Source organism: Monodon monoceros, unplaced genomic scaffold (genome assembly GCF_005190385.1).
Source record: "Monodon monoceros isolate NGI ecotype Baffin Bay Population unplaced genomic scaffold, NGI_Narwhal_1 Super_Scaffold_12, whole genome shotgun sequence".
NCBI classification, from domain to species: Eukaryota; Metazoa; Chordata; class Mammalia; order Artiodactyla; family Monodontidae; genus Monodon; species Monodon monoceros.
The window spans coordinates 71,580,809-71,724,987 of NW_021703768.1; positions in this window are offsets into that span (position 1 = coordinate 71,580,809).

Here is a 144,179-nt window from a genome sequence, read left to right on the forward strand (position 1 = left end):
GATGCCACCAGAAAACGACTAGAACTAATCAATGAATTTGGTAAGGTTGCAGGATACAAAATTAATGCACAGAAATCTCTGGCATTCCTGTACACTAAAAATGAAAAATCAGGGAGAGAAATTAAGGAAAAACTCACATTTACCATTGCAACAAAAAGAATAAAATACCTAGGAATAAACCTGCCTAAGGAGGCGAAAGACTTGTACTCAGAAAACTATAAAACACTGATGAAAGAAATCAAAGATGACATAAACAGATGGAGAAATATACCATATTCTTGGATTGGAAGAATCAATATTGTGAAAATGAGTGTACTCCCCAAAGCCATCTACAGATTCAGTGCAATCCCTATCAAACTACCAATGGCATTCTTCACAGAATTAGAGCAAAAATTTTACAGTTTGTATGGAAACACAAAAGACGTTGAATAACCAATGCAATCTTGAGAAAGAAAAACAGAGTTGGAGGAATCAGGCCTGCCAACTTCAAACTATACCACAATGCTACAGTAGTCAAGACAGTATGGTACTGGCACAAAACCAGAAATATAGATCTATGGTACAAGATAGAATGCCCAGAGATAAACCCATGCACATATGGGCACCTAATTTATGACAAAGGAGGCAAGAACATACAATGGAGAAAAGACAGCCTTTTCAAGAAGTGGTGCTGGGAAAACTGGACAGCTACATGTAGAAGAATGAAATTAGAACACTGTGTAACACCATACACAAAAATAAACTCCAAATGGATTACAGACTTAAATGTAAGACCAGACACTATAAAACTCTTAGAGGAAAACATAGGAAAAACACTCTTTGACATAAACCACAGCAAGATCTTTTTTTGACCCACCTCCTTAGGGTAATGGAAATAAAACCAAAAATAAACAAATGGGATTTAATTAAACTTAAAAGCTTTTGCACAGCAAAGGAAACCATAAACAAGACAAAAAGACAACCCTCAGAATGGGAGAAAATATTTGCAAATGAAACAACAGACAAAGGATTAATCTCCAAAATATACAAACAGCTCATGGAGCTCAATATCAAAAAAACAAACAATCCAGTTAAAAAATGGGTGGAAGACTTGAATAGAGATTTCACCAAGGGAGACATACAGATGGCCAAGAGGCACATGAAAAGATGCTCAACATCACTAATTATTAGAGAAATGCAAATCAAAACTACAATGAGGTATCACCTCATGCCAATTCGAATGGCCATTATCAAAAAATCTAAAATGGTTCTGAAGAACCTAGGGGCAGGACAGGAATAAAGACACAGATGTAGAGAATGGACTTGAGGACATGGGGAGGGGAAGGGTAACTGGGACAAAGTGAGAGAGTGGCATGGACATATATACACTACCAAATGTAAACTAGATAGCTAGTGGCAAGCAGCTGCATAGCACAGGGAGATCAGATCGGTGCTTTGTGACCGCCTGGAGGGGTGGGATAGGAAGGGTGGGAGGGAGGCGCAAGAGAGAGGGGATGTGGGGGTATATGTATACGTATAGCTGATTCATTTTGTTATAAAGCAGAAACTAACACACCATTGTAAAGCAATTATACTCCAAGAAAGATGTTAAAAAAAAAATCTAGAAACAATAAATGCTGGAAAGGGTGTGGTGAAAAGGGAACCCTCCTACACTGTTGGTGGGAATGTAAATTGATACAACCACTATGGAGAACAGTATGGAGTTTCCTTAAAAAAACTAAAAATAGAATTACCATATGACCCAACAATCCCACTACTGGGCATATACCCTGAGAAAACCATAATTCAAAAATGTCATGTACCACAATGTTCATTGCAGCTCTATTTACAATAGCCAGGACGTGGAACCAACCTAAATGTCCATCGACAGATGAATGGATAAAGAAGATGTGGCACATATATACAATGGAATATTACTCAGCCATAAAAAGAAATGAAATTGAGTTATTTGTAGTGAGGTGAATGGACCTAGAGTCTGTCATACAGAGTGAAGCAAGTCAGAAAGAGAAAAACAAATACTGTATGCTAACACATATATATGGAATCTAGAAAAAAAACAACACGGTACTGATGAACCTAGTTGTAGGGCGGAAATAAAGAGGTAGACATAGAAAATGGACTGGAGGACATGGGTTGGGAAGGCGAAGCTGGGGCGAAGTGAGGGTAGCATCGACATACATACACTACCGAATGTAAAATAGTTAGCTGGTGGGAAGCAGCAACATAGCACAGGGAGATCAGCTCAGTGCTTTGCGATGACCTAGAGGTGTGGGAAAGGGAGGATGGGAGGGAGGCTCAAGAGGGAGGGGATATGGGGATATGTGTATGCATATGGCTGATTTGCTTTGTTGTGCAACAGAAACTAACAGTATTGTGAAGCAGTTATACTCCAATAAAGATCTATTTTAAAAAAATAATAATTTCACTTGTATAGACTTGGGGAATGTCTGCTTTTCCCATTAGATGGAAGGGTCCATGGACATGATAAGGTCTTTGACACAGGAACTTATATCTATCCTCAGACTCTGGCAAGCAAAGGCCTGGCCTGACTGTAACCTTAGAAGAATCTGCCTTTGGAGTGTCTTCCTTGGAATTTACTATGTCTCCCTTCGATATCCAGCAGTAGCACAGACTCAAGCCAGGGCTGGAAAGTGCATGGGCCCTGTTCCTGTTTCCCCCTTTGCACACACTCCATACCTGTACAAGCCCCTTCATACCTCAGTCAACAACATGCTGGAGCAGCTGTGGGTCTTACACCTGTGGGATCATCCTGGGACCCCCATGCAAGCTGGTTCTAAGAGAGAGGGCTGGCAAAGACCTCCCACAGGCCAAAGTAGAATTTCTTTCTCAATATCTGGTAATTTGGGATTGTAGAATAGTCCCAAATATGACCCAGCTAATTCAAAGTGGTTCAAATTGTTTATAGAGACAGGGACCTGCAAAAAATTTTTATTACAATCCTGAGCACCCTAAAAGTGGCCCTATTTTGAACACTGATGTGTATTCTTAGGTACTTCAAAATGAAGTGAATAACCCATAAATTTTACAATTAAATTGGGTCTAAATGCTACAAAAATGGAATGGCCATAAGAGGTAACTCTCCTCTTGATCTTGGGCTTTCAAGGTTTTCCTGGCCACCAAGTGAGGTAAGCAAAATCACAATACAATCCACAAGGACAGCAGTCTCTTAAGATGCATTTTTCAGGTGGCACTTTCAATTTTGACCACAAAAGAACCCGGCCTCACATTTCTCTGGAGGTTTCAGCATTTTCTTAACTCTTTTTCTGTTGCACTGACACCTCAACGTGTGCTCCATATGTGAAAGCAGAGTCGAATCAAAAGCTGCAGGCTTCCCTGGTGGCGCAGTGGTTGAGAGTCCGCCTGCCGATAGAGGGGACACGGGTCCCCATGTATCATATCTAAATCTAGCTCATTACTCTGAATAATTCCACATTTTACATTAAATCTTCAGTATATTTGCATTTAAAAATGGCACTGGACATAAGTTCAGCAAGGTTGCAGGATATAAGATCAATATACAAAGTCAATTGTACAATAGTAATGAACAATTTAAAATGAAATGGAGAAAATAATTCCATTTATGATAGCATAAAAAGAGCAAGATACTTAAGAATAAATTTAATCAAAGAAGTGCTAGGCTTGTACACTGAAAACTACAAAACATTGTTCAAAGAAATGGAAGGTCTAGTTAAATGGAAAAACATCATGTGTTCATAGATTGGAAGATTTAATATTATCAAATATTTGGGGCAATACTACCCAAATTGATCTACAGTTTCAACAAAAACCCTATCAAGGGCTTCCCTGGTGGCGCAGTGGTTGAAAGTCTGCCTGCCGATGCAGGGGACGTGGGTTCGTGCCCCGGTCCGGGAAGATCCCACATGCCGCAGAGCGGCTGGGCCCGTGAGCCATGGCCTCTGCGTCTGCGCGTCCGGAGCCTGTGCTCCGCAAGCTGCCTTTTCCCTCCAGAAGTCTCTACTTACTCTTTTGAGCTATAATTGTGATATCTGAAGGTAAAACTACATGAGTAATACAGTCTGACATGCTGAATCATAATCGGGTGCAAAACAAATATATTGCTCCTGAAAATGACACCTAAAAACATTGTTCTTAACCACTAAGTTATGCTACTGTTATTATTTTGGAAGTCCTTTCACTGTTAATCTAACTTTAAACAGTGTGCTCTCTTTTCCTCTTCCAACATAGCAGGATTAAAGACCAAAGGAAGACTGTCATGGTTGGGATTGCCTTTATAATTAGAAGATTGCTGAAAGATAAGGCATTTTAGATGGAAACCTCGCAATTAAGGAAATATGACTGAAAGCACTTCAGCCTAGCTGTAGGCCCGCCTAGATTCTGGTGCCATTTGCTCACTGAGCAGCTTTGATGGGTTAGACAAGTTAATTCACTGGGCCTCAGCTTTCTCCTTTATAAATTGAGAATAGACTAAATTATTGGAAGGCTCCTTTCTCTTCCAAAATCTATGAGATAAAACGTCCTCAGATAGTCACTTGCTCTTCTAGGCTCAGCCTCAAGACTAGTCCTAGTGAAAAAGGGAACCAGGGTTGGGGAGCTGATTAATATAGCAGTTCTGTGGGGCCTCATCTTCCCACAAGATATTTTTGCTTTGGCTTCCAGTCAACTTGGTGGGACTTAGATACTGGTCTAAACATTGGAAAATTAGGTTGTTTGAATTTCTGGTCTGTGATTTACCACACGTTTTGTCCCTTGGTACTACTTTAAAGGTCAAGGTAGACATCTGAGGCTTTTCTTTATCTTTCATGTCCGTTACTATCGTGGCAGTGCAAGTCATCCCCCTCATTATCCTGGAATTCTGGCATACCTTTCTGCTCTCTCTGTCCTACTCTAGCTCCCCTCTCTTCTGCTGTCTCATTCTCCAGACGGTAGTCAGAATGATCCTGCTCTGTCTTCTCTTTGCCCCTCTGGCTGTACTGAAATTGCTCTCCCTCCAGCTCTGTGCTCCAGAGCACTGACTTCTATCAAGTTGGATGTGCTTCCTTACCTTCTGGCTTCTACTGAGTTTGGTCAGTTGGAGAGGCACTGTAGCAGATCAGTGGAAGGGAGGAGAAAGTAGATGGGATATTTATTACCTAGGCTCCTTACCTTCCAGGGCTGTTTGGCAAGGGTAATGAATCTCTACTGAAGGCCCAGGATCTACTGTGTGGCCCTCTGCTTTAGCTATAACTCTTTCCAAGTTTTAGAAAATTTTCTCTTTGTTACCCCTTTAAGTCCTAGGAGTGATAATGTTGCTCCACTGTTGCTAACTCCAGTACCCTTCAGACTCCTTTACTTAACCCTTAACTCCCCCTTAACCCTATTGCTGTATTTATAAATAGTCCTTTTATGAAATCCTCTTTCATTAAACCATCTGAATATGTCACCTACTTTCTTCCATGTCCTTGACTGGTACAGGAGAGAGAGAGATAATTCATACAACCATAAAATTTACCATTTTAAAGTGCACAAATTAGTGATTTTTAGGATATTCACAGGGTTGTACAACTGTCATCATCTAATTTCAGAATATTCTCATCGCCTTAAAAAAAATCTTGTATCTCTTCATCTCTCCCTATGCCCATTCCTGGCAACCACTCAGCTACTTTCTATCTCAATTCTGGATATAAATGGAATCATATGATATATGACTTTTTTGTCTGATTTTTTTTCCATTATGCACAGTGTTTCAAGTTTCATCCATATTGTAGCATGTATCAATACTTCCTTCCTTTTTGTGGCCTAATGATATTCCATTGAATGGATAGATCACATTTTGTTTATCTGTTTATTGGCTGATGGGTATTTAGGTTGTTTCCACTTTTGGCTATTATGAATAATGCTGCTATAAACATTCATGTATAAGTTTTTGTATGAACATGTATTTTTAATTCTCTTTGGTATATACCTAGGAGTGGAATTGCTAGATCATACAATAGCTCTACACTTAACTTTCTGAGAAATTGCAAACTATTTTCTATAGTGGCTGAACCATTTAACATTCCACTAGCAATGCACGAGGATTACAGTTTCTCCACATCCTTGCCACCATTTGTTATTTTTCAGTTTTTTAATTATAGCCATCTTAGTGAGTGTGAAGTGGTATCTCCGTGTAGTTTTGATTTGTGTTTGCCTAATAACTAATATCATCTTTTCATGTACTTAGCCATTTGTATAACTTCTTGGGAGAAATGTCTGTTCAAATTCTTTGACTATTCTTTAAGTTATTTGTCTTGTTACTATTTAACTGTAAGAATTGTCTTCTTATTATTGATTGCAAATATTTTATCCCATTCTGTGGGTTTTTTAATTGCTTGGTAGTGTCCTTAGACACACTAAAATTTTCATTTTGATGAAGTCTCATTTATCTATTTTTTTCCTTTGGTGTCATATTTAAGAAATTATTGCCTAATGTAAGGTCATGAAGACTAACAGCTAGATTTTCTTCTAAGAGTTTTATTGTTTTAGCTCTTACATTTAGATCTTTGATTCATTTTGAGTTAATTTTTGTATGTGCTGTGAAGTAATGGGGAGAATTCATTATTTTGCGTGTAAATATCCAAATGTCCCAGCAGGACTTTTTGAAAAGACTATTGTTTCTCCATTGAATGGTTTTGCAACCTTTGCCAAAAATCAAATCACCATAGATGTATGGGTTTATTTTTGGACTCTCAATTCTATTCTATTGATCCATATGTCTATCCTTATATGAATACCACATTGGCATGATTTCTGTAGCTTAATGATAGGTTTTGAAATAAAAAACTATGACTCCTCCAACTTTTTTTTAATTGTTTGAGTTACTTGGGGTCCTTGCAGTTCTATATGAATTTTAGGGTCAGCTTGTCTATTTCTGTAAAAATGGTTGTTGGTACTTTGATGGGGTTTTTCTTTTTTTTCTTTTTATTATTATTATTATTTTTTGGAAGGGGGGGTACGCGGACCTCTCACTGTTGTGGCCTCTCCCGTTGCAGAGCACAGGCTCCGGACGCACAGTCTCAGCGGCCATGGCTCACGGGCCTGGCTGCTCCGTGGCATGTGGGATCTTCCCGGACCGGGGCATGAACCCACGTCCCCTGCATCGGCAGGCAGACTTTCAACCACTGCGCCACCAGGGAAGCCCTTGATAGGGTTTTTGTTGAAACTGTAGATCAATTTGGGTAGTATTGCCCCAAATATTTGATAATATTAAATCTTCCAATCTATGAACACATGATGTTTTTCCATTTAATTAGACCTTCCATTTCTTTGAACAATGTTTTGTAGTTTTCAGTGTACAAGCCTAGCACTTCTTTGATTAAATTTATTCTTAAGTATCTTGCTCTTTTTATGCTATCATAAATGGAATTATTTTCTCCATTTCATTTTAAATTGTTCATTACTATTGTACAATTGACTTTGTTTATTGATCTTATATCCTGCAACCTTGCTGAACTTATGTCCAGTGCCATTTTTAAATGCAAATATACTGAAGATTTAATGTAAAATGTGGAATTATTCAGAGTAATGAGCTAGATTTAGATATGATACTTTTTCCAAAGTATACAGGCATACCTCAGAGATATTAAGGGTTTGGCTTCAGACCACAGCAATAAAGTGAATATCACAATATAGCGAGTCACACAAATTTTTTGGTTTCTCAATGCATATGAAAGTTATGTTTACACTATACTGTAGTCTATTAAGTGTTCAATAGTATTATGTCTAAAAAAGCAATGTATATACCTTAATTAGAAATACTTTATTGCTAAAAAATGGTAACCATCACCTGAGCCTTCAGCAAGTGGTAATCTTTTTGCTGGTGGAGGGTCTTGCCTCAGTGTTGATGGCTGCTGACTGATCAGGGTGATGGTTGCTGAAGGTTGGGGTGGCTGTGGCCATTTTTTTTTTTTTTTTAAATAATAAAATCTGTTTATTAGATCTGAAATCTATATACTTAGACTGGAGGTTCTCAACTTTGGTGGACATTAGCATCATCAAGGGAACTTGTTAGCAGATACCATGCTCTGAGCCCCACTCCAGATGAATTAATCCAAATTTCTGGAGGAGGGGCTAGGCACATGTAGTTCTGTTTTACTTTCACTTGTGCAGTGACTCTAATGTGCAGCCAGGCTTTAGAACCACTGATTTAGACTAAAAGGTGTGACATGGCAGTCATTAGGCTTAAGCAAGCCTGTTAACCTGTCTTGCTGAGCTAGCTCTGTGGGTTTTTTTAAAATTAATTTTTATTGGAGTATAGTTAATTTACAATGTTGTGTTAGTTTCTGCTGTATAGCAAAGTGAACCAGTTATACATATACATATATCCACTCTTTTTTAGCTTCTATTCCCATGTAGGTCATTACAGAGTACTGAGTAGAGTTCCCTGTGCTATACAATAGGTTCTTATTAGTTATCTATTTTATGTATAGTAGTGTGTGTATGTCAATCCCAATCTCCTAATTTATCCCTCTCCCCCTTCTCCCCTTGATAACTGTAAGTTTGTTTTCTACATCTGTAACTCTATTTCTGTTTTGTAAATAGGCTCATTTGTACCATTTTTTTAGATTCCACATATAAGTGATATCGTATGATATTTGTCTTTCTCTGTCTGACTTACTTCACACGGTATGACAATCTCTAGGTCCATCCATGTTACTGCAAATGGCATTATTTCATTCTTTTTTTTATGGCTGAGTAATATTCCATTGATATGTACATCTTCTTTATCCATTTCTTCGTTAGTGGACATTTAGGTTGCTTCCACATCCTGGCTGTTGTAAATAATGATGTAATGAACATTGGGGTGCATGTATCTTTTCGAACTATGGTTTTCTGCAGATATATGCCCAGGAGTGGGATTGCTGGGTCATATGGTAATTCTATTTTTAGTTTTTTAAGGAACCTCCATACTGTTCTCCATACTGGCTGTATTAATTTACATTCCCACCAACAGTGCAGGAGGGTTCCCTTTTCTCCACACCCTCTCCAGCACTTATTGTTTGTAGATTTTTTAATGATGGCCATTCTGACCTGTATGAGGTGATACCTCAGTGTAGTTTTGATTTGCATTTCACTGATAATTAATGATGTTGAACATCTTTTCATGTGTGGCTGTGGCAGTTTCTTAAAATAAGACAACAGTGAAGTTTGCCACATCGATTGACTCTTCCTTTCACAAAAGATTTCTCTGTAGAATGCAGTGCTATTTGGTAGCATTTTACCCACAGTAGAACTTCTTTCAAATTTGGAATCAACCCTCTCAAATCATGACACTGCTTTATCAACTAAGTTTATGTAATATTCTAAACCCTTTTTGTCATTTCAGCAACCTTCACAACATTTTCACAAGAGTAGATTGCATCTCAAGAAATCACTCTTTGTTTATCCATAGAAGCAACTTCTCATCTGTTAGCTTGATCATGAGGTTGCTGCAGTTCAGTCACATCTTTAGACTCCACTTCTAATTCTAATTCTCTTGCTATTTCTGTCACATCTGTAATAATTTCCTCCACTAAAGTCTTGAACCCCTCAAAGTCATCCGTGAGGGTGCTTCCAAATTCCTGATAATATTGATATTTTGACCTCTTCCCATGAATCATGAATATTCTTAATGGCATCTAGAATGGTGAGTCCTTTCTAGAAGGTTTTCAATTCACTTTGCTCAGCTCTATCAGAGGAATCACTCTCTATGGCAGTTAATAGCCTTATTAAATGTATTTATTAAATAATAAGACTTAAAATTTGAAATTACTCTTTAAGCCAAGGGCTACAGAATAAATGTGTTAGCAGGCCTGTAAACAACATTAATCTTGCTGTATATCTCCTTCAGAGCTCTTGGGTAACCAGGTGCATTCTCAGTGAGCAGTAATATTTTGAAAGAAATCTTTTTTCTGAGGAGTAGGTCTCTATGGTAGTCTTAAAATACTCAGTGAACCATGTTCTCGACAGATGTGCTGTCATTCAGGCTCTGTTTCTCCATTTATAGAGCATAGGCAGGGTAGATGTTGCATAATTCTAAAGGGTCCTAGTGCTTTTGGAATGGTAAATGGGCACTGGCTTCAATTTGAAGTCATCAGCTGCATTAACCCCTAATGAGAGTCAGCCTGTCCTTTGAAGTTTTGAAGCCAGGCATTGACTTCTCTTCTCTAGCTATGAAAGTCCTAGATGGCATCTTCTTCCAGTAGAAGGCTGTTTTGTCTACACTGAAAATCTCTAGTTTAATGCTTTTTAGCTAGATCTTCTGGATAACTTGCTGCAACTTCTACATTAACACTTGCTGCTTCATCTTACACTTCTGTGTTATGGAGATGACTTCACCTCATGAACCAACCTCTCCTAGCTTCAAACCTTTCTTCTGCAGCTTTCTCACCTCCCTTAGCCTTCATAGAATTGAAGAAAGTTAGAGCCTTGCTCTGGATTGGGCTTTGGCTTAAGGGCATGTTGATTTATTCTCCTACGCAGACCACTAAAACTATCTCTATGTCAGCAATATGGCTGTTTCAGTTTCTTATCATGTGTATATTCTCTGGAGTAGCCCTTTCAATTTCCTTCAAGAACTCTTCCTTTGCATTCACAACTTGGCTTACTGTTTGGTGCAAGAGGGCTAGCTTTCGTACTACCTCAGCTTTTGACATGCCTTCCTCACTAAGCTTAATCATTTTTAACTCTTGATTTAAAGTGAGAGATGTGCAAATCTTTCTTTCAGTTGAACATTTAGAGGCCGTTGTGGGTTAGTAATTGGCCTTATTTTAATAATGTTGTGTCTCAGAGAATAGGGAGGCCTGAGGAGAGGGAGAGAGACAGGTAATGGCTAGTTGGTGGAGCAGTCAGACCACACAGAACATTTATTAAGTTCACCTTCTTATGTGGGAGTGACTCATAGCACCCCAACACAATTATAATATTAACATCAATGATCACACCATAACAAATATAATAATGGAAAAGTTTGAAATATTGTGAGAATTACCAAAACGTGACAGAGACAGGGAGTGAGCAAATGCTGTTGGAAAAATGGTGCCTATAGACTTGCTGAATGCAAGGTTGTCACAAAACTTCAATTTGTAATAAATGCAGTAGCTGTGAAGCACAATAAGGCATAGTGAAGTAAAACTATATATGCCTGTATACACTTAATACATCCAATATATTAGACTAGGAATGTTAAAGAAATAAAGCCTTCAATCCTCAATTTAAATAAATAAAGCATTGATTGAGTACCATTCTCTGCATTTTATGTATATAAACATTTTATCCTTATCATAGCTCTATAAGGTAGTTACTACAATTATCCGCCTTTTACAGATGAGGAACCTGGGGCACAGAGAAGTTAAATAACTTGGGCAAGTTGACATGGCTGGAAAGTGGTGGAGCTAGTATTTGAAGCCTGACAATCTGATTCCAGTTTCCATATTTTTAACCTCTATGTCATATCGCCTCTTGAAATAGTGTGGAAATAGATATGCAAAGTAGCTCCTTTCAGTGGATGGAGCGTAGTTAGGATTTTTCAGTACTTTCATTGTCCTTCCCTGATTACAAAGAACACCAAAATGTTTGACCACCCTGAGGATTATCAAACCCATCCTGAGAAGAGGGGAATATCCTCTGAGCAAAGTCAGCGTCAGAAGCCTAGTTCTTTACATTAAAAAAACAACAACAACTTTGTTTTAGGACAATTTTAGATTAACAGAAAAAATACAAAGATAGTATAGGGTTCCTATATACTCTTTCCTCGCTTTCATGGTTTCTGTGAGAAGTCCAGCATAGTTCTAATCCTTTTCCCTCTTGGTTAGGTATATATTTTCCTCTTTTAAGACTTTTCTCTTTGTGTTTGGTTTCTGTAGTCTGAATATAACATGGCCAGATGTAGATTTTTTGGTTCTTATCCTGATTCGTGTTCATTGGAGATTCCTAGGTCTGTGTTTTGGTGCCTGTCATTAATTTTGGAACATTCTTGGCCATTATTACTTCCGATATTTATTTTGCTTCATTCTGTCTTATCCTTTTGGTATTCAAATTACATATATATTATGCTTTTTGAAAGTGTCCCACAATTCCTGGATAGTTTGTATTTTTTTTTTTTTTGCTGTTTTTACTTTTTCATTTCAGCTTGGGAAGTTCCTACTGACCTATCTTCAAGCTTATTGATTCTTTCCTCTGCCATGCACAACCTGTGGTTGAGCTTACCAAAGGCATTCTTCATTTCTGTTGCAGTTTTTTATTTCTGATATTTCTTTCTGATTTTTATTTTTCTGTTTATAGTGCCCATCTATTCTTGTATGTTGTCTACCTTTTTTTTTTTAAGTCAAAGCACTAACATATTTATCATGCTTGTTTTAAATTCCCTGTCTAATAATTCTAATGTGTGTCATATCTGTCTGGTACTGATGCTTACTTCGTCTCTTTGGACTCTGTGTTGTCTCGTCTTTTAGCATAACTGGTATCCTTTTGTTGAAAATCAGACATGATATACTGGTAATAGGAACTGAGGTAAATAGGCCTCATCATCATATGATGATTTATGCTAATCTGGCTAAGAGTTGGTCTGTTTTTATATTTGCTGTAGCTGTAGGTATAAGCAGCTTCATATTCCTCTTGTGTTCTTGTTTTATCTCCCCTGTTGACTTTTGGGCTTCTCTAAGCACTCCTCAGAGAGAGTCAGCATTTTGTAGCTCTTTCAGCTATAATCCTCTGTTGTTATACTGGAGCCCAGTTGCCACTGTGAACTAAAATATTGCCGTCCATATCGGTAAACAAAGGATGTTGTAGCCATCGAGCCACCACATTACACATTACTACATTCTATCCTGAGTTCCCTTAGGGCCCTGATGGTGAGCCCTGAGGGAACTCAGGACAGAAACAGGATACCGACCATCTAGCAGTCAACTGCTGCAGCCACTCCTGAAGGTGCACCCTGAGGAGAGTCAGGATGAGAAAGCACAGGATGGTGGCCCCAGGTAGCTGAGGTGCATATCAAAGGAATGATTTCAGTGAGCCTAGACTCTTGCATCTTCCCATACATAGAAAAGTGCTAAATTCTTTAACATGAAATATCTGGTTTTCTTTTATTAACAGTAATCTTTTGATGTTCCGACTACCTGGTCTTTTGTTGCAAAAACTCCTATATATCCCGGTTTCCTCTGTTGCCTCTTCAGAACACTTTATCAGTGTTATCTGAAACGCTGTGTCCTGGGCTTGAAGTCCTCAGAATGTCCACCAAATAAAAAGTAACTCTCAACTTTTAGGTTGTGCATTTTTTTTTTCAGTCAACAATGTGGTAAGGCATGGAGGAGGGGAAGAATTCTATTCTTTTATAAGTCAATCTGAGTCTTTTAGTTGATCTGTGTTTTAGGGCTATGACCTTTACAAGTGTTTCTCCAGGGGTATAGATTTCTCCCCCTTGTCTCAAATCCCCTTCTCTGGCTGCAGGATTCCTATTCTATTTCTTTGAATCTCTGACTCCTGTTTCTTACTGGTTTTTTCCCCCTTCCCTAGGTAGAGTAGGAAGGCTGGAGAGTGCTGGAGATGGAGGAATCTCCTTCTCTCAGCTAAGATGAGCCTCAGGTAAAGTCTTTACCTCTAAATTTTAGGTCTTTCTTATGGAGAAGAATCTGGTTGTGTTTCACAAAGATTATTCTTCCCTGCTCTTGCCAGAGCCCTGAGGGATCCTTCTTAGATCTTCACTGTGAGAATCTGGTGGGGTTCCTTGAGGTAAAATGTGTGGGGTCCCCCCAAGACATTTTCACACTAGTCTACTCAACCTCCAGCAGTTTTGTCAAAATCACCCTATAAGTGTTCCTACCAGTTTATGGCTTCGGTGGCTTCTGCTCCAGGCAAGCAGATCTTGACTGTGACTGTGGATTTGCCTTTCCAGATTTCTGGGTGGCACTTTGCCCTGTTACCTCAGTTCTCTGTGGTCCATGAAATCACTGCTTTTTAGTTAATTCAGGTTTTTTTATTGTGAGGACATGAGTAATGACTCCCAAGCTCTTTACATGTCTGAATTGAAAGTAGAAGTCAGGCATGTATTTTTAAATTCTGAAATATACAATATTGGTGAACTTTGGAAAAAGTAACTGAAGAATAGAAAATTAAAATAAATGAGAAAATAGTTTATAGCTCAAACATGAAAGCACATGTAATAATTTGATCCGTGCCTGTAAGTGTAAATGGAAGTAGCAAACTACATGAAAACTTACTCTCTCCAAAAATTCAGGTGAGCCATAATTCCAATGTGGGTAGTCAATGGATTTCTCTATTTTGCTTCACATTCATATAAGATACTACTTTGATGTCTATTTGACAAGAGAAAGAGATTTTTCATAGGAAGTAGCATATAACTCAGTGATTCAGAAAGTATGCCATGGGATTTGTTTTGTAAAGATATTATTATTTTGTATGTAAAGCAGTCTTCAAAATGCCACACTGATCCCAGTTTCACTGAAAAGTCTTATGTTGATGCAAACCTTATGTTCGCACAGTGGCTGCCTTTCAGTACGTCAAACCCTAGTGAACATCATTAGATCAAATGACTGTAAAAGGTCTTAAGTGGAATGATTTTGATCTGCTCTGCACATTTCCCACTGGATTTTTGTCCACATTACATAATCACTGTACATTTGGCACAGTATGTTGCCTTTGAAAGAGCTTCAAGATTAAGGAAGCATGAAGACAGAATTGCCCATAAAATCAGAAAGGAGTACTAGAAATATATATGCTGCAAAAACTAAAACCTTCCTTCCTCCTCATTGTAAACTAAAAGCTCATGCTGAGCTAAAGCTTTATGATTAAGGACTCAACTTAGATAAGCATTAAAGGCTGTTTCATATTATTTGTCTTCTGATTTGACTGGGCATTAGTGTTAAAGAAATCTATTAGGAAAGAATTCTAAAATTTTACCCATGTACAGAAAATGGTTCTATTTACTCTAGGGTGGTCAATAAGCATAAATATGAAAAATCATTTGTCAATATGTATATAAGAGATTAATAGGAGAGTATTTTCGTTTAAGGGAGTGTACCAGTAAAGGAAGACCTCATGGATATGGATAGTCTTAGAGGAGATATAGACAACTGAACAAATATTAAGTGTACTTCTCCAGATTGAGAAGATGACTTGCCTATATCTTCTGACCTACAGCTTCCCCTTTTCCTATCCCATATCCATTCCTCCAGTGTAAATTAGATTTAATAAAGGAGCAGTGACAACAACTTCAAAAGCTTTGGGATAGGCTCGGAAGTCACCTTTGGAATCGCCACAAATTTCTGCCTTCACTTTTATTCTTTTACAAATAAATGGACTTCAAGTTTAAATGTTTTGTTTACCAAAATGCCATCATAGTTGTTATCATTGTTGTTTAGAATTATTATTACAAATGCAGAGTTTTATTTAGGGCCTATTTCCATCATTATCAATAATATTATATGAAGGTAAAAGAGGTTAGGGGGTCCAAGGAAGCAAATCAGGACAAACATTTTAGAAAATGAACCTTTGTTTGTTGGAAATAGCCTATAGGAACATCCAAAGATAGGCTAGAGTCAGCTTTTACTAGCTTGTGAGAACCACTTGTTAAATTTTCAGTAATTTTGCAAGCTGGTTGTTCAATAGGCCATTATTAGAAATGAAAGTATGCATGCTTACATTAACTAAATATTAAGATAAAAGTTAATAAATATATAAAAACATCATTTCCTAATTAATTTACGGCATTTTACTATTATCTATGCTCTTGAGATTATTTATATCTACTGTGTCATACAGTGGAATTACTATGCAGTGGTGTGTTACTGGGCGTTTCTTCCCAACTCCCTGTTCATTGATGTCACATTGGTACCGTTAAATTAGCCATAGTGGGTGTGTTTACACCACGGAAATCACCAAATGCTAATAATAGGAGACTGAATTATTGTTTTGTTGTTTGTACAAGCTCATGAAAGTGATGGACAAAATGTTAACAATGCAAATTAAATTTAAATGCCTTGTATGTGTTCATTACATTTTGAGTAGCACCAAAATAGAAGAAATATTCTTGTAATACAGAAAACTGTTATCCAGTTCGGCAAAAAAGTTGCTCATATGTGTCACTGATAAGTGAGTGACATTCTGATATATGAATTCATTATATCATTTTCATTTTATTATTATTGGTAATTTGTGTGCTACACAGTCTTTATATTGGTAAAATTTATTTTTAAAACCTGTGTATGTAGGTATACACACATTTTTTCCACCAGAGATGCAGTTGTTAAAAACACTTACCTGTGGGCTTCCCTGGTGGCGCAGTGGTTGAGAGTCCGCCTGCCGATGCAGGGTACACGGGTTCGTGCCCCGGTCCGGGAAGATCCCACATGCCGCAGAGCGGCTGGGCCCGTGAGCCATGGTCGCTGAGCCTGCGCGTCCGGAGCCTGTGCTCCGCAATGGGAGAGGCCACAACAGTGAGAGGCCCGCGTACAGCAAAAAAGCAAACAAACAAACAACAAAACACTTACCTGAATGCCACTAAGGGTGTATGAGAAAACATGAGGGTGGGGCTACATTTGACCAATTCTGTTGCAGCACTGGTGCTAATTACCTTGATGTACAGCAGGGAAAAGAACATTTCATGACACAGAACTGCTCAGCTTCTTGAAATCGACTTTATTGAACTGCCAAATTGCTGCCTACTTTTCCTAAAGTAGCATGAATCCCTTTTTTTCAGTGTAGAGTCTCCATGTTTCTAAAAGTTGTGTAGCAGCAGGACATTGGCTTCGCCTTTTAAGGCTCCTCCTGTGAGCGCTCTTTTGGTGAGAAAGTGCTTTGGAATAACATACCGAAATCTTTCCTTCTCAGAATCCTGGGAGCCTTTCTAAGCCATCATTCAGGGACCCTTGGCTTTGATAGCAGTTACTTATCTGTTTAAATATACATGTACTGAATTTGGGCAAATTTACTTTTCAATTCTAATAGCAAGTTTTTTTTACATATTTTATATCACTGTAATGAGTTGTTCCATACCCGCCCCCCCAGGTACTTTTCTTAAGTCAATGTGCAGCTTTCTTCTACCCCTGATGGGTCTAATATGTGGCCAAATGGTTCAAACTAGGAAAAACAAGGGAAAGAAGAAAGAAGCAGATTTAGAAGTCATTAGATTGTGATACTGCAGAGTTAAATGATGGTTTTCTCAGGTGTTTCCTCTAATTCTTCCTATGTCTGAGCTGGGCAAAAGGGTAATAGGGAGATGGAGAGAAAAGCTTCATCCTAGGGCATGCAAAATTATCTCCACACTCCCTCATGTTTTTAATTTAGGCCAAAAAACCCTAATATTAATAGAGAGGAATCACTGTGTAGGGGACGTTCTTCCTAGAAAGATCACTGACTTCACTGTGGGAAATACTTGATGCTCTGCCTGGAGTGTCCAAAACTGTAAAATGAGCTGTTTTAAACCAGTTATATCCTGTACTTGGGATCAAGTTCTCAGATTGTAGAGCACTCTCACCGTGATAGGTACTATAGAAAAATGCTCTCAATGGTGATTTCTTTTTAGAATTATGTTGTAACAAGAGGGCACTTGTGAATATCTAGTTGGCTGTTTGTGGGCTAAGGTTTGGAATTCGTGTTCCAGACCGTTCTCTAGTTCAGTCTAGCCATTTCCACACCCTGTCTGAACTGGTGATGCCTTTTTACATGTCTGCATGTTACAAAACCCAGTGAATTAGTGCACAGTGTACCAGTTTGGGTGTTGTAACAGTCCTTAAATCTCTATCCTGCTAGAATAAAGAGTTGAGGCTATTGGGTGATATTGGCAGGCAAGCATTTAAAATTTGCTTTTTGAATAGTTGACAAACAAGGAGCACAATAAAAATATAAATTATAAAATATGAAATATGCAAAATTTTAATCCCATGCTTTTTCCCATTACTTAGACCCATGCCCTCTCTCCAGATGAGTTACTCATCACTTGCATTAATATTTTTTTGTGTATATTCCCGGGTGTGTGTGTGTGTGTGTTTTAACACAAATACAAGAAGATATGAATACAAGTTGCAAATGTAGTTATACTTTTACTGAGCAATCATATTTATGGAAATCTTTCCTATAGAGATATTTCTGCACATTAATATGAAGTTTTATTAGGCTCCTTATTGCAGGATACAATGCAGTAATCTGCATTTGTGAAGAAAAAGGGAGAAGGGACTTTCTATGTACTGATACGCTGAAATGGAAATATTCCAACAGGTGTATGTTGTTAAGTGGAAAAAAAATTGCAAAACAGTGTGTCTATATGTTAACTTCTGTGTTAAAAAGAAGAAATTATAAAGACTTTTGAAATGAAAATCAGCTTTTAAAAAGTAGATTGTTAAAGCACAAAGCTCAAGGCAGAAACAACTCAATTTATTTTCAGGGATAGTAGAAAGGATAACACGAACTATTAAATTTATGGATGCCAAGTGGATAATTTTACTGAACTCCAGTTCCAAATAATGCAATAGTGAAAAATTGGGAACAATACTAGAAAATTGGTAAATAAATTATGGTGTGTCTACATAATACAATATAATTCATTAAAATGAGATTTACAGTATTGGAAAATGCTTTTTTAAATGTAAAATTCATGTAAAGCGGAAAAGAAGTAGGCCAATCATTGTCTAATGAGTTAGTGTGATTAATATATTCATTAAAGAGTAGCATATTCATTAAAGAGTAGTAGAAAATACACAAAGGCTAACAGCAATTGTCTTTGGATATGAAATTATTGGTGATTTTGTTTTCTTAAGCTATTCTTTATTTCCTGAGATTTCAATGCAGATTTCCTATTGCTGGAAGAGATGGGAAAAGTTTATTTTAAAAGATGGTAGAAATATCTGGGAGATGGTAATTGAAAAAATAACTCAAACTTGGTGCCTTTGTTAGGGGGAGAGCAGTATAATTCATTCTTGGCATGAAAGGTGACTCATTCACCCCTCCTTTTCCTCCTTTTCTCTCCTAGGTCAAAGAATTTGAGTCTATATAACTCAGTAGCTTCGTAGATAAGTAGTTGGCTTGTCATTAATGTGGTAGATAAAATATTTATAGTTATTATCCAACAAAATTATGTTGTTTTAGTAATATTTTATTATGTACTTTACAAATTATAGTAAAAATATTGGTTTTGATTCTATTAATATTCATCATTCAAGGATGTGTTAAAACTTTCAGGGTATAAAGCATATTTCTACAAGGTTGAACGTGGTTGATTTAGGCAAGAGGATTATGGATTTGAGTCAGTTGCCAAAATTTTTAAGAAAAATGTCTGCTATGAAATATAATATTTTAGTGGTAGAAGGAATAAAGAAATGGTTGTGTAGCCCTATCATGAATGTTTATTTAACCATTGTTTACCTGTCCATTTACATTTATCTGAACAGATTGTTTTCACATACATCTTAGTGCTTCTCATATCTGTCCCTTTCTCTGTATTTGTATAACTCATTCCAGAACTGCTATAACAGTCTTCAGTTCCTCATTTCAGATTGAAGTTATCTGTTTCCTCATTCTTCTTCACTTCATACAGTAAATCAGTAACTGAATATGGGAGTATTTAATGTTTGTCTGTCTTACTTGTTAGCCTGCAAGCTCTTTGAGGATAGAGACACTACCCATTCAGTGACATATCCTTGGTGCTTGGCTCAGAGTAAGCTCTTAACATGTAATTTTTAAATGACTCAATCAGCAAGGCTTGCAGAGAACTCTTTTTCCTAGTAATCCCTGTTTGAGGTTCATCAAGCTTCCTAAATCAGTCTTTAATCAGTTTGGGGAAATTCCTGGCCATTATCTCTTCAAATAGTTCTTGTGCTTTATATTCTATCTGTTTACTCTTGTGACTCTGATTATATACATGATAGAATATTTTATCATGTCCCCTATGCCCCATTGTTCTGTTATTTTTGTTCTTTTTTTTTAATCTGTGTGTTTCAGTTTGGATTTTCTATTGACCTGGTTTTAAGTTCTTAGTTTCTGTCTACTGCTGTGTCCAACCTACTGTTATATTCATTAAATGAGTTATTCATTTAAATATATTTTTCATTTCTAGAATGTCCATTGAATTTTAAAAAATAGATCTCAATTCTCTATTGAAAATTTCCATATTTTCTTCCAATGTAGCTATTTCCCTATATTTCCTTTAACAAATTAATGAGAGTTATGTTAAAGTCTTTTTCACTGATTTAAGTTTGTGAACCATCTGTAGGTCTAATTTCCTCTTTGTTGTTTCAGTGATTTTCAATCAATCATATTATTAACATGTCTCACAAATTTTGATTGCATTCTAGACATTGTGAATGACAAATTTTAGAAGCTTTAGAAGTTATTTTCCTATAAAGAAATGTGATTTTGGGGGTTGGGTAGAGGGGAGCACCTAGAGTAGCAATGGATTACAGTGACCTGTAGAGGTTGATTTCAGACTTTGCAAGGACAGATCTAATTTAGTATGGTCTCTAGTATTAGGGGGTGGCTCTTGTGATATTTTAGTGAAAACCTCAATTGTTTACTAAGCCGCTTTAAATTGGTGAGATTTGTATTCCAAAATTTATCTCACAAGCATTAGGCACCTATTGAAATCTTTGCTCAATTCTTTAGCTTCCCAGGTGTTGCTTAATTCTGGAGCATATGTGCTGTCTTGGAGTCAGCTAGTGCTTGATGGCTATTTGTGTGCACTTGGGGGTGGGGGCTCCCTCCTGTTCAGTTCCCTCTTCTCTGGATTTTCCCTCAATTTACAGTCACTCTTTCACTCCTAAATTCCAGCTCTTGTGTGTTTCATTAATTTGCTAAGAATCCTGTTTCCTGCTTGAGCTCTATTACCTATACTGTGGCATCAAACTGAAAATTGCTTTCAGGCAGAGAGTCAGGTAATTGTGGAACTTACCTGATGTGCCTCTCTTCTTTTATGGATAGGAACCCCTAAATTTTTCCCTGCTTTGGATGCTTTCCAATGCCTTCAAGTCTTTGTTATATATTATATTAGTTTCCTAGGGCTGCTGAAACAAAGTAAAAAAAATTGGATGAAGACACTACTGAGATTAGATTAGGTGCCACCCTAATGACCTCATTTTGACCTGATTACCTCTGTAAAGATTTCATTTGAGGTATACATGTGGTATCTAGAAAAGTGGTACAGGTGAACCGGTTTGCAAGGCAGAAATAGAGACCCAGATGTAGAGAACAAATGTATGGACACCAAGTGGGGGGAAGCGGCGGGGGTGGTGGTGGTGGTGGGATGAATTGGGAGGTTGGGATTGACATATGTACACTAATATGTATAAAATAGATAACTAATAAGAACCTGCTGTATAAAAAAATAAATAAATAAAATTGAAGAAAAAGATTTCATTTGTATGAAGTTCAAGAACAAGCAAAACGAAGTGATTGTGATAGAAGACTCAGTAGCGGTTACACGAGGAAGAAGAGGTATGAGAGAAAGTTTATGGGGTGAGGAAATACTGTGTCTTAATCTGAGTGGTTGTTACATAGGTGTATATATTTGTACAAATCATTGAGTTTAGGCTTAGTGCACTTTACACATCTTAGTGTATGTGAGAGAGGAAAAGTGTCCCTCCATCTCTCAGTGGCCCTCTCTAGGAGCAGCAGCTATCTTTGGGGATGAACCCACCCTTAATGCTGAGCTCATCTCCACGCCTCTGCCCTCTCTGGGATCCTGGCCCTGGAATTTTCCACTACTGAGTTAGATTTCTATTCCTTCAAGCATATTTTTCTTTTCAAATTAAAAAAAAATTTTTTAATCCAGCTATTCTAGTTGCCATCAATGGGAGGGTCTAAGTTATTTAGTTTACCGTTATGGAAACTAGATCTCTACCCACTGGGAATCCTTATAACCATAGAGAATCTCCATAGATATTCAGACTTGATTTACTACATCAGACTTTGGGATCTTCTTGCTGATCTTGAAAATTGAGTAAAAATTGGCTTAAATCTGAACTCTTTTTCCTGTATCAAGGCCTTGCCAAGATTCCTATTCCCCATCTAACCAGCACAATTTCTGAATTCTTCTTAAGTTACTTGATCAGACTATTCATTTCCACACGACTTTACCATTCTCTCTTCTGGAAAAATCACACTATTCATGCTTCATTCACTTCTCTGCTGTGTTCATTTGACACCTTGAAAAATTATCCATCTCTATGATTAAATTGGCCCCCTTTAAAAATAATTTGCTGGTTTTATCCCTTTCCTATCCTAACATACATTGCTAGTTCAAGTGTGTTCTCATTTGTATGTGGCTTGGACATGTTTCTAAAGATTGTTCGTGTACATGTGTTTTGTAGCAGCAACTAAATTATAAACTTTTCTTGTAAGGAACTTTATTTCACTGTTTCTATATTCCACACAAAATACAAATGCCCAGCACAAATTCTTAGCATATAATAATAGATATTCTTGAAAGTCTGTTGACTGGTGACATCAGATGATTCAAGTTTGTTCTCTCTTGCTGAATTCATGTAAATTATATTTAACCCTTAGCAACGATTCTAAATGGTATTCTGTAAAAATCAATAGCCAAGCTAATTTTGTGCTTTGCAAGGACTGTGTTAAAACGAAAACATTTACTTAGATGCTTCAACTTACATACTAGCTACTTTTGATCTGTTGTTTGTTTATGACCTTTAAGTTTTTAAATCAGAAATCATTGGAGTTATATACAAAATACTTTAAAACTATGTCCACATCTGCCATATAAAATGAAAAATAGATGAAGATATAGCTTAACTCTAATGGGGGAATAAAACCGTGAATCTGAAATGTCCGGATAAAAAACATTAAAACAAAAAATTGAGGGCTTCCCTGGTGGAGCAGTGGTTGAGAGTCCACCTGCCAATGCAGTGGACACGGGTTCGTGCCCCGGTCCGGGAAGATCCCACATGCCGCAGAGTGGCTGGGCCTGTGAGCTATGGCTGCTGAGCCTGCGCGTCCGGAGCATGTGCTCCGCAACGGGGGAGGCCACAACAGTGAGAGGCCCACAAAAAAAAAAAAAAAAAAATTGAAGTCATTCATCTACTCACTGATTTAACGTAATCATTATTGAATGCCTATAAGCGCTAGAAGTTGTTTTAGGCACTGAATTCTTGCCTTGGTGGGTCTAATATACTAGTGATAGAGACAGGGAAAAAATCCCAAATTAAGAAATTATTTAATGTAGTTTCTAGTAGTTGTAAATTAAGAAAAATAGAGTAGTGTAAAGGAATTATAAATGAAAGGGGAGATATCAAAGATAGGTTGGTCAGGGAAAGTTCATTATCTTTGAATACAGGCATGAATAAAATGATGGAACAAGTTATTAGAAGATCAAAACTTTGTTCCAGACAAAGAGAACAGCAAGCGTTAATGTGCTGAGGTAGGAATAAGCCTTGAGGTATTCAAGGAAGTGTAAGAAGGACACTGTAGATAAATTGTGTGCAATAAGGAACATAACAGGAAAGGAGACTGGAAAAATAGCAAGAACTGGATGATGAAGGCAAGAATTGGGAGTTCTAATTTGGTTTTGAGTAGATTGGATTGCTGAGAGGAGAGTTTAGATGGTTAGTAATAAAATGTAATATGATGGAGGTTTTATAAGTTCCCTCTGGCTACTGTGTAGGGGAAAGAGTGGAAGCTATGAGGTAAGTTATGAGGCTATTGCAGTAGTTTAAAAGGGAGATGAAGGTGACTTGGAATCCAGTGGTAGCCGTGAGGTGGCAAGATATGATTAGGTTCAGACTATACTTTGAAGGAAGAACTGGACAAGAAAAATTAGAAAAGTAAATTTTCAAGGATGACATATAGGTTTTTGTTTCATGCAACTGGACTAATGATGCTGTCATTTACTGAACTGAGAAACGATAGTACGAACAAATCAGGGAGATGAAATAGGAGTTCTACTTTAGTCATGTTACACTTAAGAAACTAAGAGATTTCCAATGGCAATATTGAGTAGGCAGTTGATGAAAAAATATGGATTTCAAAAAAGAGGTTGAGACTGAAGATATAAATTTGAGAGTCATGAGATTAGGTGAGAAAATTAAGGAGGTATAAATAGAGTGAAAGAGATGGTTAAAGTCTTGGGATATGCTAACATTTAGAGTACAAACCAGAAAGAGAATAGACTGTCAGTGGTTTAGTAATATCAAGAAAATCAACTGAAAAAAGTGTTCCAAGAAGTGAGATGTGATCACCTGTGTTGAGTTCTATAAAGTTCTATAAAGAAGTGATGAAAGATAAAGATCATTCATCGATTATTGGCTTGGCGACACAGAGCTTGTTGGTGACCTTAATAAAAGAGGTATCAATTGGCCTTCAATAAATAATTTATTTAATAAGTATTTAATATATAATATATATAATATACATATATTTATATATAAATAATATATACAAATATATACATATTTGTATTATATACAACTATATGTAAAATATATAGTATATATACAAATACATAATATATAAATTATAATATGTTTTATGTATATATATATATATATATATAGAGAGAGAGAGAGAGAGAGAGAGAAAGATTACAACATGATTGTATGCAAATGGATATGGTCCAGTAGAGAGGGATAGATAGTGTAGGAGGCAAGGAGGTAAATGGGAATGAGACCTAGGCACAGTATGGAGAAGTTAGACTTAGCCAGAAGCAGGGACATTTCATTCATTTTATCAGGAGATAGGTCAAATGTATATTGAAATATTTGCAGGAAAGTTGGTAGTTTCTTAAAATTAAAGTTCATTAATATTAAAGCTCATTAATGTTAGAGATAGAATCATCAGCTAAGAGTGAGTAGATGGAAGAGGAATTGAAAGTTAAGAAAAAGGCATGAAATACTCTGAGAGAATGGGAAAATGAATTAACTAGGGAAATATGTAATCAGAATGCCCAGCTTGCTGAGGGTCTACTTGATATTTGTGGTCATTTATTTATGTGAAGCCATTCACTGTGACTTTATGTTTGTAATTTTTTAAACAAAATCCATTTGTGTAATGGATTTAACCAGGTTTGGAGTTTTGCTAAGAGAGTACGATAGAGGGAGGAGGAGCTTTGTAGGCAAAGAAGTAATTATAATGTAGAATTTGTAGGATAGGACTATGAGGAATGGTGGCTGAGGTAGAGAGAAGACAAGATAAACAAGATAATTGCCTGAAGGACAGGAGGGCCAGGATTTCAAATTTTCAAATCTATATGGATGCTTAAAATAACTAAGATTGATGCTAAGAGTAGAGGAAGACAGTGAGCCAGCTTCTAATGCCAGTTCTATCACTTACGTCTAGCATATCAGTATAATCCTCCTCTTTCATCTACTTAAGGATATGGCTCTAGAAAGTTTCCCCTCCATCTTCTGCCTCCCTTTTCTACAGAAAAATTCTTACCGGGATATAAACATGCTATTATTTTTCCCATCATGAAAATCAAAATAAAACAATGTAACAACAAAGGAAATCTCTTAACTTCTTAGCCCTTTCTAGGTACCTCCTCATTTCTCTACTCTCTCTTTGAACAAAATTCCTTATAACAGTTGTTTATATCTACTGTTTTCAATTAATCTCTTCCGTTTTTCTCTCAAATCTATTCCAGTCACACTTTTATATAAATGAATCAATGAAATAGGAAGAATAAACAGAACTTTGGTAGACAACTTCAAGATGATGTTACATGTTTGATGGCCTGAGCTGAAAAGAGTTGGAGTTTTTGAGGGAAAGAGAGTGGAAATTTTCTGTAAGTAGAAAGAGCAAAGGGAATATCTTCTTCACTTTCAGGCTCTGTGTTTTGTGGCATGTGGGAAGCAGACATCCACCACTTGAGAGGGAAACAGGGGAGGTAGAGCCCTCATGGGAAAGCCAGCTTTTGGTTAAAGAGAGATGATAAATGGAATGCTTAGAAATTTGCATTCAGAATGTAGGAGGTTTTGTTGATGGCAGGACACGACTTTTGGAGGGCACATTAAAAGAGTATGGAGGGGCTTCCCTGGTGGCGCAGTGGTTGAGAGTCCACCTGCTGATGCAGGGGACACGGGTTCGTGCCCCGGTCCGGGAAGATTCCACATGCCGCAGAGTGGCTGGGCCCGTGAGCCATGGCCGCTGAGCCTGTGCATCCGGAGCCTGTGCTCTGCAACGGGAGAGGCCACAACAGTGAGAGGCCCGCATACCACAAAAAAAAAAAAAAAAAAAAAAGAGTATGGAGTTGGGTGGGATGAGGATTGGGTTAGATTCAAAGATACATGGAAAAGAGAGGCTGTTGATGAATGATTCTGGGGAATTGAGTTTTTGTTGATGACTGAGGTAGATAGGGATGTAAGCCATGGTAAAATTCATCCAGATGGTCTTTTAGGGAAGGTGGGTATCACTTATAACTATAGCTTCCTTTTGGGGGTTTGTCTTTTAGAGTGATTATACTGGTGAGGCTGTATATATGCAGTGGTAGCTGTGGGGTGGGGATGGGAGCTAATAGTTCTGGTGTATGTCAAGAACATGAACTTAATAAAACAAGTCTTTGGGCCTCTCATAAATTCAGTGGAGGATCATGTAAGGGCCAAGGGAATGATTTATCTAACCAAGAGTCATAGGGAGTGGGGAATATCATGGATGAGCAAGCACATGGAGCTTTGTGGCCATTCTTTAAATCCTGCTGTGGGTGTTCAAGTTGTATGGTAGTTGGGAGCACCTCCTGTTCATCATCAAGCTCTGCCGCTTATTCCCAAGATGACATTTGCCTCTGTTTCCTCATGTATAAAATGGGTGTCAAAATAGAAATTAGCTTGTAGGCTTATTATGAGAATTAGACAAATATATGTAAAACAGTTAACAGAGTGCCACGTAGCAAAGAAATACTAAAAAAATCTTAGTTCGTAATCACTGAGCAGGCACATCACTGCTCTCTGTTAGTGGGCTTAGTGGGATCATTGCATCTTAGCATCAGGAAGAGCTTAAAGGTAATTTAGCTTAAGGAAATGTAGTCAGTTCCCAAACTATGGGAATTTTTATTGTATTTATTTTATATCTGAGTCATGTGTTTATTAGGAGCACAGTCTGAAATGTTTACGTCAAAATTTAGCATATAATTTGTTGATTCAACAGTGTATGAGAAGTGGAAGCTCCATGAGAACAAAGACATTGCTGCTTTTGTTCATTGCTGTGTCCCAAAAGTCTGGCACATATAGTAAGTACTTAATAGTTTAATTCATTGTTGAATGAACTAGAGAATATAAATATTCTTTGGTTTGATCACTGTGCTAAAGTGGACAAGCTTTGGAGTACTCCCTTATCTGGGCAAGTGTAATTAATTTGAGCTATTGCATGATCACAGAGTCTATCCTTAACTATCATAAGGGCAGTCAAGTGGCAAATTTGTGGCATTTCATGAGAAGGACTGGGCCCACCAAGGGAGGAAAAACTCTACGATTAAAAAAAAAACCCCTGGTACTAATAACAATAGCTAACATACAGTCTAAAATACATATAAATTCATTAGTATGCACCAACACTGTTAAAAGTAGTTTATGTTTATTAACTAAATGTTCACAATAACCATGAGGGAGATTCTATTAACATAATCACATTCACCACCATCATCATCAACGTTATCATATCATAATTATCTTCAACATCAGCTTCATCATCTCCATTTTATAGATGATTAAATGGAGGTGCAGCAGAGTTAAGTAAGTTGCCCAAAGTCACCCCCTAGTTTGTTGATTTACGGCATAGCTATGATTTGAATCCGCAAAGTCTGGCTCCCTTCTCCTTGCAATCAACCTCAATACTGCAGGGAAATACCTCTCTGGTTCATGGTCTAGCATACAGGAAAGATAATATCACTAACATTTTCTTCTTCATCTTTAATGGGGAAAGTGAAAATAGTAACTACTGTTTTATTGGGTGCTTTCTATGTGCCAGGCACCATATTAAGTAAGTAACTTAAGTTATTTCTGGCCCTTACAAAAACTCTTCAAGGTGGGAATTATTATCTTCTCTTCTTCATATAAGAAACTGAAGCTAAGGAGGTCATAATTTCCTTAAGATCATAGAATAAATTTTTTCTTTGGAATTTGACATAAGCTAAATATATGCCTTCTACATTAGTTACTTCATTCACTCTGTAAATTTATATTCAGCACTTACAGTATGTTAGGAAATCCCAAAATGAAAAAGACCCAATCAAATATGAGGCTTTAGTGCCTGAATTCTAAACAGCCAGTTAATTAATCAATTAATGGTTTATTTTGGGAAAAAAATCCCCCACTATATGAATCCTGGCGGGAATTTGCATTTTGCCTTCAATTAGTAGAGATGAAGAAGTCCTCTTCCGTCCCACTCCTAGGCTGCTGGAGATCAAGGATGTGGTTAGTGCTCTGGTCCTGAGACTAGAATACTGAGGAAGTGATGTAAAAATCGAAGAGCTGAAAAACTACTCAAAAAGATACAGTGGAGTTGAGAATCCAGGGGCTGTGGTGCCGCTTGCAGACTTGTACCCAGATTGCTTTCATCTTTCAACCTTGGACGTGATTGCATTTGGCTAGCTTCCCTAGGTCCATGGCCCCTTTTTGAGGTGGGCTCTCAAATTTCCTGTTGATCCTATGAGCCATCTGATATTCTTCAATAAATTCATCTTCCACCCAAGTTAGGTAAAGTGCTTCTTGTTGCTTGTACATAAGAACTCTGACAAATTCATGGAGGTAAGACATGTACAGAGTTAGAAAAAATAAACAATAATCAACTATGGCACGAGCCAGAAGAAATATGTAAAGTGTTATAAAAGTGCGGAATATGACAAGATAGTTAGGATTAATGGAATAGTTGACCTAGTTGACCTTGGAGTAGAATATCAAAAGATGGGCATGAGAAGGCAAAGAGGTGAGAAAAGTAGGCTTAGAGGTGCAGTGAGGAGCCCATATTGGCTGGAGTATAAAATATTTAGAAGAAAGTAAGGGCAAATGGGGTCATACTAGAAAGCATTGCTCTCCTCTCTAAGCCTAACCCTTACACATAACATCTTTCATTCATTCCTTTCCTCGATTCTGACATCTTGCTTTCTTCTTCATATTGTTTCAATGTCTGTCTTTACTGACAAAAATATGTTATTCCATCATACAAATATTCTCTAGTCTCCTGGCATCTTGAAGAGACAAATATATACATTTCCATATGTTTTCTCTCAAGCTACTATCTACTTTCTGCTTTTCTTTCACCATTTAACATATTTAAAGAACAGGTTACATTTTCTTTCTTCATCTCTTTTTTATTTTGCTTCTGATTTTTTTTAAGAAACAATACACAGATACTGCTAAATCTTCCCCATCCTTTCTTCCTTCTTTCCCAGATGTAAGTATCAATACTATCCATAATTTCATGTGTTTATATTTATTTGTATAAATAACGCACATGTACTCATAAACATTAAATGACATTATTATTGGTAAGTTTAATAAGTGTAATCATACAGTATGTGTAATTTTGAAATTTGCATTTTTACTCAATATTTTTTGAGATATATCACGTTTCCTTATGTAATCATTTAGTTCATTCATTTTAACTGCTAAATATTTTTCTGCTGTTTGAAGAAACCACAATCTCAATTTGTTTTCCACTGTTTACTTCACAGTCTTTTGAATATTGGCTACTTCCTCTGGTTATCACCTGCTAACTGTAGTTATCACCTGAAACTTCTCTCTTAAAAGTCACCAAATCTAATAGAGTAAAAAAAATCTTCATTTTAAATCTGCCCTGACTTTTGGTGCTGTTAATTGCCTGCCCCATTTTCCTTAAAATTCCCTCATCTCTTGACTTTGTGAAAATACACCTTTCTTGCTATCTCTGTTTTTTCCCCTTTTTCGTTGTCTAAATGTAGTGTTCCACAAAGTTCTGTGCTTAGTTTTCCTTTTTCTCTCTCCCTTAACAATCTCATTTGTATTGTGACTTCACTTCCCAAATGACTCTCAAATCTATATTCAGTTTGTTTCCAGTTTTCTGCTGGACTTTGCCAGCTGGGTGTCATGCTTGACCTAAATTTGCACTTTTTTCTCTCAAATTTGTTCCCCTTTCTCTGCTTCCTATTTAAGTAGCAGTGGCATCATCTTAACAATCATCCAGGCTCCAAATCTTGGAATGACTTATAAGTCCCTTGGGCTTCATCAGTTGCCAGGACCTGCAAATTACTGTTCCATTCATTCTGCCAAATTGGTTCCCACTGCCACTGCCCTAGTTTAAACCCCATGACTTCTAGACTTTTCACAATAGCATAACTTGTTTCCCTGCTTCTAAGTGTCTTTCCGCTTCCTAGGCATTCTCTATCCTGCTTGATTAATTTTCCTAAAGCACAGTTCTGTTCATAATATTTCCCTGTTTGAAAGCTTTTAACAGCTCTATATCGCCTATAAAATAAAGTCCCAAATCTTCAAGTTGGAATTCATGCTTCTCTGCAAATTGACTTGTTTACCCTCCGAACTTATTTATCACTTCTTCATCACTTCTTCATGCCACATATGCCTATCAAATGGAACATCTCATTGTTTCTGTACCTGCCTGAATGGTCTAGGTTAAAGTATGGTAATAAACTACTCCAAAAATCTCAGTGTCTTAAGATAACAAAGGTTTATTTCTCACACATATTACATAGTCATTTCCAGTCAGCAAGGATGTTCTCTGTTCATTGCGGTCACTCAGAGACCAGCCTAAGGGAGTAGTCATCATCTTAAATGTTGCCGGTCTCCACATCCCAGGAAAGAGTGGAAAGAGCTTTAGGGGATCTCACATTAGCAATTAAATGTTATGGTACCGATGTGACAAATGTCACTTCAGTTCACAACCCACTGGCCAGAATTGGTCATTTGGCTCTAACTAACCATAGGAGAGGCTAAGAAATGTAAACCTACCATGTCACACAAGGACTAGAAAACCAGATATTGGTGAACAGCACGAATGGTCACCACAGTCCTCAGTGGCCATCTCCATCATTTCCCCCCTGTGGATCATTGGTCATGAAATTTAAAATGTTCATTCTTCTCTTCCCTTGTTCAGATGCTGCTTATCCTTAATCCCCAGTGCAGCTATCATCTCTTCAATGAACTGTTTCCTAATCTTTTCAGACAGATATATTCTCCCTCTGCTCAAATTTCCCATAGCTCTTTATTTTGAAATAATCATTGTTCTCTGTTGTTGTGCATTTAGGTACTAGAGGTCAGGATGCATATTTTATTCACCCATGGACACATGATTTTTTTCCAATTAATACATAAATCCAATAGGAGTGTATTTTAATCACTTGGAGATATGTTTTTGGGGTGGGGGCTGGCTTTTATTATCAATTTATGGGTGAGATATTCCTTATATTATCTGTAAGTTTGGATATATATATATGTAATATATGTATATTTATATATCTTATGTATATATACATATAGTTAGCAGCTCCTAGCTACTATGGTATAAATATAGAGTAAATTAATTATGAATCTGCCTTATTCTCACTCTTCTCACTCTGAAAATGCTGGCAGTGCTATTATAACTCTTTTCACTCTTCATTTTTGATAAATGGTATGTTTGACCATTGCCCTTCGGTAGCAGTGAGATAGATAGCCCGAGATCTTTTGTGAGTGAAATATTTTAAGGGTGTCCATGAAAGAAAACTGACAAGAGGAAAGTTGAAGTACTAAAATCCTATCCTTCTGTTCTGCCTCCCTTCCTTCCTTCCTTCCTCCTTCCTATACCAAGACCTTACTGGGTACTTGTTCTGTATCTGGTATTATGATAAAATACAATATAGGGTTAGGTACAGATCCCTGTCTTGGTGGGATCATATAGTCCAGAAGGAAGAATGACACATACAGCCGCCCTCCAGTATCTGACCTGGAAATCACTATTTCCCCAACTATATACCTGGCCAGTGTCCACCCATGTTTTAGATATCTGCTTAGATGTTTTATCCTTTGGAAAGCCTTCCTTGATTTCTCCAGTATAATCTAGCACTTTAATGATACTGTGAAGAGAATAATTCATTATTTTTGAAGAAAAAACTCAGAGACAAAAGACAGTTTTACAGAGTAGACAATTGAAAAAAGTCTGAAGAATGAATGGGAGCTCACCAAGAAAAGCAAGGATAAAGGAAATTGTGCTCACCCAAATGTTCCAAGTGGTCTGTTGAACATAGAAATCTATGAGTATATTAGTATTACTGGAGATTAAATTGTAAAAAATGTCATGTGAAAAGAGGCTAGCAGATGTGCAGGAACCCGATTCTTGGTGCCATGCTATGGGTAACCTCTGAAGGATTTCAAGAAGTGAAGTGACAGTGTCAGATTTATTTTTTAGAAACATCACTTTTGCTTAAGTATGGAGGACGAACTTGAGGCAAATGATATTGAAGGCAGGAGAACTATTAGAAGACATTTCTAAAGCTTAAGATAGAGATAATTAGATTTGAAAGTAACATGGGGTTACTTTGAAAGTAACATGAAAGAAATTAGAAAAGAAAATAGACATTTAGGTGGAAAAAAAAGAAGACATTTAGCAGAAAAAAAAGAGAAAGTATCTGGTGATAGCCTGATTAGAGTGGGCAAGGGAGGAGAAGAAATTGAGGATATCATTTAGTTTTCTGACTGGGATAGATGAATGGCTGAAGACCACAAATGGAGAAAATAGGACAAAAGGGAAAGCAAGTTTCGAATTTGAGTTGGTTAAATTGGAAACCTCAATTTTCTGTCTGAAGAAAGGACTGGCATTTACTGTTGAGAATAAAAACAGGAGTTGGTTCGGGGTTTTGAGTGGAGTGACATGTTTTGAATTACTACTGAGGAAAATGGGAATGGGAGCTAAGAAAAGGCAGGTGAAACCTTTATGAGCAATGGAGAGAGGCAAGGTGATGTTGAAGGGTATAAACATTTAGTAGCCTCAGTCTACAGTTATATTATTTTTCTTCAACCGAACAGGGTGGACAATTTGTATGAATGATCCAGGGTTAAGAGAGATGACGAAAGGATATAGTTGCAGAGGAGTTGCTTGTGAATCTATGAAGGGAAGGAAATGAGGCAACTAAGGAATAACGTGGAATCAGGAGGGGTTCTTAGGATTCTACAATGTGGAAAAGTAGGTATAAAGAAAGTGGTTCCAGAAAGGAGGCAGAAAGGCAAGGGATGGTCAAAGAGCAGGAATCAGAATTTCTGATTTCTAAAGTGGGGAGAAGTTTTAGTTTCTGAGAAGATCCAGGAGGAGACTTGAAAAGGAACTGGGGGAGAAGAATAGAGAGAGGTCAGGCCCTCTGGAATTGAAGGGATTGTTGATGGATGTGAGAAGGTATTGGAGAGTTCTTCCATATGGGCATTGAAATTGTTCAGGATAATATCAATAACAAGCATTCAGGCAGAAAAAAGGTGTGATCCAGGAGACAACCTCATTGAATAAGGGGGCTATAATATGGAGGCCAACAGATGACATATACAAGGAACAAGTAAACTGATCTTTAGTGTAGGAGGATTGTTTTTTTTTCTTGTGCTAAAATGTAGGCATAAAAAGGTCTCTTGAGAGAAACCTGAACTTTCTTGTACATAAGGGTCAAAATGAGGAGGGGGATGGATGAAGAGGGGGATGGGGACAGTTCACGATACTGAGGTGTGAGAGAATGAGAGTGCTGCAAGAAAAGCACTGCCTTTGGGGAAAAGCCAAATTTGAATTGGAGCAAGGAGGTGGAGGGAACATTTTGTGCTCTGTAAAGAGGTAGAAGGTGTAGTATTTATCTCCTGAGATAAGTTCAGAAAAGAAAGTAACTCAAAAAGCGGAAGAAAGAACAGAACAGATGTCATATGAACAGCCAAAGATGGTGCCTGTGGCTCTCATGTTGTTTAGTTCTTTATAGCAGGTTAGGACCATTAGCCCAAAGCCTGCTGGCACCAAACTCACATTCTTACACATCCAGCTGCTTTAAATATAGTCCAAATAAGCATAATAAGCATATTTTTAGCCATTTAGAACCTGCCTACTTTACACAGCCTGTGAATCTGGCCTGAAGTCTGCTAACCATAGATAAGACAAACCCTGTGGCTACAAAGGACCCCACACTGCTGCTGCCTTTGGAGCTTTTTGACCCAGAGACTCCTCACGTTGCTGCTGAGTGACATCACCTTGATATGCAAACCCCCTCTCTGGTTTCCCCTTCTCCTCTGGGATGTCTCTTGTCCTGTTCCCCTCTGGATGGTAGACTTGTGTCACTGACTCTGGAAGGTCTCTTACTGGGCTACTTCCCCCTCATACAACTCTGCCCAAGCACCACACATTAAAGCTTGTGTGTTACTATCTCTCATGGCCCTGCCTCTTTCTTGATCAAGCTGCAAATCCTTGAACTTCCTACAGCAGAGAGGACAGAACAGAGCCTGAGTGATCGTAGTCAATTATAGGCATGAGTGACATGAATGTAATTGACTGACCCTGAGCCCAGTTATTCTGATGCTAGACCTTTAGAAGCAAGAGATGGATAGAAATCTACAGGGGCTTCTTTCTGATACTAGGTATTATAAAATATAAGTACTAAATTAATTTAACCAAGGAAAACATAACACTAACTGATAAATAAGGGTGGCTTAACTTCTAGTCTTTAGAGAAATAAAAGATAATTATGGAGGAAAGACTATAATAAACACTATATTCTTCAATCAAATTGACATGCTCCTAAAAACTTTCATGAAAATTTATACATTGCAATATATCATATTTTATGAACAATTTATGTAGATTTTTATATGTATTGGGGAAAACTATAGCTTTGGGAATCGGATGAGGTATCCTTTGGCTAAATAAATGAATGTTTATTTTATTTACTTAAATCAAGGTACAAAGGAAAGTTTTTAATTACTAAGTGGATTTTAAGTACTAATACAGTGATTATAAAAGTGCATTCAAAATAGAACTTAGTATTTGTATTAGTTTCCTATTATTGCTGTAACAAATTACCAAAAACTTAGTGGCTTAAAAAACTGATTTATTCTCTTATAGTTCTGGGGGTCAGAAATTGAAAATGGGTCTTACAGGCTAACATTAAGGTGTTGGCAGAGCCATATTCCTTCTGGAAGCTCTAGGAGCAAATTGAGTTTTTAGCCTTTTCCAGTTTCTTGAAACCATCTGCATCTTTGCTTCATGGCCTCTTCCAGTGCATCACTCCAACCCCTGCTTTCATTCTCACATTTCCTCTCCACTGCTGGCTTTGACCCTCTTGCCTCCCTCCTATAAGAATGCTTCTGTTTATATTGGGCTCACCTACATACTTTGAATACTCTCCCCTTCTCAAGATCCTTAAAAACATCTGCAAAGCCCCTTTTGCCATGTATATTAACATTTTCTTAGGTTCCAGGGATTAGGATGTGAACATCTTTAGGGGGGCATTATTCTGTCTACTGTAGTATTGAATGCCCATTTTGAACATCAAAGTCTTTTGGGATAAAGGTAAATATCAGAAAGTTAAAGTTTAAAATTTTTTTCATAACCAAACATTTAAAAGAAGAATGATCATTAAAGTTTGACTTTAGGATTTTATAATAATTATTCTTTGAATCTCAAAACACTGCCCAGGGTTATCTGCCCCATTTCATACCACTGAGTCTTACTCATTATATAACCTATTGTTTGGCTGCTTAAGTGAGGGGTGAGTAAATGGATTTAGATAAAATAAGAACCAGTTTGATCCTTTCTACAAAATGTTTTTTAAATTCTTATGGTTCTCTTTGAAAGGATTTTCCCCCAAACTTTCAACATGTATGGTCGGGTATATTTGGAACTCAAAATTTCACTTAGAAATAAAATCTATAAAATTGTGCTGACTGAGAAATATAGGTTGAAGTGTGTGTGTGTGTGTGTGTGTGTGTGTGTTTGCATGTGTATGTGTGTGTATATTGTGTTTGTGTAAATGTGTGAATGTGTGTTTGTGGTGGGCAAATAGTGTGTCAAGGGAGCATTATAAAGATATTTCCCAATCCGTTCAAAATAGGAAGAACTAAAGCAGGAGGGGATGTGTATGGAGAGCACCCAGGTCAGGGGCAGGAAATACTATGGAACTTTGTTTCTTTAAGTTTTTAAGTGTCCACCTGAACCCAAGTTAAATCTTATAAGTCCTGGCATGGAAGTCTACAGTATAACACTATGGTTGTTTTAATAAGTATCAGAGCTATTAACCTGTTGCACAATCCTAATCCGTATCCTCTGGTTCAACTTGGTGAAATAGTAGCAAAATCATAAACTCAGGTTTTTTGCTTTGCATTTGAAATTGATATGTGGTCATGTTATGATTGCTGAAATTTCCTAAAGTAACGTATTTCTTGAATTTAGATTTTAAAACGTTATATCAAATTTTTAATAGAAAAATATATCATTTTTTAAAGAAAATATGTGGATAGGTCAACACAAAGGCTTCTTTCACCCTTTTTGAAAGTTTAATTCTTTGTCAGTCATACACCGTTCTTCCTAAGAATAGAATACTAATAATTTCTGCCTGCAGAGAATCATGAAGACTTGGTAGTTAATGAAAACTAACTGTGAAAAAGAACTAAATCCAACACTTCATGCTATCTAATTATCTCAGCATAATTAACTGTTTGCTAGATTTAGTGCCCAAATCCTTTTTTCCAAACTTAAATTTCATAATCCTTTTGATTACACAAACATGAAAGTCTATCACATATGTGAACTAGAGAGAGCACATAAGGAATAATTAGGTTCACCTGGATTTCTTTCTCTCTTTTTAACTTCATCTCCACCCCCTAAGCTTTGAATGCAAATTTAAAATATTGCTTCTCTTCAGACAATCACAGCATCATTATTTCTTCCTTCTCACTAAAATGCAACCTCTAAGATGTGTCTAAATAAAAACAAAGAAATCACACATTTGAAGATAATTAGTGCTTTTGCTTGAGAAAGATTTATCCATTCTCAAGACATGTTTCCATGTCCATAGCAATCAGTGTTTATCACTTGGGTATCTCCAAACACTTGATCTGAGGTTCACATTTTACCCCCAAATGTATTAGTTTGTAATTCATTAGAAATGTTTGAAGTGTCAGGGAATAAGGGAGCAAATAGTCCAACATACTTTCTTTTTGACCACTAATGCAAGTATGATTAAAGCCATAGAAAAGGCCAGTAAATGAGAAAAATGCAAATGTTCATCATATTCCATTGCTGTTTTGACACAGCAATTAGATTTGTGCAGAACAGCGAGATTGTTCCAATTCTATTCTCCCAAACATAAGTCTTAAAAAAAGAGGTTACATTTGTGACTGTAGCTCGTGGAGCATCCAATCTGGCATCCTGAAAATCCATATGTAAGCCACACTTATATCTTAAACCTGTCAAACAAATAAATGTACAGAAGCAGTAATTTATGTACTTTATAGACTGTTTTGCCCTTTTAGAGCAAAAGCCTAATTTTCAAGTGTTGCTATTTTAACTTCTGGCAGTGCCTGGGAGATAACTGAGGTTCAAAATGTGAATTTTACAAGTAAAATGTGATTCAAAAATTGATTTACCCTGTTCTCACTACATGTGAGACAGAGAAGAGAAATGCTGGGTGTTTGTGAGCTTTAGGCAAGGGGAAACATATTGCTAAGTACAGAAGCCACGCAAAACTTTGCGGGTTTTCAGTTTAGAAGTGAACTTGAGCCTTTCCCAGTTCAAGTTCTGTTTAGGGCCGGCAAAACATGACTTTCTGATTCAAAGAAATAAGGCTTAAAAAGGCTTATAAAACAGGCTCACAGGCTTCTTGTACATCAAATAGCTCTTACACAATGGCATTTAGATGATTTAAGTGTAAATGAATCAAAGACATATGGATTGCATTTCCCTTGAAATACTCATGGGTTTTAAAATGAAGGGAAAACACACTTGCCAAAATCCTTTTTGGGTTGTGCTGCATCAGAAACATTTGGAAATGGCTTTAAATGTTTAGAAGAACCCCAGATACTGGGTTCAGTCACCCCTGGGGATTAAATCAGTATCCTTCATCCAATGATAACCAAGCCCCCATTTTGCAAAGACATTTCTTAAAAACATCAAGTTCCTAACCTGACTCTCCTGAAAACTGACTTTTTTGAGGTTTGAATTGCTAATTCAATGATAGGGTCTTATTACGGAGTCTTCCCCAGAGACAAGGAATCCATTCTGTATTATTGAAGCCACCAGAAGCACATTTCAACTTTACCGAGTTTCTCAAATGTGGTTAAAAATGTAAGTTCTCTCTGTTCTGGAGGTAGAAAATTAGTGGTTCTAAGGATCCAAGAGGAAATCAAATTTTCAAGCTGAATGAAAGGACTACGTGATCGAGAAGATAAAAAAGGAAAACTTGTTTGTTCTCGAAACATATGCACAAGTTCTGACATCACGTGACTGTTAGCATACTTAATTTTTTAAAAAAAGGGAAAGAAAGGAAGGAAGGAAACTGGATGGTTAAAATGTCTTCGGAGATAAAAAGAGAGATTTTGAATGAAATGCAGAAATAAATTAGATTTAATGGAAATGGATAGTTTCATGAAAATAGCTAAGCAGAAATAAGAACAAAATACCAAGTACAACACATTTACAAGACTGATGCATAGGAAGGTGATGTGCTGAAATGAATGAAACATGGATTGGCACAAGAGATAAACAAGACATTCAAAGGAGCTAGAGAAGGGAGCTATACTGTTGGAAGAAAAATGTGTTAGATATTGAAATCAAGGGAAAAGAAAAGAAAAAGATAGGATCGTGCCTACGCTGAGAGAAAGGCTACAAAGGCACTTAGTAGCCAAGGGAAGAATAAGAAAAGACCATCTAAAACGTGTGAGGGGCTGTTACTCAAGTCTGTGCAGCAGAACAGCTTATGTTAAAAATACTAGATCAGATTTTGCATGCAGTTCTCATGTAAGAGGAAACAGCTTTCAAAATTGTTTAATGATCTCCTGATAGGAAGGTTAACAGGATTATCATGCAGTTCACTGGAGGATGGACAGCAACTCTCAGCGTGTCCCTCACTCAATGTGTAATTCCAATATTCTCCTTCACAGGGAAGTGTAAAATCATTGTGCTACTCAAAGGCATTAGTCGGAAAGTTGGTATGTTTTTAATGAGGGAAATTGAGCATAAAGGGGAAATAAGGAAGGGAAGAACATGGGTACAAAAACCTGAGCTCTTTTAGCTTAATTTTGCCTTACCAAACTATAGCCTAACTATAGGGGTGTCTGGGGGGCTGAACTTGAGGTTTCAATTTGCTCTGGTCTCCTCTCACTTCTGACTGAGCTGCTTGTATCCTAGTAACTAGTGTGACATTCTCTGCTGCTCACATGTTCCTGCTCCTCTGTTCTGCTCTCCAACCATTTTCTTGTCAAAGTGGAGAAATACTCCCCACCTTCCCTTCTGTTATGCAGACCACAAAGCAATATTGCTTTGTATTGTCAGTATCCTGTGGAGACTCTAATGAGAAAGGTCTTCACGATAGCCTCCCTCTGATAGTTGTGGCTTTAGCACCAGCTGGTGTGGGAGAGTGGGGATGGGGAAGGGAGGGAATTGGTCCAAAGAATACTCTGAGCAATGCCCATCAGTCACGGAATAATGCAAATCATCCCTTTTCTTTTTTGATGACCCATTATTTTTGCCCTAGACTTGGGTTCTTGGACTTCTGAGAAACTGTACTAATCAGAGTAATTAGTGCCAGGTGCTATAACAAACAACCCTAGGATCTTAGGGACTTTACCCAATAAAGGTGTTTCTTCTGGCTTATATCACAATTGGTGTGGCAGGCAGCTTCCCAATTCCATGACTCTGGAATCCCAATTCTTCCATCCGGTAGTGGGATTCACCTTCTACGGCCTCTTTTCAGAGCCCATTGCTGTATTATCCGTATTTAGCCAGCTGACCAACAAAGAGTGAGGAAGATCATATGACGCATTTTTATGTCCATGACTGGAAGTGATGAACGTTACTTCCATGACATAGCACCAATCTAAATGCAAAGGATGTGGGGAAATGTATTTTTTATGAGTGCCCACGAGGAAGAATTGTGATTGGTGAGCTTTTAGGCAGTTTCTGCCACATTGACCACGAGGCATTTCCATCCCTAATGGAAATTAATCCTTAGTGGGCCTGTCTTCTCAGCCATTGCCATATGTTCAGATATGTCTGAGGTCATGCACACTGTTTAATGTGAAACTGAGGCAGATTATTTAGATATACATAGCTAATAAATGACAGAACTGGAATATGTCTCAAATTTGCCTGAATCTCAAGTTATGTTCTCCCCCCAAATTTTATACTTTGGGGAGTAGCAATAGGTATGAGACCAGACTGGAAGGAATCTGATTGCTTTGCACCCCTGGAGCCCTCTGAGATACCAGAAACTCACTGGTATCAAAGATTTGATACAGTTGGTACTGTAGGTAAGGTAGTTAAAGGTAATCCCTACAGAGGAAACCCTGAGATTGATATTGTCTCATAGTAGCAGGGGAGTGAAAAACACCGGGAAATAGTGAACACTCCACCCTGTCCTCCAAATTGGGTGTGGTAAGATGGCCATGTCAAATGGCCTCGGAAGATATCTTTAACTATCTCTCTTAAAGCTGAAGCAAAAAGTCAAGGGAAGGCCATTGAGTAAGAAAGATGTATAATTTATGAGATTGAGCCTGGATTTAATGTTGCTTTTAAAGTTTAGCTTTACTTTTTTAGTAGCTGTGTGGTTATGGATGCAATACTTAACCTCACAGAGCCTCAGTTTTCTTGTTACAAAAATGAGGGTAGTGAAACTTAACTCACAAGGTAGTAAGAATTAAAGAAGTTAACAAGGGCAGTATGTATAACAAATAGGAGGCACTGCAACTAAGGGTTACTTCATTTTCCCTTTTTATTATTTCTTTTCTTTCATTCATCAAGGGGAGGCATCACGGTAGAAAAATAATTCTCGTAAATATCATGGAAAATAGATGAGGCAAAATGATAAGTTACTTAATTCATTTATTGATTCATTAATAAGTTATTAATCCATTTCTTTATTCATTTATCCCTTCATTGAATAATTTGTTCTTTCATACATTTACCAAACATAATACTCACTAGAGGCAAAACATCATAGTAAACATTGGGGAAATCCAAATGGATAGCATGGACCCTGCTTTCAGGATCTGTGTCTTCCAGTTGAGGAGACAGGTGTGAGCACAAGTCACAGAAGTTACAAGGTGGAGCCTGATAAATGACAAAACATTTTAAAATTAAGTACTGTGATAGTGCAGGAGAGGGAGGATAGAGCAGGGAATGTGAAAAGTGTAAGAGAATTAGTTGCATTTGTGTTGGGACTTGAACAGTGGTGGCTCTGGGATTTCCTAATAATAGGGATTTTGGAGCAACAATCCTACTGGCAGAAGCAAGGGTATTTCTTTTGAAGCTACGTTTACATAAGAAGAACACCAGTGTTCTTAGAATGCTTATTAAAAATCAGTAAGAACTCAATTTTGAAAGATGCTTTCATTCACAATTTTCTTATAAAAATCACAAAATTAAAAAAAACCTTATAGAACATTCCATTTTTCTTTTTACCTCTTTGTCCTCAAAATTAATAATAAATATTTTTAGTTAAGTTACTTAAGGGGCTGTATTAGTCAGCTTGGACTTCCATAACAAAATACCATAGACTGGGTGGCTTAAACAACAGAAATTTATTTTCTCACAGTTTTGGAAACTGGAAGTCCAAAATCAGGTAGCCAGCATGGTTGGGTTCTGGTGAGGGCTCTCATCCTGGCTTGCAGACGACTGCCTTCTCAATGTATTTTTTTTTTTTTTTTTTTTTGCGGTATGCAGGCCTCTCACTGTTGTGGCCTCTCCCGTCGTGGAGCACAGGCTCCGGACGTGCAGGCTCAGTGGCCATGGCTCACGGGCCCGGCTGCTTCGCGGCATGTGGGATCTTCCTGGACCGGGGCACAAACCCGTGTTCCCTGCATCGGCAGGCGGACTCTCAACCACTGCGCCACCAGGGAAGCCCCTCAATGTATTCTTACATGGCAGAGAAGGAGCTCTGATGTCTCTTCCTCTTCTTATAAAGGCACCAGTTCTACTGGATCATGGCTTCACCCTTATGACTTCATTTAACCTTAATTACCTTCTTAGAGTCCCTATCTCTAGTAAGTCACATTGTGGGTGAGGGCTTCAACATATGCATTTGGGGGAGATATAATTCAGTCCATAGCAGGAGTGGTCAAAAGCTCACCTTCTTGGTGCTCTCTCTGCCTTGGAAACATCAGTGTGATTCCATTTGAGAACAGATTGGAGAGGAAACGGGAGCAGCACAATATCTGCTTTACCAACTAATGTCTCAGAGTTGTCAAAATTTAAAAGCTCAAATATACAATTCCAGCTTGATTTGCATACTTGTCAAAGGCGATATCTATTTGAAATAGTACAGGAATTGACTTTATTCCTCCCTTCTAGGTAAACCTATGACGATTCTCATAAGGATAAAAATATAAATTTTATCATTTTCCAATTGCTGGTTTTATAGAATATCCACATGTTTTTTACAGATTGGTAAACATTTTTATAGCTATGTTGGATTTTGTTTTTCTTGTAGGTATTAGAGATTTTTCAGCCTACACAATTTAATCATGATTAATGGCATGTTCTCAAAAACCAACATGCATGGCTTGTAGCAATAAAAATAATTACCGTTAGTTGCCTAAAGAGGGTAGGAAGAGTCTGAACTTTCACAAGAATTTGAGAGTTAATTTCAAAGGGGTAGCACCTTTCCAAATAGACCACATATTTGGTAAAACTGTTGCCAATAAAATATGCAAAAGCGTTCCAGTTTCTTTTCTTGTTTAAGTCATGTATCATGACTAAAATTCTTCTCTGTAATTCACATTCAGTTCTCACCTGTTTTGTGTTGAATACAGCTGCATTGTGCTATAAAAAGAAATTTAGACAGGGTACCTGCTGGTGGTAGACTGTTTTTGTACCCCCTCAGTCAGAGGGGGCCATCCCTTTGGAAATCACGTGGTGTCCCCTTTTCCCTTTACTTTGGCATCTTCTTGCAAATGAAAGTATGTTCATCTGAACAATGATGACTCTGGAAAAGGCAAAGAAATCAGAGATGGGCCAAGCGCAGCTTTAGAGGTGTATGTGGAAGGAGGGGCAGGGCCATGAAGGTACTTTATGAGAATTAAGAAGAAGATGCCACTTCCTCTGGTTAGACACAGCCCACCCCATGCCAGGGTGTGCGGTTTGCAGACAGACAGAAAGCTGGATTTCAGTTCCCATTTGCCCCTTTAGGTGGGCAACTGTCTATGGTGGTCTTGGGCAGGGCCAAGTTAAGGCCTAAATTGAGGTATCAGCTTTTAGCAGTACTTGTTACTATACTTTGCACACAGTAAGTAGTTGGAAAATGATGATTATGAATGAATAGTTTAATCATCATTATATGCAAACATTACCCAATCCTTTGCAGAAAACCGTACTCCAGAATGAGTTTTCAAGTCCAGATTCTAAAAGTTTTCTATTAATCTAGCAGAAAAGCATTTAGGAGCAGCATAGTAAATTTGTAAAATCCTCCTCTTGAATAAGACGAATGATCATCTCAGACAAAAGGAATCGGTGTTATTTAGTCAGTTTTCTGATCTGTCCAAGTCTATTTGGATTTGGGATCATTTCCATTTTTGTGTAAAATTAAGTGATATTTTTCCTCTCTCAAGTCAGTTCAACAAACCTTTGTGCAAAGCCAGAGTTTAAGATGACTATTGTAGGCCCCCCTGCTCTTAGAGCATTCTTCACAACTAGAGGGGAGTTGCAACGTGTTCTTGAAGGAAAACACAATGGTTTCCCCCTTGGGTCCAGGACTGGCTACATAGTTTTCAGAGTCCCAGTGCAAAATGATAACAAGGAAGCAATGTGGTAGGGAAGTTAATCTCGACTTCCCGCCAGCCAGTGGGTGACCCCCAAGGGATCACAGCTTCTGTGCTGGGACACAGTACCTGGATCTGAGGTGAGCAAGAAGCCCCCTCCCAATCCAACCCATGCTGGGGCCCTGCCAACCCGGGGCAGGGAGAGGCACCCACTTGCCACCCCGAGGTGCTGTGGGTACAGCTACCACTCTGCATTCATGCCTGGACCACAGCTTCGGGGAATCATAGCAGATTCAGCTTTTGATCTTAGCCTTAAAGAATCTTATTTCAACAGGTCTGGAAAGGAGGAAAAGGCAATACAGGCAAAGGCTACTTCTGAAGGAAAAGCTCAGTATGAACACCCAGGCTTGTTTTAGGGAATTCTGGTCAACAGAGGGCTCTGCTGGTGGGAAAAGGAGGGGGGGTGGCGCTAGAGATAAATCTAGGATGACATTCTGTTGTTCAGTAATCATTTATTAAGTGCCTACTATGTCTCAGCCCTGTGCAGCTGATATAATGTTGAGCAAAATCAGATTCGTTCTTTACTCTCATGAGGCTTACAACTAATAAAAAAAATTAGGGTCAGATTGAGGAGATTCTTGAATGTCATTTGTATAAAGGGTTTCTCTGTAGACCTGAAAATCTCTTGAATCAGAAACATTTGTCTTTTGTCTCCCCAACCTCTACTACTGCCACCTATAGTTTAAATTATTTCTTTTTCTACATTGTGTTTACTGCTGTTTTGCCCTCTCTCTCTAATGCTAAGAAATAATACATTTTTTGAATTTATTTTTTACTCCTTTCCATTCTTTATTATGAGTAATAGTGAAGACAGGAATGTGTTACTGAGACAGTCTTTGCCAGAGGTTACTTGTAGTTTGGTTGATTGGAATTCAAAGCCTATTACCCACTGTTAAACTTTGCTACCCAGCCCCTAGGAACATATTTAACCCATATGTACCTGCAGTAAATACTGAAGAATATAACTGCCACATGGGAAAATGTTTCTGTAGGAAAACTCTCTCAAGGAATTCTGAGAAAATAAAGTTCGTGACTTACTGGGAACAGGTCTTTCCAGATGTAATGATGGAAGGGATTCCCTTTTGATCATTTTCCACAGCACCTCAAGCCTACACTCTAAAGGGAAGAGTGGGAGCTAAGATTAACCCTGAGGGCTTCCCTGGTGGCGCAGTGGTTGAGAGTCCGCCTGCCGATGCAGGCGACACGGGTTCGTGCCCCTGTCCGGGAGGATCCCACATGCCGCGGAGCGGCTGGGCCCGTGAGCCGTGGCCACTGAGTCTGCGCGTCCGGAGCCTGTGCTCCGCAATGGGAGAGGCCACAGCGGTGAGAGGCCCGCGTATCGCAAAAAAACAAACAAACAAAAAAAAGATTAACCCTGAGGTTAGGATGTGGGAGGAGTGAAGGACAGAAGTGTACGGGATACATAAGGCCATGGAGAAGGGGGCAGAACAGGCTTGGAGAGAGTGGAGGGTACAGAATTGGGAGACTGTGGATAACAGTGGATACCTGAAGAATTAAGGACCAAGAAATTTGGAAGAGAGGCAGAAATTAGGAGGGAGAGGGTCAACTTGGTCTTATATCCTGTCCTGGCTGTACTAACTTTCTGCCCAGCTACTGAAAGCCATCTTGGAACCATAGCAGTTGGGTTAACAGGAGCATAAAAGAACATAGGATGTCTGAAGGCCAGGGGTACACCCCAGTTTTCCCATTTAGTTTTGTGGCCTTAGGTAACTTACTTCACTTCTCTGAGCTCTGGCTCCCTTATCTAACAAATGGGTGACACTAATGGCCTCAGGCTTATACAGTTATTTTAAGGAATAAATGAGCCTATGTGTGTGGAATATAGAATGTAAGCCCCACATGAGTAGAGAATTTGTCTTGTTCACTGCTGAATTCTCAGTGCGAGAAACAGTTCCTGGCACTCTTCAGGGGCTAAACAAATACATATAAAATTAATGAACAAATAGGAAGAGATTTGTAAGTAGAATGACATTTTCAAAAGTCTAGTCCAGGGGTTGTTCACAGCTGATTAAGCTACTCTAGTGGTTACAAAAAGTAAAGATTCTAGAACAGTGCGTTTGTCTGAATTCAGATCTTAACTCTGGCACTCACCATCTCTGTAACAGTGGGAAAGTTTTGGCCTCAGTTTCTCCTTCCATGAAATTTGGGTCTAGTATTCACTATATTATGGGGCTATTGAGAAGACGAGATGAGATAATGCAAAGCATTCTTGTGCCTGGAGTATAGTAAGTGTTCAGTAAATTTAGCTGTGATGATGATGACAGCAGCGTTGCTGGTGAGGGCAGTTCTCAGATCTGCAGGCAGGTTTCAAATTACGCAGAGACAAAATCTCCCTCTGCCCCTGCTCCAAAGCTGGAGCAAGGAGCAGGTGCTCTCTCTGTGAATCTTCTCTAGCCATTTTGGAAGGGTATGTGTGGCCCCGAGTCTGGCAGGGACAGAGCTGAGCAGAGTTGTTCACAGCAAATCTGCAATGATGATCTTCTCATCTGTCTTCTAAGCTGTGGGCGGCTCCTTCTTTGGAAAGCAAGTTATAATCAGAACTTGGAACAAGCTACCCTCCAAACAATGCTCTCATTGCCTTTTCTGCCATTTAATTAATGCCAGTCTAATTTTATAGAAAGTATATAAATATGATTTATGCATATTTGTACCTATATTTTCCTGTGAGACTCACCACAAGGTACATGGCCATGTCAATCATATCCTTCTGATAAATATCTCTGGCCTGAATACTTAACATTTATAGCCACATTTGGGGAACCTAGCAAGTAGAGGGAAGGATATTGTTTAACCTAACCTTCAAGTTATCATTGACTAGTACCAAAAGGTGAACCTCCTATTTCTTCCAGATTATATTTTTCTTTGGGAATTTAGGTAGATGTCAGCTGATAGCACTACAAAATTCCTTTTGCTAATGCTTTCCTTCCAGTTCTTGTCAGTCCAACTCAAGAAACAGACAGTGGTTTGTATGCTGCCATTTGAAGGTTATGAGGACACAATCCATGCATTCTGTTTTTAAATTCATTTTTAGTGAATATAAAATTAATTTAGGCAATGACTTAAATGCACTCAAATCCTGAAAGAGTTGCATCATAACCTCTGCAGGCTTAGTAAGGACCAATTGGTTGTAGTGGAGTGACCTCGCTGAGCTTTTCTACAACTTCATTTGCACTGTGTCTGCAGGCATGTGCACTAAGGAGCTGATTTTATTAGAAGTAACTTTGAAGAACAAGTAGAAAACTTTTTCTTTTTACCAAACATGGATTTTAAAAGTTACACAGAAATCAGCATTGTCAAGTCACATGAAGTGCAATTATAAGCAGAAGGCTTGAAACCTGTTTTTGCTTAGAGCCTTTATTTGATTGAGCAAAAACAACAGCAATAAATTGTATTCAAAAGCACTTTTGATTCCCTTACAACAGTTTTATTACCAAGAGCAGGATCTACAAAACATCCCCCCCTTTTTCATTTGGGTCAATTGTCTATGGGCTTCCCCAAGCATCCAAATCCGTGTTTACGATTCTGAAGACAAAGGATTGTTCAGACTCTAGTGCCCGACACTTGGAACTTGGTATTATTAGACAAAAATTGAAGCACTGATTTTACATTTTTATTTTCTTAAAATCTGTAGAAATAACAGAGTATCAGAGATTAAAAAGCAAAAATGTGTCATTAAAATATTTAGCACAAACATTCCTGTTTTTTCTTCCTCCTGAAATTTCCAGTTTTATCTTTTCCCTATATTCTCCTTTCTCCAAAATAATACTTTTAACATTTTGAAACCCTAGGTAGTCAGGGCTTACAGTCAAGACTCAGTAGGAACATAAATGTCAAAAACAGAGCAGTAAGTCGAGGACTACATCACAGTTTACCATAAGAATAATTATTGAATGGCTTGAATAGTGGTATTTGATTTTTTTTCCTGATGTTGTCCTAACATATTAGATCTACTACCTCATTGATTCTTTCTTATCCTTTTGATAAATTACCACCCCAGAAATATATGACTTTCAGCATTCCCCAAATCCTTTGTTTAACTAATATAAAATCATATTTAGGATCTACATGACAGAGGATATGTGCCAGTTACAAAACTATCATTTTGCTTTTATGTTTTCAACAATCCCATCAGGTAAGGTAGCCAAGGCAAGTGGCAGCATCTGTCTGTGTTTTAAATGTGACGACATTGAGATGTGGACAGGTTAAATGGCTTGCTGATGGTGACCTAGTTGGTGACATGGCAGCAAGAGGAATTCATGTCTCCTGATCCCTATGTATAAGATTCTGTTTACTGACCTGCACAAAATGTTAATTGTCAGAGTAGACAAACCTCTAAGTAGAGGGTTGGCCAATTTTGTGATGAGACAGCTATCGGTAGCAAAGGATACTAGTTCCCTTAAGTTTATTATGGCAGTCCTGGACAGCTAGCTCCCTGGACACTCTCTTGAATTAGTGTTAAGGTGTAATGGTGATTTTGGGCATGCTAGAATATAGCATCAGAGACCTGGGGAGGTCTAGGTAGTGGACTGGAATAGCTGTAGCTATTAAATATCTAGGTCATCCTTTAAAGAGGGTTGTAATATATACTGTAGCTTCTGAGTTCAGTGCTGACAGAAAGGAAAAAAAAAAATCCATCTTGCTAAAATGTAGTCAGACAGCAGTTTGTCTTTCCAAAACATTATTAGGTATTATTACAGAATGTGAACACCTTTCATTCCTGACAAACAGGAAATGTATGCTGCACTACTGGTGCGTCAATCAGAGTGATAGCATCAATTTTATGGTTTTTAATTCATCCCCACCTCCTGCCGAGCCTTTTGCTCATCCCAAATTATGAATCTTAAAAGGTACGTGATTAAGAAGAAAAAAAAATATGTCTCTGCCTGTGTGAACTCCTGTGTGAAGAGCTTGGAGGCAGATGTTTAAGAGATTTGTAAAGCCTGTCCTGACTTTGCAGTGACTGGACAAGTGACTTACATTACCCGCAGCTGGGAGTGCCCCCTCATGCTTTCGCTTTCGTAATCTTCCAGCAAATCAAGCAAGTATATTTTTATATGCATGGCACCTTTACGTTGGTAAGGAGCAGAAAGAAAATAAGTAATGTATTAAAAGCTGTATTTGTCGGTGCATGACGCTTCAGTTACATTTTCAATTTAAGTTTTCAGTGTCTATTTCTTTAGCAGTAGTGTTTTGTTGCGTTTTGATATATAGTCGATAATAAATATGAAGTCAGTTCTGGAGACTAGCTTTGAAGGAATCGGAGCAATCTCTCTCAAAATTCTTTTCTTTCCACCTCTTAATTCTTTTCTTCAACATGTAGTGAAATGAAGAGCATCACCAGTGTCAGTAGGAAGTGAGGCTGTTTAAATAATGTGTGCCTGTGCACACGTGTGCGCGTGCACACACACACACACATACACACACTCTACTTCTCAGCAGGGCGTTTGGGAGCCTGGGGTGTCTGAATCTGTCCTCCCATGCTCCTCTCTCGTTTCTGGTGAGGAGCCATTTTTCTTGTTTTTCCTATGCGGCTCCACCTGGACTCCATTTGCTGCCACAAACTCTTCAAATATCACACACTTATTTAAGATTTAGGAATGTGATCTGATAGTTTCTGATTGGAAGGTGAAGCAATAATTAGCAGTTGGTCAAGATCAATTTCCTCTACTGGTGCTGACCACAGAGGGAATGTTTCATCTTTGACAGAAAATTCTCTGCGGATAGCCCATGATCTTGGATCTTTAATAAGAACTTTCACTGTACGGTGGCCTCCATGTTTAAATCACTCTTGGCCATTTCACCCTTTGCTTTAACGTTTTTAGTGCTTGACTGTTTTGGCAAGAGTTCATGCGGCCTTGAAGTAACCCATGTGGCATTTGCTTGTGAAAAATTTCTCATTCTGCCTTTACCACAACTTCTTTATGATTCAGAGTTGAAGTATGCTGGTTCTCTTCCATGCAAGAAAGCAAATGTAGGAAATAAGCAAGAGCTCTTCTTTTCCTGGTGGGGCACCGGCATGAAACACAGAGTTTTGAGAGTGATGATAAGTAGCCACGCACAAATGTGGCTGATGCAGCAGGGCCTGCCTTATAGGAAGGCAGCGCCCTGCAGAGAAGCTTTTCTTCCCACTTGGGAGGAAGGAAGTTATCGAGGATCTTGTTAAAGGAGGCTTCTGTGAGGACTTGGCCACACCTCTCTTGCTTTGCGTAGGTGATATTAGCATTTGCAAAGCACGTTTACTTACTCTCTTTCACTTGCTTCCAAAGCTAGGTGTTATGTCACCATGTTGTAGGCAAGGGTGCTGAAGCTTAAGAAGGTGAGCAGCTTGTTTTAAGGTCACATAGATGGTGAACAGCAGAGCTGGAATTGAATCCGCGTTTTCTGACTCCAAATCCAGTGCTCTTTACTCTACCCTATGGTTGCTTATTATTAGAACCACCTATTTGGCACGTGTTTGTGTTTAAATTCCCAATTAGGTTGTTTGAGTATGAATTTCTTAATAACACTGACATGTTTTATGACAGGGATTTGCACATGGTATACACTAAGTGAGTACTTTTGATTGAGTTAACCAGTTTTCCTCATTCTCCCTTTATGTGGTGTGGAATTTAATCATATCACAAATGTTTACAGACATTGTAAGGACTTATGTTAGATATTGGGAACACAAGGTGATTGTTATGGAGTAAATGTTTGTGTCCCCCTCCCCCCAATTCATATGTTGAAGCTTTAGCCACCTCCTGCAGTATAGCTCTATTTGGAGATGGGGCCTCTAAGGAAGTAATTAAGGTTCAATGAGGTCATAAAGGTAGAACCCTGATCTGACAGGATTAGTGTCCTTAGAAGAGACAGCAGAGAGCCAGCTCTCTCTCTGTCTTTCTCTCTCTCCTGTGTGCATGTACTGAGGAAAGGCCAAGTGAGGACAAAGCAGGAAGGCAGCAGCCTATAAGCCAGGAAGAGAGCTCTCACCAGAAACTGAATTGACTAGCACCTTGTTCTTGGACTTCGCAGTCTCCAGAACTGTGAGAAAATAAATCTCAGTTGTTTAAACCACCCAGTCTATGGTATTTTCTTATGGCAACCCAAGCCGACTAATACAGTTATTAAAACCAAATCTTATTCAAGCATCTCATTATCCTGCAGGGTAGATAGAGAACAGCCATAGACATATAGGTGAGTTGAGTACATGCTCATGTGCTTGGTCCCTTTGGGAATGAAACTCAAGGTTATCATCATACCACTGGGGTTAAATGCCCTCAAAGTCAAAATGGTTCAAAACATTCTGTACTTTTTAGAACTACATATAGCATTACTTGAGTTTGCATGGTCAGGGGTGAAAGTGAGAGTGTTGGCCAAAAAAACTTCAAAGAGATGATGCGAGTCTGTGTCATGAAGAGTGACTAGTTATTTTCCAGGGAATAAGGCAGAAGAAACTGCATGTTCTTCAGAGAGAACAGAAGTATAAGTGAGCACAGTAGAATCCTGGATTCTGGAGACCTTAATTAGTTCATTATGGCTGGAGCTTAGGATATACATGGAGGAGTTTGAAAGATGAGGTTGGAAAGATAAGAAGGAGCTAGTTCCTTATAGGTTTTCGTACGTTAAGCTTAGAAATTGGACTTTAATCTGTAAGCAACATGGATGATAGGAAAGAATTTAAACCTGTGTAGTTAAACAGTCAGATCTGTAGTTTAGAAATTTACTTTGTATGTCCTGTGGAGATTGAACTGGAACCTAATCTTGGGGTTAGGGCTTGGGATGGGATTTCAGGGAGTGATGCTGTCATAAATTCTCTATGAAAGATTACATAAAAGGTCAGGAAGCTGCCTTTGATATTATCTCCTTAGCTAAAAGACACAGTTCAAATTTTCAACCACTTCAGAATTCGAGTAACCCTTCTTTCTTTTAATTATGGCACTGGAATGGCTCTTATTTCTAGAAAAAATAAGTGACTTTTGTTCATGTGAATGCCACACATCATGAACGACACCCATGCTCTGGTCCTCCTCAAAACCAGAGTGGCCCCAAAATGAGCAAGCCAGGGGTGTGGTGAGAAATTCAACATTCTCTGCTTCTTCTGAACACTCTCTGGTTTCATTTTTATGAGGTACCCCATTTTGCTATCCTCTTAGCTAGAGCTACTTGAATTTTCTTAATTTGATGTTTCAGAGAGCAAAGAACAAGTAAATATGTTCATTGAGCAATTATTAATTCAAGCCCTGAGCCAGGATTCATAAAATGTATAATCTCACCCTCACCTGGTCAGGGTGATTTAGACTGGAGCTAGTTGAAATATGGGAGAAAATTCATTTTTTGTGGTATGAACTGGATTTTTGTGTGTGTGCCTAACTTATGTGTTTATAACAATTGTAAAATCGCTACTCTTTGACTCTCCAGAGAGTAACTCACATGTGGAAAAGGTGGACAGTTTTGTCTTGTGATTAATATGCCTTCCCCTTAGTGTTCTGTTCATTCTTTCCTCTTTAAACAAATTAAAGTATCAGTCCACTGGAGAGGGACTGTTCTCACTTTTATGTGTCACACAGAATCCTCAAAACTGACTTTACCTGTTAGTGCTAACGACAGTGATGACTGGTTGTTGTGACACCTGCACATGCCTTTCTTCCCTGGCACTTATTGTCAGTCTGGGAATTTTGTCACCCCAGTTACCCCAGAATGTTTCCTTATGACTGCATTCTTACTAGCTGTAAGTTACTCTTTTACTCAAGGGGGAACAAGGGCCAGATGGCATGCAGACATGTGCTTGAGACTGGGTGAGTCTTATTTGTTCTCTATTTCTTGTTACTTACTGTCACTCCTCAGCTAACCACACATAAGGAACCCACCCTGTGGGCTGTTCTTTTGCTGTGCATATCTGAAACATGATTATAGTAACGTGCTTTTTATTAACATTATTGTTATTATGGGTTTCTTTTTATTGTTGTTTCAAATCTGCCTCATTTTTTTTTTGAAAGGTGAGATATTAATAAATTCAACAATGTCAACAGGTCAGCCAGAACACAGATGTGTAAATACAACGAATTTTGTCCCCTTCTAATTAAAAACCTTGAACTTGTTCCAACAATAGTGTTATAGCTCAAAAATAATTTTATTTGGAAAATTCTCTTTTGAAAATGTCTTTAGAGCCTTTGCCTATCAATCAGAGCAGATCATCGTTCTCTGAGGGTGGGTTTGATCTTTTTTTAAAAAAAAATTCATTGAACAAGTAATTATTAGGTGCTTACTAAGTGGCAGGCAGTCTACCAGGAGCAAGGAGCAAGACAGACATAGTTTCTGCCTTCAAAGACATTTAAGATCAAATCTGAGATGAATGTCTGAGCCCTGGATAATACCTTTACTGATAAGAACAAGATGTGACTGTACAGTGACAATCTTAACTGCCTCAAATGACAATTTTAAAGAAGAGATTTAAAACATTTTGAGTAATGGCAGCATCTCTGGAATAACTCAAACTACTATGTAGAAGACAAACACTGATTTTTTTTTATGCATCCAGTATAGTGCTATATAGTTTATAAAACACTTTATATATATTATGTCACTCTCTTCTCATAGGAACTCTGAATTATCGACCAGGTTTGAGTACCAGTTTCTTCTACTGTAAAATGAATGATCTCTAGGTGTCTTCTAGGTCAAAAATTCTGTCATTCTCATGTCTCTAATCCCATGCATTCATACTGTATCATGGGTCCATCACTTCAGAATAGCTCTTTGTGGTCTATTTGGCTGAGGACCTTCCAAGCAGAGGTGGGAGTCCAGTATTTTCTCCTGGGGTGGCGAGTGATGGCAGGAGGCCTGGGGCTCTTCCAGGCTGGGCATCTAGAAGTCTGGCAAGGGATGGACTGAGCTCATTTCTCAGCCACAGGGAGACTGAAGTTGAAGTACGAAGTGAGGAAGGTTCCCTGTGAGTGAGGGAGGGTCTGAAATATCAAGTTCAAAGGATCAGGCAGAGGAGAGAATCAAGACTCAAAGAAAAACATTGGCTAGATAAAGAGGTTGAAGAGGCAGAACCTAGAAACCTACCTGAAAAAACATGATTTCTTTTTATGGGTGCTTGAGAGAGAGCCCAAGAACCAGTGGAATGATAAAACCAAAAAGGAAAAAAAAAATTAAGTTGGCTTTTTTTTTTTTCTTAACATCATCAGTGGTTGAACACTGAAAATAAAGAGAAAATGTAGCTCTGTCCTAAAACTTTACCTCATCAAATTTCCCAATCAAAAACCCATTCCTATAAGAAGATGCAGTGTTCATAAAATAGAACATCTTGATGATTTCCAGATAGAACAAGTATTTAGAGATTGAAATGGAAATTTTTCTTTATATCTTAATCTCAACATCTTTGAGTCATCTTTGTCCACATCAAAAACAAAATACAGTGGGCTTCCCTGGTGGCGCAGTGGTTGAGAGTCTGCCTGCCGATGCAGGGGACATGGGTTCAATCTCTGGTCTGGGAAGATCTCACATGCCACGGAGCAACTAAGCCCATGCGCCACAACTACTGAGTCTGAGCTCTAGAGCCAGCGAGCCACAACTGCCCACGAGCCACAACTACTAAAGCCTGCACGCCCATAGCCCATGCTCCGCCACAAGAGGAGCCACCACAATGAGAAGACCGCGCACCGCAACCAAGAGTAGCCCCTGCTGGTTGCAACTAGAGAAAGCCCATGCGCAGCAGCGAAGACCCAACACAGGCAAAATTTTTTTAAAAAATTAAAAAAATACAAGTCCAGTTATTAAGTAGATCTGAAAATCTCTCTTCTGAAAAGATGTATACACAGTTAGTAAAAATTCAGAAGTTTTATTTTAATACCTTGCTGCTCATCCCAGAAAAGTTAAGTGGAGTATTAGAATATGTCATAGTCATACTAAGAGATAAAAGGAGGCTTTGGTGGCTTTGACTACACACACACACACACACACACACACAGTGTGGATGCGGGGGAAACTGTGAGAGCATCTCCAGGAGCAATGGATATGACAGGCCCCTTTGCAGAAACTTTGTTTTGGGACCACCATTTCAACTCATTTTCACCACCATGTTCAAAGTTCCTACCTGTGTTCTCCTAGCACTGCTTACCCATGGGCACAGCAGATTGTTCCAGGTGGGATGAAGATACAGTGGATAAAATTATGTACAAATCATGGGTGTAAAAAAGCTGCTAGTTTTCTAGTTTTCTACTTCTAGTTTTGTGTCGTTTTTACCTCTAGGCACATTTAGTAGCAGTATTTCAAACTCATCCGAAGTTTGATTTCGCTTGTTTTCCTGTTTATTTTTCAGTCTTTTTCTGGAAGTTTTCTAAGGATCTAGGTGTTTTGCTAGTCAGCCATCTTCCAGAATGTCAACACCAATAAGTCTGCTCACACAGTCCTTTTTGTTTTGCTGTTGTTGTTTTCTCTCCCTGAACAAATTTATAGCATTAGGTCACACTTTATCGAGAAGCTTTATTTTTCCATCTGCTCTCCATTTTTGCTCTATTATTAGGCTGTGCTTCTGGTATTCTGATCCCACTTCATTTCCAGGACCCTTGTTGATGTCAGTGGGGAACCTAGGCAGGAAGGAGGGCATAATCCTTGGCTGGTCTCCACAGGCTGTTTTGGGAAAAGCGTCTGGTCTCCTTGAGGTGGGACTTCCGTAGGATGGACCCCTGTTAATTTCCTACAGACGGTAGCTTCTGCATCATATTTAAGGCAACCGCCGGTACAGGATGATATACTTGCTCAACCACCCAAATATATTGACTTTCTGTTAAAAGGCTTTTAACATAAATTTTAGGAGATTAACAAAATACATCACAGACTGTTGCTGAGAATACAGGCTTTTAAACTACGTTTCTCCTCCATTGATTTTAGTTAATATATTTTCACCACCTCCTTATTTTACTGTACCTTTTAATTTGTTATTCATTTGTTTGAAACCAGAACTCTGCTGAGGCGCTCTGGACCCACAGGAACTGAAATAGTTTGCCTTCATTATCTGGTAGACCTGCTCGAGTCTGTAGTCCCTGACAGAAACCACAAGACTGTACAAACTGGCAACTGTGGGTTTGTCTGTTCTCTATTGATTCTATTTCTGGAAAAAAAACACGAACCAATGGGTGAGCCATGTGACTGTACAACTGACCCAAAGCTCCCATCAGAATGGGGATGGAGACCTTTTGCAGACAGGTCGTAATGGGACCTCGACACTTTTCTGTTTGCTTCTTAACCATGGCCTTTGAAAGCTTTGACTTAGAAGTTTAGCTCCTTGTATTCTGGAATGTGAAACTGCTATAGAATCTTAATATTCTATAGCGTGTTATTTAAATTTGGTCATATTGTCCCAAATATATAATAAAAAAACATGATATAACTTTGCTTATAAAGTATCTTTGTTCTTTCTTCCAACATGAGAATTACAAGACAGCTCCACCCGAAGACTTCAGAAGAAAACAATACACACGTACCTTTCAGACTATGAAACTGCAACTGCTGTAGTGTTTATTTTTCTTGCGCTTTGGTACTGACACTAAATATCAGTATTCGAGTGAACAGAATGCATGACTTCTACGCAGTATGGCCTAATGAGAGAGTTCTGGTCTTGGCTCTAACAAGCTATGTGTCCTTAATCTTCTCACTCCTTCTCCATTACATGTGAGCTGACCAGATGATCTCTAAGATCTAGTTCTAAGATTCGGTGTGAATAAAAGCCCTTGATAACACCAGAGAGATGCAGGTAGGGGAGAACACATCCTATTAAACAGACATACATAAACACGCACATACTCAACAGAAAAACCAAAATAGCTCCCCTCTCCTCCTCCCCCAACAATGACAATGCAGCCATCTGTTGGACGTTCCATTTCACTTAGCAGCTGCTCTCAGATACAGAAATCTGCATTCCTCCCGCTCGTGCTGGTATGCATGCAGCATGTGTGGGTACTAGCATTTGACTCTCCCACCCAAAGGAATGGCTTTCATTGAATAAAAATGATCACAGAAGGGTTCCTTACTCTCCCATCACATAAAATGCCGTTTTCCTGATAATAGGCATTGGAGCTATCTCTGCTCCCCTGTGTATTAAAATAAATCCTCTTATAGATATTTACATCAAACAATCATCTAAAAATTGAAGAGGGCAACCAGAAAAAGGCTTCAGTGAAACTCCTGTCTTGTCAGAAACTTCCGCTTTGAAGGAGCGTGGGAGAGGTTGGAATGTAAAGTTCCATCTTACTTCTATTTTGTTAATACCCCCAACATTGCACTTAAGCTCTGAGAAATGAATATTGTACTAAAGGGAACCAGGAAGCTTTTAAATGCAGTATTAATCTTACCATCAAATTAAATGAAAAAATATAATAGGAATCTCCAAAGGGGACAGAAAAGTGAAGTCCTTTAAATCCTTCACCCCCACCCCCTTGCCCCTTCTCCAGGCTGAATTTTGTCTTCTGTGTGGTAGATTGTATAAAGTGGTATATCATTTAAAAAGATGCACTTGGGGATTCCCTGGTGGCGCAGTGGTTGAGAGTCCGCCTGCTGATGCAGGGGACGCAGGTTCGTGCCCCGGTCCGGGAAGATCCCACATGCCGCGGAGCGGCTGGGCCTGTGAGCCATGGCCTCTGAGCCTGCGCGTCCGGAGCCTGTGCTCTGCAACGGGAGAGGCCACAACAGTGAGCGGCCCGCGTACCAGAAAAAGAAAAAAAAAAAAAGATGCACTTGGGTTGGAGGTTGGGAGGAGCTGCAGTTATAAACAACAACAAAAAGGGGTCCTACAAGCAAGGCAGACAGAGGACCTTGGGTAAAATTGGATCTGCTTTTGAGTACGTAATTTAGGACATTTGTTACAAGATTACTGTGGTTTTCTATAAATGTTAGTTTGCTGTATTATTTTCCATGAACTACTTTTCCAAAATGCAGAATATTTTGCCCCCAAAACATGGAAGCACTAAAGCTCAGATGAGGCACTGATTCATGAGTAGTCACCCAGAAACAGCTGGTCAGCCATCTGCAGCCCCAGAGTCCTTTTATTTTTACTTTGTTCAGCTAATTCTGTATGTAGAGGGGAAGAAGATGCATCAATCCTGAGAGAAGAGTGTGGCTCGTGTAAGAAAATGATGACTGACTGCTGCCTGAGACTGGTATCTGGTGGCCTGATGTGCTGATTTGGAGGGCAGCACTTCTCCTATGTGCATTAGGCTCTCAACTCTTTACTACATGTGCATTATTTTCTGTACATCCTGCTCTTTGGGAAAAGGAAAGAAATGATGATATGCCATTGATTGTTTTGTGGGAATTGTTCCAGATTAGAGCACCCTCGAGAGTCATAACCAGTCTTTTCAAGGCCGGCAGAAGAGCCTGCAGAAACAAGGACAGGTCTTCAGGCCTGCGAGTCTGTTTGCTCATCCCTCAAGAGCCCGCTGAATTAGACCTTTTAACTGCCCTAGATTCTGTGGTCAAAAAATGTTGGGGATAAAGGCAGTATTTGACACAGTTTAAAAGGTACACCATGATTCAATGCCATAATCATATGAAACCAAAATGCTGAGTAAATATTTAGATAGTGCTCTTTTAGCTTACATTTTGACATTACTATCGTAAAACTGTGGACAATTCAAGCAGAATAGCCTTTTGCCTCCCAGAATGGGTAAGGGGGCCTTGTTGACAGAAGGTAGATGGCTACATTATCCCTTCCTTGTGTTACCCAAGGCAGTTCATACAGATGACAGAGCCAGATGACTGTGTGGGAAGGAAAATGCTCTTCCAGTTCTAGAAAGAAGGCTCTTAGGTGCACAGGTGTATATGCTGCTTACAGGTAACCGTAATTATAGTTTAAACAGATTCTTTGGTGTCTCTGGAGACCACTTTTTGGCACACCTTTTAACATTTTCCTTGAATCCTCAAAATCTTTAACCCATTCCCCCCCAAATCATGGGTATATGTGTGTGTACACACACATACACAATGCATATGTATGTATATCTTCCTTGTTTGATTGAATTTCTTAATTGAAGTATAGTTGATTTACAATGTTCTGTTAGTTTCAGGTGCACAGCAAAGTGCTTCAGTTATACATACATATATATCTAGTTTTTTCAGATATTTTTCCCATATTGAGTATGGTTCCCTGTGCTATGCAGTAGGTCCTTGTTGGTTATCTATTTTATGTGTAGTAGCGTGTATATGTTCATCTCAAACTCCTAATTTATCCCTCCCCCTGTCTTTCCCCTTTGGTAACTATGAGTTTGTTTTTTATGTCTGTGGGTCTATTTCTGTTTTATATGTAAGTTCATTTGTATCTTTTTTTTTTTTTTTAGATTCCACATATAAGCGATATCTTATGATATTTGTCTTTCTCTGTCTGGCTTACTTCACTTAGTATGATAATCTCTATATTTTTATTTTGGCTTGTTTTCACTAAGTTTTTTAGTTTCCTTAATGACTTACATAACTACACTGCAAGATAAATCTTAATTTTTACAGATAAAAGGTAGAGAAGATAAGCTTTTACTGCTACATTTAACCTGTGTGGCGTTAACCCAGGACATAATTTACTGACCACCTCTAATTTTTTCTGGTGTACAACCATGAAAAGGCTCTAGGACAGTTGACTAGAACAAAAGACAAGTGCACCTTTAATTGATAAGGCATACAATTTTTAAGAAGAATCTAAAAACCGTCTGTACTGTAAACTTTTGTGTCTCTTATTCACTCCTGTTTACTCTGCTATTCAGCCCAAATAAAGGTTGTTTCCACCCCAGCAACACAAAAATCACATGGACTGTCCTTCAGGCTGTCAGTCAGAGGAAAGATATACATATGCCCAAAGTATACACTTGTGCTTGTTCACAGTGTTATTTGGGGAAAATATGTTGCATGTTCTCCTGGCTCTCCTAGTTTTACATTTTGAATTAATGCAATTTATTCTAATTTATGACAACTGTTTAAAAAGCTTGTTCTCCATTTTCCCATTTATAAAGAAGTTATTTACACAGGGGGAAAAGCAGGAGGGAAAGTGGATTCCTCTGCATGGTCAGGTGGAAGAATCAAGTGGACTCTGTCTTGGAGTCAGCATTGTGCTCTAGGGCTGATTGTAACACTCTTTTCTGCCACTTTGGGGATAGGAATGAAATTATGAGAACCTTTATTCTGCTTCTTGAAGAAAGTCTTATACAACTGAGTTAATTATCTCTCCCTCCTCTCTTGTTCTCTCTTCCTGTATTTATATAGCAGCTATCACCATAGTACCTACACACATTGATAGGAGTGCTATTTTAGAAAGAAAGAAAGAAAAAAAAAAAGGCAGCACAAGGCAGGAAAAAAACAAAAACAAAAAAAACAACCCAGATTCTTCCTTGTCATAGTATAAGGATCCTGTAAGGCCAAAAATCATGAGAAGTCTGCATGATTTTAGAGGTCTTTTAAAGAGCCCTGAATAAAAAAGATTGACCTCATTGTACCTAGAACAGTGCTTTAACTTTAGTAGGTATATAAAGGATATTTGTTGATTGGCATCACTAGTATCTATTCTTCTCAAATTTCTTGTTTAAAACAAAGTCTCATCCCTGAGTACTCTGCTCTACCTTCATTCTTACCTACAGAGCTTGTTCTGAAAGGACCTCATGGTGGAGAAGGAGCTCAGACAGAAAGATGAGTGGGAACACATGTTGACTTCATTATAGGATCTGGACCTCCCTTGGGGCTTCCAGGAAATTCTATTGGCATATGGTGCTTATGCTGCTAACTGTGTATACATACAGAGTGGTATATGGATACTTATAACTTCAGCTACTAATATCCTTAAAAGAAGTCACAAATCATAGAACTAAGACTTATTATTATGGGCCAGACATTGTTCTAACTCACTCATTGTATTAAACTCAATTCTCATAACATCTCTGGGAGGTATGTCCCATTATTATCACCATTGTTTTTTAAATGAAGAAGCTGAACAATGGAGAGGTTAATTAAGTAGCCCATGATCATACAGTTAGTAATAACCAGTGAAAGGGGTTTGAATCCAGGCATACTACATTATGCCTTCTCTCTCTCAAACTGTTTATTAATTCCATATTATATCAGAAATTAGGACTGGGGGAATTCCCTGGTGGTCCAGGGATTAGGACTCCGTGCTTCCACTGCATGTGGCCCAGGTTCGATCCCTGGTCGGTGAACTAAGTACCTGTAAGCTGCACAGTGAGGCCAAAAATAAATAAATAAATAAATAATAAGTAAAAGTGATGAAATTTTAAAAATTCTTAAGAAACAAAAAAGAAAGAAAAGAAACTAGGACTGAGCAAAAAAACCTTTAGGGTAATACGATTTTAGGGCCTGGATCTTGCCAGTACAGTAATAATCTGCTGAACCTCAAATTTAATCTAGCCTCAGGGTAGACAACTGACCACAAGACTCCCAAGAAAGTATTGTCCTACATTATTCTTTGTTCACATGGCTTTAAAATGTTTAATGCAGTACCTACTTAACCTGTAGAACTCATGGCTTTACACTAAAACCATGCATTCATTAAATAGATATTGAGCATCTGCTATATAAAATTACTGAGGATGCAATGAGAAATCATTCTGCTTTTATGGATATATCAGTCTGTTGGGTGGGGGAAACTCAAATACATAAACACATAGTTTAAACAGCGCTTAAGTATAACTGGCAGAATTTACAAAATATTGTGGCAGCAAGGAAGAAGGATTTTGGTGTGTGGATGGGGGGTTAGTGCTGAGTAGGGGTCATGCTACATGGAGAACTAGGTTCTTGAACTGAAGTCTTGAAAAGTTGATGCAGTTAGAGAACTAGGTGAGGACAATCTAGGAAGATGAAGCAGTTTGTCCAAAGACTTGAAGGTATAAAAGAGCATGATGCTCTAAATATGGTATAGCTGGAGAGAGATGCCAAGGTAATGAGCCATGGAGCTAAAAGGGTAAGCAGGGATCAGACCATGAAGGAACACCTGTGGCCTCTATTCTGTAAGTAAAGGCAAACATGAGGGATGATAAGAAGGGCGCTGGTCTAATGTAACCTCTTTTTTGAAAATGAGCTCAGAAGTTGATGGCCTGGAGGAGGGTAAAACTAAAGGGAAAAGAGACAGTGAAGGAATCTTTTGGCATTGTGCTAGAGACTGAACATATTATAATCTTTAATGCTCAGAACCATCCTATGTACAGGGTATTATCTCCACTTCACCGCACTGTCCAGATCCTCTTCCTAACCCTTTGAGCACATCTCCTCAGCCTCTCCTGCTGCACAGCTTCTTCAGCCTTCCTCTCAGCTCTTCTGTTCCTCTCAGTTCTGCCCTCAATATGCCCCTCTGCTTCTTGTCCTCCTCTCATGACCTTCTCTCCCCCTTGACAAGGTCACTCCTTCTGAAGCAAGCCCCTACATTCCATGTATCCCATTCAGGAGCCCAGGAATCATCCTGCACCCTTGACTCCTCTAACTGTCACTACTGAACGTGGCCTCATGTCCTGTTGTTTCCATTTTTAAGTATCTTTTGACGAGGCTCTTCGTTGCAGATTTGGTTAAAGTGATCATCATTCTTACTTATACTATTACAACAGCATTTTTTCTAGCCTGTAACTATATCTGGCTATCAGAGTAATGTTATGAGTAGCAACCTGACTACACTACCCTTCTGTTTAAAATTCACTGGCTCCCTATTAGAAAAGAACCAAATACAATTTTCTAAGAATGATCTACAAGTACCCCTAGATTGGGCCACCAATTTTATCTTAATCCTTATTTCCAATTGCTTAGGACGTTGCCTGGCAATAGTAAGCACTCAGTAAACATTTGTTGGATGAATAAATGAATGGATGAATGAACCTAACTTGCTTAAACTGATGTGTTTAAAAGAACTAGAGGTATATGTAATCTAAAATATCATCATTTTCTTTTTCAGTTACTATCCCAAGGTAGCTAGTGATACTCAAAATACTTATTAACAAAGCATCAGCACTGACCAGTTAGAAGGGGCATGGGCTGTGTGTCACTGTACATGTTCACTATCAACCCAGCTAGACTTTTCTTTAGTGAATAGATTTTTTTATTAGCTGGAAGCTCCCTAAGTTGAGTGCAGTCTCATTTGCACCAGGCAGAAGTGCTTCCGCACAGAGATCTCTGACTTTGGATGTCATCCTAGAAGTCTCTCTAGCTCCAATTGGCTTCCCCTCTGAACCAGCTCAAGGACAAAGAGTCTGGTAGTAAGGTTCATAGATGGGATAGATTCACTGATCTTTAAGAAGAGAGCAGCCCCAGTGTTCTTGGTGGACGTGATGCAAAGAGCACCACCACTTCACACATTTGCTCTCCCTCCCCATGGAAGTCCTTCAGAAAGACCTTTGAGCGTACGCGTAGACCTCCCCTCCTTTTGAGTCATTAACTTTCCATGCCAGTCTCAATCCCACTTTTCTCCCATTCTACTTATCTTTCCTCCTCATCCTTTTCTGTTACATATGAGTGTTTCTACCTTCCCAATGCTTCTTCCTCCCTTTTCCTCCTCTCCCACAAACCATTCCCAGTTCCTTAACTGACTAAAATTGTAATCTGTCATATTTAGCATATTCATTAAAAATCACCACCTAAGAATCAAAAACGTATTTTTTGTGTTGCCTTTTCTCACAAAACAAAATTAAACCAAGACAAAAAAAAAAGGTAGCTTTTTTACTTGAGTAAAAAGCAATAAAAAAATCAATTTTTTGTTCTAATGCGACAGCGATTTTTTACATTAAAAACAAACAAACAAACAAAATCCTACTGTGGCCAGAGTGCTTAAACAGATAAAAAAGGCAAATGAAAAGAGAGACTGGTGTTAACAAGAAGGAGGAAAAGGTGGAGAAGGAGAAAGAGATTTTACAGAACAAAAATTAAGAAGGAAGAATAAAATAAAAAGAATTAGACAAATACATTAAGTAGCGTGTAATGACCACACCCCTTTCTGGTTTATGATCTTTCCCTCCTCAGCATATGTGGAATCCCTATCCAACCTAAGGAAGATGAGCCAGAAGGGAAGAAATCACATCTGGTTTTACTCATAAACAAAGTTTTGAGGACCCACTATGTACTAGGTATTGTTCTAGACAGTTGGGAATCTTTAACAATAATTTAGGTTGTGGATCTTCTGTGTTTCTTTTTATGTTAAGAGGATGTTCTTTTCAGGGAAACATTTATTTTGTCAGCCTCCCTTTTTGTAAGTTGCTTTGTGTGCCAGCCAAAACCAAAGGCAAAAAGTAGGTAAAAAGCAAAAGAATAAAATCATGCACATAAAAACCTTACAAAGATTTGTATTCAGTATACTGTGGCAAGAAGGTTCAGCCCTTTTCTTATTGTATTTGCATCTCTTTCACTATCCCCAAAAGGAATTAGCAGAATAAACCCCTACTGTACCTAGTGGAAGTAATGCACAGCAGCATCTTCACTTGTGTGGCTGGATATTAATGCTAATGTACAGGAGTTAAATATAGCACAAGGCAAGTGTGTCAGAAGGAAAAAAAAACAAAGCTACTAATTTCATACTGCAAGGGGCAGGGTGGGGGAGGCAAGATGATTATACCCTTAGGCACCAGGATAAACTGCAAAAATTGTAAACTCATAAGAGGAGAATGTGGTGACTATATAGACCGAGTCGTGCTAACCTAATATCCTCAGTGGCAAAAAACAAAAAAACAAAAAAAACAACCGAGAATGTTGTCTAGATGGGTATGGATAAGAGGGTCTGGAAAAGAAACAGAAACGTGTGGTAATGTTGATTAATTAGCAGGTTTGATAGGGGAGATGGGGTTCTCTAAGTTTTCTGGGGTTTTTCCCCCATTTCTAACAGGTGACAGTGCTAAGACTGTACACCATTGGATACGATCAGTAGTAGTATGTGCTAGTCCTATAAATCTACATTGTTCCCATTGCCTGATTGTTAGATACCACTTTAAAAAACTCTAGAGGAAATGCCTTATGGACAATGGCTTAAATGAAAGAGCTTTGTTCTGAGAAATTGATCCACAGTCATGAGATTTTTGCCTAAAGCCATGGAAATTTGGCTTCAATATGTATCCCATCCTTTCCCCAGGAGACTATGTGATATATCAGTGAAAGCAGTGGATGAGGAGTTGGAACAACTGTATTTAAGAAGTAAGTGATTGGGCTTCCCTGGTGGCGCAGTGGTTGGGAGTCCGCCTGCTGATGCAGGGGACACGGGTTTGTGCCCCAGTCCGGGGGGATCCCACATGCTGCGGAGCGGCTGGGCCCGTGAGCCATGGCCGCTGGGCCTGCGTGTCCGGAGCCTGTGCGCTCTGCAACGGGAGAGGCCACAACAGTGAGAGGCCCATGTACCGCAAAAAAAAAAAAAAAAAAGAAAGAAAAGAAGTAAGTGATTCTTTCACTACATGTCAATGTCATCTTGAAACGTTAACTTCTTAGATATTTATTTATTTAATTTCTAAAGTAAGATGGTTAAACCAGATAACCTCAGTTGTTCTTTCTGGCTCTGACATTCCAGATTCTCAGTAGATTAATTTAAAATGCCAAATGCCCTGTTCATGACTAAATGTAGAAATTGTGATGAATGCCAGAGCCACAGAGGATGGCAGTATGGCCCTCTGTGCTTGGAGCCTGCTGTGGATGAGCCTAAGCTTTCTCAGGGTGTTGAACACCTTCTTTGGTGGAACTTGTTTACCTTAAACCATAACTGCAGCATCTATACCTGAGCACAGCTTGTTCTGAGTAGCTACTACCTCTTTAGTTAACTGATATGTCCCCAGGGCTTAGTACAGCCATTGGCACTTACTGAGTACTCAGAAAATCTTTGGTGACTGAGTGAAATAATTATCTCCTGGGAAACTGATACTTAAATGGGACTTAAAAGACTGTACAGGATAAGAGCACTTCTTTCAGGGCATGCAATACTGAGTGTAATCAAGGATAAGAGTGAGAATGAGAACTTGGTGTTCAAATCTCGACTCTATCACTTATTATCTCATTAACCATAGGCAAGTGACTTAATCTCTCCAAGTCTAATGCTCTTCCAGAGAAAGTGGGGTTAAATGTTATCTCTCTCATATGGACATTGTGAAGGTTGAATGAGTACTGCATTATGAGGAAATAAACAGGTTGCCAGCTAGTACCTAGAGAAAAGTGAATTCAGCAAAGAGAATACACAGGATCTAGGATGTATGCAAGATATGGCATGAGCTTTGGCTGAGGCATTAATACAGGGCCATCTGTGGGGAGAGTGAGCTGGGACCACACCGAGACTCATTCACTAGGGCAAAGGGCACCAGCCAGGTTGGCTCCAGTGCCTGACTAAGGTGAAGGCAAAGTACTCAGAGGATATTGTCCAAACTCACGTTGGGTCCCAGAAAATATGGGGGCTTGTCGTGGTGTGCACATGGAATGATAGGGAGTTTTCTGACACAGATGCTTTTGGATTTGAAGATAGCCTCTCGTTTAGGGCAGGACCAGAGCAGACAGTGACTGAAAGGCTAGGAAGCAAGGGATTAGCAAGTGCTGGGCAGGGTGTTAGACCACGAACAAGTGAGGCTGGGATTCTGGGTGGGCCCAAGCCTTAGAAGAAAGCTAGGTAAGAGGCTTGGGAAAAAGCTGAGGACATGTCTTGCCTCTAGGCAGACCCTGAGGCTTTCCATTTGAGCTAAAATAGCAGGAGTGGGACTAGAGAGTTAGGAAGAGAGCACTTTAATTTAGAGACTTAAGGCCACCCAAGTTTTACTCTGCTCATGGATAGGCATAAGAAATTAATTCCAAGTTGTACCATGTGAGATTGACAGTACCCATATGCATTCTGCTTTGACACCATTGGCTCAGAAAGTTAAGCTGGCTGTAGAGACAGATGATAAAGAAACTTGGCAGGGGCTGGCAGCAGAGCTACAGAGAAGAAATAAAAGCAAAGAGAGGAATAAGGAGAAAAAAATGAAGCTAAACAACATTGACCACAGTAAAGAAAACTAAATGTTAAAAAATGAATAAAAGGCTTATTTCTCAGATCCAAAAAGGTTTATCTAAGGCAAAACAGACTGATCCAGTGACTGCAGAATTTTCATCTGTTTGTTTCCAAAGGGACCAGACCTGGGGCTTGCAATGAAAAACAAACAGAATGCTTTCTTCCCCCACCTACTTCTCCTGGTGATCTAAGAGGCTAGAAAGAGTGATCTTATTAAAACAGGGTGGAAGGAGGCTGATGTTCTCCAGACAGTCCATAGGTCAGGGTTCAAGGAGAGACCTGGAAAAGGAAAGTGACATCAAGAATTACCTGAAGCTAACTGCCGAAGGCCAAAAGCAGCAAGCATTATGATAAGAGAAGAGAGAGCTTCGTCAGTATAAAAGGCCCATAGGCATATTCTATCCTCCTACAGGGTAGAGATCTGCTGATCTCTGAGCAGTTGACAACCATAGGAGAGATTCTGAACATGCAGTGGTGTGATGATACAGCCAGGGTGAGCCCTCAGCAGGAAATATGAAGTAGGAAAAGGGCTTGGAGTCTGGGGTGTAGATTTTATAATAGAAACCTCACAAAATGTTGAAGGAAGGTAAATGGGCTTTGAGAATCTAGCTAGAGTATTACATAGGGGTGCCCTGTGTTAACACCAACTGTCTTCGTCCATTGGGACTGCTATAACAAAAATACCATAGACTGAGTGCCTTAAACAAGAAACATTTATTACTCACAGTTCTGGAGTCTGGGAAGTCCAAGGTTAAGGCACCAGCAGATTCGGTAGATTCAGTGTCTGATGAGGGTCTTCTTCCTGATTCATAGATGGCATTCTTCTCACTGTGTCCTCACGTGGCAGAAGGCGTGAGAGAGCTCTCTGGGGTCTCTTTTGTAAGGGCACTAATCCCATTCATGGGGGCTACATCCCATGACCTAATCGCCTCCCAAAGGCCCAACCTCCTAATACCATTCCACTCCATTGGGGGTTAGGATTTCAACCTGTGGATTTGGAGGGGACACAAAGATTCAGAACATAACACCAATTTAGCCATTTTTTCAGGTTTTACTTCCTTGATCAGAACTTTACTCTTATCCACTTTGAAACTTTACAGACATCTAGAATATCAGTTAGAATTTATTACTGGCCCAGGTATTCTTTAGATCACATGTCTTGCCTTCCTGCATGACTTCAGGTATCCTTAGATGCCACCCAACTGGTATGATTTGTGAGATGCCAAAAACTTACATAAGTGACTTTATGTCACTATCAAAATGCAGCGATTTTCCTTGTGGTGACTCGTGCTGGGAATTATTAGTCATGAGCCCAATTTTGCCAAAAATTTGCCTGGTAGGCCGTGGGGGCTGAGGTCCAGGAACACAGGAGAAACAAGGCATGACCATGGATTTGCATTTGAGCGATTGGTAAAAAAGCTTATAAATGATCTAGATCAGTAGTGATAATTGTGAAGCACCTTTAGGAGTTCAAACAGAAGATTAAAATTTTAAGACAAATGTATCCATAATCATCCTGAAATTTGCCAAATCTGACTCCAGTAAAGAACAAACCTGCAATAGTTTGAGAACTTGGATACTCATCATGTTGGAGGAAAGGCCCAACACTCAGTGTTCCTTTCCAGTTGGTCTCTTCTCTTACACAAAAGTCACAGTGACGACAGACATTCCTTGGTTAAATGGTGGATATAATTTAATGCAGGTAAATTGTCTTCAAGATATAAAGTAATCTAGAAACTGATCTAAAGTCTGAAAACCATTTTTGTTTTCATTTATAGCCACTTATTTTATACACGTTTATAGACTTTCACTCATTTACTCACTAAAAATTTAAACAGTTAACAACTATAGGAATAATGTAATTAAAATAAAAATATTGAATCATTTATAGCATACTTGAGTGTATTGTTTTATTAATGTCTATTATAATGAAAGTCTTTTTTCAGCATTATGGGAAATTTGCAGAGCACAATCAGGGGGTATGATTTGACCAAGCAAGGGATCGGTGTGATTTGAGGGGCAGTGGAGAATAGAACATTTGTTTGGCTTAAATTGGGCAGCTTGATTTAAGAAGCACCAGAACAATACACAAAACTACATATGCCATCCAACCCTGTCAAGAAATAGCATTCCAATGCTGCAGAGCTGTGCCAATTCAACATAGAGTGCCATCTTCAGCCAGCCTCATAGAGTCAAGCCATTTCCAGTTTTCTTTAATCCTGGGAGATGGAGTCAAGTGGCCAGTGTGCCTTTTCCACACTGCCAGGAAAATAAAGCAGCAAGCACAAGGCTCTGTGAATTTTGCTACCTTCACAATGCTGTATGGAGCAAGGAATCTTCTAATACGTGCTGATTTTTATTGAGGACTGTAAATTTTCAAATTCCAGTTTTTTGTAAAACAAAGTAAGACAACAAATACTGAATAGCAACTTTGGAATAGGCAAAGTGAATTCTAATTTGAAGCTCCAGGAGGTGGTGTTTTTTTTTTTTTTTTTTTTTTGGTGATGTTTAGGTCAGACAACCATTGTTGAAAGGTTACAGTCAGTTTTTGCCAGTTAACTTTCCTTCGTAACCAATAGGGATCCTGGAGACTTTATTTTGACAATATGATGGATTCTTATATTCCACTTCGAAGAGTCTTAGCTGCATGGCCTCCAGAGGATTAGTAGTAGAAAGGGCATTTATTTTCCTTCAATTTGTTCACTAGTGACCAGAATAAAAAATCTTATTAGATAGCCCAGGTAAATTCAGTGTTAAAGTAGAAATGAATAACTTTTGATTTTTGTAGGCACAGACACAGACTTCAATTCAGCCAGAAAGCTGGAGCATCCTCAACTTTTTTTTTCTAATCCCTTGAATTTAGATAATTACCAAGCTTCCTCTGACCTGCTTCCTAAATAGCTCTTTTGCTTCTCCCTTGCTGTCCATCTCCACTGCCACTGCCTAATTTTGAGCTCTCACTGTCTTTTTGGGAATGTAATATTTGCCTTGTTGGTGATCCTGCCTTTCTGTTCGCAGCAATCCAAATCAGCGTACATACTACTGGCCGTGCTAATTTTCTAATATTCCTACCAAATGACATTAACTATCCTGATTAAAAAGAAACAATGACAACACCAATAAACTAAGAAACAAACACCAGTGACTTCCCATCCCTTGAAGGACAAAGCTCGATTCTTTACAGGACTTTTAAATAGATTCCCGTTCTCGGCCCTGCCTATCTTGCCAGCCTTAGCTTCTGCTTCACTCCCTCATGCTTCCAGTGCACTAGCTAGACAAAACTATTTGCAGTTTTCTAAAGCTGCTATGGTTTCTCCCGCCTCTATGCCTTTGTACAAAATGCTCTCTCTTATCCACCTTGCAAATTCATCTCTGAATCACCATGTGGAGGAGAGCTGCTTGAAACAAAGAACATCCTCTTTGGATTATTATGTGAACAAGGGATAACATTCATTCATATCTGAGTTGTTATATAAACTGGAATCTTTTGCTACTATGGCCTGTCTTGTCCTAACTCATTCATGCATTTCATAGCCATGAGATATAGTTGCTCACATGCATGATCATATAACCTTCTTGTTGATCATCACTATCCTGTGTGATCTTGGTGAAGGAGGGTGTCTGCTGTAGAGAAGCCAGGATCGTTGAGATTTGAGGCTATCTGCCATAGCCTCATTAACATCTTCTGTCACAAGTCTGTAACAATCTTGATTTGTTTCTTTAAGAACTTATTATGAGTGTCCAGAATCAGTGCTAGCCAAAACCTCACCTGTGCATAATTGAGAAAAAGAAGTTCCTTCCAGAGGTGCATGGCTTGCTTATTGGAGGGAGTGAAAGAAGGAGGCAGTCCCTTTTTGGCAGACTCTGGGTAGATTGACTAGGAAAAGGCTCCCCCTTTTTGGTGATACAGACAGTGTGGCCTGACCAGGCAGAGGATGAGCTAGCCTTATCTTTCATAGGTCCATTCCTCAAAGTAGTGCAAAAATCTCACAGTCATATACAGTGGCCCTGGAGTTCCCAGTGTGTAGGAGGAGGGACTTGACTAGGAAGAACAAAGATGGACACGTGGGTTAAGGCCTCGAGGAAGCCTTAATAAGAAACTATAACCTAAAGGACAGTGTAATGAGCTATCACAGACGTACAACAAGTCACAGAACCTCCAAGGAGGGAAAGAGAACTCACAACTCAAAAATAGTTTTATGGGCTTCCGTGGTGGCGCAGTGGTTGAGAGTCCGCCTGCCGATGCAGGGTACACGGGTTCGTGCCCCGGTCCGGGAAGATCGCACATGCCGCAGAGCGGCTGGGCCCGTGAGCCATGGCCGCTGAGCCTGTGCGTCCGGAGCCTGTACTCCGCAACGGGAGAGGCCACAGCAGTGAGAGGCCCGCGTACCGCAAAGAAAAAAAAGAAAATAGTTTTATGTAGACATTTACATCTCTGTTGGGGCTTTAAAATAAGTAAGTCTTTGATATCCAGAAAACAAAGAGCAAAAGAACATTCTACAATATTTAGTTGGAAGAGTGTGGGAAAAAAATATTAAGGTGCCTAAATGCACAGTTGGTTATCTAGTTTATCTGGGGCATGAGGGTGGAGGAAGATGGGAATGGAAAGATAGGAACTTTGGAACCTTATCACAAAATTGTTAAATGCCATGATGGGTAGGTTAGGGATTGTTTTGGGCAAGGAGAATCCACAGTAGGATTTTAACACAAATGTTCTATAAACTGTATAAAAATGGTTTTGAAGGGAGTAGCCTGGAGGTACAAAGACAAGTTAGGAAAGTTTGGAATTATTTGGGCAAGGGGTAAAATAGAGTTTGAGTTAGGCCAATGGCAGTGGGAAGAGAAAGAAGGGAAATGATTTTGGAAGAAGTCTGGAATACTTTTAGTTATGAGGGAGAAGAGAAAGGGAAGAAAAAGTGAAGACTAAGATTTAGAGGCCAGGTGTGTAGAAGAAAGCATAGACTTGACAAAGATTGGGATGCCATGAAAAAGGCACAAGTTTTTATAGAAGATGAGTTGGTTTTGAACTCTGTGTGTTTGATTGGATCTATACACAGAGACAAGTTTTATATCCCATGCCCCTCTTTAGGTCGTAAATAGCAAACACTTAGAAAGCTCTTATTGTATGCCAGGCACTTTAAGCACTTTAAACATATTAACTCCATAAATATTCCAGAAACCATGAGGTAATAACTCTCATTTTACAGAGAGTTGATAGGCTCAGAGTTACACAGTTAGAAAGTGACAGAGTGGGGATTTTAACTTAGGAAGTCTGACTCAAAAAATCCATGTTTCGAACTAGCATGATACACAGTTCCTCTTAAACTCACTTAGGGAAAGAAGAATTCAGAAACAACAAAGAAAGTATAATGTGAGTGTTTAGGAATATTTCTAATAATTATTACTAACCCAAATTCTACTAGTGCCTTTGTTTCTCCTTAGTTGAGCATTAAGCATCTTTGGAAGCTTCCAGACCAATAAGGTACAATTTAATGGATAGTAATCTTTTTTCAGACAGAAATATGCTTCAGAAAAAAAATTGTACAAAAACATATGGGAATGAAGAAAAAGGTAGAATCTGGTGTTAGGTTCTGTCATAGACAGAGGTGATTTTCAAAAATAACAACATGTTAGTGGCCCATGACAAAACTGGGAATAGTTTGTCAGCCTAGGCTCTCACACTCAGCCTTGTTCTTTATGGTTGGCCTTTAGCCAGAGCCAGTCCTCCCAACTGGCAGCTGTCAACTGTCACAGGTTACTGATTAAAGTGACAAACTATTCAGATGGATAAAAATACTACAAACTCAGAGATTCTTGAGAAAAATTCCTTTTAACTAGATTCTGGGCACTAGGAGTAGATGTCTATCTCTCATACCCATTTCCTGGAGCAATTTTGGTTTCACAATAGGATGAATAGCTGGAAATAGTTCATTAACGTTACTTTATAGCTAATCTGGACCCTTTAACTAGTTTCTTCACTATCTAATTCAGAGACATGATGTGTACAGTAGTCCAATTCTGCCATGTTTTCTTCATATCCTAACACATTTCCAATGAGAAATGACTGGTTAATTAATAATAGTAAACCGATGTATATACGAGGTCTGGCATGTGAAGGGATACAGTATGGAGGGTGATCTGGGTGACAATACACCCTAGTTTTTTCTGAATAGTCCTGATTTACCCCTGATGTTCCAGTGTAATTATTGATGACCTCCCCTTTCACACTCTCAAAAGTATTCTGGTTTGGTTCATAAAATATATGGACATCCTATTGATGAGGAAAGCATCAAGATTCTTGGCCATAGACTTATAGGCCTAATTCTATATTCCTTTAAGTAATTAAGTGTTGTCAGTCATTTGAAGGCAGTCTCAGAACTGCCTTTACACAAAAACGAAGTGTAGCAATGAGCCAGGGCCTTATTGATGTACCCCAGAACTTCTCTCTATTTATTTTTATCTTCATTTTATTTATAATTTGATTACTGAATGTTGAACATCTGGATTATTTAACTAATTAAGACAATTAGAAATCTAAACCTGAACAAATGATGTGTAACAGCAAGTTACGATATGATCTGAGGAAGAGAAGCAGAGGCTACGAGTTGCCCATCCCAACAACTCTTCTCCCCCTCCTCTTTTGTGCAAGAACTTTGAGTATGTTTCGGGTGGCAATGTGTCAAGCTAAAAAGACTACGTTTCCTAGAGTAATTTGCAGCAAGATTTGGCAGTGTGACTAAGTTCTAGTCAAAAAAGTATATCCAAAGTGTGTGGTACTTCCAGGAAGTCTTATTAAGAAAGGGAGGAGCAGAACTTTCTTCTTCTTGCTGTCTGGAATGCAGTGGAATGACTGGAACTGAAGAAGCCATCTTCAACCATAAGTCAAAACACTAAGGGTAAAAAAAAAAGAAAAAAGAAAACACTGAGGGTGATGGAGCAGCAAGAAAAAGGAGCCTGGTTTCCTGAGGATCTTGGAACCACTAAGTTATAGAATGCTTTCCTCAGGATATCTTTCCTATGAGACAAAAATAAACTCTTTTTGTTTATGCCACTGTTATTTTGCCTTTTGATTACTTGCAGGCAGACTTAATTCCAATTGATTTCGGGAAAAAAACATGAAAATTCCATATACAGAGTTCAGAATGGATAACACTGAACATTGAGGAAGGTGGGAATGTACTGGATAGGAAGGGAAGGGTACAGCAAGGGGAGAATTTCTTTAAAGTGTTCATAGAACTTATAAAGGTGCAAATTACCATTTAGGAGAAATTAAACTACTGAGAAGGTCATGCTATCTTATTATGTGTAGCATTGGTGATACTCCAAGTATGAGCAGTCGAATGCTCTAAGTAGATCACAAGTATCCCTACCTTTCTTAGCTGAATTAAAACCAATAAGGTATCCAAGTGCCCACACTTCAGCTTGGAGCCCTGGAATGTCTGGACAACTTTCTTTAACGGAAGGCATACTATAAAGTACTGATGGTATCAATAGACTACAAAATGCTTTTGCAACTTCCCAGAAGAGTTTCAGCTCTTTTCAGCACAACATGACCGGGTATGACTACCCATTACAATATGCTAGCACGTGCATTCATTATGTGCAATATCTAAGCCCATCAATGTTGATCTAAGCATTTCGATGGCCGGAGCTCATAGATCCATCTTAATACAAAGTCAGAAGTTTTGGCTTTCAGGAATATATCACGGACACATTGCTTTACTTCTCTGTGGAATCAGAGGGCTTACACTTGGGTATCTAAGGGCTTGCTAGGAGTGGGAGCAGATGGTAGTTTTTATATGTTCTTTTTATAAATGCATTTTGAGCAGGTTTTTTTTTTGCATGAATATTTCATTTATGACAGGGTGCTGCTTAGTTATATAAAAAGTAAATACATAACGAGCGAGGTGTAAGTATAGCAGCAATGTAGTGTTGAGGCTAATGGGTGGAGAGGATTTTAAAAATACAAAGAATTCTCATTTTCAAAAAGTACTTTGCAAACTTTAAGAGATAAATGACTTGTTTCTTTCCTACTTCCTTTATCCCCATTTCCCCCCATTCTCTGAGTACTTGTCCAGGGAAAGAGGAAGCTTTATATTCAAGAAGTCAAGCATTAGATTTTCAATTCTTATTAGGAGCACTATTTTACAAGTTTGAGAAAGGACAGAAACAGCCTACATAATGTGAAAATAGTAAGGACAAGTACCACAGACAGTAGCAGCCTAAGGTTAGGAGACCCTGGATGGCTGGATCTACAGCCAGCAGCAGGAAGAAAGGAGGATGGAAAACAACAGCTGCCGTAAGCTGAAATGATGGGCCTTGATCTTCGTAAGGGACAGGTGGCCAGGATATGCCATATACTTCCCATTGTGCAACATCATGTATATTGTCACCATGTTCTGGGCTTCAAAAAATGTTTCCAGGCTTATTCTATCTAGAAGAAATGTTTGAGGCAACAGGAGAAAATATATCAAATCCTACTTTTCTGTGGAGTTGTTTTAGCCCAGGTCTATGTTATCTGTTGCCACAATTAATTGGAATAGGTATTTCTGATTCTTAGCTTTATTTCAGTCTAAGCTGTTTTAGCTAGTACCCACAATTAAGAAAAAAACCCAACCCCCCCAAAAAAACTAACTTTGGTTTTAGTCAGTACCTTAAATCTTGTGTGATGGAAGAGGGTGATTTTGTACACAATATTAAGATACAGATAACATGGATGTCCTGATCTTAAGGTGTAATTAAAATGGCATTCATGTCTGCAATGATCTAAAGACAATGTAGGTTGTAAGTAGGTAACTTGACAAAGAATTTTATGTTTTTCCAAATGATCCTTGAATACAAGGACTTTATTTTATATAGCAGGCCCTCCATATTCATGAGCGATACCACAGTCCCAAATTCATGAATATCAGTTTAGCATGTAATTGTCTCCATGAAACTTCTATTTTCTGGATTAGAACCATCACTTTCTTGGATAGTTTTGCTTCCACTTGATTTTCATCACCAGAACTAGCAGCTGACTTTATTTTCAGGAAAAGTATTCACAAAGAAAATAGTTTTTTTTTATCATGTCATGAGAAATACTGCATAGTAACTTGACCACAAGTAGAGACTATCTAAACCACTGTGAGAAGATATGTGAGCCAGTCATCTAAAAACACACACTAGCTAAAGGATTCCTGCTAGAGACCCACCTCTTGCCACATGTAATTCAATTTCATGCCTCAGCAAAATTACAAATTGCTGCATGTCATGAACCCTTGACTATTGCTTGAGGGTAGTCAAAGTAGCTATGTTAAATCCTCTGTCAGTAACATATTTCTTTGTATTCTTGAAAAATCGCTTCCTATAATGCCTTATATGTAGTAGATCGTCAGTGAGCTTTTGGGTTAGTTGATCATCTGATTGATTCCTTTAAGTATATGTATTTTAGTAAGTACTGAATGGATAAGACATTGGGCAGGCCAATGGAACACCCCACACCGAGTTACTCTTTGGCCCCCTCTAGTGCTTCTCTTAGAGGCAATTTAGTAATTTTAGTTAAGAATAGCATTAGACTATTAAACAATGCTACAGCTGTTGTTAGGAGGGGAAAAGGATTACACAGAAAACAAATGTGGTCTGCATAGAAGGAGTGTATGAAAACGTTAGAATGCCTTCTAAACTTTGCTTAACTTAATGTTAAAAATATTTTTAGAGATTCCCCGGGAGTGAGCTTTAGTAATAGATCAGTGAATCAACAAGTCAACTTCTTCCTCAAGCCAAAAGTTCATTTATTACAATCCTCAAGAAAATGCATTATGGAGAATCTTTTGGTTCAGCCACAGATCTTGGGGTACCCAAAGGAGTCATTCATTAAGAGCGATTGAAGATGTACATGCAGTACTTAACCCAAAAATGATACTCTGTACCTGGACTTCCTATCTCCTCTATAAAGAGTTTTTCATATTTGTAAATATTAATTGAGTGCATAATATAAACAAATAATTATATCATGTTTTCTTAGCTTTCAAAATGTGTTTTGCTCAAAATTTCAATTTGCCCTGCAAAATTGGTCCTCCCCACATCTAATTTTCTTCTTGGTAATCCAAAACTTTGATTTCTGAATCAGAGAAGACATAGTTTTGCACAAAACAATAATATTTAGAGTTTTATAAAAACCCAGATTTCCATAAAAACCAAATTTTTTTAATAAAGAGAAATATATTAAAATTTTTGTTTCAGTTACACTTTTTGATTCTTTCTAGGTCTTCTTTCATTTCTTTCAGGCGAAAGACCCAAAGGCTAATACCTATTTTTATGGCAGATTTACATGTTGTGTGAGCTTTCATCTCATTTGTTTTGTTTTGTTTTGGTGTTATAAAGAGCAAAGGGGAAAATGAATTAAATTTCCTGAAGAATATAGAGTGGATTAGTGGAAATGATCATTGCATTTAAATATCAATTACATTAAATTGTTGTATCTTGAGAGTTCTGTGAATTAGGGGGAGAAGATGATTCTGAATACTGGTAAAATATTTCAAGGGTAAGTGAGAATGAAGGCCAGGAGTAAGAGAGATGATTGCAACGTAGGTAGACTTAACTGATTAAAGGGCAAATATGGAGTAGAGGAAAAAAGAGAAGTAAAATCTGGGCAAGTGAGTGAAGGAACTTGAAACTGAGGGTTAAAATCTAGTTTTAGAGTTTAGGACAAACCAAAGATTTAACAAAATACTACTCTATAATTTTTTTAAAAGCACACCGTAATAAAATGGGGTTTTAAGAACGTTTATGAGATAATTTCCTGGGGTAAGTTTTCCTTCTGTTATTTGGGCAGTGATTTTCAGTGCTACACAAAACTCCTGAACTCTCCTTGTAAATTGTCAGTATTTCAACATCAGCATGAATAATGTATATAAGAGATAGCATAGGAAGAAGAATTCAGATTTGTAAAAGAGGAACAGCAGATGCTGGAAACCCTAATTGTGGTTATTGGGCAATGTTGTCTAGTCCATAGCTCAAGACTTTGACACTTACTGACTTTAACAGGGTTGTGCAATTCATGGGCATGGGAATTTAGCTTGGCTGAAAATGAATGTATTTTACCTGATAGTTTTCTCAAGAAGGTGATGGTTCCCAAATGTCTAAATTAATATTTTGATTGAATTCCACCACGTATGCCTCATCTCTACTGAGCACAATGGAAGACTTGTGTTTTGGGGTTGATTAATGGAGGACACAGGATTAGCACATAGTAGACTAAATTGTAAATGACTAAAAAGAAGCTCATTTGTGTCTATTTATTCATCCTTATTAATAGTTTTGGGCATTTAGAAATGCCTCAAGGAAAGGCAGAACCGCAAGTAAATAAGTTTGTGAATACTACCATTAACCTCTGGGGTATTTGAAATACACAAAAATGGTGAAAATTAATGGATACCAATATCTCAAAAAAAATCAGATTTTCTAAAATACATTTATAATTCCAACTCAAATTATTGCCTTTTGAATACCAAATATTTACCTGTTAGCTTGTAGGTCATATAATAGCTCAATGAATTATTTGTTCAGTTGTTGATTTTGAAGGCTATTAAAAGAATTTTGTTTAAGTAATTTTTAGTGAAATTCTAATGTTTTTCAAGCCACTAAATTTTAAAGATCATTACAGAGCCACAGTTCTTATTTTCTTTCAGTAAAATTTATTGGTTTAGCTGGCTAAGGGCCAGAAAAAAAGATGGGTAAATCAACTATCTATTAGTGACAACCCAGAACTTCAACACTTTCATTTTGAAACCTGAAAAATCTTTTCATACTTTTTCAATGGTTTCAGAAAGAAATTCGTGTAAGTGGACAGCAGAAGAGACTGTTAAATAAGGAAAATTGTGATGAATGGGGAATCAGAATACCCATGTTCTTGAGTCCTGATTCTGTTATAGCTAGTTATATAACCTGGAAATTCACCCAAATTATCTGAGCCTCATTTTTCACATCTGAAAAATTAAAGGGTTAGAATAAATAATGTATAAGCCATGGTCCATCTCTTATATTTTATAGCTTTATTACTCTGTAATCTAACATAGAAGTTTGCACGCTCCTTTCCAGAAAGTTTTCCTCGAGCTGTATTAATGGGTTCTACTGTTAAAGTTAATATTTTCCCAATCCATTTGGAAAACTAGATATTAATTTTTCCCAATTCATTGTTTTCTTTGATAAAAGAAATATTGATTGCTGCCACCATTTTTCTATATAAGAATAAAATACAAATATCTGATTTAGCATAAACCTGTATTTAGTTTAATACTACATGATGACTAAGAGATGCTCTGCACCTGATGTCATTCAGGAGTCTGCTCTCTCCCTGTCTGACCTGAGCAAATCTTGGGACCTCCCAGGAGCTCATCTCTTCATGATCAATTGGTTCCTCCTAATGATAAGATAGCATTTCATATTATAGCACATACTCGCTCAGTGGGGTCACTCAGGAATTAGAACTCAGAGGAGGCCAAGAAAATAGGCGCACCCCCCAGGAGCTTACCAGGTGAAGAACAGGGAAAGCAGGATCAGCTTACCTAACTTTCAAAGCATATAAACAGTTCATAGCTGATATGACAGATATAACTTGGTAGAAAAAGTAATTTAGAACAATGTTTTGTGTTCCCTCTATGAAAAAAGAAAACCACCAATAGCTAAGTCTCCCATGAAAACTATACCGTCAAATCTTGCAAGATGAAACTATGGGCTGAGAAAGGTTTCTTATTCATGGTAATTTGTTTGCTGCACTAAATTAACTCTCTTCCAATAGTCGTAATCTTTTACTAATCTTGCATTGTTCCTTAACTATTTCATAGGCAAGAAGTGGAAACTCTTATTAGAGAATAAATATTATTTCTATCATATTTAACACATTCCCAAGTTAGTGCTTAATAGGTAATTTTACAATGACTTTTTGCATCATAGATGTATTCTGAGTTGAAAAACTCCAATTAGCGTGCCTAAGAGTCTGCCCGTGAGTGTTCTTTTACGCACACACACACACTTCACCAAAAACTCCTCTTAAGTAAGAATATGACAAACAGCATTTTATTTTGCCCAATCTTAGAAAACCTAAGAACCATCTCAGTGATGTTTTAAGGAACTGGTTGATGATGAGGTTCTGACAACGTAAAGCAAACTGCTTCCCCTCATGTGTCAAGACCCAAAATGTGCAGTTGACTCCCTGATTAAAAAGTCTGTTCTGTAGGCATGTTGACATTGGGGAAATGAGAAGGGGAAAGTTGTTGGAGAAAGCATGGTTGAAGAGATGGAAAGAAAACCAAGGCTATCCTGTGTCATCAATCCCCATGGAGGAAATATAGATGGAAGTAGTGGTAAATCATGTTGAAAATTGCAAAGAAAATTTAGAGGATTTTTGAAATCCTCTAAAAAAAATTGAAAATAAATATATCCTATAAGTCCTATAAATTTTTCTGAGGATTTTCAATTGATTGCTGATAGTGGAAGCCAGATTAAAAGTATGTAGGTAGGGATCATGTCATAATTAGGAAGTAGCATGAAAGGATGACCATAATGAATTTATCATATATGTGAAAAGAAAAAAATATTACTGCAGGATTAGAAGAACATAGCTGTATCAAATTGAAAAATGGTACCATGTGGTTTTAATATCTCATGAGATTTGTTTCTGTATATAATTCTTTTTAAAGAAATATTTTCTATTTTATGTAGGAGCTGTCCTCCTATTAATCAGTCTTCTCAGTGCCAAGGATGGCACATGTGACTTATAATGTCATTTGAGCACCCACTGCTGCTTTTCTGAATTTGGTGATGTCTGTGGGTTAAGCAGTCTCACATCTTGGGTAGAGTCGTAGAGTCACAGTGGTCTTGGTGTTTCTGCAATAGAAACTCGGGAGAGGCAAGTTTACCTCTGACCCCAGCTCTGTCTCTTTGGTGTGGGTAGACTGTGGGCAGGATACTGCTATTTCTCATAAATTTCTTATAATCACAGCCATCTTTCACGTGCATCACTGAAGAAACCACAGAGACATTCTGTTATTTCAGTACTGTGATTCTACTTGACAGAGACAAAAATTGCCCTTAAACTGTCTGGCGGGTTCCTTTTGTTTTGTTTTGTATTCTTTGCTGTAGGTTCTGTAAATTCAAGGCAGACAGAAGCCAGTAATCCTATTTTCTTCTACTCTCTGGTCTCAGAAGATGTCTTCTACATTCACTAATGGTAGATCTGGATGAGACCTTAGATTTGCAGAAATGGTTGTGCTATAATTATTTAACTTCCAGTACAGATTCAAGTATCACCTTTGTTTTTAATATTTATTTTCTTTTTTTAGATATCCCTTTAAGATGCCTGAAGTAATAGGGTGGATTGTTGAACATTTCTCTCAAAACAAGATTTCTTAAAAACTCATCACAAGAATTTTCTCTCTATTCCTTTGTAAAGAGGCATGTTATTTATTTATTTATTTTTACAGCTATGTAAAAATAGCCAGTCAGTGTTTTCAAAAAAGCTCTATGGAAACTTTCTCTGTATGATCTCTTTTCAAGGATACGTTCAAAACATACAGTAATGTTCTTTATTTATTTAGTGTTGTTAAAGTTTCTTAGTGTTCATGTCATCTATTTTTTTCTCAGGGTTTCTAGAGGCAACACTTTTTAGAGTTAAATGCTGGTTATGGTTATCAAGGTGCTTACCAGCTATACTTTTCGCTGAAATACAGACAGTAACTGACAGTTATACCTGGATGAAAATATTTTCCTACTAGTCGTTGCCTTATCTCTTAGGCCTCTGACAATAACATATTCTGCTTTTGTGTAGAAAATATACATATGTGCACACGTATAAATGTTACTCTTTGAATTTTTTCAGGGACATTTCCTGAATCTTCCCTGGCTTTGTGAAGTGAGCTATGTGGCCTTGTCGATTATTGGTTTGCATGCAGGTGGAAAATGAGGAGTTCTGAATCTTCATTTTCGAAGTAAGGAATTTTCTGGACATTCATTGACATGACATTAAATTCACTTTTTTCTATAGTTCTTATTTGCTCATAGTCTATAAGAGCAGGGTAGCCGTTGTTTTTGGCAAAAAAAACAAAAAAACTGTGTGTTACAGTATATTGGAAACATGGTAAACACAGAAGAGTCAATATTAAAACATTTTAATAGCATTTTTACTTTCTGTATTTGAGATCTTGCTGGTTTAATAGGCTTAAATTTTGGATCAGTCATGGTCCTCGTAAGAAATATAGTTCACTAGATGGTTCAAATACAGAGACAAGGGATTAGTTACAGAGATGTGAGAGAGGTAGGACAACAAACAAAGGCTGGCACAAACACTGACTGGCAACAGTGGGAAGTTGCTACCCTCTGGAGCCAAAGGGAAGGGAACAGTGTCTCTAGAGCCCAGTGAGAACTGGAACTGTAGTGAAGGGTCTGCCCCTGGGAGCCATGGAGGGATACAGCTACTACCAGAGATGGAGTAATAAAGTAGGTAGGGATTGAAAAATAAATCACGACCTCTTCCTCTTCCCACAATCTGATCTCCCTCCAGTGCCTTCCATTGGTTGACCCCCAACCAGAAGCCAACTAACAAGGAAGTCCGGGTGATAGGTAGAAGATAGAAGGGAAGAGATGGACCTGGGAGGGCAAACAGAAAACTTGTAAGGGTAAAACTACTCTTCGATTAGAGTGTTAGTTTTATTGATTTATTTTACTCTGTATTAACCAGCAAAAATACCATAGATGAAAGAGTAGGTGTGCTATAATATAAACAAGCCTATTAGATGTAATTATATATAAAATTATAAACAAAACTCTTAAGACTCAGGGTTTTACACAGTTATTAGTTGGATCTATTGGATTTCTAAAGGATTTAAACAACTTTAAATCAGTGTTTTTTCAAAGTATTATTTTGATGGCCAGAACCTCTTTTTTCAAACAGCATCTTATAAAAAGTACATATATTAATAGAGAAAATTGGAGATGGTTGGTTGAAGTAACAGGGTAGAGTCCCCCCACTTCAACTTTCCTTTCCAAACCTCATACTATAAAAACCACTAAAGATCCCACTGGAACACCTGGGTTCCAAGGAACCCACTTTGAGAGACTGTTTTTTGTGAAGAAATTATAAATTGAATTCATACTCCTTTGTTAATCCAGCTTCTGTGGGGGGAAAATGCCTATGGTGGACCAGCTGTTTCTTCAGTGTGGAAATGCTTCTTCAGTTTTAGAAGTGTGGAATACACTAAGAAAGTTTCAGTGTTATACTCCAAGATGGAGCAGTCTTATGTCTTCTACCTTTTCTTTAAATATGGAGTCTGTCATTGATAATTTTAAGACTGAAGGTTTATCTTTGTAAGAAAATGGCAGATAGATGGTTAGTCCCTAGTGGGAAATGTCAAGGATGTTTGGTAATTCTAGATTAGTATATTCTCACCTCAAAATATATTTGATCAATCAGCTGCTCAGTTTATTCCTTCATCAAACTAATAACTAACGAACATGTACTCTGTGCCAAATACTGCACTAAGAGCTTACAGTATAGAGAGAACAAGAGCGACAAGTCTTCTGCTCTCATGGAGGTTACAGTTCAGCAGGAGACACAGTGACATATATTAAGCAAATACATACAAGAAAGTTAATTACATTTATAATGTGTTGTTAAAAAGTATAGTAGCTATAGAATACTTAAAATTTTCTACTTGTAATATGTGTATACATATATATATACACACATATACATACATACATAGAAAAGTAGATAATATAATGTGTTTAATTCATAAAATCCCAATGCATAATTATGCATATATTGTGGAGAGTGCTCAAAAAAATTTAGCACTCCAGGGAACCCAGAGTCCACTGGTCCAGAAGTCCTCAGTATACCAACCAAGGCCTTTGTAATATGGCTCCAATCCATTCTCTTCCATTACTTCCCCCACCTACTCACACTGAATTGATCTCCTGGATACCGCTTATTTGCACACTGTATTCTACCCCCATGCCCAGAGAGTCTTGTTCTTTTTGTTCTTTTTGCCTGAGACTTCCTCTCTTATTTCTGCCTACCAAATGATTCCGCATTTTGAACTATTCCCTAATTGAAATTCTTATCAATTTATACAACTCCGTTTTTACTGATCATTCAGCTAACAGTGATTCCTGCTTCTTCCAAAATCCCATCACATTTAATCATGTTTGGAATCTATATCCTGCATTATATTGGAATTATCTGATTTTATGTTTTATACACTCATTCAATAAGTATGCAACAAGTACCTATTGTGTGCCAGAAGTGAGCAAATATATCTCTCTGCTTTAATGGAACTTGCTTTTTATTTCTTTGGTGAAATTTAGTTCCTGAAGGGTATGATTATATTTATGTATCTTTGCAACTGTATTCACTTCAGAACAAACAGGATGCCTTGAGTTTGACAGTTGATAAATAGAAATTGGTGAAAGTATGAAGTGATTTCATGTACCCCTTACATTAAAAACTGCCATATTGTTAATCTTTCTAAGCAGCCATACTTCTTCCTACATTTTTCTATATGTAACACAAGTCTGGATTAAGACAATTGAAGAATTTACCTTCTGAAATTTATGCTGAGTTAATCTGTATATATCTATATCTATCAGAAGGAGAATTATGAGAATAAATGAAGGTACACTGAAATATATATATTTAAAAGGCATTGCCATTGGAATTTTTATTATTTTAATTTGACTTATATAAGTAAATAAGGCAAAAATTTTTGGAAGCCTTCAATAATCTCACTTTTCCACTTTATGATCTATCTGTACACTGAAGCTCAGTGATTCCTCCATCAAGGCTGATTCCCATGAATGCCCAACAGAAAGAAAAAAGAATAGAAAGGAGAAGTAGATACATCAAATTTTGCTTAGGTCTGCTGGCAAATTTCCATGATGTCAGCCCAGTTTTCTTTTTGTTCCAAAGCAGAGGCTCACGGGCTTCCTTCTGTCTCTTTACACCAGTTCTTAATCGTGATTCTGAGGGTCCTCCAAATACAAAGAGTGTCATATTACTTGGTTCCAGTTGTAAAGCACAGTTCTGAAGTCAGGATTTTACATCTTTATTTTTCTTTGCAGTTGATAGGTGGCTCTGAGTTGCAGTCTGACTGACCTCCTGAAAACAGTACTGAGAAGCTTGTCTATAAATAAGCAGTTTTGTTTACAGGAACTTACTGGGGAACTGGACTTGTACCACCTGCCATTTGGCAGTGTTGAGAAGTGAGAGGAAGGGGTTTCAGTCTTCTCTAAGATAATTCAAATCAACCAATCTACTTCCCTGCGGGCTAGCTTATTTTTCTTGTCTTAAACTGGATATATAGACACCCTTTCTGTCATTAATGCACCTTAGAGCTATTTGATAGTGTTTTTAAAAAATTTTTTTCCAATTATACCTGGCCATCTCATCTGTAAGCTTTCTAAGAATGCATTTCCTTTGCCTAATGTGTCAACTAAAAGCGAATTAGGTAGGATGAGAAGAACTATATGAAAATAAACTGCCTAAAATTATGAAAATAAATATCCTCAAAGTTTTATACTTATCCCCAAATTCTTAATTTAAGCCAGTTAAGAGATTTCAATTCTGTGGGCTAGTGGCAAACTGGAGTCCATATGGAGTTTCTCAATTGGTCCTCCGAGTAGGTGGGATATAAATATCATGGCAGCATTTCTGTTGTGTCCCTTCCGTGGTTGGAGATGCTGTCTTTTCTCTCTGGTTGGTCCTGTGCATGGTGTGTCATGACAGAAATCATTGGTGAGTTTTGTTTCATGAGGTGACAATTAGCAAGTGACTAAAGCCAGATACTTGTTTCCTAAGGTGTGTTTTGTAAACCTAAATGCCATTAGACAAGGGAGCAACAATGCATTCTGTTGCTAATTTAAGGCTCACTGAAAGCTTGTTATTTATTAAGGCAAATAAGGAATGAGTAGACAAAGTTTTCTGTGCATTCTGTAAAACATGAGGTAACATGAAATAATAGGAAGAAAAGTCTGAAAAAAAAAAAGCCTTTCATTCTCTCTAAATTTTTACCCATCTAGCCCACACTTACCAGTGTCATAGCCCATGCTGACTCTGATGGTTGGGAACATCTGTAAGATGAAGAACTAGTACTGTATTCTGAGTCACATGTTCTATTTTTATTTTAAAGTCCTATTTAGAGCTTGGCTACTATTAGGCTCATCCTGATTTTCCTCAGTTACTGTGATTTAGTCTGTTGGTTATTTGTAAAATGCACGTTAATAGTCAGAGACTGGTTTTCATGGATGCCTAGGGTTAGAGGAATAAAGAAATTGATAGCTTACATGACAAAAAGTTAAATAACCTTAACAAACATAGTGTATTTCTTTAATTAGGAAAAGGCAGAATTTATTTTCTTTCTTAAAGGTGGCAGAGAATTTTTCTGAAACTTTCAGAGGAAGCCATCTATCATTGTAAACAACAGAAAAATTGAAGCAGAGACCTATACCCTGCTCTGCTCACAGCTCTGTTTTCATTAGCAATTATAAGGAAGTGGATCCGGAAATAGAGATGCATGATAGCGAGACATCAGTACAGTAACCAGTACTTTCAGACATCACCACAAAAACATACACTCAGGATTTCACAACCCTCTCACATTGGCAATGTCACAATGCTGCCTCGGGCAAGGTTTTCGTCTCCTTTTTGGGTAAAGTAGGGTTTCTTTTTTCCCTCACACCAACTCCTATAAATCACTCTTCTTGAAGGGCAAACTAAAGTTTCTTGGTTTCAAAATCATACTTGTCCTGAGGAGGGAGATCCTGCTCATGCCGTTAGAAAGTCAGCTTAATGTGTTTGGTTAGTTTGAGAGAGTGATTAGAGGCCTCGTTCCCTGACAAACGACCTCGGTCAGTACAAATATGGAAAGCCTTAGAAACACAATCTAAGATGTTTTACTGATAACACAATTTACAGCACTCTTGTGTATTTACAAAATATATATTACTCTTACTTTTTTACAAGTATCTTAAGTCTCTGGTGTTATCACTATATTCACTGAGGTTAGCAAATCGCATCACATGGAAGATCTCTTCTTGTCAATATATTCTTCTTACTCTTATCATTATAAAACCTTCCTGAGATACCCTTCTCCTCCCAAGGTTAGGAAATACTAAGTGAAGTGGAGAATTAATACATTCATCAGTTTGAAGTAAAAAAAAAAAAAAAAAAAAAATTCTAAAACACCAGACTTTCACCTTGAATATTCAGTGGGCTTTATCTTTATACTTGAATTAAATGAGTAATAGCTTGAGTGCAGCCCCAGTGAAGTGAAAGGGCAAAAAAAAAAGTGGTCATTTTTAATTTCTGGCTACTAGTAGAATTTTAAAGGAAATCAGCACCAGGCAAGCTGCTTCTGAAATTGCCATTCGTATACATGGCAAAGACATTGCCATATATACAAATGACCAGAGTTTGAAGCAGTGGGTCCCTATTCTGCAGCTCTGTGGAGTGGTGGAGGTTAATAAGTCATCATGAGAGGAAAATAAGAAGCTTCGTATCAATTCAGGCAGTAGGGCCTGAACAGTGCCTCTGGAAAGTCACTGCCATAGCAGCTCCGTGGTAATAATGTGACTCATTTTAGGCAAATTCATCAATTCATGAGGAGAGAAGAAAGTCTATAAAAGGTTAAAGAGTTTCACCTCTAATTCTTCCTGAAGGACAAGCTGCATGGTCCTCGGGAGAAATCTAGTCATTGTCTTATTTTTTCCCCCATTCTATTTATGTATTGCTGATAATATCATCATAAAAACCATTTGAAAATGTAAAGCATCATGGCATCAGTATTCCATATGTAGTACTAGAGATATGTTTTCCAAAACTTACATTTAAAAAAACTGTGATTCTCATAATATGCTAGAAAAAATAAAGAACGGACTACAAAAATATCTAGAACGTTTCTCTATTGAAGATTTCAACCTGATGAAAATTTTCTCTTTGTCTTGCATCATTACATTCGCCAAGAAAATCAGTAAAAATATTGCTTAATTTTATTACATTTTTTAAACAAATGGATCATTAATTCCTAAGCAAAAGCTAGAAGCTATGTTCAAGCCTAGAGCTAATTTCCAGAGCAAGTTACAGCTATTCTAATTTTTGGATTTTTAATTAAGTTGTTGATTTACTTGAGATGGAACAAACTATATAATGGTAGAATAGAAAACACAGATAATTATAGGTAGGTTCCTTCATGTTTGAAAAGGACTCATTCCTTAAGAGTTAGCTGAAAGAAAGGGTTTTCTTTGCTCTGGAACCTTTTCCAGGAATGTTACTAGTCCATTTTTAGAGGAGGTAAGCTTGGTTGCCACATAGAGTCACAAACCTCAGAGGAAGCTGAGAATTAGATGAAATATATATGTAATCCTGTGCATAGTGGTAACCATGCCAGGAAATAGAAAGCGTACTTAACAAGTTATGGTTAAGATCCCTCTCTGCCTATTTCACCAATAAAACCTCAAGTTTGCCCTGGATACTGAATAGGTTGGGAGAAGATATCGTTCGTTTATTCAGTCATTCATTCACTCATTCTTTCATTCCATCAGCAAATATTTAATGAGCACCTACTATTGCCACAAACAGTATAAACCCGGAAAGACAGTAGAGTGATCAATAGAGATAGCACTCCATGCAGTTATTTGAACCAAGTTACAGTACTTCAAAAGCTGATGTGTAATTTACTAAGTAGGTTCTCAACAAAATTCCTTGAAAAATTATTTGGCAGTAGATGAACTTCAGATGAATCTGTCATCACAGTTATCACAGAGAATGAGTTATCTGGTATATTTGGATTCATTGTATTGTTCACATTTCCTAATGCTGTACTTTGTGAAATCCCCAAATGGGATACATTATGCACACTGACTTTTCCAGTTCTATGCCTACAATTGATGATACATGAAGTGGGATGTTAGTTTGTATGCTGCAAGTTGTGTGGGTGTGTTAACCACAGATAATGTTTTAGATTGTTATTGAGGAATCATATGAGAGTAATATCTAGCAAAGAACCTGGTGCACAGAAAATGTTCCATAAACTATTTTTTTTCAATGGTGGAATGAACCATTCTATTTGTGCATCTTTCTACGTGAGAATGTGTTGGTCATTATCATTATCAATCCCACAAATAACACTTCTCCACTTTCACCCGCAACTTACTCCTTTTTCTATATTTCTAATTTTAGTTACTGGCATCATTTACATCATTTCAGGCAGCAAAGCACAATGTTTCAAAGAGTCCCACCTTCTAGACTTTTATAGTCTCGCGTCAGGAGATGAGAGCAGAAAGCGATGGAGTAGTTGGGATAAGCCGCCTGGACGGGAAATGTGTGTTACTCAGTGTCCGGTTTGGTGCAGGCACTGGTGTCCAGGGAAGGGTTAATCAGTGAATGGCTGAGTGTATCCTCATGCCTGCTGCCAGCTGAGCCCTACTGGGCCATATATTTTTTAAAGGTTTATACACTTTTTAATAAAATTTTTATTTAGAAAAGTATTTGAGTGAGACTCTTCCTATTATCTCAGTATTTTAGATAAAACCTCAAGGCTGATAATTGATAAGTAACACTATAGTCTAAAGAATAAAACAAGTAGCTAAGACTCCCGCAGAAGTAGTCTTTAAGTCTTTAACCAGGGAGAAACTGCATACCGTCTCCTCACTCAGCCAAGTGAAAGGGGCTCCAAAGAAATCCCTCTTAGAGCTTGGGGGGTGTATTTTAGAGAGAGAGACTGACATTTCATTTATTGGTTGGATATTTGCATATGCAGTTGACTGGGTGGTCTGCCCCTTGATATTATCTGAGTAGATAAAGAGACAGCTGGAGAGATGAGAAGGAAAGGGAGGGCAGCAGCCTCACATCCTATACCTCTGCTGTTAGGCAAGGCTGTGGAGGATTTTTGTGAGCCAAGTGGATGTCATAACAGGTGATCAGACCTGAGCTATCTAAAGGGCCCCCACCCAGGAGGCTGGCCTGACAGTTGTGCAGAAGAGGCTGTGGTTGGGACTGCAGGGCCCAGGAACTAAAGGAGAGGTGGTTTGTAGGAAGTCCTCTGAGGTCATCTAGAGAGAGCATTGCACATGTCAGGTAAGACTACCCCAAGAGATAGCCAGTGTTACATGTCTATCCCAGATAGGGCATCTACAGCCAAGAGGAAACTGCCAGCAGCTGCTGTTAAGTGCTTCTTTCTTGTAAGCTCCGCGCTTCTGCTCTCATGCTGGAGGAGCGAGGGGTAGAACTGAGTGAGGGAGAAGAGGGCAATCAAAGACTAGCTCCCCTACTCCTTCCTACATGTCCTTGAGGCATGTATTGCCAAGATAGGGGAATCTAGGTTTTGTAGGGTCTTACACTATTTGGGGAACTGTCTTTAAAGAGTAGAATACAGAATTATAGGTTGGTAAGAGGTCCCTGAAAGTTCAGAGCCCTGAAGATGAACCTTCATTATCTTGGCAGGCAATCTAGTACTTAAGGGATTGAGGAAAAGAGCCATGAATTGCATATGAGATTGAAGCTTTTATTTAGTAGACCCTGGACTTTTAAAAGTCCAAAATCTATTTATCTATTTATCTATCAACTATCTATCTATCTATAAATCATCATAATATGGGTGTTCCTATAGCTGAAAGTAATTGGAAATCTAAGTTATGCCCAAGTTATTATCAAAGAGCACAGAAAGTAGATCTATCATGGTATACTAAAAGGCAGTGGTTGTGGTGGGATGAATTGGGCGATTGGGATTGACATGTATACACTGATGTATATAAAACTGATGACTAATAAGAACCTGCTATGTATAAAAAAAATTAAATTAAAAAAAAGGCGGTGGTTGTGGTGGGATGAATTGGGAGATTGGGACTGACATATATACACTAATATGTATAAAACATAACTAATAAGAACCTGCTGTATAAAAAATAAATTAATTAAATTTTAAAAAAAAGGCAGTGGTTGGAGAACAAAAAGTCCCTTCCTGATTATACCCCCAGACTATTTAATAGCCTCAGCTCTAATTCTTTGTAAAATAGGGGAAAAATTATATTTTATAATTATTTAAAGTAAACCCATTAATTAGAAGTTAATTATAGATAAATAATTAATGATAAAAATATGATCTTTGAGTGCAATAACTTCAGAGTTCCTAGATGCAGATAAAAGCCAGAGTAACAAGGTCCAGAAAGTAGATTATTTGTTAAGACAGAGTTCCAGGTGCATTTTATTTTTGATCTCATAAAGGGCATAATGACCATTCTTTTGCCTGAGCTGTTTCACATCCTTGTCATAACAATTTTGACTGTGAACAGGAATTTTTTTCTCCTGAAGGAGTTCTCTATTTGTCTTATAATCAAATAATAAGAGAGTGTGACCACCCTATTAATTCATTCCATGCCAAGAGGAATATCTTCTTTAGACACTTGATATCTGATCAGCTTTGCCCCGTACTTCTATTACCATTTATTCCCCTGTATTTAAGTGGGAACATGAAAACTCCAGAAACAACTGTCCAGGAACCGATGATTCAATATTATGGGGATTTCTGAGAGCAAATACGTGAAACATTAGAAGTCTAAAGGCTATCAAAAATGCTCAGATAAATAATAATTAGAAAGTTCATTCATGAGTTTATGTTATAAGGTAACCTATATTGTATTAAGGCTTCATTGAACACTTAATGGATAAGATAGCGTCTCAAAGTTGTGGACAAAAAAATGCTCAAAAAAACCATATATCTTTGTTTCTTTGCCTAGGCAATAAACCACTTGAGGATAAAACTGTTCTTTATACTTCTGGTGAGTCCTCAGATCTGGCTATGTGGCTTGGAACGCAACCGGTACCCAAGTATATTTTTGAATCAATCGTTGGAATCATCAAATCTATTACCAATGTGATGAGTTGGGAAATTTAACTGTTATTAATAATTAGGATGGATAATAAGAGGGAAGGGAGACTAGGATGTAGGTCTACTTCTGAATGTCCATTTTGGTAGTTGCCAAAAATTTAAATTCACACAACTAAATAAGCTCCTATAGTAGGATTGATGAAGCCTAGGTTTCTAAAGTAGAAATTACTCCATCCTAGGTTAAATGAGTTTGTGACCAGCATAACTAAAATGGAATTAGAGTCCAAGTCTTGTGGGATACAAGATCACTAGCACTTGCACTGCTCTGAACTGGAATCAGAGTACAGACTGAGCGACACAGCTGTCAATCACTCAGAAGTGATAGCAGTAAGTGACCACAGGAGTCTGCTCTGTTGAGACTATTAGAAAAAAGCGGCTCAAGAAAATGCTGCACTCTATCTGACCTTAACTTGGAAAGTCATGAGGCTTGTCAATCTTGGCTATGAGACTTTCCCCCAGTATCCGTGAGGGGCTGCAGAACGTGCTAGTATTATCAGGGGAACACTCACACCACAGGAAGTAACACTCTCAAATAAGAACACATCTAAGTAACAATAGTAGCACCTTCAACTTGAAAGCTCAAATTTACCCAAGTAGCACTTTCATCTGGAACAAAAAACCTGGAGGATATTTTTAGTTAATAGTCCTGATCATAGAAAATGCATCTGCTCTGGTGATTTTAAGCTGCATGTCTACTTTGGTGAATAAGCTGGGGCGGGGGTGGGGTTTGAGAGGTTCTTTTAACAGCCTCACACACACTAAACTGCCTACAGCCTCTGATAAATAGATGCTTAATATTAGGGTCAAAGTTTTTGCACCAGTACTTCTCCTTGGGATGTTCCTTCTACTCATCGAGGCTTAAAAACGTTTTAAGAATTCATTGTCCTTAACCCAGGTTGAAAATCTAATCAGATGATAAATTCTCGAAATTCTTCCTCAACAGTGAATTGCAAATCCTCTCTCCTCCTCCGTTCCTCCTGTTGCCTTTCTAGGTCCTGAGGGTTCATCATATTACCCCAGTTTAACACACATGCATGTGCTTCTGATTGGGCTTTGCTGTCTCTAATCTTTCTTCTAGTTTATCCATCTTTCAAATCACTGCTTGACATACCTGCAAAAAGGGTAACTCCAGTTATTCAATGACCTTCTTCAAGAGGTCTTTTAAGATAGGAGATGAAATCCAAGCTAACTCTTCATTGTGATGTTTAAATTTACTTTTCTTGCCTTAACCTTTTAAGGTACTGTACTCCCATTAAATTTGTCTCTCCCCTGTTTTTCCTATTGATGTCATGCTTAAGTTTTGGCTTTTGGGTTGTTTCTTTCTCATGTACAAGCCTTGGCCTATTTTTCTACTTTCTGGGACCTCTTTCCAAGCCCATTTTGAGCTACCCGTTCATCGCTCAAAGCCCTTCTCAGATGCATTCTCTCCTTGAAGCATTTTGATGTCTTGAAGTAGACGAGAAAACTCCTTCTTTTGAATTCTTCAAATCTATTGTTGACATTATCAGCTGTTAATAATCACATAGTCCTTTTATAGGAGTTATTCTTATACATCTCTTATTCTTCCCTCTAAGCTGTAAATTTCTTAAGGTCTGGGATTCCGTCTTATTTAGCCTGTAGTGCCTGAAGTAGTACCCTGGTTAGAAGTCAGTCTGTATCGCTACAGATTATGTAACTGCATATTTAGTTACATATGTGTTTATGCATATTTGAAATAAATAGACAAAAGAATTAGAGTCACATCAAAGAGAAAATGGGCCACATCTTACTTTACGGTTACTTAATTCTTCAGTTGGCTTCCTTTTCCTAACTATTAAAAACAGCCCCCAAACTACTATGTAAATTGCAGGAGTTCTTGTTTGTTTTTTGTTTGTTTTTAATCAAAAGGTTACAAAGCTTGAACACACAATTCAGAAGCCAAAATGCATAATTAAGTCACTCCTGAAGTGACATGTTTTAAATGGGGTGCTTTTCTACCTGTTATATCTACCTGAAGAATAATATTAAGGATTTTCTTCCACCTACGACTTCATCTCATAATAAATTGTATTGGAAACTTTTGTGTGCTCCTTCTTTAAAATAGCACACCCAACTTCAGCATTTCCTTGGATGGCATGCTGATCACTTAAGAACATCACTTATAAATTATTTTGCCAAGTTATTTTTACAAACCAGAGTTTCTACTGAGGGAAATTATTTTAAATGTTTGGCTGACTTGGGCCTCCAACAAATACTGCTTGTCAATAAATATTAAACAATCATATGAATATGGAGTTGGAAATCTGAATTACACCTATGGCATGGGATTTATTATCCTCCTCTCACAATGCCTGGGGTATGGAGGCTAAAAGGTCTATTGCAAATCCTGTTTTATTCATTGAGAAACGTCCACTGAGGACTATACTTGAAACTTTTGCAACTGTTGAGGACTTCTGTAATAAAGCAGGTTTTTTCAGTGTGTCGTCTTATCAGAAAAGAAAAATGTTGATGAAACGTTAGTGCTGCCTTCAAAGATACTGTCTTCCTTTTGAGTCAGTTCTGGACATAAAATATAGAATCTGAGATATCAAGTCAGGGAATTTGGAATGTGAGACTTTTCACTGAATAGTTGAAGAGCCAAAGATTAAATAATTAACCTAAAAAAAGCCACATTCAAAGGGCTGGATTTTGTCCAGGGTAGCTTGGGCTGTAGAAGAGCTGACGGACATTTCTCAGCTCTCCTTTGGCTGTGTTTCAGAGGCTTAACCACAAGTGGTCAGGGGTTCAGAAGTGGATGGATTGTCTTCTTGCTTTTATCATCAGTGTACTGTGACCTTAGTGGTCATTTAACCAACAGTGTTTCTGTTTGTGTTTAATGATCATGGAATGTGAGAGTGCGGTGATTAGGGGCATGGACTCAGAGCCAGGCTGCCTGGTTTGAATCACTGCTCTGCCACCTGGTAGTTCTCTGGCCTCTGGCAAGTTGTCCAACCTCTGAATCGGTTTCCTCACCTCTCTGACGCTATGGTGCAGTGCAGAATTGCTCTAACCTGGTCCCTTCCTGTGAATCTTCTTGGATTGTGCTAAGCCCAAAACTCCCGAATTTAAGAATTCAGTTTGCTCTTCAGAGGGAGTGTGCATGCGATGACTTCCGAATGCCTGAGTAACTTAAAACATAGAGAAAACCTGGGTTCCTGTGATTTTCTCAAGAATGGGGGTAGGGGTTATCCAGGCTTCATTCTGAGGCTCTGTTGCTACTGCTAATGGACATGAAACCCCAGGGGGATTTCCAGCTCTGACTCATCCTAACCCAAACTCACTGGATACAGTCAGAACCCACTAGGTTGGAGGATGAAGCAAGTCAGATCCCTCCTGACTCACTCCTCTTGGCTCCCTCTAAAAGCAGGGCATTATCTTCTGTAGTGTCTCATCTCACCATTGTCCTTTTTTTTTTCCTCTTTCATTTCTTTCCCGAAGTGGAACTTGAGCCATATTAGAAAGTCTGACCATCTAGCTACTGCTTTTCTGCGAGGGCCGATGCTGTTCGCTGAGACTCGTTGTCTAAGGAGCAGAGCATGATCTCCCGCGCACATGGCTGGGTAACAGTTTCTGGGAGACTGTGGAAAGTATGCAATATTGGCATAATAGATCAAGACTTTCATCAACATAAAAGGAAAGGAATTACAAGGTACTTGCTGACAGGGAATTGTAGCTTGAGAGGGCACTCAGGGGGCAGATGCACTAAAAGCATTTTGGCATGGCGAAGTGTATTTCCTGGACAGATGTGTTTCTTTCGTGATGGAAGGGCCTCGCACTTCTCATGCGTTCTAACACGCCGGTTACAAGTCAGCTGAAGCCATGTTGTGTCAGATACTGTTATCACAGGAAGTTCAGTGTTGTCACCCCCTTACAGTGACATTACTTCAAGAAAGCCAGACCAGAGCTGTCCTCAGAGAAGGAGAAAATATTTTTATTTAGTGTTTTCTCCTCTCATCTTGGCAGTCAGATCAGGTTAAAAGTAGCAATGTTTGTTTTGCTGTGTATGCCCACACGATACTGGCCTTTTAGCACACCACTTCATTTTGCCTTTTCCAATTTCTCCTTATAGATTCCAAGCAGTATTAGTACTACTGACATTCAGAAGGGCTAGCTTACAAAAGTGTCGCTTATAAAGAATGGAGGTATGTTTTCATTTTCTCAGAGAGAAAAAGAATTATTTTGTAAAAGATTTATTTTACTGAAGTATAGTTGATTTACAATGTTGTGTTGGTTTCTGGTGTACAGCAAAGTGATTCAGTTATACATATATATAATAGCTTGCATTTGCTAATCCCAAACTCCCAGTCCATCCCTCCCCCATTCCCCCTCCCCCTTGGCAACCACAAGTCTGTTCTCGAAAGAATTCTTAATAAAATAATTACTAACGTGTTAGTGAAATCACAAAATATAATTTTTTCCTATTGTTATGTATGAGAAAATCTGGAAGGCAGAAGTTATTTTCCTCCAATTTTCACACTGCCTACAATTTTTCAGCTCTTCCTTGCGCCCGTTATTTTCTTTAGAGCCGAATAAGTAGATTCAGAGTTTTCCTTACCCTAGAGAGCCCCTTTTCATCATAAAGTCTAATAAGAAGGCCCCAGACATAACTGCAGTGTCCCAGACTGCCCTTTACACCAGACGAAAGGTAAAACGAGCTGATCAAGTAACAAACTACAAATTGATGCAGGCAGCGAGAACAGAAGACTGGTTTTCTGCCCTGTAACGTCTGCGTAAAAGTGGAGGATATGGTTAAAAACATTGGCGGCAGCCAGTTACCGGAATAGCTAGCACTTCCAGGAACAAATGCATTCCTGATGAATCTGCGGACACTGCGTTTACCGCAACACAGCAGATTTTCTCACACATGCACTCCACGGTGCCCGCCTGCACGGGCTTTATTGACCTTCTGCAAACACTGATGGAGGAGCGGGCTGCCAGAGAGTGAGAGGCAGAGAGCCGTCCAAAACATCTTGGAAAGGCCTCTGAGAGAATTTTTTAGTGTTTAGAAGACATACCATTCTTCTCTCTGCCAAAAGTCTTTTTTTTTTTTTTTGTTAGAGAATTCAAAGACTGGAAAAAAAATATATGGTTTTCTAATGACATAGTCACGCAATCCCTTCCAAGACCCTCAATACCTGCTGAGATTTTGTTTTATTCTAAGGCGACTCAAGTGTCTTGATTATAGTGTAAACACACATTCTGACTGACTGAGAAAGGCTTTTTTTTGGTTTCCTTTCACTGCTCATTTACACGGTTTTGTAATCTTCCTGTGTAATGAATAGTAAGTCTAGCATGAAGAAATACCTTCCACAGGACACAACCCTGCTTAAACACTAAGGAGTTTGGACCTTGGAACTGATTGAAGAGAGAACAGTTTTTTCACATCTGACTACAGCCAGAGGAATGAAAGTCTTAGAATATTTTAGACACCTCAAAGTTACCACTTGATTCACTGTTCAGTACTAATGACAACTTAATACATTCTGATAAACATAAAACTACAAGTTTCATGTTGGAGGAAAATTCTCTATGAATCAAATAATTCTCTTCCTGCGAAGTGTTTTACATTTTTACACTTGACCAAACTGGCTAAGGTTAAAAACTTCAGGCCTAATTAATCAAACATTACAACCTTGTTCTTCTTTATGGAAGAGCTTACCTCCCTAGAAAATATGTCACTAACTGGAACAATTTAGTTCTTCTGGCAAAATACTGTAACTAAAACTGACGTCCATTTGCCTCTTCTTTTAGGCATTGAAATTAAAGTAACAGAGTTCTTCATCCAAATCTGTTATGTTTGTGAACAATAAAAACCAATGGTAATATTAGTTGCTGGGCTCCAGGTAAATTACTCATAGCTGTCAACACCACCGTATTCTCTGCCCCACCCTAAACCAAACACAGATAGAGACAATGGTGCCAGAACAAATTGCAATAAAACATTCAATCCTCAAGCAACTATTCTGTATATAGATTTGGAGTAAATAAATTATACAACTGCCACGAAGGCACATTTATCATTTCATTTTATCTGTGATGTTACTGACTCAACTAAAGACCACATCCAGTACAAACCCTGTTTTAATGACCAGCTCCAGACATCAAATTTATGCTGCTCTGGTTGCTTGTGGTTGGCACTCTAACTATTGAATAAATGGCCCTGTCTTCAAAAGATTGGGTTGACCTGCTGATTTGAAACTGCTTCCCAACAGCAGTTAACAGTGGCTGCCCAGCTGAGATCAGAGGAGTTGAAACAGGCCTTTATGATAGGCACAGGGGAAGAAGTTATCTGTCAGACAATCAAGACTTAAAAGCATCCTAGAATCCTAGATCTGTAAATAACTAAAGGCACTAACTACCACGTGTTCATCCCAAACATCACCAGTCCCTGTGTAATTGAAGAAAGGTGGTATCTCTTCCTTTCACCCTGACTACAAACTCATTGGTCCAATTGTCTGCTTGTTAGCATGTAAACCAATGGTAATCAAGGCAGGTGAAAGAATATGCAGGTCATATGTGAGACTTCTTAATAACTGATCAAATGAAAAGAGAAACACACTTGACTGAAATATTGTGAAAATGATGTTTTGAGACTTCGCATTTCAAGAGTATGAGACACATAAGAAGCATATGATAGCTTGAAAGATCTCCCCTTTTAAATATATTTCATTAACTTTAAAATCACCTCTTTCCAGTTTTTGTTGCAATAATTCCTCCTGACTCTGGTTATTGCTCCATTTGGAAACAGTTTTTTTTAGCATGTAAGTAGTTGGTCCAATTTGTGTTATATTTATTTATATTTGTTTATGATTTTTGCCTGTTTCTTTAAATTAGCCTATTGGCAAAATTATCACCTAGCCAAGTTTTGTTGTGAGAGATTTTTTTTTTTTCCTGTAATATCTGCTTGGTTGAAAAGATTGGTTGGTATCAAATAACACATAGCCTTGGATGGGATATAATATGTTTGAACTTTATAACCTACAAGGAGGAGCTTTTATATAGTACTTCTAACTGGGACCCACACCCAGGGTTTCTCATTCTACAGGTCTGGAGTGAGGTCTGAGCATTGTATTAAAAAAAATCTCTTCACATATATTGATTAGGGTTCCAGAAAAAAAAAATGATTCAAATGAAAAGACTTTATTGAAGGGATATCTTGTTAAAGTGTGAGCAAGGTTAATACAACAGACCCAGTGTTAAGGAGAAGGTGGCCAGAAATTAGTAACATCTGGAATGCATTTAGCCTCCTGGCCAGAACTGTAGGGACAAAACTACTGCTAAAGATGTGATTCCCAAACAGAAAAAGACTTAGGAAAAAATACTCATCTCTCTCCTTCTGTCTACCTGTCTTCTCTCAAGGCCTCCCATTGGCCAAACCCAGTGGGCATGGGAATCCAGGTGGTGCATTGTGTAGGGTTATCCTCCTGGGGCTCAGAACAGGGTAGAGAGGATGAAGAATGAATAGGAGGGAGCCAATGGAAATAACGATACAGCAGGTGACTCTTCTGTACAGCCAAGTTTGAGAACTTCTGCTATAGATAGTGGGAAGATCAGGATTACATAATCTGAGGTTAACACACATGGCAGAGTGGACCTTGAGACTATCTAATCCAACACCATCATTTTCACACTTGAAACGGAGACCAGAGAGTAATACTATGCATCCAATATCACACAGTTAGGACACCTAAGATCAAGGACTAGAAGGTCTCCAAGTTATCAAACACGAAAGTGGTGTGATGAAAATGATATTTAAGGAAAATGAATTTGGCAACAATGTACAGAATGCCTTTAAAGAGAAAGGTGTTACAGGCAAAGACAAAAGTTTGGAAAATAGGTAAGAGTTCAAGGGTGAAATTTTAGGATTCTAAACTAAAGCAGTGGAAGTTGGAATGGAAAGGAGGAAACAGATTTTGCAGAGCATGAAAAGAAAAATGTGTAAACTTTTGTAAATTACTGTGTGGATGAAAAAGGTGAGTGAAAAAGAATTTGGAGTCAAATATGACTTGGATAATTCTAGTCCAGAAAAATAGGATAGAGGTGATAACAGTAATAAAATAAGGACAGGAGTAGAAGCTGTTTCTGTAGGGAAGAAGAGTTCAGTTTTGCCCAAGTTAACAGAGCATATGAGTTGACAAGTCCACTGTTAGTTGGTCATATAGGAACTGGAGTGTGTAGTTTAAATATATAGTGTACAGTAATTGTGTCTCCAGTCCTAAGATGTTTGTAGTTACTGAAACACTTCGGTCTCAATTTTTATCCATATTACATATTGTGCTCATTTATCAGGCAGGGAAAATCCTGGAGCCATGTTAAAACACTTATTTACTAAGGAAAAAACGGGTGCCTTTGCTAATCATTTTCATCCCTAGCTTACTAGACTAAATGAGTTATGCGTCCTTTAGTAAGTTTCAAGACTATTTTATCCTTGAATTTGATATTGATACATCTGCAGGTTTCTAAAAAAAATCCAAAAAACAACAGATTTGCCTATTTCAGATTATGATAAATATACATTATATTTTACTTATTTCTTTTCTGTTTTTTGTTTTATGCCAACAAAGGATGATTCTATATTAAAATATTAAGAACTTGACTAAAATTATGAGGCATAAGTGATGTATAATTAATTCAGGCTGAGTTCCTGCCATCCCGATAAAGGGTTTCCAAGTAAAGATGATCATTATAAACATTCTTAGATTCTTTGGAAAAAATGTACTATCAGGAAGAAATAGTTTTTATCACTCAGTCTCTGGATATATTAATTTATTTTGCTATCTGTTCTTCTAGCCAAATAGGTTTATTTGTTTATCATCCCTGATACTCTATTCAAACCAAACCAAAGTAAAACAGTTTCTCAAAACTAAGCAGTCATTTTGGAACAATATAACTACAACTACTACTAATTTCTATGTTTTGTCCTATAACTCTTCTCCTATAATTTTACTGGTGTCCCTTTAATAAGGATGTTTGTTCTGACAAGGAAGTAACAGTTTCAAAAGATATTTTCTCAATATGGTTATCTGTATTTCTCTTCATATTCCACCATCTCACTTGTATTGCAAAAAAAAAAATAACAAAAGGTGGGAAAACTAAATTTTAAAATTCTAACTTTAGTAAAATTCTGGATTTTGAGTAAATCACTCAGTTTTTTTTAAAAGGCCATTTCAGTGTGGAATAATGAAAAAAATGATGGAGAAACTAAAGGACTTCCTTTCAAATAAGGCTTATTAAGTGGTACAAGGATATTTTCTTTGTGCTGATAAATATATTTATTTGGAATTGATAGATAAGTCTCCAGTAGGCAAGTCTCTTTAAAGAGTTAACAAGTACTTCTTTCTTCCATTATGAAAATAGTTGTATTCTTTCTCAGACTTTTTTTTTTTAATCTCAGTAAAACCAGTGATAAATTACCCAGATGTATTAACTCATTCTGCTTTTTAAGTAGTATAATTTACTTTGCATGCTTTGCTCAATTGTATTCAACTACAGTTTCTTTGTTAAAGTCAACGTTAAGCTCTTAAGGCACACACTTCCACTCAAGTTTTGCAGAAATGCTGAACACATCAGGGTCTAAATTATTAGGATCTCAGTTAACCTCTTCTGGGTCCATAGGTTGTTATTAAAAGACTAATGTGGGGGCTTCCCTGGTGGCACAGTGGTTGAGAATCTGCCTGCCGGTGCAGGGGACACGGGTTCGAGCCCTGCTCTGGGAGGACCCCACATGCCGCGGAGCAACTAAGCCCGTGAGCCACGATTACTGAGCCTGCGCGTCTGGAGCCTGTGCTCTGCAACAGGAGAGGCCGCGATAGTCAGAGGCCCGCGCACCGCGATGAAGAGTGGCCCCCACTTGCCGCAACTAGAGAAAGCCCTCGCACAGAGACGAAGACCCAACACAGCCATAAATAAATAAATAAATAAAATTAAAAAAAAAAAAAAAAGACTAATGTGGGCATTTGTAACCCATATACCATCTTGAAATCATGATAATCAATTCTGAAATGTTGTGAAGATCAGCTGTATTTTTGGAGGGTATTCTATTATGAGTTTTTTGGTAGCTCTGAAGGCTCTGTGAACTAAGGGAAAAATAATCTACATTACATTAATTCACATTCCACTGTCAACCTCATTACTTTGAGACTTTGCTCTCAGTTTCACACCTTGTCCTATTCCCAGATGAAGCTGACTTCTGAAGAAATGCACAAATTTTCTTGTCTGCCCACTCCTCAAGGGGTAGATCATAAATAAAATCAGGCAGTGTGATTTTTCTACTGCCCACTTCTAAAGGTTTCCACAGACTCTTGGAATGAAACACTTTAAGGCACAGTGTTTATTCTTGCCTCATGATATTTATATTTGCATGATGCTATAAATATGAATTCAAATGATTTTTTAAACAAGCTGATGAATAATACCGCCCAAACCTTTACATTTTAGTTTTTAGAAGTAGGATGTCATAGTCTAAAGGTGTAAAATCCAAATGTAGTTTGTAGGAGGCAAGAAGTGACAATGAGTGAGGATTTTTTTTTTTTTTTTTAATGGAAAGTCCAAATGACCACATCCCTGACCAGCTGTGTCCCTGTTTTTAGGTTTTACTCAGTGCAAGGAAGGCATGTCAACTCAGTGTTTTTTGATACTTATGTACTTAGTGGTTCATCAGTCTTAAGGTGTTTACCATATGGGTTATTATCAGTGTAGCGAAGAGTCCTAAACCAGTCTCAGATTCCAGGTAGAATGTTGTCCTGATGGTCCACCTTCTGCATACTCAGTTCCTAAATGTTGAGCTTGGACTTAGTGAAAGTTTGGGAATGCAGGGTGGGGGAAGTGGGAACAAGAACAATCCATGTGGTTCATTATTTTCCAGCCCTGATAATTATCTTGCTATGATCTGTCTGCATGATCCCCATCCCTCTGCCCTCAACCCTGCCCAGTTCCTTTGTAAAATGTGTTCCTTTTATGACGTGTTTTAGATACTTGCTCGTGTGTGAAGACCACTGACTGTGTTACACTGGGGCTGAAGACTTTGTTGTCATTATCAGTAGTATGTATCTGGACACAGAATAAGCTTCTGTAACAGAGACACAAAAAATATAAAATAAATAAAGCAGGTAGATGTACATTTCTTTCTCTCATATAATGCTGCAGGAGAAAATGCTCAGTGTGGTAAGCCTCAACTTGGTAGTCCAGAATCCACCGGTAGTCCAGAATCCACACTGGTGGGTTGACACTGCTTTCTTTGTCATGTAGCTTCTATCTCTGCGTCCAAGAAAATTTCCTATTCTTGCCTTTTGCTAACCAATGGGAAGAGAAAAAGAGGTGACCAAGATAAATTAAGGACAAGACCTGAAAGTTGTTCATATATCTCCTCATATCCCACTGGAAACAACTTAATTATAAGATGTAAGAAGCTGGAAGGGATGCTGGGCAATGGAGAATATAACCGGGTAACCATGCAGGGAGGGTCTGTAACAAAAGGAAGGAACAGTAGGATGAATAATATGAGAAATTTCAACGTCTACTACAATAACCATATCCTAACCAACTGAGCTAAGCTAAGTTAAATATAATATAATATAATTGTATAAAATATAGTTTATACTATAAGATATTATTAGGTAAAATAATTTAATAAAAAATCAGGTGACATTCTCTTGAGAAAATACTGTCCTTTCATATTTGCATCAGGAATAATAATTTTTCTTGGTTCACAGCCTCAGAGAACTAAAATATATCTGAAATAGTCAACATTTATCAAGTATATCAGAGATGTGTGTCTCATCTGTAGTGAACGTGTGTCCTAAATTTATAGTTTTCTGGATGAAGAAAAGTTTAGTTTGTTATCTGGATATGTCCTTCTGCGTAATTTTCAGAAAATTTGTACAACATATTTTAATATCTCAATGTTCTGTTATATCAATTATTATATCTTAAATCTTTCCAATGTTACGGGTCCATATAACACAATTTGTCTCTGGTTGGTTTTTCTATAAGTAGAAACTCATCACTGTATTTAAGAGTGACGGGTAAATGAAAAGTTCCTCAAGGTAATATAACCAGTGAAGTGTTAGTGGAAAGTATATAGTTAGCTGGAATCAAGGAGAGTAGTTCATGATACTTCATCTGTCCAGCTGTTCACTGATGAGGGCAAGGGGAGTGTGATATCAAAGGAATAAATGGATAGAGGGATAGTTTTAGAGAAAAAGTAATGATTTTAAGTAATGCAAAGCAATAGCCCTGGAACCAGTCTCCCAAGCGAGAAACCTGCCTGTTAATCCCCTCTTCCTCCAGCTTTCCCTCAATCTCTAATTCATGATTAAGCCTTGGTGCACAGCCTACTTAAATATCTCAGATCTATTTCCTGCTCTTCTCTCAATGTCAGTAGTCTATTCCAAATTTAAATTATTACAAAGAGACCCCTAGCTAATTTTTCTACTGCTCACCACACACTTCTGTACCGTACTCCTGCCATAGTGCAGTCCCCCAAATGCACATCTATTCATGTCATCCCCCTAAAGCCCTTTAGAGGCTCTCCATAATTTTCAGGGTAAAATAAAATGTCCATAGCTCAGCAGAGATGACCCTTTATAATCTGACTTTTGCTGTCTATTTATTCTTACCAGCAGCAGCTTCAAAATATGTCCCCACCAGCAAAATAAAATGATTAGTCATTCCCTGAATGTATCCTACAGTTCCACACCTCTAAGCCGTGAAAAACATCTTTACTTTGTCCACCTGGCTTTCTTCAACTTCATCTTCAAGACTCAGTTTAGATGCCATTAAAAAAAAACCCCTCTCCCTGAATAATTTTCTACATCTCACATCAGAGTTAAATGCTCCTCCTCTGGGCACCAATTATATCCTGTTCATGTCTCTGTCATACCACTATTTGTACTATATGCAGTGGCATCACTCCATATTACATTATATGCTATGTATCAGTCTAGTCTGTGTGTTTCTTAAGAGTATAGGCTACGTGTTATATCTCTTCCTTGCATATGTTTTCCTTGCACCTAGAATATTTATAAAAGGTAAGAGGTACTCTTTGAGGGTTTGCTCAAAATAATTAGTTGATACAGTAAGGATAGAAAAGTGTGGTGATAATTTTAAGCCTTGCAAGCATTTTTCCTATTTAGACAAATCTATTAAACAATATCTCCATCAGATAGTAGTATCAAAGAGATATACTAGAGAGTTTCAAGTCCCAGGAACCCCAGATAAGATGCATATTCACTTTATTTTTTTAAATTAATTTTTATTGGAGTATAGTTGATTTACAATGTTGTGTTAGTTTCTGCTGTACAGCAAAGTGAATCAGTTATACATATACATATATCCACTCTTTTTTAGATCCTATTCCCATATAGGTCATTACAGAGTATCGAGAGGAGTTCCCTATGCTATACAGTATGTCCTTATTAGTTATCTATTTTATATCTAGTAGTATGTATATGTCAATCCCAATCTCCCAATTTATCCCTCCCCACCCCTTTCCCCCTTGGTAACCGTAATTTTGTTTTCTACATCTGTGACTCTATTTCTGTTTTGTAAATAGGTTCACTTGTACCACTTTTTTAGATTCTACATATAAGCGATATCATTTGATATTTGTCATTCTCTGTCTGACTTACTTCACTCAGTATGAAAATCTCTAGGTCCATCCACGTCACTGCAAATGGCATTATTTTGTTCTTTGTTATGTCTGAGTAATATGCCATTGTATATATGTACCACATCTTCTTTATCCATTCCTCCATCGATGGACATTTAGGTGTCCATGTCCTGGCTCTTGTAAATAGTGCTGCAGTAAACATTGGGGTACATGTATCTTTTCGAATTATGGTTTCCTTCAGATATATGCCTAGGGGCAGGATTGCTGGATCATATGGTAGCTCTATTTTTAGTGTTTTAAGGAAACTCCATACTGTTCTCCATAGTGGCTGTATCAATTTACATTCCCATCAACAGTGTAGGAGAGTTCCCTTTTCTCTACACCCTCTCCAGCATTTATTGTTTACAGATATTTTGACAATGGCCATTCTGACCAGTGTGAAGTGATATCTCATTGTAGTTTTGATTTACATTTCTCTAATAATTAGTGATGTTGAGCATCTTTTCATGTGTTTGTTGGCCATCTGTATATCTTCTTTGGAGAAATGTCAGTTTAGATCTTCCACCCATTTTTTGATTGGGTTGTTTGGGTTTTTTTTGATATTGAGATGCATGAGCTGTTTTGTATATTTTGGAGATTAATCCCTTGTTGGTTACTTTGTTTGCAAATATTGTCTCCCATTTTGTGGGTTGTCTTTTCATTTTGTTTATGGTTTCCTTTGCTGTGCAAAAGCTTTTAAGTTTAATTAGGTCCCATTTATTTATTTTTGTTTTTATTTTCATTACTCTAGGAGGTGGATCTTGCTGTGATTTATGTCAGGAGTGTTCTGCCTATGTTTTCCTCTAAGAGTTTTATAGTATCCAGTCTTACATTTAGGCCTTTAATCCATTTTGAGTTTACTTTTGCGTATGGTGTTAGAGAATGTTCTAATTTCATTCTTCTACATGTAGCTGTCCAGTTTTCCCAGCACTGCTTATTGAAGAGACTGTCTTTTCTCCATTGTATATTCTTGCCTCCTTTGTCATAGATTAGGTGACCATAGGTGCATGGATTTATCACTAGGCTTTCTATCCTATATCATTGCTCTATATTTCTGTTTTTCTGCCAGTACCATACTGTTTTGATTACTGTAGCTTTGTAGTATAGTACAAAGGTAACTTAATAGGGGTTGCATTGAATCTGTAAATTACTTTGGGTAGTATATTCATTTTGACAGTATTGATTCTTCCAATCCAAGAACATGGTATATCTCTCCATCTATTTGTGTCATCTTTGATGTCTTTTATCAGTATCTTACAGCCTTCTGAGTACAGGTCTTTTGCCTCCTTAGGTAGGTTTATTCCTAGGTAGGTATTTTATTCTTTTGAGGCAATGGCAAATGGGATTGTTTCCTTAATTTCTCTTTATGATCTTTTGTTGTTAATGTGTATATTCACTTTACAAACTGGGAACCATATTTACCTATTTGAATAATTCCTTATTTTATATGAAACTAAAAGAAGCACAGAAAGAAAAAGGTTTTATATTACTCTGTATTTAAGTAACAGATATTGAAGATGTTGAATGAGATTGAAACAAAAATTGTTTCCTTGGTACAAATTCTTAGAAGGCATTGTAACTGACTTTTGGATCATGTAACAAGCTGTCAGTGAATCAGTTAAATACCAATGCAAGTGACTGGGTTTAAATTTGGAAAAAAGCCACATTAGTAACACATTACCTAATTACAAAAATTAGAGATCTTGATCAAACTTCTTTTACAAGAAAATTATTACATATTTTCTATTTAGAAAAACTATTGCTAAACACTGAAGGCCTATTTGGAATAATATTTAATATACTGTTTTACTATTCTGTGAAATAATTTATACACCCTCCAGAAATTCACTCTAATAAGATTTGGCCAGTTTGAACTGTTTTTGCCTCTGAGGATTTTTTTTTTTTTAAACTTTCCACTCTCTAATTCTGCCTAGAGTAAAATGTGTTCTTATTAAAGATTATTACCAGGTCATTTAAATAAAACTGTAGAATCAATTGGTTTGAGTGAAATTTCTACTAATTTAATTATTTCTTCAATTCTGGTTCTTTGGTAGAATAACTACTTGCCTTTGTTACTAGCATTTATTTAAATCGTCAGCTGATTTCATGCTACCTAGATAAGGACAAAGCTCATTTTCCTGGAAGCATTCTAATAAAGTTGATGATCAATTTTATTTTTGTTGTTATTACTGCTTTTTTTCTTAAGAAACAAGTATTGAACGAATACTAGTTAGAGTCCTTTCCCCTAAAGAGAATTTCTATAGATTAGAAGAAACTTAAGAAGTCAGTAGCTTATAAATTATATTGCTTTTAATTCCTGTTTTTAAAAAAGAATATAGAATTCCTAAAATAACATTGTATGCAAAAAAGAAGAAAATAACTTCTATTTGGTAGAGTAAGGAAACTCATGGGTTGAATCAGTTCTTTCCCCTGAATTCTTTATAAACTTCCTCTCTATACCACTTTCAGCTTGAAATAAACATTTACAATAGATATTGAAATGTTTTTTTGATATTCTTGAAAGTAACCTCCCACCTATTTTCCTCTTCCTCTTTCCTTCTACTTCCTCCTTTATTGGGTCTTCTGTTTTCAAATATCTGATTCAAACGTGAAAATTAATTCAAACACTTTGCTGGGTCTTCATTTACCATTTTATCAAAATGGAGGCCACATTCTCTATAATGTAGAGTTAAAATTACTCATCCAGAAAAATCTTGGTTTACATTTGTAATGGCACTTACTTTTATTCTTAAAAACAGTATAGATTCAGGTTTATGGATATTTGAAAGAAAAAAAATATTTTGTAATTTTTATCAGAGGACTTTTGTCACCATACTTCGTACTTCTCAGAATCACAGTCCTGTCAGAGTTACATTTGTCACATTCATTTAGGTTTCCCGTTTTAAATCTTAATGTACGACTAGAGTATTTCTTCCTGATCTTAACCCATAATGCAGTAGAGTCTTCTGGCTAACTCATTTCAATTGACTGCAAAATCAAAGTTATTAAGTGCATATTTCTCCTTTTCTTTCCATATATTTTCCATTCATAATTGATGTATCTAACATGGTGTAACACTGACAAAGTAGATACATTCTTTAATTTGAAGAATTTGCCTATGAACAAGATACTGTTATGTGAACACATTTTGCCAATCACAAAGCCCTATACAAATGCCTATTATTAGCATTAGTACTAATATTTGAATGTCCAGTGGGTGAGTGTGCCTCCTCAAACTTCACTCTTCCACAGACGTTTTCTTATAATTCTTTTGTTATTTGTTATCAAACAGCTAAATGAAAGTTAAAAAAAATAAACAGAATTGTAATTCACAGTTCCTAAGATTTATACAATTAGATAGACACATTTAAGCAACCCCCAAATCATGGGTATTTGCCCCCTCCTTTGGTGATACAGGATTTCCAGCCTCTGTCAGTCTTACCCAGTTCTCTCTAGGAGTTCACACAAGTATCTCCTAAGAGCTACAAACTATTCTGTCATGTTCTTCTGCCCTGCTGTCACTCTCCAATAGATACCACTTCCTATGAAGTGATGGTAATAGCCCCTCACTGATGCTAATTGTCTGGTGGATAACATTCCAGATGATTTAATATTTATAAAATATAAGCAGTACATAGAAATAGACAAAGACATAGATATATGTGTATGAGTATGTATATATACATATATTTTGTTTGCTTATTTTAAAACACATTTGTAACCTATTTACTGATACAGAATACCATGGAATTTTTCTTTGTGCTTACATATATATTTACCTGTTTTTTGTTTTGTTTGCTGGTATTTACAGTTGCATAGTATTTGAGAAATGGCAATACCATAGCTTGTTTATCCAGTCTATTGTTGATAGATATCTAGTTGTTCCCAGGTTTTTGTTGTTGTTGTTGCTGTTGTTATAAACAAGGCTCTAATGAACACCCTTGTACATATATTGTTCTACATTTGATTAGATATAAAGTAAATTATTAAAAGTGAGATAACTGGGTTAGATGGTATCTGCAATTTAAATTTTCATAGATATTGCAAAGTTCGTAAACAAAGTGAAATAAGAGTTTGTTTTCCTACATTCCCACCAGCTAAGACTCTCTCTCTCTCCACACACACACACACACACATATCAGTACATCTTAACTACTACTGAAGTGATTATCTTGACCATAATTCATAGTGAACCAAGACAGCTATATTTATTGCCCCACCAAGACTTTTACTATGTTTCATTTTTCTGCATATAGAAAGATGTTAATTCATCTTTTTAAGCCATTACAATATTTAGCTCATCATTATGCAACAGCTTAACTTTTACCGAATTCTGTATTACTTAAAAGCAAAATATTCACCTCCCTCCTCTTCCAAACTGCAGAGACTGAAGGTATTTCTGTGTTGACACTATTCCTTAAGGCAATTAGGCCTCTGAGGCAGAGAAGGTCAGTAGAATTTTCCTTCATGTGTGTCTGTTTATCATTAGAGCAAGCTAAGTTCTGTTATGTAGAGAACCTGAATAATTCTGAATTTTGCTACGGTTCTGAACTGGGGCTGTTATGAATTGTTCAGTCCAAAGGTTATGGTAACAACCAACTTAATGGGCTGTGGCTCCCTCATCATTCATAATGCTTTTCAAAACTTACACACATCCTTTTCCATTCCTAAAGATGAGTACCTTAATTACAGCATACCGTTTGACCTTACTCTGAGTTTCAGATTCCAAAAACATATGGATCCTTTAAATGGAACCAGCAAGCAATGAAAGAACAAACTCTGTACCAGAGTCCTTTTTCAAATAGGAAAAGAGGGGATTCTTATTACCATTGCAAAATTTCCCTTTATGCACTTAATTTATCTGAATCTGCCTGTGGGTTTGCACATGTACTCTGAAGGTGTTTACACTCATCTTCCTGGTACAGTGTAATAGCACACACTTTCTACTTCTCAGTGACTATAAGGCAAAGGAGTCAGAGAACTGAGGAAATTGCCCAACGTTAGCAGCTAACACACACACGTACACACACTCACACACCCCTGCGCAAAACTACACAGGATAATGAGCCTCAAATGTTCAGGGTATCGTTTGGAGGACAATTCTCACTTCCATTTCCTGATATAGAAGGAATTTAGTCTGTCAATCAGTGCTGTATCACTGCTTAACATTATTGTACTAGATTTCAGACATTCTTCTATCATACTTGTGACTTTTGCCTTATCAAAAATAGAACTTGTACAATTATCCAATATTTTTCTTTAAATTGACTTGCCTTTTTTACTTAAGTGCATTTATTTATAAGAAAATATATGTCACTACTCTAAATGAAAAACTAGAATCTCTGAAATAAATAGGAGAAAAATAAAAGTAAATACTATCAAAAAATATTATTTACTTCTAGCAAGCTACTATTGTCTGCCAAAGTTCTGAGCCTTAACTCTTCTCTCTTCCTGTTAAAAGAAAAAAAGAGACTGAAAGGTAATTTTAAAGGATTAAAATTTTAATAATGTGATTCAAAATATTTTTCATGCTTCTATACCAAATCACTTCTCAGATCACCAATGGTAAACACCCATATTTTGGGAAACACTCAGTAGTGTTTGTCTGCATGAAACTACCTGGTGGACCCCAAATAAGCTGCATGTTGTTTCATTTACTGATGTATGAAAGAATTACAATTATAACTCAGATGTTATCTTTATGAAGCCTAATGATTTCATCAGACTGTTGTTAAAACAAAATTCTTACTGTAGTTACTAACCGATATATATTTTTGCATATGAAAATAATGAATTTAATTATTTGTTAAATAACTACACCTATATAGGGTAAAATATGGAAATTTGCTTGTGTGTTGGCATTTGCAATTATACCAATATATATTTAGACCATATTTTTATTTTATCAGCTCCTCCTCTCTCAAGGAAGTCCATAAATGGTCAGTGGGAATATAAACCGAAAACATCCAAATTTGAGTTTTCATCACCGCTCAGAAATATTATGGACCCCCAATAGGTAATAGAGATAAGAAAAATCTCAGCATTTATTATTTCTAATTTCCTCCTAGAGGTTTCCCTACTTACTCTTTTGTCCAGACATCATGCCATCCACATTTAAAACCCAGATAAAGGAATGAGAAATCCTTGCTATGCTGAAGATATGAAAGTGGAGAGTTATGATGAGAGCTATTTTCTTCTCCACTCCCAACTGACCCCACTATTAGCCTGTTTTCAAAGAGAGAGCCCTGTATTTTTCTTTAAAAGTCAGTTACCAACATCAAATATTTCACTGAGCAAAAAAGCCACTGTGTATTTTGGGTTTGTCACTGATTATCTAATCTTAAAAATACTTAAAAAAAAATCTGTTTTCTCACTTGACTCGCAAATAGTCTGAACCCACATATAAGAAGAATCACAACAGTCAAGTAAGTTATATATAATGTTCTAGGCAAATTCATTGACTCATATTTCAATGGAATTGTTATTTCCATAATGGCAAACCCCTAGAAATTTATATTTGGATCTTCATAATCTTACATAAGTGATCAACCTACTCTATTCCCTTCTTACTCATCCTTTTTTTTTTTTTTTTTTTCACTCTTATAAGACCAAAACCTTTTAGGAAACCTTAGTATTCCTGGCAGGTGAAACTACAGAACATCTATCCAGATGTCTTCATACCAGAATTACAGAAACTACATTCATCAAACTAATTGATTAGAGATGGCAAATATCTTAGCTGGTTCTTGGTATATTCTTTCAAACAATGCAAGAATGATACATCCCCCAACTCTTTACACACTTATAGATTGACATTTATCATAATTATGTTCCATTTACTTGATTACGAAAATGCATTCCCAGCCTCTCATAATTGCAGTAACGGTGGTGAAGATAGTTTGATACTGCAGTTACATCATAACCCAACTTTCTTTCCTTCCCTTCTCCCTGCCCCCAGCACTCTTCTTTCTCTCTCTCCCTATTTCCTTCCTTTAAAATATGTTCATTGAGTGCCTGCTATGTATGAGGTGCTGTTGTACAAGGATTTGGGAACTAATGGTAGGAGATGGTGGTTAATGATGAATGTTCTTGAGTTGAAACATCTGGAGTTGAAGCTGAGCTCCATCCTTTAGTAGCTATGGTTCCCAAAGAGAATGGAGTACATTCTTACTGTACACCTAACCTCTGAGCATTTATATACAGACACGGAAAGTGAATTTTCTTCTGACAATTTTTGGATGGATTAAATAAGGACCTTCAGGCAAGTCATCTAGCACAGGACCAGGGCCTATAATATTCAGCCATCAGTAAATGGTAGCTGTTTTGCTAGTTATCGTTATTATGGAGTCCCTTCCCTCAAGTTCAAAGTTAGAGAAGTTAGAAAATAATGCAGTTTCATTATGAGGAGCTAAACCTCATAGTCGGAGGAAGTGGGGGGGCACATAAAAAATGCAAGGAGGACAGCCTTGAGGGGGACAAAGATGCTTTACTGGGAGGCGACATCTGAGTATAATCCAGTCTTTCACGATTGGTTGGGGGTGTCGGTCCAGAGGGCAGATGGCTAGAGGACAGGAGTGGGGCTGGACAGCATGCTCTGGGCTGATGTGAAGCAGCTGCACCTTCCTAAGAGCTGACTGTCATCTAGGTTGGCTGGAGTGTGGAGTACAAAGGGAAGAGACATGATCTTAAATAGGTGTTCAAAAATGGATTAGGTAATGCCTTACATGTTTTGCTAAGGAGTTTGAGGAGTGTTGAAAACGTTTACGTAGAGGAGTTACATGCCAGGTATTCTTCCCTTTAAAAAGGTCATTCCTGGTACAATTTGGAAAATAGATTGTGGGTGGGGAGAGAAGCAAGAATGAAGGCAGAGAAAAATCAAATGACATCAACAGATACTGAAGGGCTAGAATAGGAGGAATTGGTGATTGATTGTATGGAAAAAGAGCAGTTATCCATTTTCCTGGCTTGGGTTAATACACAGGACGAGGATCAGATCTGGGGAGGAAGATAATGATTTTTTAAAATTGTTGTTACACTTGTGTTTAAGGAAAAATGTGGCAAACCCTATGGTCTCAGCACCTAAAACTTAACACCACTATTCTATGACATTCTCATCAAATTTCTCTAAAATAACAGAAATAGGACATTTCAGGTAAAGTTCAGTCCCCTCTGTTCCCATCTCCAGAGTTTTTCTTCTCCTTCCCTCTTCAAAGGCTATCACAATCATAGATTTGGTGAATATCTTTCCATTCAATGTTTTCATATATATAACACATACATACCACATCCATGCATACATGCACATATAGGTTATATATATAATCTATAATATTGCTTTAAAATAATTTTAGATTTATGCTACCAGTGTCACACTACAGCTTGCTTTTATCATTTATCATTGTTTTTTGAGATTTATGTATATTTATAGATATAAGTCTAAGGCATTCATTCTAAATGCTCTATTACATCCTGTTATATGAATAAAGATTTCTGTGTTTTTACTTTACCTATTTGAATATTAAACACTTTTTTCTAACAGGTAACCATTAAAATGTTTAACAATGCCCAAGAGTATTGCTAACCTTTCCCCAAATTATATAAGGATTGTAGCTGATCTTTCTCTCTGTTCCATGTTAATGTTGTCTGGCATTTTAGCTCAGTCTTGTTTTTAAGTCACAGAGTCATTATTATTATTGTTAGATTGTCAGATTTTACTTGTATTTACAAATATGTTTACCAGTTTCTTTGCTCAGTATTGTTTCTTAAATCTTATTTCTACCTTCAGGGTTCACTCCGTCTTGATGAAGTATTTCCTCTATTCATTTTTATTTAATTCATTCTCCAATACAGGTTTTTTATATTTTTAACCTCTCTGTAATTAGGATGCACTTTACAATTGAGGGCATATCATAGTTTAATTAACAGCATTTTCATTTTATTGGTGCATCATACAATTGATGACACCTTAAATCCAGTGTAATATGGTAGTTCATTTAGTGAGAGTCTATGAGCAGAATAACTCTGAGACTTTGTATGTCTAAAAGTATCATTATTTCACCTTCACTCATTAATTCTGATCATGGAAGTTTAATTTGACAGTCATTTTCCCCTAGTACTTTGAAAACACTATTCCATTTGTTTCTGGTGTCTATTGATGCTGTCAGTTTCATTTCTTTGTAAGTAATTTATCTATTCTTTCTCATAGCTTTTAAGATTGTTAAGACATATATGAATCTGATTTCTCCATAAGTCTTCTTTAGTTCTGAATCCTGGAGACTGTCCTGAGAAAGTGACAGATAAAAACTGCATATTTCTAAAGTACAACAGTTCTGAAAATGACTATATCAAAGGTGTGGCTCTGGTAATGGATGGCTGAACTGCTTGGTGATGGAGGGATTTCAACCTGAGGAGGTTAACAAAAAAGAAAAACTGGTGTATCGGTTCCCAAGTCTAGATGAACCCAGAAATTATCCAGACTATGACAGGAGTCGTGATAAAGACAAATGCAGAAATAGAGAGGTTGAAATATTAAATATATGAAAAGTCTGAGAAGTTGGTAAAATCAGAGAGAAAAGGCGGAGGAAGAAAAAGGTGATATAACTTTACGATATGAGCTTCTAAGGTTCAGGTTTTCTCCTATGGATGAAGGAGTAATGGCCTCAGGCAGCATGGAGATGAATTAAACAGTTTGACCCATTCACTGATCTAAAAATTATATGGAAAAGATTCCTTAGATAAGACACTTATCAGGATTTTCTAATCCCAAATCTAACATTTTTGTCTTTCTGCAAAGTGAAAGCTTCAGTGGACAAACTGAAACACTTACTAACTATTCCTGATATTTTCTATGTTCTTAATTTAGCTTTAAAACTGATATGATTACAGCAGTTATTTTTAGTTAGAAAGGTTGTATTGGAATAAAGAATTCAAGATATTTCACATTTCATAAAAGTTGCATTTTTTTATTTTTATGAAATACATATTTTTATGTTACTGTTTTGGTTTAGGTTAGCCCACTTTAAGGAAATATCACTTTAATGATCTACTTTGAGGCGGTTATCCACATAGAATATTTCAATTTATTTGCTGTTTTATATACTGTTTTGGGTGCATTTGCATTAATAACAAGGATCTGTGTTATAGGAAGAGAAAAGGCAAATGGAACTTATAAATACTATTACATTTCTACATTGTCTTTTTCTTTATTTTTTTTAAATTTATTTTTGGCTGTGTTGGGTCTTCGTTTCTGTGCGGGGGCTTTCTCTAGTTACGGCAAGCGGGGGCCACTCTTCATCGTGGTGCGCGGGCCTCTCACTGTCGTGGCCTCTCTTGTTGCGGAGCACAGGCTCCAGATGCGCAGGCTCAGTAGTTGTGGCTCACAGGCCCAGTTACTCCACAGCATGTGGAATCTTCCCAGACCAGGGCTCGAACCCGTGTCCCCTGCATTAGCAGGCAGATTCTGAACCACTGTGCCGCCAGGGAACAGTGTCTTTTACTTTGGGCTCTCAAAGAGTTTATGTCTACACAAATATGGGAAAAATATTACCTTTTAAATAGAGGACTCTCTGGACTAAAGAGAAGACTCTACCCATGACTGCATCTGTTCCTAAATCAGTGGTAACTGGCAAGAGTACAAACTGGTAGTCTATGGATGCATTTTCTAGTGGGTGTATTCCTTTTCTTACTGGTGACACAAATTCTGTTTAAGCATTATTTTCCAGAATAAATCACCTTCACCTACTTTGGGACTCTGTTGAAGCATGTATTACAACTCCTTGGTGATCTCAACACAAAGATTACATGGGTCCCTTACTCCACACCTGGCCACTCAATTTGATTCTCAGGTTCCAAAGCATCTACAAATTTTAGTTGCATCCGAAGTGTTATCAGTGGTACATTCATCAGGCTTGACCTTTATATATTCTTAAACTAACTTATTCCCTGAATTAATATTAAACTAAGAGTATCCAAAAGATGTTAAATATCTATCCAAACTCTCAAACATTTTTTGTTTCATAGATCACTCTCCCTTCTCTGCTAACAGTTATATTCAATCATAAAGGCACATCACTTTAGTTTTTGTCCTTTATATTCATATCTTCTCTTGAAAATGTATTCTATACAATTTTTTTTTTTTTTTTTTTTTTTTTTTTTGCGGTACGCGGGCCTCTCACTGTTGTGGCCTCTCCCGTTGCGGAGCACAGGCTCCGGACGCGCAGGCTCAGCGGCCATGGCTCATGGGCCCAGCCACTCCGCGGCATGTGGGATCCTCCTGGACCGGGGCACGAACCCGTATCCCCTGCATCGGCAGGCGGACTCTCAACCACTGCGCCACCAGGGAAGCCCGCTCTATACAAATTTGTAATCTTCTACCCACTATCAGTTAAAAAGATTTCTGCAATTAATTTTCTGTTGTAATCATATATACTATATGTCCTTTTACTAGCATCTTTGACCTTATTTCTTTATACACGTTGGATAAACATTCCAAGTTTCCAGTCAAAAATAAGCACAGACAAAGCAAATGCAATGTAGATTTAAGAAAAGTTGATGGAAGAGACCACATGCCTGCACATGAAAGCCAAAGCTATTTGCTGGAATTGGGTGGAGCTGGATATTTTTATTCTGCATCATAGTTGAGAAGTTTGACTATCTTTACAGTTTTCGATGGAAGCTTCATCAAACCAAAACTAGATACACAGACATATATCTCAACCTGTTAGTTTTGATTATATAATACAATTAGATGGTGCAAGGAAGGTATATGTCAATTCTCTCACTGACTTGCTGATGTTGTGTTGCAAGCATTAGTGATTGTGTGTGTGTGTGGTGGGGGGGGTTATGTGTGTATGAACTTGTCTGCTAGCAATTACCCTTAACTCTAAAAATTTATAGACACGGTTGCTCAAAATGACAATAATAATACATTTTTGTTGTAGAAGACTTGCAAATACAAAACCCAAGCAAACAGAAATATAATCCTAATACCCTGGGGTAAATATTGTTAAAATATTGGTGTATAAATTTGGCAATAGGAATGACCTTTTCAAACTGTTTTCCAGTATTTTATTCCTTTTAATAATAGTCTTCGGTATTTTCTTCCACCATTAACTTTTCTCCTAAAGCATGTTTCATGACATACTTTGTATACTGTATATGATGGATCATGTGTTTTTCTTGTTTTGCCCTCTATCAAGATGTTCTGGTACCACTTGGTACAGTTGAAGATTCCAAGTAAGATAGTTTATACAAAACTCTGTGTCTAGTTTTCCTTTATATAATTCCCATACTACTAACACAAAATATTAAATATTGTTCAAACACTTTTTCGTGACTATGTTACTCTTCCCCTTTTTTATTGAGATATAATTGACATACATTATATTAGTTTCAGATATACAACATACTGATTTGATATTTTTATCTATTGTAAAATGACCATCAAAATAAGTCTAGTTGGGGCTTTCCTGGTGGCGCAGTGGTTGAGTGTCCGCCTGCCGATGCAGGGGACACGGGTTCGTACCCCAGTCCGGGAAGATCCCACATGCCACGGAGCGGCTGGGCCGTGAGCCATGACCACTGAGCCTGTGCGTCCGGAGCCTGTGCTCTGCAATGGGAGAGGCCACAACAGTGAGAGGTCCCTGTACCCCCCCCCCAAAAAAAAAAACATAAAATAAGTAAACATCCATCACCATAGTTAAAATTATTTTTCTTGTGATAAGAACTTTTAAGATCTACTCTCTTTACAACTTTCACATATACATTATTATTAACTATAGTCACCATGCTGTACATTACATCCCTGTGACTTATTTATTTTATAATTGGAAGTTTGTAACTTTTGACCATCTTCACCCCCTGCCTCTTGGCAATAACCAATCTGTATTCTGTGTCTCTGAGTTTTTGTTTGTTTGTTTGGGTGGTTTTAGATTCCACATGTAAGTGAGATCATACAGTATTGGTCTTTCTCTGTCTGACTGTTTCACTTAGCATAATGCCATCAAGGTCTATCCATGTTGTCTCAAAGGGCAAGATTATTCTCTTTTCTAGTACAATGATGAAATAAAATCCTAAACTTTCTTTTTCAAAGAATATATCTTTTTATTATCTTTGCAAACTTCATATTAGTGTTGGAAAAATTAAATGACTCTAAGACATTTTAAGGTCAAAACACACTGCTATATTTAAAATAGATAACCAACAAGGACCTACTGTATAGTACAGGGAACTCTGCTCAATACTCTGTAACAATCTAAATGGGAAAATAATTTGAAAAAGAATAGATACATGTGTATGTATAACTGAATCACTTTGCTGTACACCTAAAACTAACACAACATTGTTAATCAACTATACCCCAATTTAAAATTTAAAAAATCAATCTTAAATAGTTAAGTCTTTTAGTGGGAGTTTGAAATTCATTTCTTTCAATAAATTTTAAGTAATTATTTTGTCAAAATTACTAAAAATACCACTATAATTAGTTACAGTGTAATGATTTTTGAAATCTCCCCATCTCTCTTTTTTTTTTTTTCTGGTAAGGGAGACTTCCATGATAGCAAAATATTATGGAAGACTTGTGTGGCAGCCAAGGATGTGCATTGCTCAGGATCTCCCTTCAGAGAGAACCTGCTGTGAGGAGTTACCTGACAGAGTCCAGCTGCCAAATATTTAGGATTCACCTCAGCATTCATGCTGAGGTTGTGTTCTAGCTAAACTTCTATCAGTTATGGACAGAACACTGTAGGGAAACTAGACTTCAGCCTTGCTTGCCCAATGCAGCCCCCTACTAGTAGTCGCTTTTTTTTTTTTTTTGCTCTGGGGCTACCCTTGGGCCTACCTAAGACTTTGCAAGAGCTGCACAGCCATCTGGGGCTCTTTTAACTCAGGCCTCTTCTTTCTCCCCTCTTTTCCTTCTTAGGTGTCATACCTGCATTACAGTCTGAAAGTCTTCTGTGCCTTCCTGGTTACTCTTCTCCCCTTTATCTTTCACAGGCATTTCCCCCAATAAATCACTTGAACTTCTTATCCTGTCTTCATATCTGCTTCTAGAGCACTCACACTGATACAGTTATATGTACCTACTTAGTTCATACTTACAGTAGCCTATTTGTTGAGGTGTATTGTCAATACTATTTCATACATTGCATTTGTTGTTTTGCATTCAATCAAAAACAACTCTCTCTGAGTACATTAAGAAAATATTTAGAATAAATTAGCATGATCCAAAGAATGACAAAAATTAACATTATCTCATCAATAAAGCCCACCCCAACAGTCAGTGAGAAATTTCCTTCAATGCTAAAAAAAAAGTTTCAAGCAGATGTTCTGTGTATTGGAACTTAAAAACTACCAAGATCAGCCTACAGGATAATGAACAGGAAACACGATCCAGACCTGAGGGCTCAGCATCAAGAATTCTCTGGTTACCACCCCAGTTGCCAAACTCTGAGAAGAGACATTAGGAAATCCCATTCACTGTATTCTCAAAATACTAACACTTCCAAAGGTTTTGTGGTCAAGGAACTCCCACTTCCTGTTGACAGTCTGAGGAGGCTGCAAGGGTTTGGCAGCATCAAATGAGCTCTGCATGTAGACAAATTACCACCATTATGGTTCTTCGGGAGGATAGAAATATACTTCAGATGCCTCCCCATTAAGATAGATTTTAAACTACACAGAGTCCATCAGGAATAGTTTTATTTATAAAAAAGAAATGCATTTTACTCATTACATTTAAAATAAAGAAGAGAGTTTCTATATACAATAAACTGAGACAAGGAGTAAGAAGCAGCAGCAAAAACATATGGACTCTGCACAGTAACTCTTACTTTAAGACGAAGGATAAACCAAGAGATACTAAGCTGAGACAACGCTTCAAAAATCTATTTTCAAACCAGTGGTGGAGCAGCAGCAAACACACTATCTGGAAAACAAAGGGTAAGCTAGTTTCCACCTGGGATTTTCCTTTTCATTTTATCCAAACCTAAATAGGCTCTGTTAGTTAACTGCCACGTTCACGTCAGTGTTGCTTAGATGTTGATCCCTGTTTGTCACAGAAACTAAAGAGAAGCTCATAACTGAAGCAACCTTGATTCTCCTGTTATCAAGCTATGGCCTTGTTCCTTCATTGTCCATATGTCCCTCCTGATTGTACCACCTCCTCCAAGAATTTTCCCACAGGCTGGTTTAGGAGAGTCTGGGATGCATACTCTCCAACTGTGTCTCCATGGACCACACACATTCTCTACAGTAACAATTAACATGTTCCAAAAAATTATTATGATCTGTCTCCAGAAACAGTGATATCCTTAAAGGACAGGAATCTGTATTCTACTCATTGTTGGGTCTCCAATGCCTTGCCTAGTTCCTGGTTAGCACTTGATAAATGTTTGTTGCAATTAGAATCACCAGGTACTCACTCTTGAACCAGATGGTCGAGATAATGAGCTCTGTTTTTAGAAAATTTATTTCCAGCAAATAAATATAGCCTATTTAAGTAAATTGTATTACAGTTATGTTTTGAGATTCTCTTTCCAGTGGTAAGATCTGCCTTTTGACCCTGTGTATTAACTCACTTATTGACTGTTAGAGTGGCAGATGTGTTGGTACATCAGGGAAGGTGCCCCTGTGGGTACCTCACTGTAAGTTAAATGGCAGAGTTCTGAACGTATGTGAGCTCATGACCATGTGGGTGGCACATACTTAACACCAAATAAATGCAGACTAATGTATTGAAAAATAAGCTTTGGGAAAGAGTGATTCAATATCTACTGTTCACCTTTCTTATAATCTCAAAGTAGACTCAATCTTTTTTTCATCCTGAAATTTCTTGAGGAAAAATATAATCATATTTCAAATTTAAAGTTACATTAACTTATATAAGTAATCAGCTTTTTTTTTTTTTTTAAATGTGGGCAACATCAATGAGGTCCCCGGTGTAGATCCAGGAGCCCTCAGATGTCTGTAAAAGTAACTTACTTTCAAAGTTTTGCCCTCTGGCACTTTAAATGTTTCAAGTTGAGAAGCCATGAGAAAGCTCCTTCTTCTATTGATTATATTAAGATTGTATAGCTGTCCTCATGGAACAGAAAAACCTTCCTTTAAATATAGTTTTCAAGAAGTTGGTGCCTAAGTAAGATATTCACTTTCTTGGTAGAATACCATTTTTTGCTAAGTTACAAATCCATTTAAGTAGAAATGCTATTTTAAATATTCAAATTTATTGAATTAAAAAAAATTTTGTGTAAAATTATCACATGGAAATAACAGCATTAATAAGCACAATTATGCTCTACATGTTTTCTAATTTATAATATGTTTATATTTATATGTATATATGTTTATAAATTTATATTTTATAATCCTCATGACATACCTATGAGGTAAATATTATTATCTCTGTTTTAGGGTTGGAAAAGTGAGAGTAAGACATTTAAGTAACTTTAACAGGTAGTAAATAGCTAAATTGGGATTTAAATCCGGAATCCAGACCCATCAACCCTTTACCTAGTAACTTGTGGTGTCATGTGGAATATGTGGACTCTGAACAGAGGAGTCTGAATTTGGATCAATAACTGAACATTGATTATGTATTTCAAAGTACCTTTCACTGTTCAAAGATAATTTTTTTTTTTTTGCGGTACGCAGGCCTCTCACTGTTGTGGCCTCTCCCGTTGCGGAGCACAGGCTCCAGACGCACAGGCTCAGCGGCCATGGCTCACGGGCCCAGCCGCTCTGCGGCATGTGGGATCTTCCCGGACTGGGCACGAACCCGTGTCCCCTGCATCGGCAGGCAGACTCTCAACCACTGCGCTACCAGGGAAGCCCCCAAAGATAGATTTTTAAAAAATAAAACCAACTTAATATAATCTACAGTTACTGTTATATTTAGAATGAAATGCAGATTATAAATGATAAACTAAAACTGTGTTCATTTCTTTTGTGTTCAGTAAATTTTTATCAACTGTGTTTGATAGTGTTCTTGAAACCTTGTGGCAACTCTAGTTGATCTGAACTGTATAATATGAAAACCTTTCATGACAAAATAAAAAGCAAGACAGTGCAAAGCACATGCTGCAAAGGAAATAAGGTCTTTTAGGAGAATGGTCAAAAAACGAAGAATTGACCCCCAAATAAAGAAAGTTAAAAAAAAAACAAAACCTGATCAATAATGCAAGTGATAGATGAAAACAATTAAAATGTATTACTCTCATGGTAGTAAGAATGAATTAGTTAAACATAAAAATTATGTGTCCTCTATAATAAAAGAGTTTTTAAAACATTGTTACTTGCAATGGTTTATACATTTTAAATTTTTTTTTAATTTTTAAATTATTAATTAGTTAAGCAATGCAGGACTTGATTTCAGCTTCAGTCCAATCTGGAAGTGTTTTGTTTTTTTTCTTCCTGCCTAAAAAGTTGTGGTTATCAAATATTCTTCATCACTGCAATTTATGTGGAACCCAGAGATGTCTGAACAAGTCTCAGAGGGTTTATCTACAGCACACAGAGAGGAAAACAACATGATTTCCCATCATAGAAGGCAGCAGCTAGCACACTGCAGGGTGTTATAGATGGAAGAAAAATCTCCTCAGCAACATACTTGATAAAAATTATGTATTGAAAGTAACCTTTGAATAGTTGCAAAAACAGATACTCAACATATTCTGTAACTAGAGTGTGGGCTCTGAGACAAGCCAGATCCATCACTGCTGGCCTGGGACAGAAGCTGTGCGCAGCAGACAGAAGAGCATGAGCATCGCTCACACTCCTTCTATACCTTTATAACTTCCCATTTCATGAGGAGCAATAAACACAGTTTGCCAGTTACTGCTGGAGAGGGGTATCTAGACACAGTGGGTTTCCTCCACTCTGAAAGTTTATGTTGTGAGTTTCATGCCCAGAGAGTCTTGGTGGTGTCTTCTTTAAAACTGAAGGGACGGGCTTCCCTGGTGGCGCAGTGGTTGAGAGTCCGCCTGCCGATGCAGGGGACACGGGTTCGTGCCCCGGTCCGGGAAGATCCCACGTTCCGTGGAGCGGCTGGGCCCGTGAGTCATGGCCGCTGAGCCTGCGCGTCCGGAGCCTGTGCTCCGCAACAGGAGAGGCCACAACAGTGAGAGGCCCGCGTACCGCAAAACAAACAAACAAACAAAAAAACTGAAGGGACCTGTCAAATATGTGCAATAAAAGCTTAAATAAATACATAAGGCATTATTAAGTCACACATTTCTTATCTATAAAAACTTCTGCTCTTTCTTATTGTTAGTTTGTTTTAGAGACTTCATCCGAATGGGAAGAAACTGAGCTGAATGCGTTTACATAGCATGAGAATCTATTTAAGGAGAGAGGAGAGGCAAACATGAAACTGAAATTTTCATAACAAAGAAAAAGATAAAAGAAAATAGTTACCCTTTGTTTAGTCTCTGTTAGAGAACAAATACTCATAATTAAACTCTAACTGGAATCAAAATGTAGTTTGGGATAAACAACCTAAATGGCCTCCAAGATAAATTACAGTACTCATTTCCCTATTGTTGGGTTTGTTCTCTCCAGCTTCACCAGGAAACAGAACTGTGGGGATTCTGTACTTGTGTGTCACCACCAAGAGGTTCTCTCATGCCAGCAAGCTTAGCAACTTGTTTGAGTGTGACCACTTGCTCACCATCTGGAACTGCTTCATATTCTCTTTACGGGAGGGGCGGTGGGGGGAAAGAGAGAGAGAGAGAGAGAGGGAGGGAGAGAGGGAGAGAGGGAGAGAGGGAGAGAGGGAGGGGGGAGAGGGAGGGAGGGAGGGAGGGAGAGAGAGAGGAGGAAAGGAGGAAAGGAGGGAGGGAAGAAAAAAAGAAGGAAGGAAGGAAGAGAGAAGGAATGAGAAGAAAGAAAGGGTAACATCACTGGATTGCCTTTTTATTTGTAGAGGTTTCTGTGTGCTTATCCAACCCAGTCATCCATGCCACCTGGAGGCACCCACCAGCCACAATTCGTCTGACACTGGGCTGGACCACAGAATTACTCCCTAGAAGTATGTTCATTTCCAATCCCATGTCATTACTGCAGATTGCCAAGAGAGAAATGTAGTTTTATATTTTACACATTCAATTTTCAGTCTTTTGCAGGTTTTAACCTATATTCCTCAATTTGCTATGATCTTTATAAGCTATGTTTGATTTATGAGGAAAATTGACTAAGTGGATTTTTTCAAAAGAAGAAACAGCTTACATGATATGTGCTTTGGCTCATACTTTGCCATGGGTAGGGGATAGGGAGTGGAGGGCAGGGTGGAATGGGATGAGGGGTACAGTGTGTTGTTAGTCTTAAAGAGACTAAGCTCCATTCTAATCAGGACACGTCTTTCACCAAAATGTTTGTCCACACTAGTCATTTCTTATAACAAAGCAAAATGAGGAAAGTGATAGAAAAGGCTCTTTGGTTAAAGCCTCATCTGTTTAAAATTTGTGAGAAAACATATGTGTTCATGAATTTATAAATTTCAAAAGCTTTAGTACTTGCTTAACATGTTGATTTATAACTAGCATTGGATAATTTAATACAGAAAATCTTATAGATGATACTGTGCTTATAGCCTAAATAAACCCCCAGATATTATGTTTGAAAATAATTCACCTTAACTCTTACAGCCAATTTTATGATTGTTTCACAGAAAAGAAGAGAACTTCTTCCTTCTTAGCTCCCTTAAGTAGGGGTCAGTAATTAAGACACGTGTGCCAAACAAGACACGAGAGCTTATTTTCATTGGTATGCATGCTACTAATAGCCTTCTCTTGAGAGAATAATCACCAGCTGCCTTCTACAACATGTGAGAATGTGTGGGTGGAATAACCATTTCCGCACTTATCTTCTGCCTAGTCTCAGTATCACTCTACCCCACTGGGCTCCCCAGAAGCACAGGTGCTACCAGCGAGGCACACCACTTGTTTAAGGAATGGTCAACCCCAGCTGGGCCCATAGTCTAGTACTTGGTCCATCCTCAGAATATGGGAGGGGATTACAAAGTAAGAAAAATAAAACCAGTATTTGTGGAGCACCTTATACCTGTGAGACAGTCTTTATAATCTTCAGAGAGGTTAAAGAACTTTCCCAGTCATAACTGGTTTGAGCCAATGACCTCTGACTCCAAGGCCTATCATAATTCCACTATGTTTGGTTCCATGTCTTCCTAAAGAAGACAGTTCTTTCGAAGAAATCTCTTAAACTGTTGCCCTCAGGAACCACTGTTCCAAGGGTTATTAACTTGTCACAAAGACCATATTTTGTGATGAGCTGTTTGGAGATCTATGTGTTAAAAATCACCTTCTCACATAGGACTTCTTGGAGCCTTCATATATTGATGTGCATTGTGAATCTTCTAGAGGGAGATCAGAATTTACGTGCTTCTAAAATTTAGGTCCTCAAACAGTACATCTGTTAATATCTCCTTGAATCAGTGTTCCACAGAACAATATGTGCAAAATACTTTGAAATATCTAGGAAGTACATTCTAAGAGAACAGCTTCATATACTTGGATAATAATTATAAATGATATTAGAATAATCAGTCATGAGATGATAAATATAAAATGAAGAATCTAGGCCCTGCCTCGTGCAGCGGCTACTGGCCACTGGTTGGCAGGACCAGGTCACGAGGTGGCTGACTGTGGAACCCCAGGAGGCCCCAGGGCTAGTACTGGCTCACTGGTGGGCAGAGTCAGGGTCCAGAAAACTCCAGGGGCTATCGCCTACCCACTGGTGGGTGAAGCCAGACCCTGGATTTAGTGCTGGCCAACTGATGGGCAGAGCTGGGTCCTGGAGCCTGATTACAGAATCCAGGGGTCCCAGAACTGGTGTTGGATCACTGGTGACCGGGGGACGGCTCCTGACACAGTGGGGTATAGGATTGGGCATTTCCAAAGCTTGTATTGGCCTGCTAATTGGCAGGGCCAGGGCCCAACTGGTTCGGGGCTGGGCTTGACCTGTTGGTGGGCAAGCTGGGTCTGCAGGCTGCAGGATTGTGGTTTTCTTGCCTCTGTTGTCTGCTTCCTGGAGGGCAGGGCCAGGGTCCAGGGGATTCTGGGGACTGGTGCCTGCCTGCTGTGTCTAGAAGTGGCTGTAGGCTCAGGGGGTCTTCAGGCAGCCAGCTAACGGATGGGGCTATGTCCCTGCCCAGTTAGTTGCTAGGCCTAAGGTGTCCCAGCACTGGTGCCTACAGGCTGTTGAGCCAGGGCAGGGCCAGGTCCTGGGGCTAATAAGCTACAAGGAGGATTCTACAATGGTGCTTGCCAGCATTAATGTCCACATGGTAGAAGGAGCTTTTAAGAATGGCTGCCACCAGTATCTATGTCTCCAGGGTGAGCTGCAGTTGCCTCCTGCCTCTATGGGAGGCTCTCCAAGACCAGCAATTAGGTCTGACCCAGGCCCCTATCAAATTACTCCTCCTGCCCTGGGTCCTGGAGTGTGTGAGATTTCGTGTGCATCCTTTAGGAGTGGAGTCTGTCTTTCCCACAGCCCTCAGGGACTTCTGAAAGTAAGTCCCTCTGGCCTTCAAAGCCTAGCGATCTGGAGGCTTGTTTTCCTGGTGCAGACTTCCAGTCTGGGGAGCTCATCATGGGGCTCAGAACTCTCACTTCTTTGGGACAACCTCTGCGATGTAATTATTCTCCAGTTTGTGGGTTGCCCACCTGGGGGTATGGGACTTGATTATATCACGAGTCCGCTGCTTCTACCCATTTCATTGCGGTTCCTTCTTTGTCTTTAGTTATAGAAGATCTTTTCTGGTAGATTCTGTTCTTTTTTTATCATTGGCAGTTCTGCCAATAGTTGTGATTTTGGTGTGCCTACGAGCTCAGAGTCTTTCTACTCTGCCATCTTGTGCTCTTCTGTTTCCCATGCACCATTCTTAAGAAAGTATCAGAAGACACTCTACCAAACTGAAATAATAAGCTGAGAAAGAGGAAATCAGGAATGCTAAGTGAACTAAGTCAGACAGAGAAAGATAAATACTGTATGATCTCACATATATGTAGAATCTATAAATAAAACTAGTGAATATAACAAAAAAGAAACAGAGTCACAGATATAGAGAACAAATTATTGGTTAATAGTAGGGGGAGCTAAGGAGGGAAGGACAGATAGGAGTAGGGGATTAAGAGATATAAACTATTATGTATAAAATTTAAAAACTACAAGGATAAAAAAAACTACAAGGATGTATTCTATAACACAGGAAATATAGCCAATATTTTGTAGTAACTATTAATGGAATATAACCTTTAAAAATTATGAATCACTATGTTGCAGACCTATAACCTAGATAATATTGTACATCAACTAAACTTCAATAAAAATAAATAAATATTTAAAAATCAGACACAAATTTTAAAAAATATTATTTATCTATGCAATATAAAGCTTATTAATTGATTTTGAGCTGATCTATTTGATATTTGGATATGACATCTTTAGATTATTTTCTTCACAGAATTTGAGTTGGCAAAATGTTCTCATGGCAACAAAACCCATCACAATCCGAGAGAGTGCATATTTAAGGACTAAAGAATGCTTTGTGTGAATACTGCTCTACTAACTGACAACTTAATTTATTGTTATTATTAAAAGAGAATTTATTATTAAGAGAATTTTCAGGGCCTACAATGGGCTACACATGATAGTAAATACAGAGAAGAACTTAGTGTGGCCTTCAAGGGCCTTACTGCCTAAAAGGAGAAATGGGCTTTTTAACAAAAAGTGTTAACAAGCATTTTTTTTGAGAAAGTGTCCGTCTTTACACCCAAACTAGCCCCTATCCCCTGCCTGTATCACACAGCCAATTAAATGACAACAGTATTAGTCTAGCCTACTAAGGATTAAATAGAATTCAAAATTTGTTTTTTGAGTTTGAGGGCGGAAGTTTTCCCCATTTCCAGTGTTCTTGGTCATTAACTTTTTTTTTTTTTAACATCTTTATTGAAGTATAATTGCTTTACAATGGTGTGTTAGTTTCTGCTGTATAATAAAGTGAATCAGCTATACATATACATATATCACCATATCTCCTCCCTCTTGTGTCTCCCTCTCACCCTCCATATCCCACCCCTCCAGGTGGTCACAAAGCACTAAGCTGATCTCCCTGTGCTATGCAGCTGCTTCCCACTAGCTATCTATTTTACATTTGGTAGTGTATATATGTCCATGCCACCCTCTTACTTCGTCCCAGCTTGCCCTTTCCCATCCCCATGTCCTCAAGTCTTCTCTGCGTCTACATCGTTATTCCTGTCCTGTGCCTAGGTTCTTTAGAACCTTTTTTTTTTTTTTAATTCCATATATATGTGTTAGCATACGGTATTTGTTTTTCTCTGACTTACTTCATTCTGTATGACAGTCTCTAGGTCCATCCACCTCACTACAAATAACTCAATTTGTTTCTTTTTATGGCTGAATAATATTCCATTATATATATGGGCCACAACTTCTTTATCCGTTCATCTGTTAATGGACACTTAGGTTGCTTCCATGTCCTGGCTATTGTAAATAGTGCTGCAGTGAACATTGTGGTACATGACACTTTTGAGTTATGGTTTTCCCACTACTATATGCCCAGTAGTGGAATTGCTGGGTCATATGGTAGTTCTATTTGTAGTTTTTAAGGAACCTCCATACTGTTCTCCATAGTGGTTGTATCAATTTACATTCCCACCAGCAGTGCAAGAGGGTTCCCTTTTCTCCACACCCTCTCCAGCATTTATTGTTCGTACATTTTTCATGATGGCCATTCTGACCAGTGTGAGGTGATACCTCACTGAAGTTTTGATTTGCATTTGTCTAATGATTAGTGATGTTGAGCATCCTTTCATGTGTTTGTTGGCAATCTGTATATCTTCTTTGGAGAAATGTCTATTTAGGTCTTCTGCCTATTTTTGGACTGGGTTGTTTGTTTTTTGATATTGAGCTGCCTGAGCAGTTTGTATATTTTGGAGATTAATCCTTTGTCAGTAGCTTCATTTGCAAATATTTTCTCCCTATCGGAGGGTTGTCTTTTTGTCTTGTTTATGGTCTCCTTTGCTGTGAAAAAGCTTTTAAGTTTCATTAGGTCCCATTTGTTTATTTTCGTTTTTGTTTTCATTTCTCTACGAGGTGGGTCAAAAACGATCTTGCTGTGATTTATGTCAGAAGTGTTATGCCTATGTTTTCCTATAAGAGTTTGATAGTGTCTGGCCTTACATTTTGGTCTTTAATCCATTTTGAGTTTATTTTTGTGTATGGTGTTAGGGAGTGTTCTAATTTCATTTTCTACATGTTGCTGTCCAGTTATCCCAGCACCACTTACTGAAGAGGCTGTCTTTTCTCCATTTTATATTCTTGCTTTATAAAAGATAAGGTGACCATATGTCCATGGGTTTATCTTTGGGCTCTCGATCCTGTTCCATTGATCTATATTTCTGTTTTTGTGCCAGTACCATACTGTCTTGATTACTGTAGCTTTGTAGTATAGTCTGAAGCCAGGGAGCCTGATTCCTCCAGCTCCGTTTTTCTTTCTCAAGATTGCTTTGACTATTCGGGATCTTTTGTGATTCCATACAAATTTTGAAATTTTTTGTTCTAGTTTGGTGAAAAATGCCATTGGTAGTTTGAAAGGGACTGCCTTGAATCAGTACATTGCTTTGGGTAGTAGAGTCATTTTCACAATGTTGATTCTTCCAATCCAAGAACATGGTATATCTCTCCATCTATTTGTATCATCTTTAATTTCTTTCATCATTCTCTTATAATTGTCTACATACAGGTCTTTTTTCTCCTTAGGTAGGTTTATTCCCAGATATTTTGTTCTTTTTGTTGCAATGGTAAATGGGAATGTTTCTTAATTTCTCTTTCAGATTTTTCATCATTAGTGTATAGGAGTGCAAGAGATTTCTGTGCATTAATTTTGTATCCTGCTACTCTATCAGATTCATTGATTAGCTCTAGTAGTTTTCTGGGAGCATCTTTAGGATTCTCTATGTATAGTATTATGTCTTCTGCAAACAGTGACAGTTTTACTTCTTCTTTTCTGATTTGGATTCCTTTTATTTCTTTTTCTTCTCTGATTGCTGTGGCTAAAACTTCCAAAACTATGTCGAATAATAGTGGTGAGAGTGGGCAAACTTGTCTTGCTCCTGATCTTAGAGGAAATGGTTTCAGTTGTTCCCCATTGAGAACGATGTTGGCTGTGGGTTTGTCATATATGGCCTGTATTATGTTGAGGAAAGTTCCCTCTATGCCTACTTTCTGCAGGGTTTTTATCAAAAATGGGTGTTGAATTTTGTCAAAAGCTTTTTCTGCATCTATTGAGATGGTCACATGGTTTTTCTCCTTCAATTTTTAAGACAGTTTATCACATTGATTGATTTGCGTATATGGAAGAATCCTTGCATTCCTGGGATAAAGCCCACTTGATCATGGTATATGATCCTTTCAATGTGTTGTTAGATTCTGTTTGCTAGAATTTTCTTGAGGATTTTTGCATCTATGTTCATCAGTGATATTGGCCTGTAGTTTTCTTTCTTTGTGACATCTTTGTCTGGTTTTGGTGTCAGGGTGATGGTGGCCTCGTAGAATGAGTTTGGGAGTGTTCCTCCCTCTGCTATATTTTGGAAGAGTCTGAGAAGGATAGGTGTTAGCTCTTCGCTAAATGTTTGATAGAATTCGCCTGTGAAGCCATCTGGTCCTCGGCTTCTGTTTGTTGGAAGATTTTTAATCACAGTTTCAATTTCAGTGCTTGTGATTGGTCTCTTTATATTTTCTGTTTCTTCTTACTTCTGTGTCAGAAGGTTGTGCTTTTCTAAGAATTTGTCCATTTCTTCCAGGTTGTCCATTTTCATTGGCATATTGTTGCTTGTAGTAATCTCTCATGATCCTTTATGTTTCTGCAGTGTCAGTTGTTACTTCTCCTTTTTCATTTCTGATTCTATATTTTTTTAAACATCTTTATTGTAGTATAATTGCTTTACAATGGTGTGTTAGTTTCTGCTTTATAACAAAGTGAATCAGTTATACATATACTTATGTTCCCATATCTCTTCCCTCTTGCATCTCCTCCCCCCACCCTCCCTATCCCACCCCTCTAGGTGGTCAAAAACCACCGAGCTGATCTCCCTGTGCTATGCGGCTGCTTCCCACTAGCTATGTATTTTATGTTTGGTAGTGTATATATGTCCACAGCACTCTCTCACTTTGTCCCACCTTCCCCTTCCCCTTCCCCATATCCTCAAGGCCATTCTCTAGTAGGTCTGTGTCTTTATTCCTGTCTTACCGCTAGGTTCTTCATGACCTTTTTTCTTTTTTCTTAGTTTCCATATATGTGTGTTAGCATATGGTATATGTTTTTCTCTTTCTGACTTACTTCACTCTGTATGACAGACTCTAGGTCCATCCACCTCACTACAAAGAACTGAATTTCGTTTCTTTTTATGGCTGAGTAATATTCCATTGTATATATGTGCCACATCTTCTTTATCCATTCATCTGTCGAAGGACACTTAGGTTGCTTCCATGTCCTGGCTATTGTAAATAGAGCTGCAATGAACATTTTGGTACATGACTCTTTTTGAATTATGATTTTCTCAGCCTATATGCCCAGTAGTGGGATTGCTGGGTCGTATGGTAATTCTATTTTTAGTTTTTAAGGAACCTCCATACTGTTCTCCATAGTAGCTGTATCAATTTACATTCCCACCAACAGTGCAAGAGGGTTCCCTTTTCTCCACACCCTCCCCAGCATTTATTGTTTCTAGATTTTTTGATGATGGCCATTCTGACCAGTGTGAGATGATATCTCACTGTAGGTTTGATTTGCATTTCTCTAATGATTAATGATGTTGAGCATTCATTCATGTGTTTGTTGGCAATCTGTTTATCTTCTTTGGAGAAATGTCTATTTAGGTCTTCTGCCCATTTTTGGATTGGGTTGTTTGTGTTTTTGTTATTGAGCTGCATGAGCTGCTTTTAAATTTTGGAGATTAATCCTTTGTCAGTTGCTTCATTTGCAAATATTTTCTCCCATTCTGAGGGTTGTCTTTTGGTCTTGTTTATGGTTTCCTTTGGTTTCCTGTGCAAAAACATAAGGAAACCTTATGGTTTCCTGTGCAAAACTTTTAAGTTTCATTAGGTCCCATTTGTTTATTTTTGTTCTTGTTTCCATTTCTCTAGGAGGTGGGTGTGATTTATGTCATGGGGTGTTCTGCCTATGTTTTCCTATAAGAGTTTGATAGTGTCTGGCCTTATATTTAGGTCTTTAATCCATTTTGAGTTTATTTTTGTGTATGGTGTTAGGGAGTGTTCTAATTTCATGCTTTTATATGTACCTGTCCAGTTTTCCCAGCACCACTTACTGAAGAGGCTGTCTTTTCTCCACTGTATATTCTTGCCTCCTTTATCAAAGATAAGATGACCATATGTGCGTGGGTTTATCTCTGGGCTTTCTATCCTGTTCCATTGATCAGTATTTCTGTTTTTGTGCCAGTACCATATTGTCTTGATTACTGTAGCTTTGTAGTATAGTCTGAAGTCCGGGAGCCTGATTCCTCCAGCTCCATTTTTCATTCTCAAGATTGTTTTGGCTATTCGGGGTCTTTTGTGTTTCCATACAAATTGTGAAAATTTTTGTTCTAGTTCTGTGAAAAATGCCAGTGGTAGTTTGATATGGATTGCATTGAATCTGTAGATAGCTTGGGTAGTGGAGTCATTTTCACAATGTTGATTCTTCCAATCCAAGAACATGGTATATTTCTCCATCTATTTGTATCATCTTTAATTTCTTTCATCATTCTCTTATAATTGTCTACATACAGGTCTTTTTTCTCCTTAGGTAGGTTTATTCCTAGATATTTTATTCTTTTTGTTGCAATGGTAAATGGGAGTGTTTTCTTAATTTCACTTTCAGATTTTTCATCATTAGTGTATAGGAATGCCAGAGATTTCTGTGCATTAATTTTTTATCCTGCTACTTTACCAAATTCATTGATTAGCTCTAGTAGTTTTCTGATAGCATCTTTAGGATTCTCTATGTATAGTATCATGTCACGTGCTAACACTGACAGCTTTACTTCTTCTTTTCCCATTTGGATTCCTTTTACTTCTTTTTCTTCTTTTATTGCTGTGGCTAAAACTTCCAAAACTATGTTGAGAAATAGTGGTGAGAGTGGGCAACCTTTTCTTGTTCCTGATCTTAGTGGAAATGGTTTCAGTTTTTCACCATTGAGAACGATGTTGGCTGTGGGTTTGTCATATATGGCCTGTATTATGTTGAGGAAAGTTCCCTCTATGCCTACTTTCTGCAGGGTTTTTATCATAAATGGGTGTTGAATTTTGTCAAAAGCTTTTTCTGCATCTATTGAGATGATCACATGGTTTTTCTCCTTCAATTTTTAAGATAGTTTATCACATTGATTGATTTGAGTATATTGAAGAATCCTTGCATTCCTGGCATAAACCCCACTTGATCATGGTGTATAACGTTTTTAATGTGCTGCTGGATGCTGTTTGCTAGTATTTTGTTGAGGATATTTGCATCTATGTTCATCAGTGATATTGACCTGTAGTTTTCTTTCTTTGTGACATCTTTGTCTGGTTTTGGTATCAGGGTGATGGTGGCCTCGTAGAACGAGTTTGGGAGTGTTCCTCCTTCTTCTATATTTTGGAAGAGTCTGAGAAGGATAGGTGTTAGCTCTTCTCTAAATGTTTGATAGAATTCGCCTGTGAAGCCATCTGGTCCTGGGCTTTTGTTTGTTGGAAGATTTTTAAACACAGTTTCAATTTCAGTGCTTGTGATTGGTTTGTTCATATTTTCTGTTTCTTCCTGATTCAGTCTTGGCAGGTTGTGCATTTCTAAGAATTCATCCATTTCTTCCAGGTTGTCCATTTTATTGGCATAGAGTTGCTTGTAGTAATCTCTCATGATCCTTTGTATTTCTGCAGTGTCAGTTGTTACTTCTCCTTTTTCATTTCTAATTCTATTGATTTGAGTCTTCTTCCTTGTTTTCTTGATGAGTCTGGCTAATGGTTTATCAATTTTGTTTATCTTCTCAAAGAACAAGATTTTAGTGTCATTGATCTTTGCTATCGTTTCCTTCATTTCTTTTTCATTTATTTCTGATCTGATCTTTATGATTTGTTTCCTTCTGCTAACTTTGGGTTTTTTTTTTGTTCTTTCTCCAAATGCTTTATGTGTAAGGTTACGTTGTTTGAGATGTTTCTTCTTTTTGCGGTGGGATTTTATTGCTATAAACTTGCCTGTTTGAACTGGTTTTGCTGCATCCCATAGGTTTTGGGTCATCGTGTTTTCTTTGTCATTTGTTTCTAGGTATGTTTGATTTCCTCTTTGATTTCTTTAGAGATCTCTTGGTTATTAAGTAGTGTATTGTTTAGCCTCCATGTGTTTGTATTTTTTATAGATTTTTTTCCTGTAATTGATATCTCGTTTCATAGCGTTGTAGTTGGAAAACATACTTGATACGATTTCAATTTTCTTAAATTTACCAAGGCTTGATTTTTGACCCGAGATATGATGTATCCTGCAGAATGTTCCATGAGCACTTGAGAAGAAAGTGTATTCTGTTGTTTTTGGATGGAATGTCCTATAAATATCAATTAAGTCTATGTTTTTTAATGTATCATTCAAAGCTTGTTTTTCATTTATTTATTTTCATTTTGGATGATCTGTCCATTGGTGAAAGTGGGGTGTTAAAGTCCCCTACTATGTGTTACTGTCGATTTCCCCTTTTATGGCTGTTAGTATTTCCCTTATGTATTGAGGTGCTCCTATATTGAGTGCATAAATATTTACAATGGTTATATCTTCTTGGATTGATCCCTTGACCATTATGAAGTGTCCTTCTGTGTCTCTTGTAATAGTCTTTGTTTTAAAGTCTATTTTGTCTGATATGAGAATTGATACTCCGGCTTTCTTCTGATTTCCATTTGCATGGAATATCCTTTTGCATCCCCTCACTTTCAGTCTGTATGTGTCCCTAGGTCTGAAATGGGTCTCTTGTAGACAGCATATCTTGTTTTTGTATCCATTCAGCCATTCTATGTCTGTTGGTTGGAGCATTTAATCCATTTACATTTAAGGTAGTTATCGATATGTATGCTCCTATTACCATTTTCTTAATTGTTTTGGGTTTGTTATTGTAGTTCTTTCCCTTACCTTGTGTTTCCTGCCTAGAGAAGTTCCTTTAGCATTTGTTGTAAAGCTGGTTTGGTGGTGTTGAATTCTCTTAGCTTTTGCCTGTCTGTAAAGGTTTTAATTTCTCCGTTGAATCTGAATGAGATCTTTGCTGGGTCGGGTAATCTTGGTTGTAGGTTTTTCCTTTTCATCACTTTAAATATGTCCTGCCACTCCCTTCTGGCTTGCAGAGTTTCTGCTGAAAGATCAGCTGTTAACCTTATGGGGATTCCCTTGTATGTTATTTGCTGTTTTTCCCTTGCTGCTTTTAACATTTTTTCTTTGTATTTAATTTTTGATAATTTGATTAATATGTGTCTTGGCGTTTTTCTCCTTGGATTTACCCTCTGTGGGCCTCTCTGCACTTCTCGGACTTGATTGACTGTTTCCTTTCCCATATTAGGAAAGTTTTCAACTATAATCTCTTCAAATATTTTCTCAGTCCCTTTCTTTTTCTCTTCTTCTTCTAGGACCCCTATAATTTGAATGTTTGTGGGTTTAATGTTGTCCCAGAGGTCTCTGAGACTGTCCTCAATTCTTTTCATTCTTTTTTCTTTATTCTGTTCTATGGTAGTTATTTCCACTATTTTATCTTCCAGGTCACTTATCCATTCTTCTGCCTCAGTTATTCTGCTATTGATTCCTTCTAGAGAATTTTTAATTGCATTTATTGTGTTGTTCATCACTGTTTGTTTGCCCTTTAGTTCTTCTAGGTCCTTTTTAAACGTTTCTTGTATTTTATCCATTCTGTTTGCAAGATTTTGGATAATCTTTACTATCATTATTCTGAATTCTTTTTCAGGTAGACTGCCTATTTCCTCCTCATTTGTTCGGCCTCGTGGGTTTTTACCTTGCTCCTCATCTGGGTTGTATTTCTTTATCTTCTCATTTTGCCTAATTTACTGTGTTTGGGGTCTCTTTTTCACAGGCTGCAGGTTCGTAGTTCCCATTGTTTCTGGTGTCTGTCCCCAGTGAGTAAGGTTGGTTCAGTGGGTTGTGTAGGCTTGCGGATTGAGGGGACTGGTGCCTGTGTTCTGGTGGATGAGGCTGTATCTTGTGTTTCTGGTGGGCAGGACCACGTCCGGTGGTGTTTTGGTGTGTTTGTGAACGTATTATGATTTTAGGCAGCCTCTCAGCTAATGTGTGGGGCTGTGTTCCTGTCTTGTTAGTTGTTTGGCATAGGGTGTCCAGCACTGTAGCTTCCTGGTTGTTGAGTGGAGCTGAGTCTTAGCGTTGAGATGGAGATCTCTGGGAGACCTTTCGCCATTTGATATTACATGGGGTCAGGAGGTCTCTGGTGGACCAATGTCCTGAACTCGGCTCTCCTACCTCAGGGGCTCAAGCCTGACACCTGGGTGGAGCACCAAGACCCTGTCAGCCACATGGCTCAGAAGAAAAATAAAAGAGAAAGGAGAGAAAAAAATAAAATAAAGTTATTAAAGTAAAAAAAATTTTTTAAATATTATTAAAAATCCTGAGATTTGTTCAAGATGGCAGAGTAGAAGGACACGCTCTCACTCCCTCTTGCAAAAACACCAGAGTCACAACTGGTGAACAGCCATCGACAGGCAGACACTGGAACTCACCAAAAAAGATACCCCACATCCAAAGACAAAGGAGAAGCCACAATGAGATGATAGGAGGGGTGCAATAACAATAAAATCAAATCCCATAACTGCTGGGTGGGTGACTCAGAAATGGGAGAACACTTATACCACAGAAGTCCACCCACTGGAGTGAACGTTTTGAGCCCCACGTCAGGCTTCCCAATCAGGGGGTCTGGCAATGGGAGGAGGAATTCTTAGAGAATCAGACTTTGAAAGCTATCGGGATTTGATTGCAGGACTTCGACAGAACTGGCGGAAACAGAGATTCCACTCTTGGAGGGCACACACAAAGTAATGTGTGCATCGGGACCCAGCGGAAGGAGCAGTGACCCCATAGGAGGCTGAACCAGACCTACCTGCTAGTGTTGGAGGGTCTCCTGCAGAGGCAGGCGGGTGTCTGTGTCTCATCGTGAGGATAAGGACACTGGCAGCAGAAGTTCTGGGAAGTACTCCTTGGTGTGAGCCCTCCCAGAGTCCACCATTAGTCCCACCAAAGAACTGGGGTAGGCTCCAGTGTTGGGTCGCCTCAGGCCAAACAACCAACAGGGAGGGAACCCAGCCCCACCCATCAGCAGACAAGTGGATTAAAGTTTTACTGAGCTCTGCCCCTGAAAGCAACAGCCAGGTCTACCCACCACCAGTCCCTCCCATCATGAAACATACACAAGCCTCTTTGATAGCCTCATCCACCAGAGGGCAAACAGCAGAAGCAAGAAGAACTACAGTCCTGCGGCCTGTGGAACAAAAACCACATTCACAGAAAGACAAGATGAAAAGGCAGAGGGCTATGTACCAGATGAAGGAACAAGATAAAACCCCAGAAAAACAACTAAATGAAGTGGAGATAGGCAATCTTCCAGAAAAAGAATTCAGAAAAATGATAGTGAAGATGAACCAGGACCCCGGAAAAAGAATGAAGGCAAAGATCAAGAAGATGCAAGAAATGTTTAACAAAGATCTAGAAGAATTAATGAACAAACAAACAGAGATGAACAACACAATAACTGAAATGAAAAATACACTAGAAGGAATCAATATCAGAATAACTGAGGCAGAAGAAAGGATAAGTGACCTGCAAGACAGAATGGTGGAATTCACTGCTGTGGAACAGAATAAAGGAAAAGGAATGAAAAGAAATGAAGACAGCCTACAAGACCTCCAGAACAACACTAAACGCAATAACACACACATTATAGGGGTTCCAGAAGGAGAAGAGAGAGAAAGGACCTGAGAAAATATTTGAAGAGATTATAATCGAAAACTTCCCTAACAATGTAAAGGAAATAGCCACCCAAGTCTAGGAAGTGCAGAAAATTCCATACAAAATAAACCCAAGGACAAACATGCCGAGACACATAGTAATCAAATTGGCAAAAAGTCAAGACAAAGAAAAATTATTGAAAGCAGCAAGGGAAAAATGACAAATAACATACAAAGGAACTCCCATAAGGTTAACAGCTGATTTCTCAGCAGAAACTCTACAAGCTAGAAGGGAGTGGCATGACATATTTAAAGTGATGAAACAGAAGAACCTACAACCAAGATTACTCTACCCAGCTAGGACCTCATTCAGATTCGATGGAGAAATCAAAACCTTTACAGTCAAGCAAAAGCTAAGAGAATTCAGCACCACCAAACCAGCTTTACAACAAATGCTAAAGGAACTTATCTAAGTGGGAAACACAAGAGAAGAAAAGGAACTCCAAAAACAATCCCAAAACAATTAAGAAGATGGTCATAGGAACATACATATCGATAATTACCTTAAACGTGAATGGATTAAATGCTCCAACCAAAAGACACAGGCTTGCTGAATGGATACACAAACATGACCCATATATATGCTGTCTACAAAAAACTCAATTCACACCTAGGGACACATACAGACTGAAAATGAGGAAAAGGAAACAGATATTCCATGCAAAAGGAAATCAAAAGAAAGCTGGAGTAGCAATTCTCATATCAGACAAAATACACCTTAAAATAAAGACTATTACAAGAGACACAGAAGGACACTACATAATGATCAAGGGATCAATCCAAGAAGGAGATATAACAATTTTAGATATATATGCACCCAACATAGGAGCACCTCAATACATAAGGCAACTGCTAACAGCTCTACAAGAGGAAATCGACAGTAACAAAATCATAGTGGGGGACTTGAACACCTCACTTACACCAATGGACAGATCATCCAAACAGAAAATTAATAAGGAAACACAAGCTTTAAATGACACAATAGATCAGATACATTTAATTGATACTTACAGGACATTCCATCCAAAAACAGCATATTATACTTTCTTATCAAGTGTGCATGAAACATTCTCCAGGAGAGATCACATCTTGGGTCATGAATCAAGCCTCAGTAAATTTAAGAAAATTGAAATCATATCAAGCATCTTTTCTGACCACAGTGCTATGAGATTAGAAATCATTTACAGGGAAAGAAACATAAAAAACACAAACACATGGAGGCTAAACAGTATGTTACTATTATAACCAAGAGGACACTGAAGAAATGAAAGAGGAAATCAAAAAATACCTAGAGACAAATGATAATGAATACACGATGATCCAAAACCTATGGGATGCAGCAAATGCAGTTCTAAGAGGGAAGTTTATACCAATACAAGCCTATCTCAAGAAACAAGAAAAATCCCCAATAAACAATCTAACCTTACACCTAAAGGAACTAGAGAAAGAAGAATAAACAAAACCCAAAGTTAGCAGAAGGAAAGAAATCATAAAGATCAGTGCAGAAATAAATGAAATAGACACAAAGGAAACAATAGCAAAGATCAATAAAACTAAAAGCTGGTTCTTTGAGAAGATAAACAAAATGGATAAACCATTAGCCAGACTCATAAAGAAAAAGAGGGAGAGGACTCTAATCAATAAAATGAGAAATGAAAAAGGAGAAGTTACAACTTCAGAAATATAAAGCCTCCTAAGGGACTACTACAAGCAACTCTATGCCAATAAAATGGACAACCTGGAAGAAATGGACAAATTCTTAGAAAGGTATAATCTTCCAAGACTGAACCAGGAAGAAATAGAAAATATGAACCAAACAATCAGAAGTAATGAAATTGAAATGGTGATTAAAAATCTGGCAACAAACAAAAGTCCAGGACCAGATGGCTTCACAGGTGAACTCTATCAAACATTTAGAGAAGAGCTAACATCCATCCTTCTCAAACTCTTCCAAAAAACTGCAGAGGAAGGAACACTCCCAAATTCATTCTACAAAGCCACCATCACCCTGATACCCAAACCAGACAAAGATAGTACAAAAAAAGAAAATTATACACCAATATCACTGACGAATATAGATGCAAAAACCTCAACAAAATATTGGCAAACAGAATCCAACAACACATTAAAAGGATCATAGACCATGATCAAGTGGGATTTATCCCAGGGATGCAAGGATTCTTGAATATATGCAAATCAATCAATGTGATACACCATATTAACAAATCGAAGCACGAAAACAATATGATCATCTCAATAGATGACGAAAAAGCTTTTGACAAAATTCAATACCCATTTATGATAAAAACTCTCCAGAAAGTGGGCATAGAGGGACCCTACCTCAACATAATAAATACCATATACGACAAAGCCACAGCAAACATTATTCTCAATGGTGAAAAATCAATGAATTTGGTAAAGTTGCAGGATACAAAATTAATGCACAGAAATCTCTTGCATTCCTATACACTAATGATGAAAAATCTGAAAGAGAAATTAAGGAAACACTCCTGTTTACCATTGCAACAAAAAGAAAAAAATACCTAGGAATAAACCTACCTAGGGAGACAAAAGACCTGTATGCAGAAAACTATAAGACACTGATGAAAGAAATTAAGATAATACAAACAGATGGAGAGATATACTATGTTCTTGGATTGGAAGAATCAACATTGTGAAAATGACTGTACTACCCAAAGCAATCTACAGATTCAATGCAATTCCTATCAAATTACCAATGGCATTTTTCACAGAACTAGAACAAAAAAATCTTAAAATTTGTATGGAGACACAAAAGACCCCAAATAGCTAAAGCAGTCTTGAGGGAAAAAAACGTTTGTGGAGGAATCAGACTCCCTGACTTCACACTATACTAGAATGCTACAATAATCAAGACAATATAGTACTGGCACAAAAACAGAAATATAGATCAATGGAACAGGATAGAAAGCCCAGAGATAAACCCATGTACCTATGGCCAACTAATCTATGAAAAGGAGGCAAGGATATACAATGGAGAAAAGACAGTCTCTTCAATAAGTAGTGCTGGGAAAACTGGACAGCTACATGTAAAAGAATGAAATTAGAACACTCCCTAACACCATACACAAAAAGAAACTCAAAACGGGTTCAAGACCTAAATGTAAGACTGGACACTATAAAACTCTTAGAGGAAATCATAGGAAGAACACTCTGACATAAATCACAGCAAGATCTTTTTTGATCCACCTCCTAGAGTAATGGAAATAAAAATAAACAAATGGGACTTAATTAAACTTAAAACCTTTTGCAAAGCAAAGTACAAACAAGACGAAAAGACAACCCTCAGAATGGGAGAAAATATTTGCAAATGAATCAATGGACAAAGGATTAATCTCCAAAATATATAAACACCTCATGCAGCTCAATATTAAAAAAACAAACAGCCCAGTCCAAAAATAGGCAGAAGACCTAAACAGACATTTCTCCAAAGAGGACATACCAATGGCCAAGAAGCACATGAAAAGCTGCTCAACATCGCTAATTATTAGAGAAGTGCAAATCAAAACTATAATGAGGTATCACCTCACAGCAGTTAGAATGGGCATGATCAGAAAATCTACAAAAAACAAATGCTGAGGAGGGTGTGGAGAAAAGGGAACCTTCTTGTACTGTTGGTGGGAGTGTAAATTGATACAGCCACTATGGAGAACAGTATGGAGGTTCCTTAAAAAACTAAAAATAGATTTACCATATGACCCAGCCATCCCACTACTGGGCATATACCCAGAGAAAACTATCATTCAAAAGTAAACATGCACCCCAGTGTTCATTGCAGCACTATTTACAACAGCCAGGTCATGGAAGCAACCTAAATGCCCATTGACAGACGAATGGATAAAGAAGTGGTACATATATACAATGGCATATTACTCAGCCATGAAAAGGAACGAAATTGGGTCATTTGTAGAGACATGGATGAATCTAGAGACTGTCATACAGAGTGAAGTAAGTCAGAAGGAGAAAAACAAATATCGAATATTAACGCATATATGTGGAACCTAGACAAATGGTACAGATGAACCGGTTTGCAGGGCAGAAATTGAGACACAGATGTAGAGAACACACGTATGGACACCAAGGGTGGAAAGTGGCGTGGGGTGGTGCTGTGATGAATTGGGAGATTGGGATTGACATGTATACACTGATGTGTATAAAATGGATGACTAATAAGAATCTGCTGTATAAAAAGATAAAATAAAATTCAAAAGAATTATTAAAAATAAAAATGTCATAAAAAAAGAAAGAAGAGAGCAACCTGATAGCAAGCGCTACAAACTATACTAAAGAAATCAAAACAAAACAACAAAAAAACCAGCCAGCCAGATCCGTAGGACAAATGGTAAAAGCAAAGCTATACAGACATCACACAAAGAAGCATACACATACACACTCACAAAAAGAGAAAAAGAAAAAAAATATATATATATACATTTAAAAAAAGCAACCAAATCAATAAACAAATCTACCAATGATAATAAACTCTAAATACTAAACTAAGATAAACATAAAACCAGAAACAAATTAGATGCAGAAAGCAAACCCCAAGTCTACAAGTGCTCCCAAAGTCCCCTGCCTCAATTTTGGGATGATTCATTGTCTATTCAGGTATTCCACAGGTGCAGCGTACATCAAGTTGATTGTCTAGATTTAATCCGCTGCTCCTGAGGCTGCTGGGAGAGATTTCCCTTTCTCTTCTTTGGTTGCACAGCTCCTGGGGTTCAGCTTTGGATTTGGCCACACCTCTGCCTGTAGGTCACCTGAGGGCATCTGTTCTTCGCTCAGACAGGACGGGGTTAAAGGAGCCGCTGATTCGGGGGGCTCTGGCTCACTCAGGCCGGGGGAAGGGAGGGGTACGGATGCGGGGCGGGCCTGCGGTGGCAGAGGCCAGCGTGACGTTGCACCAGCCTGAGGCGTGCCGTGTGTTCTCCCGGGGAAGTTGTCCCTGGATCACGGGACCCTGGCAGTGGCGGGCTGCACAGGCTCCCGGGAGGGGAGATGTGGATAGTGACCTGTGCTTGCACACAGGCTTCTTGGTGGCTGCAGTAGCAGCCTTAGCGTTTCATGCCCGTCTCTGGTGTCCATGTCGATAGCTGCGGCTCACGCCCGTCTCTGAAGCTCATTTAGGCTGTGCTCTGAATCCCCTCTCCTCGTGCACCGTGAAACAATGGTCTCTTGCCTCTTAGGCAGGTCCAGACTTTTTCCCGGACTCCCTCCCTGCTAGCTGTGGTGCACTAGCCCCCTTAGGCTGTGTTCACGCCGCCCACCCCAGTCCTCTCCCTGGGATCTGACCTCTGAAGCCTGAGCCTCAGCTCCCAGCCCCCGCCCGCCCCAGCGGGTGAGCAGACAAGCCTCTCGGGCTGGTGAGTGCCAGTTGGCACCAATCCTCTGTGTGGGAATCTCTGCTTTGCCCTCTGCACCCCTGTTGCTGTGCTCTCCTCTGTGGCTCTGAATCTTCCCCCCTGCCCATCCCCCATCTCCACCAGTGAAGTGGCTTCCTAGTGTGTGGAAACCTTTCCTCCTTCACAGCTCCCTCCCTGAGGTGCAGGTCCCATCCCTATTCTTTGTCTCTGTTTTTCCTTTTTTATTTTGCCCTACCCAGGTACGTGGGGAGT